The sequence below is a fragment of the Convolutriloba macropyga genome, chromosome 2, assembly GCF_964194025.1.
Source record: "Convolutriloba macropyga chromosome 2, txConMacr16.3, whole genome shotgun sequence".
Lineage (NCBI taxonomy): Eukaryota > Metazoa > Xenacoelomorpha > Acoela > Convolutidae > Convolutriloba > Convolutriloba macropyga.
Window position 1 is genome coordinate 52881806 of NC_134469.1, and position 134470 is coordinate 53016275.

The 134470-nt window shown below is 35.0% G+C and overlaps 5 protein-coding genes across 6 annotated transcripts; 1 reads left to right on the forward strand and 4 right to left on the reverse strand.

Annotated features, from left to right (window-relative positions):
- Positions 1-20319: 20319 nt before the first annotated feature.
- On the reverse strand, positions 20320-22702 carry LOC142335343 (uncharacterized). The gene has a single exon (XM_075383793.1). The coding sequence runs from the start codon at positions 22011-22013 to the stop codon at positions 20451-20453; it is 1563 nt and encodes a 520-aa protein (XP_075239908.1). The 5' UTR covers positions 22014-22702; the 3' UTR covers positions 20320-20450.
- Positions 22703-37089: 14387 nt separating this feature from the next.
- On the reverse strand, positions 37090-38442 carry LOC142335344 (pyridoxine/pyridoxamine 5'-phosphate oxidase-like). Its single transcript, XM_075383794.1, has 2 exons — positions 37915-38442; positions 37090-37446 (listed from the first exon to the last, which is right to left on the reverse strand). Exons 1-2 carry the CDS (start codon positions 38397-38399, stop codon positions 37173-37175), a joined length of 759 nt encoding a protein of 252 aa, XP_075239909.1. The 5' UTR covers positions 38400-38442; the 3' UTR covers positions 37090-37172.
- A 3120-nt stretch (positions 38443-41562) lies between these two features.
- Positions 41563-59714, reverse strand: LOC142335345 (calcineurin subunit B type 1-like). Its single transcript, XM_075383796.1, has 4 exons — positions 59409-59714; positions 46732-46818; positions 46487-46572; positions 41563-41861 (listed from the first exon to the last, which is right to left on the reverse strand). The coding sequence occupies exons 1-4, from the start codon at positions 59593-59595 to the stop codon at positions 41688-41690; spliced, it is 534 nt and encodes a 177-aa protein (XP_075239911.1). The 5' UTR covers positions 59596-59714; the 3' UTR covers positions 41563-41687.
- Positions 59715-60312: 598 nt separating this feature from the next.
- Positions 60313-101157, forward strand: LOC142358763 (ileal sodium/bile acid cotransporter-like). Of its 2 annotated transcripts, none has more exons than XM_075410338.1 (7): positions 60313-60987; positions 64325-64563; positions 83356-83527; positions 83963-84196; positions 87695-87850; positions 88351-88693; positions 101075-101157. In XM_075410338.1, exons 1-6 carry the CDS (start codon positions 60678-60680, stop codon positions 88677-88679), a joined length of 1440 nt encoding a protein of 479 aa, XP_075266453.1. In that variant the 5' UTR covers positions 60313-60677; the 3' UTR covers positions 88680-88693; positions 101075-101157. The 2 variants fall into 2 exon arrangements, with proteins under 2 accessions (XP_075266453.1, XP_075266454.1); XM_075410339.1 differs by having other exon boundaries at positions 83969-84196.
- Positions 100827-113267, reverse strand: LOC142358764 (uncharacterized). Its single transcript, XM_075410340.1, has 4 exons — positions 112874-113267; positions 111891-112727; positions 111672-111757; positions 100827-102367 (listed from the first exon to the last, which is right to left on the reverse strand). The coding sequence occupies exons 1-4, from the start codon at positions 112893-112895 to the stop codon at positions 102197-102199; spliced, it is 1116 nt and encodes a 371-aa protein (XP_075266455.1). The 5' UTR covers positions 112896-113267; the 3' UTR covers positions 100827-102196.
- Positions 113268-134470: the final 21203 nt, after the last annotated feature.

The window sequence follows — 134470 nt, forward strand, 5'->3', positions numbered from 1 at the left end:
TGTTTGTTGAACAAAATTCATTCCCTTCCCAGTTAAAAAACAACTAAAAATGCAGATTATAACACTTGCAACGTGTTCCAATAAACAGAGTTCTTTTCAAATAATTAAAAAATACTTTGTTTACTGTTTGCTCCAGAAATCTATGGTTCGAGGCCAAAAATTCCAGATTAGGTTTCACATTGTTTTTTATTAATAAAAACCTACAAGAGGGAAAATGTTACCAACTAGATGTCGTTTTTCTTCAACATATAATAGATAGTTGATTCTAAATGTTAACTGTTCCTTTAGTTTCTAACGAAACCTTATTTTTATTTCAAGTTTTCTGAATATCCAAAACGCATCTGCCTCGCACCAACAGAACTTATTCGTAAAAACATTTAACTGTCTGAACAAAAAACTTAAGTGAATACAGTATCAAAATGATATCAGCAAGGTGCTACAAAAAATCTCCACAGGTTTATATGACTGCGGATAAAAATCAAAATGTGAAACATATTTGCGGCCGATTAACGACTATTTTCTTGCATTCTACACTTAATTCTTCCACCACGTGGTTAAGCTTCTTATTGTTTAATTTATAATTTTAATTTTCAAGGGCCAAAAAAATAAAAATGAGCAACTTTAATGCAGTTTTCATTTGTTTATTGGAAACCAAATTAATTTTCACATTGTTCTTTTCAAATGATTTAATTGATTTTTTCAAATTAATTTTTCTAGGAGGGAGAATTTGACATGTCTGATGTCAGTTTCCTTCAGCCAAAGCAGTTAAGCGTTTGTAAAGGATAACTGAGAACAAAATTTATTCTCTTCCCAGGTAAAAAGCAACTAAAAACGCAGATTATAACAATTTCAACGTGTTCCAATAGACCAAATAAGCAGTTCTTTTCAAATAATTAAAAACTACTTTGTTTACTGTTTGCTCCAGAAATCTATGGTTCGAGGCCAAAAATTCCAGATTAGTTTTCACATTGTTTTTTATTACTAAAAGCTTACAAGAGGGAAAATGTTACCAACTAGATGTCGTTTTTCTTCAACATATAATAGATAGTTGATTCTAAATGTTAACTGTTCCTTTAGTTTCTAACAAAACCTTAATTTTATTTCAAGTTTTCTGAATATCCAAAACGCATCTGCCTCGCACCAACAGAACTTATTCGTAAAAACATTTAACTGTCTGAACAAAAAACTTAAGTGGACATAGTATCAAAATGATATCAGCAAGGTGCTACAAAAAGTCCCCACAGGTTTATATGACTGTGGATAAAGATCAAAATGTGAAACAAATTTGCGGCCGATTAACGACTATTTTCTTGGCTTCTACACTTGATTCTTTCACCACGCAGTTGTTGTTATTTGATGTTATAGCTTTCTGAGCAAGATTAGTTGGAGAGTTAGCCAAGGACGCACCGTCCATGGCAAAGATTTCGCTTGATTTCTGAGTGAGATCAAAAATTAGTATTCAAAATCTGTTTTGATTCCTAAAGCGCGTTTATTCATCACCAGCCTGCTCATAGTGCTGTTCTGCTTATGCTGTGCGTTACAAACTGATCTCTTTACAGCGTTGTGAAAGCAATCCATTACTACAAAACCGATGTCCATCAGAGGTTTCGAGAGTTGAATGGTACCATGAAGTACAAAAACTCTTTTAGATTTCAGTGTATGTTAAAATAACTATGCAGACAGCAGAGCAAATATTGCTTAAGAGTGTATTTTTGAAAATTGAACTTCCCAAGAAAGATCATTTTCAATTCTTAAATGGATTGAACTGGAGTTTCTTAATCAATAGTTCATTGTATCCGAAATTTATACAGCAATAAACTATTCTTCTCTTCTTGTCTGGTTTTCCAACGACAATAGAATAATATGCGGGTAATACAAGTACGCATCAGAAATCCCTATCTTGCATCAACAATATTAGTTACAACATAAATAAAAATCATTCCCGCTTCTAGTGAGCGTGCCCCTCTTAGGAGTTTTGATAGAAAACGTGTGACATGACATCTTTGTTTTTGTAAAAGAGACTTACAGGACCTTTTCGGCGGTAAGTCTTCAAACAAAAGAAGTTGATTTGATTTCTGTGGCAACATTAAAACAATTTGCCAGTGCATTTTTGTTCATTTCGTAACTTCGTCTTTCAAGCTCCACCAAATGAAATTGAGCGAATTTGTGGCAGTTTTTCATCTGCTTTTTTAGAAACTTTTTTCTGGCCAATTTTTATATCTCAAAACCCAACACTCGTAGACAAATTTATTTCATCGAAGGAAAAATAATGAAATTACGTAATTTGGAGGACAACAATCAGGAGGTTAACATGAAAAAAAACAACTAAAAATATCAAATCAGCGATTAAGAAGATCGATTTCGTTTTATGTTTGCTCCAGTAGTCTATGACTAGATGTCGTTTTTCTTAAGCTCAAACAAGCCAGATTGTTCTAAAAGTTAACTGTTTCTCTATTTTCTCGCTGAAACGTTCAGAATGCAATTTTTTTCAATATCCGAAACCCAGGTGCCTCATACCAACAAAAAGTACTCGTAAAAACATTTAACTGTTTGAATAATAAACGTATGTGGACACTGTGTCAAATTGATATTAACAAGGCGCTACAAAGAAATTCTCCGCAGTTTAGTATCACTGGAGTTAAGGAAAAAAGTGGAAAATCTTTGCGGCCTGCGAACGATTAAGTTTTCGCGCCATACACGTATTGCTCTCCCACTCTAACTCCTATTCCAAATTGTTGTAATCAAAATGTGTAAACGAGCTAATGCGGTGTCCAGATGATGCTACTGGGTAATCAATGCAGTTGCTTTTCTGTTTGGTTTCACCACGCGGTTGTTCTTCTTGGATGTCCCAGCTTTCTGTGCAAGATTAATTGGAGAACCAACCAAGGAAGTCCATGTCAAGGGTAGCGCTAGATTTCTGAGCCAGGTCAAAAAATAGGATTTAAAGTGTGTTTTAAATTTAGAAGTTCGTTTATTTATCACCAGCCTCCCCATAGTGCTGTCGTGCTTATGTAGTGCGTTACAAACTGATCTCTCTGCCCAATGCAATCTTTTACTACACAACAAAAGTCCATCAGAAATTCCGGGAGTTGATTAACATGACTAACATTAACGGTATCATGATTAAAAAAAATGCTTTTAGACTTTAGATTACGATAGATTATTTATGCAGTCAGCAGAACAACAAGTGCTGAAGGGTGTTTTTGTCTTTGTTCAAAATTGAGCTCGCAAAGGGCAGGCCACTTTTCTTTGTTGTTAGCAGATACGAAATTGATAGAATTTTGCTGAACCGAGTTCCTGACTTTGAGTTTATTTTTATTGCTATTTTTTTAACGGAAGAAGTTCCCTAATTGTGATCCACTGCTCAATTAACTCAGTGGCCTTCTGATTGTTTGCAGGTGATATTGTTTGTCTGCATAGTTGTCGTTTGCTTTGATAATATCTCTTTTTTTAACACAAATTATGTAACTTGTTTGCCAATTAAAAAACGAGCATGCTCTAATATTTCAAGTAGCCTGTGCATATGAATTTAAATTAGCAAAATTTTCAATAAGTTTCCAACAACTTTTTTACTGCTGCTTAGGTAGTAGCAATGGTCATTACCTGCGATAAAACAGGTGTCTGATCTTTTGGCGCTTAGTTTTGCGCGAGTAAAATTAATTTGTATCTCTTCATTATAATCTACACACTTTTTATGGGGTTGCAAATACGTGGGAAAAATTGTTTAAAAATCTTAACAATCTGAGAAAAGGTAGCACCAGAAAACGTTTGAGGATGTCTCTATGCTTGAGGGCCCAACATGCATGTGTTGAAGGGGACACAATTCCCCTAACTCCCAGGACGAATAACATGTAGTTGCTTTAGAACCACCTTTCTAATTGTGTTTGAGATTGAGACAACATTGTCAACACAAAACTTTCTGCATTTGCAATGTAAATCTCACCTTTTAGGTTATTCTGTTGCTCAGTGTTATTAGTAACAGCATGGGGAATATACTCTAGGATAGGATGTTTCCTTGTAAGAATCGCATTATAATTTTATGTAAAAAACTATGATTTTGGTTTTTTTCCAAAAATTTCTTATCGTGATAGCTGAATATTCGACAGATTAGAGTTCTCAGGTTCAAGGGATCCTGTATTTCGTCGGTCAGTTGCTGCTGATAATCTTGTTGGCGAGAAACTTACTTGTGGTGGAGATAGTCCTGTTATAATTGTGCTGATAATGGAAGTCTCGCAACGAGAATTTGGCGGAATTATATATGAATTTACTTATATTCTCACTTGTCGCAAAAACATTAAATTCTTCGTTCAACTGAAAAACAAAAATAAAAAGTTCGGTTAAATTTTGCGTCATTCCACGACAACATCGTTTCAGCGAATTTTTCCGAATCGATAAAACTTCACGATGATCAGTAATTCTTGATATGATTTTCAGATAAGTAAAAATTTCCTACTTATAGAAACTTCATCGAAGAACGTTAGGTTTAAAGTTATAACTCAGTTCTATTTTACCTTTCTTCTTTCCAAGTAGGGGACCGCGATGAGAATGCAATTGTTTTCAAGCGCTTCATAGTGCACTAATGAACAGCAGTGCCTAAGTCAGCTGTCGAAGCTTTAAAATTGGTTCGCGTTTCCATGTTGAGTTCATAGCACTTTTCAGTTGTATTCAATATTTGTTGTTTAGTGCATTCAAAATAATGAACATGTTTAATTCTCCGATTGAATTCGATTGATTTTTTCATTCAGAATGAAAAGGGATTTGATTGGCCAAAATCCCTTTTGTATGCCGAAATGTACGTATCTCAGCCATTTGAATTTCGCTCACTGAAGTAGTTTCTGTCAGTATTTTAAATTTTGTTTTGAATCTGTATGTGCCAAACAAAATTAAAATTTCAATGACGAGCTTGTTCAGGAAGTAACGTTCAGAAAGTTTTTTTTCAGCCAAGACGTTTTTTCGATCAGTTTTGACGGTTTTTTCGGTCATTTTTGACGTTTTTTTTTCGGCTATTTTTGAAGTTTTTTCGATCATTTTTGACGTTTTTTTCGGTTATTTTTGACGTATTTTTCGGCAATTAAAACTTGGATTAAGACTTGGCAAGTCTGGGCCAAGACTTGGATTAAGACTTGGCAAGTCTTGGCCAAGACTTGGATTAAGACTTGGCAAGTCTTGGCCAAGTCTGACAAGTCTTAAAAGTGTTATGATCATAGCTCTGAATCAGTACTGATACCTAGACTTAGAATTAGACTTGCCCAGTACTGATATTGACTTGCCGTTCGGTACGGGAATATACTTGACAGTACTCGCACTGAAAACCCAGATGTGTAAAATGCTGTTTTTATTACACAATTCATTAAAGTTTTTGCATAATAGGGTTCATCAATTATTCCAAAATTGGCAGCTGAGATTTGTTTTTATAAGTACATTTAATTAGGACACTGAGTCTACGGCTATTTTTGCTCACTTCGCGCTTTAAATCTGATGAGTAGTTTTGGTCTGACTTTTTTGTTTCAGAACAGACTTTTGTTTTCATTTACAACTCATTTGGTGAGTAGGTGTGGATAATTTGTGGAAACACTTAGAACAAGTTATATGGTTTTTTGTCTCGCCAATACTTGTAACAAATGAAGGAAAATTTTGTATCTAATGAATATTGATGAATAAATGTTGAGATTTGTTTTTATAGGTACATTTAATTAGGACACTGAGTCTACGGCTATTTTTGCTCAATTCGCGCTTTAAATCTGATGAGTAGTTTTGTTCTGACTTTTTTGTTTCAGAACAGACTTTTGTTTTCATCTACAACTCATTTGGTGAGTAGGTGTGGATAATTTGTGGAAACACTTAGAACAAGTTATATGGTTTTTTGTCTCGCCAATACTTGTAACAAATGCAGGAAAATTTTGTATCTAATGAATATTGATGAATAAATGTTTGGATTTTGCTCAACTGGAATCGATCGACAATCGATTTTATCAGTCACTTTACGAATAATTTGAAAATGTATTTAGATTTTCAATTGCGAGTCGCTTATCTAAAATAAAGAACGGATCGTTTGATTGTTTTTTGTTGGTTAAATTTTTAATAGCTTTTGTAGATAATTGAATGCACCTTCCCGCAATGCATTTTTAAGGTCAGTGGTTCTGCCTCATAAACAGGATATAATGAGGAATAGTTAGAATTGTAATTCAGAAAAAATTTTTAGGCATTGGAGTAATCTGATCAATTTTTGATAAAGTTATGGCTTCATCTTCAACAATATTGACCCTTTTGGCTAATGTTTTGTTGATGTTTTTGGCTATTGTCTTGTTAATTTTATTGATCTTTTTGGCTGCCGACAAAATTTGGAATACTGAATGTTAAAACCGATTTTCTGACAAAGCTTTCCTTGTGCAGTACATGATTTTTTGTGTTTGATATTCCCAAGGTTGGCTTACAATTTTTTGTCGTGGGCTATCAGAGATCAATTTTTCAAATTGACTGGTATTGGCATTGCCAATGCGGTCCTCATTAGATACTGAGCACCGCATGAACGGAGTTATAAAAAATAATAAATTTTTTAAAGATTGAGAGATCATATTTTTCCGCAAAATTATGCAATCCGGTCAGATACAGTTAAAAAATTGGTCTTTTTCGTTTGTCTGGTAAGACGAGCCAAAAACTGACATATTGAAAATTGATTCTAAGAGCCATGATGATATCCTTTTTTTTGTTTTCTCAGCATCACATTTCAGATAAACCTTTTTTATAATAACTATGAGAAATTCTAAAATTAGTGCACCAGAAAATAGTGATATTTTTAAAAATTTCCTAGGAATAATAAATTTGTTTAAATTAGCGAATCATTTCTTCTGTCTTTGTGAATATTTCTCAATGAGTTCCAAAAACCCACACAAAACGTTCAAACGTTTATCAAAAAAAAATTTACATTCTTTTTTTTTAATGAAAACGTAAGATCGCTTAACATAACGTAAAATAATTTCAAATATCATAATAAATTAACTAAAAGTCCTCAAAAGTCCACCAAATTGCAAGTTGGGACCTGGCAAGATTTCATTTCAGATATTTCTGGAATAACGCTTCGGATTCATGTAGCTACTTTGATGTTTTGAATGCAGAATTTTTCGCATTAGTCTTCCAGACATTTCCGAAATCTTTTTCCGGATTTGTCTTAAGTTGGTTGTTGATCAATTTTTTGTAGAGTTAATTTTGCTCCAAAAAATTACACAATGATTTCACTTACAATTGTACTTCGGGGAATTTTGAGCGGGAAACTCTTTAACGTCAATTTCAGATGACATTTGAACGATATTTTTCTTCATTTTTGATCAAATAGCCGTTTTGATCTAAAATTTTTGATCGAAAAATTCCTTTCACACCAAGCATTTCTGTCTCATCACTTTTGGTGAACGTCGCATTTAGCGTCGAGCATATCAACTTAACGCCCTCGGGCTCTGACATTTTATTCCAAAAGAAAAGTGGCAGTTGAGATTTGTTTTTATAAGTACATTTAATTAGGACACTGAGTCTACGGCTATTTTTGCTCACTTCGCGCTTTAAATCTGATGAGTAGTTTTGTTCTGACTTTTTTGTTTCAGAACAAACTTTTGTTTTCATCTACAACTCATTTGGTGAGTAGGTGTGGATAATTTGTGGAAACAATTAGAACAAGTTATATGGTTTTTTGTCTCGCCAATACTTGTAACAAATGCAGGTAAATTTTGTATCTAATGAATATTGATGAATAAATGTTTGGATTTTGCTCTACTGAAATTGGTCGACAATCGATTTTATCAGTCACTTTACGAATAATTTGAAAATGTATTTAGATTTTCAATTGCGAGTCGCTTATCTAAAATAAAGAACGGATCGTTTGATTGTTTTTTGTTGGTTAAATTTTTAGTAGCTTTTGTAGATAATTGAATGCACCTTCCCGCAATGCATTTTTAAGGTCAGTGGTTCTGCCTCATAAACAGAATATAATGAGGAGTAGTTAGAATTGTAATTCAGAATAAATTTTTAGGCATTGGAGTGATCTGATCAATTTTTGATAAAGTTATGGCTTCATCTTCAACAATATTGAACCTTTTGGCTAATGTTTTGTTGATGTTTTTGGCTATTGTCTTGTTAAATTTATTGATCTTTTTGGCTGCCGTTAAAATTTGGAATACTGAATGTTAAAACCGATTTTCTGACAAAGCTTTCCTTGTGCAGTACATGATTTTTTGTGTTTGATATTCCCAAGGTTGGCTTACAATTTTTTGTCGTGGGCTATCAGAGATCAATTTTTCAAATTGACTGGTATTGGCATTGCCAATGCGGTCCTCATTAGATACTGAGAACCGCATGAATGGACTTATAAAAAATAATAAATCTATTAAAGATTGAGAGATAATAATTTTCCGCAAAATTATGCAATCCGGTCAGATACAGTTAAAAAATTGGTCTTTTTCGTTTGTCTGGTAAGACGAGCCAAAAACTGACATATTGAAAATTGATTCTAAGAGCCATGATGATATCCTTTTTTTTGTTTTCTCAGCATCACATTTCAGATAAACCTTTTTTATAATAACTATGAGAAATTCTAAAATTAGTGCACCAGAAAATAGTGATATTTTTAAAAATTTCCTAGGAATAATAAATTTGTTTAAATTAGCGAATCATTTCTTCTGTCTTTGTGAATATTTCTCAATGAGTTCCAAAAACCCACACAAAACGTTCAAACGTTTATCAAAAAAAAATTTACATTCTTTTTTTTTAATGAAAACGTAAGATCGCTTAACATAACGTAAAATAATTTCAAGTATCATAATAAATTAACTAAAAGTCCTCAAAAGTCCACCAAATTGCAGGTTGGGACCTGCCAAGATCTCATTTCACATATTTTTAGAATAACGCTTCGGATTCATGTAGCTACTTTGATGTTTTGAATGCAGAATTTTTCGCATTAGTCTTCCAGACATTTCCGAAATCTTTTTCCGGATTTGTCTTAAGTTGGTTGTTGATCAATTTTTTGTAGAGTTAATATTGCACTTACAATTGTACTTCGGGGAATTTTGAGCGGGAAACTCTTTAACGTCAATTTCAGATGACATTTGAACGATATTTTTCTTCATTTTTGATCAAATAGCCGTTTTGATCTAAAATTTTTGATCGAAAAATTCCTTTCACACCAAGCATTTCTGTCTCATCACTTTTAGTGAACCTCGCATTTAGCGTCGAGCATATCAACTTAACGCCCTCGGGCTCTGACATTTTATTCCAGTTATTCAGAAAAAAGGCAAATCGACCAGACAAAGAACTATCAAGCAAAAATAAATGGAAGAACAGACCAACAAGAACTAGATTATTTCCACAATATTTGAAAGCAATTTTTCAGAAAATCAGTTTCTTGTCTCCCCTTTTTTATCTTTTGTCTTTGAACAACGGGCATCATTTTCGTGACTTTGTCCAGCAATTTGTCGACTATATTTATTGTGCTCCGCATACAGCATCCGTTCAATTTAACGCTTCTTTCTATAATTAGACCATCATTTTCTGGTGAAAAATTATGTCACCTAATACGTCATGGTTTTATAGTCTGCGGCGTTTTGGCCCTGAAAATCTAAAGTTGCCTAGCACTGCGAACTGTATGAAAACATCCTGGTGCCGTACAACCAAGGCACAGACAGCAATAAAAACTTGTCTTTCTGACTAATAGTGATTAAAATTAACTAAAAATTGATAAGCAAAACTTACGTTTTCTCAATCCTCAAAATCATCATAGAAGTGAAAAACAAGAAAAGTACGCTAGTCGATTTTCCTTGTTACTAAAATTCCAAATCTCATCTTGAAAGCATGAAAAATTGAAAATATTATTTGATTAAAAACATAACACAGTCATTGAAGACAATAAGACAAAATTTAAATTACTTTACCTGAAACTCAAATGAAAAATAAGAGAAAAAACAACATTTGGTCCCAACTAAATTTTAAAAACCATTTGATCAATATCGAGAGATTGCTTTTTCGCTGCTGCCTACGCACCGAACAGGTTCTGAGTCAGCTTTATTTATAATAAATTTGACAAATTTGACAATAAACGAAGCAGCGGTCACAAAAACTTTGTTTGTTAATGCATAACTTCGTGTTGATCTTTCTGGCCAGATACCATCCAATTTTTTCGAGCAACAGCTTTTAACACTCTTCGGAGCAATTATTCACCTTTGTGATATAAAACTTTGAACGATTTAACCAAAAGAAATTATCTGCGCGAACTCACAATTTGCTCTTCATTGGTCAATTTTATGTTTGAAAAGAGGTTAAACAACATGCTTCAGAAGAAAAGCAGTCAACAAAGTGCAAAGAACTTAAATGTATTCAGTTCATTAAGTTTGCGTTTTATGTTATAAGGCCAAGGTAAGTCCAAACTTTTCTGAAAAACTACAAAAAATGAAAGTTTTCATGACCAAATTTTAATCAGTCATTTTTTTCTTATTGTTTTCGGCTGAGATAGTCATGGCTATAACCAACTGCTAACCTGTGAGCTGGTAAACAACTGGCTATGGGAAATACAATAAATATGAATTAAAATATCCAATGCTTTGTTCAAAAAAATCCAGGCATCTTTGTTACCCACCGGAGGGAATTGTTGATTTCTCCTTTCTAAAATTGAAATTTAAAATTAATTTTAAGAAAATTGGGAAAAGTACGAAAAATTGAAAAAGGTAATATCTAAGGGGAAAAATTCTATAGTTATAAAGACAAGATAAAAAATACTCACAATTTGATAGGTACTTCTGTCAATTTGCGTCTATTCTTCTAATCTACGCCTCTATAGAAACAAATTTTGACTGGGTGCTCGGATTTCTACTTTTGCTAATGTTAAAGATTTTTAGATTTGACGTAAAATAGTGAAAAAATTAAAAACTAAAAATTGGAATCAATTGGTGCTCCTAAATCTTTAATTAATGGCTGGCTTGGTTCGCTATCTCCCACTTTAAAAAATTGAATGTTACTAATTTATGAGGAGGAGGGGTTAAGTATTTACCAAATTTATAATTGCTTTGAATAAAAAAATAATTAAAAATGTTTTTCAAGTTGGAGAGAAAATTTTGGACATCTGAGACCTCGGTTTTGAGATATTTGGAAGTAACCGACTCGTATGCGATTTGCTGGGGAAAAATGTTAACTCGGGTGACTCTCACAAATTATAGTTTGTTTATTATCCGCTGTCGCTTCGCGGCCATTACAAAATTACAAACTCAATTAATGAGAGTTTGAACCAAGATCGAACCAATGTAAAAAAAAATAAGCAGGAGTGCACACTAAAAAAAGTTCAGGTAAATTTACCTGAACCAAGTTCAGGTAACTAGAAGTTCAGGTGAAGTTAAGGTGTAAAAGCACCTGAAATACACCTGAACTGTATTTCAGGTAAAATTTTACCCGAACAAGTTCAGGCGTGGTTACCTGAAAACACCTTTTTTGTATTCAGCAGTGAGACAGCAAAAATTTAGCAGTAAATTAAAAAAAAATACAAATACAAACTTTAGGAGAAACATCAACACATTTATTATAGGCAGTGTCCAGCTTTTTTTAAATTTTGCAAAGTTACGGATAATTTTGTCATCAAATTTTCCCACTCTTCAGCTCTACTGATGTTTCTAGTTTGATTAAGCATTTTTGGAATCATTAGGGGTTTCTGAAATGAACAACAATAGCGAAGTTTTAAAGAAATGGTTTAAAGAAACTTTCAGGTATTTTTCAGGTGTGTTCAGGTATGGTTCAGGTGAGACAAATCTACCTGAACTGTTCAGGTAAGTTCAGGTGTTTTTTCAGGTAAATTTACCTGAACTTTTTTTGGTGTGTGGATAAACTTGTTGACTTTCTGCTCAATTAGTTTTAATTATCCGGTCGATATTTTTGATGGAGAAAGATATGAGTGGTTTCATTAGAAAGCCCAATAAGCGTACAATGTTAGGCAGATTGAAATCTCGAACTTCGTCTTTTTCGAGAAGTTATCAACCTTTAAAATTGCAGTGAACATTAATTGGTATGTATTATTTATTGTTTACAATTTTTTCTAATTATTTATTGTTTACAATGTTTTACGTTATCATCGTCGGTTTTTTCAAAATGTTTATCAAACTGTTCTAATATTAATTACCAGTAAGGAGCACAAGATAATGTTAATACAAAATTGTTGACCTTGAAAATTCGTAGATTAAAAAAATAATATCTAACTTTCTTTTTAGGCAAAAAATGCAATTTAGGCTGCGACATAGGGATTTTTTTCCCAATGTCCCTATGCAACTCAAAGAAATTGAGTGCATTCGTGCTGTTTTTATGACTTCTGCATTTTTCCCATCTTTTAAAATCACTTTCGAGGTAGTTATGTGATTTTGAGGCAGTATTAGCAGTAAATACGCAAGTGAAAGTTTGAGGCTTCCTTTTCAAAAGATATGAAAGTTGAGTCTAATGCATATATTTGACATCTGCTTTTAATGTTTCCTTCGACATTGTGAAGGCCTAATTACATTTTTTGTTAAGATTTGAGTTTTGCATGGTTTTTCTCAATGGGTGGAAAACAGTGCGGGTGACAAAATGATCAAAAGTGTTTTCTATTATTGACGTCAAAATTATGAAAGCCTACCTCCTCATCAGTTCCAGAGAAATATGTACTCAGAGAGTATTGAGTTCAAAAATATTCGCAAGAGCTTAACTCCCTCGACATTATTCAGCTTATCTCGTTATACTAAAGACAGGAACTCAACAAACACTGACTGACAAACGCGTAAACGAAGGGCAACCAGCTACAAATTTTTTTCCGACCCACTTTAGTGGGGGAAGAACTATATACTCAAATGGGTTTCTTTTTTGTTCAGATAATTTCTGCCAATCGATATACTCGTAGAGGGCTGTGAGTGGTATCATTAGAAAGCCTGTCCAGCGTAAAATACGCAACTAAAATGATTTTTTGCCAGTTGTTTGCTAATTGAACCCATATTAACTCTTTTGGCAAATAATCCATATGCATAATATTCGGAACAAAAAAGTGTTCCCAAAAGACGAACGGTAATAGCAAGGCTAGTTTTGGTGTAATCGAAAAGCAGTCTCGCGCTAACCTATTTCCCTTTTTAATCGAAAGCTTATGGTCGTTTTGACTTTTAAAAATTCATTTTTTAAATTAAACAATGTATTATTGAGCTTTGGGAGTTTCTTCTCTTTTTTCTTCTATGGTATTTCAAATTGAATAAAATGAAATAACTCTTGCGGTTTTACGTTTTAAGTAATGGATTTTCTGCTTTGATACTACTAGTTTTCGTACAAAAAATTCTGATTTTTGGACATTTTCCCATCTTTGATTTTTTTGCTCTTGTTAAATTATTGACAGGTCAGATGACGTATTATTGGCATTTAAAAAGATGGAAAATAAGAATAGATCAATTTTTCAGTGAATAGATTATGGTTTTAACATGTTCGGCACTGTCTTCTAGAATTAAATAATTATTGCTATTTAGTCGTTTGACAAATTCTGGATAATTGCAAGTATTAACGTCTGCCTGTGGTAGCACAAAGGAACCTATGTACCGATTTCGGTTCATAGCTAAAGCATTTCATGACTTTGAAATCAAAAATTTTAAAAAGCATGTAAACGTACTTTTTAAATTTCCTTATTGCTGTTTTTTTTGTCTACTTGTTACCTACTTTCTTTGAAAACAGGTTGCATGTCAAATTGTTGGTGTAAAAAAGCACAGTTGAAAATATTGAATATTTTTGGTGCATCGCTTATTGTTTTAACGGCCTCGATACCGGTTTTTCAAAGAAGAATAAATTTTTTTCAGATTTTCTTTTTCGTTTGTCGTTCTTTTTGGAAGTCGAATAAGAAACACTGTATAAAAGCAGCTATTAGTGGCTTGCTAAGGAAATACTTATTTAAATTTGCCTTTTTTGTTTTCTTGTTGCCTAGTCTCATTAACTATAAGTCACATATCAATTTATCGGTTTTGAAGAAAGGCACAATTGAAGATATCTAAGTTTTTAATGCTCTGTTTTTGCTCCTTCATTACCTGTTTTTTTTGCAATTTGTTTATCATTCTGCTTATCGTTTTTTTGCAGAAGTATGACGAATTCTGGTAAATGGCAGATCTTAACGGTTTCGCTTTGAGAAAAAGACATTAAGTGATCTCAAATGCTATCTAAAGTTTTGATGTGCTTGAAACTGATTGTTTTTTTAAATGTAGCTTTTCGCTTTTCCGTTTTAATCTCTTATTAAAAATTTTAATTAGTCTCATTATTCAGCGTTAACAGATCTCATTTTTGGTTTTAAAAGAACGCAAAGTTAGTTATATCTTACTTTTTATGGATTAGCTTATAGTTTAAACGGCTTCGACGCCGTTTCTTGCAAAATTTAGAGGAATGTTTGTTTTTCATCTAAATTTGTCGCAATTTCTTTTTATAAGGGTAAGAATTAAAAAAAACACTTAAAGATTTCAATTGAGATCTAATGTTTTTCATTGAAATTATTTGTTTTCGAGAAAACAAACGTATTTTTTTTAACTTTGTCATTTCTGTTCTCTTTTGTCTGCTTGTTACCGAGCCTCAACCAGGACTGGTCCCATGTTTTTCTAGTGAAACAAAAAACTAGTTTCTAGAAATTAGGTTTTATTTGAAACTATTTTGACTTTGTTACTATTTAGTTTTTCTCGAAAAAAATAGACATTGAGATTTGGATGTAAATATTTGTTGTTATTTAATTTTTAGTTGCCTTGTCTCGTAGCCTTAACAATGGCAAGTCTCATCTGCCCACTAGTGTGGCTTTATTTAGTTCACTAAGCAATTTGAGTTCGACGATATTTTTTTGAGAATTTTTGTAAGTTTTCTATCTCTTCCTCATTTGGTAGACAATTAAGCCAAATTTGTGGATAAGCCGAGTTGGAATCTTATGTGCAAACGCACATTACTGAGCCTCCTTGTTTGAACTTAATTTCAAATTTGAAAAATGGATGGTAGTTTAAAGGTTTTTTCTATTAATTATTTTGACGCATTAATAAAAAATTGTATGTGATTTAAAAATTACGTTGGGTTTTTATCGTGAAATGTTCTAATGGTAAACATTTGCATCGATATTAAAACAATTTCGTACAAGCACAATTTTACAATTTTCGAGTTTTGTCCGCGGATTCGGGTAAATATTGACATGCCTTCTATTGTTTAGTATTCAAAATTCTGATTTCTTCCGTTTGTGCCCCCAGTACGTTATGATCCCCAGTTACACAGCACGTGTCATTACATGTTAAACCACCCTGTAAAAGTATGACATGTGCCTCTTGGGGGGCGCAAATAATATGCAACCACTAAGCTGGGGGCACAAACGGAAAAGATCCCAATTTTCTAAGAAAGTTTGTGTAGCTAACGCTTTCAGTTAATTTCAAAACACTTGTAAAAAAATATCAGAACTTTTGGCATTTGTTCAGTCAAATAATAATTGACAAAATACACAATCGAAAAAAAAATGAAATATAGTTTAATTTTCTTGTCAGAAGTCCTTTTGATCCTTACGGCTGGATGATCATAATTTTAAATCGAGAAATTATACTCTCAACTATTTTGGTGAAAACTATACTTGAAGCGAATTGAATCACAGAGAAGTGCACAGCGTTCTAATATTTCTGGACCTGCAGCTTAACACGTGATCGCCGTTGATGATACACAAAGGTGGAAAAAATGAGCATGAAAAAACGCATAAAAATTAAGATGTAAAAACAATAAATGTAAAAAAAAATTAAGATGTAAAAAAATTGAATTTCTTAAGTTGCCTGCATTTTTTCACCTCAGTGCTTTGTCTCGTTAACCAAATGTAGAAGCTGTCTTGGAGATTTTTCGATCTTCGTGGTTTGAGTACTCTAGAAAATAACGAGTTAATTTTTCAGAAGTTTCCTCCTATTTTTCTAACGGTTCTTTGCCGCATAGTTGAATTCAGAAAAATTACCTATATTTTTGCGTTACTTTGTCCTTCAGTTGTGTAAACACCTTTATTCTGACGATGGAAAACTTAAAGGACAATCCGTTATGCGCGGTCCCACAATGCTCCCACGGTTCAAGGTATATACTCCGAAAAAGTTCATAATTTAATAAAAATTAAAACTTACCTTCGCCCTCAATATTAAACTCAGCTATGTCTCTAAAAACGATCTACATTTTTATGATTCTTTACGAGTTGCTTAATTAATCGCATTAAAAACTTTTGTAGATGAATTTTGGTGTTCTATTCTCTGGATTATTTTAGGGTTTAATCATACAGCAAATAACATGATGGCTCGTCCATTTAAAAAGTCAAATTGAAATTTTTTGTTTGCTGTTGTTTATACTGCGACCAGTATCCGAATTAGCGAAAAACTTTGTATCCAAATTTTGTTTAAATTTTTACGTTTCAAAAGAATCGATGGGTAGGTCATTGAAGGTCTGGAGCCAATTTCTTCCAAAAATAGCTGATTTGTTTTCGAATCTTTATTAACTTTATACTTTGCTCCGGCATTTTTCTTCTTGGTATAGGGTTTAAGTTTGCTAATGGTGTAGTTTTACGTGGTAAAGCATCGGATTACACGTCTTCGTGTTCATGGCATTGACAATTGACAACATTAGCTATTTGAAAGTTGTGTGTAATTATTTTCCATTTTTGCTGCTGTTAAGAGGTTGTAATTATTTCTTCAATTAAATTTTTTTAGGAACATGACAGTGAGAAGTTTCTATAAACTTCTCTGGAATGTAATTCAGGACTGTCCCTGTCGTTTTCTAAACTTTTAAATTTCTATTTATAACTTAAACTTAGCGTTTTGAAGGAAATTAAAAAGGGGAAACTTATTTTCGGCGATCCTCATCGTTATTTTTTTTCAGTTTGATACCCAAAAATTCTTCAGAACGCAATTTCTGAAAACGTTTGTTTGGTTTAAAAAAATGTAATATAAAAACTTGATACCCCATTAATATTTTTTCAATCTGATACCCCAAATTCTTTTAGAGCACCTTTTATCAAAATGTTTCACTGGTTATAGGAGGAGCTATTAAAAAGTTTTGAGAGAACTTACTAAAGACGTTTTCCTGAAGCGAAGTATGTCCATTTGAAAAGCCTATAAATTCGCAATATTCATGCTCTGAAGCATTTTTTGGTTTCAAACTCTTGCACATCAGAAGAGTCGGTATAAAATGTGCAAACGTACATAACCAAGCCTCCTTTTTCAAATTTCAAATCTGATTATTTTTTAGCAACTTTTAGCTTTAAAAATGCAAAACAATTAATAATAATAATAAATTGTTTCCAGTTAAGTTAGCATTGCTGTACAAAACAAGGCCGCACAGAACCGCCACTTACTTGATAGGTCATCAAAAGGTTCGATGGTCCTCGTCAAGTGATGCCAGTAGCAGTACAAAGAAACTTAAAATAGCAGTCAGATGCCAAAGATGCAAGGGATTAGAAAAGGTAACCCTAATATATTTACAAAACCATTTGTTCGTTATTGATAATGTAATTGTCTCAAAAAGTATACTGATAACGTCTTAAATCATTTTTTTACTCCGGATTTGTGCTTCTGAAATGAAATCGGGGTTAAACTTCAAGATAAATTTCAACAATTTCCTTATTTTTACAACTAGTCGGTTAGGGCTAAGTAAAGGAACCGCGTTTGTATTTTCAACTGACGGTAAGATATTCTTTTTGACATGACTGAATCAATTTCATTCCTTTTAATCAGAAAATTTAGACTGTTTATTTCCCATTGCGATCTAAGTATGTCTGTTATTTTTTTAAACAATTCAAAAAAGAGCAAATCTTTGATCGAAGGATTTTATACTTTTCTAGAATTTGCAGCTTGATTATTTTTTAATGATTCCATAGACTAAAACGCCAAAGTCTAGTATTGGCTGTACGTAATTTTTATAGGTTACAAGAAGTTGTGCAGTTGTTAAAATAGATCAACTTATAAAACAAATCAGAAAATTGGGATAGTTTCAAATATTATCCAAGGATATGCCGCTTAAAATTAAATTTTTCGTCAATATGTACTCCTAATTACTTTAGAGACGCTTTCTGACTGATCCGACCATTCTGAAACATTATCTCTGGTTGATAACATTTTCTGTTTGCTTTTACATTCAAAAGATGCGTGTTTTTTTCTAAATTGAGGGTCAGTTTATTCCGCAGAAAAAAAGTCGGCAACAGATTCATTTAACTTTTCTTTACTTGAATACGCATTTTGCTTCAAAACAGCGTCATCAGCGAACAAATTTGCAATTGAGTAACCGCAGAGTTAAAAATATTGAAGTTCACTTCTTATAGAAGCAGCAGTGTGATTTTTGGCTATGAAGCAGACATGGCTAATAATTTGGGTTTCCGTTTACCAAATAATGATTTATGCTCAGTTTATCAGTTTATGAACTAATACGGTGACTATTCAATTCCTTAGACCAAAAAATTCAGCAGACAAGCTGCTAAAAAAATTCTTCCCATTGATCTCTCAACAAATCTTATCTACCAAAGCGAGTTGAGAGAAAAACCAGAGACAAAAACACATCAACAAGTGAACAACTTTTCTGGTGCAAGTTAGCCGCAGACTTAAAAGTGAATATGGCAAAAAATGATGATCAGTTCTGAAAAACATACCAGACAAACTATTTTGCATATATCGCTTTGGCAAATGTTTCTATCAAGTGAGCGCAAATTCTTTTACAGTTAGATAACAGAAACGTTTCTCTTTTTAAAAATGCATTTAATCGAGTCAGCTCAAAAATCAGCAAATATATGTTCAAAATGTTTAGTAAATTGTAACAATGATGACAAAAATTGCCAAAATTTTGAACTTATTAATTTGCGTTTATTTAATATAGGTGTGACTGTAGTCTGCAGCATGAAGCTTTACTTACAAGCACTCCGTCTTATTAATAGATATGCAGTGACATCATAAGCACCATTTTTTTACATGCAGACTAGTACCAGTGTATATTAAGTCCATCAATGCACTTTATATGCATAATAAGATTTTTTTTATTATTACGCAAAACCAGTTTGATAAAAATATATGTCTACCACGCGATATGGCCAACAAAGAGAATATCAAGTTAGTAGGCTCAAAATAACGTACAGCGCTGTCTAGAAGATACAATGTCCTGTTTCACTTCTTAAAACGAGAAAGCTAAGCTTTGAAACCATGAAATCCAACCACTAGATTCTATCCTGTCCAGAAAGCTCTACCAAAAGTGCATTGGGCTTACTTCTTTAAAATGAAGAGCTCGATGACCAATGAATGAAATCTTCCTAAAGCATACTTCAGATCTATCTTAGCATGAAAAATGACTAAATACATCTGTTTTTTTTTAATTAGCCCACATAATTTTCCGACCCCCCTCATCAGGAAAACTTGTTCACCCACAACAATTTTTTAAACAGTACCGATTGATCATTCGAGCAATGATTATTCGTATCAAAAAGTTCACATTCGGTTTATTTTAAGCCGCAGCAAGTAAAAATTTTCGGTTTTATGTTCAAGGTCCTTTTATGACACGAATATCAGTCTCTTTTGAGACCAGACTGAAAAATCTTTAAAATCAGACAATCAATTGAGGCTATGCAGAGTGGGTATGCATATCATGCTTATTCATTGTAAACTCACTCCATTTTCGGGAGTCAGATTTCATTAACACAACATTCAATGACAGTTTCACCGCGTAAACATCAACATGATTAAAAATTGACAATTAGTCGAACGACTGACCCAAGTTTATTTTTTAGATGGTCATTCAAATAAAAGCTGAAAGATTACTTTTTAAATTAAGAACTATCAGAATCCTAACTCACTATCAGTCGAGCCTCGTAACACATGAAATAATTAATTTTAAAAGTGAGACATCTGAGTGAACACTTTTTCCTCTCGTGAATTTAGCAAGCAATTGAATTGGTTCAACTTCATTGACCCTTTGGTCAAAAGTTTTAAATAGTTGCCGTGACTTTAGAAGTGACTTCTTTTTTTTGCAGTTCAACTATCACAGGACAATTCAAAAAGTGAATTGAGTTCACGGAAAAAACTGAGGGAAAAATTAAATGGTATTTGCAGTCACAATTGACTTCATCTGAACATTTAAACCATTTAGAGTTACCGTAGAGAAATGGCAATGGGCAGATAGAAATTGCCCGTGGAGTATCTGATCTTGAAATGTGTCTACTACTTTTGACTCATAATAGGGTTCTTCATACTTGTTCACGATCAGCAGTTACAAGGTCGAAATTGCAGAGTTTAGCTCTAAATTTTGAACCAAAACTTTATGCTCATCAACCTCTAAACTAAATATTGATGAAAGAGAAAAAATTTAATCATCTAAGAAAATTTCTAAATAAAAGAAGAGATTAAATGATAAAAATCCAAGCTAACAATGCAAAATTTGATCCCGAATTTCCTGTACTCCTCCGGAAGTAGAGATAAAAATTATTGATATGCACTCTGGGAATAGAGTTTGAGAACTCGGGTCGTCTCGTTCAATTCAGGGAGCCCCAATTTCTCTAAAACATCTAAGACCTTGTAGAGAAACGCAAAAGCTTCAAAAGTTTCTTTCAAACCGCCAACCCTCCGGGTGTTTGATTCTGAATTGCTTTCTATCAACTCCTCAAGGCGTCTCAGTTGCATCTCATGTTGCTGCTCAAAATTCAAATCGCTGTCGCTTCTAACCACATCCACGGCGCTTGAACAAAGAATGCGCACTAAGTGAGTGCACATATCCTGAAACTGAGTTTTCACTGATTGATTATTCGAGATAAATTTCAAATTGATTCCCGGTATTTGCGCAATGAACGACACAACAGCCTCAGAAGATATCTCAAGAGTTTCCCGCGGACTTGATTCGGGATCCCTGATAATGTCAAGGACGGATCTTAGAGCAGTCTTGTAAAGGTTACTAATATACAGCTTGAACACGTCTAAAATTGCCCTATCTTTAGTGTCGATTTGTGAAGATGCTTCCTCATGTTTCGGTAACTGTGGAGTTGGGCTTCTTGATCGGTCCGCGTGGTAGTGAGCAGAGGGAGAGTTATATCTTGGGTTTGAGAAGCCATCTAGGGATGGTGATGTTGATTTGGAAGAATGGAAAGAAACGTCAAGACTATTTGAGGGTGAGCAATGTCCCGAAAAATCACAACCAGAGTCGTCACTAGAGTTAATAGTTGAGCCTGAATCCTTGGACTGAGGTTCTGAAGCTGGCGTCTCATTCAAGGTAGGGTTGTTCCAGCTTAACTTTGTGACCAATGATGCCAGGTTCTCGTCTGGATTGGGTTGGGGGTGTGCCCTGGCTTGCTTCCTCGCATCTCGTCCAAGCTTAATCATACTAGAAGACATGCCCATTTGTACGCATCGATTGAAGCGACAGAACTTACATTTAGTTCTGTTGGCACCTGACACGTCACAATTGTTGCCTCCAGTTTTACAGAAGAGCTTTTTGATACCACCAACAATGGCCCTTTGAAAAAAGCGCTTGCATCCTTCGCAGCAAAAAATTCCGAAATGGACCCCCGATGCAACGTCTTCACAAATTCGGCAAAACTCTCCGGGAAGAGTCTTGGAATACTTTTTCTTCAAAGGCATCGTCCCCTCTTCGTCACAATTATCGTTCCCAATTGGTTTCCTCTTCTTCTCACATTCAACTACATCTACATAATCGACTGATCTGCTTGAGTCCAACTCTCCGTTCACTGATTCCCCACTAATAGGTAGCAAATGATCCGATAATTCACTCGATACCGAAGACTCGCCCATTGACGAGAAATTGCTCTGCGAATGCCGTCCGCTGAGGTCTTCGCGATAGTTTGGAAGACTGGAAATAGAGTTGGCATAGTCCAAAATGCTATCAGTAACTGTTCCAGGCTCGGTTTCAATACCCTCATAATCCGCAGGTTTATAAAGCGAGGGTAACTGGGGATAACTGAGGGGAGGGATGGCAGGGTTTTGAGGTGAAGAAAGCATGGCGAGGTAAAAATTATACAAATCAAACGACGACATCCTATTCCTCGTAGGCAGTATCGGCCAATTTGTAGCCAGAAAATTTATTAAGTTCAACAAAGTGTAACTCGTCGATCAATGTATAAGATACGTAAATCAAGAAAACTGGCACAGAGCTGATTTTTAGCAGCGCAAAATAAGAGAATGAACCGAATGAACCAAATAATTAGCTGTTGATTCAAACATTCAATTAAGTTTAAAATTTAACCACTACAACGTAGAAACTCAACTTGGCTTTAATAAAAAACAGAACCAAGTAAAAAGAATGAGTTTTCAAGACAACAAATAATGAGGCTTTTTGCGAAAGCAGGTCAACTCAACAAATTCAGTTTGCTGCTTACCGTATTGCTCAAACTAGTTCGAATGATTTTTTCATCGGAAAGAAATTTAGCGGGTAACTGAAATGATGTTTATCCAGTTCACTTGCTTGCATAGAAAATCAGGAAATTTCCCGCTTTAAACTTCATTTATTGACTTCTATGACTGCTCTATTTTAACCGATCAGGATAATGAACTGTCCTGACCTTTCACTTATTTCAACTCAAAATTTAAAGTGCTCACGAAAAACGTGACTTCTCATCGAAAGCGATGCATGTAACACTAGAGTAAGTTTTTGACTTTAATACGAAAAGACGGCAGCATTCGCTTTCAAGATTTATGTTTGATATTTATAAAAAATATATCTAAAAATTGAGGAATATCAGAACCAAAACGTACGCAGGATAATGGGGTCAAGAATAGAAGAATGGCATTTGAATTCGTTAAAATTATTTCCGCACGGATCCGCTCCAAGGCTTTGTTTAAAAGGACATTTGATTGTCGGCCGCCTCTTTGATATTGCAATAAGTTGCTCTTCCCGAACTGCAACATATTGACATGCGGAGTGTTCGCTTTCAGGATGAGTGCAAGTAAGTCTGTGAATGAACTCATGAGTAGACATCATTGTAGCGAGAACACTTTGATAGCCTCTAAACTGATCTCAAGAGTCTTTTGAAAGTGTAAATCATCACAGGACGATCTAGTAGTCTGTTCGAGACATAGTGTCGTCAACGTCGTTTCTTTTCTTCCAAAAAAATTACGCAATACGGCGCATTAAAAACAATGAACTCAATGAAAAAAATTATTTACTTATCTTGTTATAAAAGCACAAAAACTCATTCCCGAGCCCGAGAAACTTTTCCTTTTGACAGCAAAGAAAACGAGGAAAAATAAAATTCTCACAAAAAAGGAAACTTTTCTTGGCATATTTTAACATGCGCTATCTTTTTGCCAGGACAGCTTGAGCCTGAGAATTTGCTGTGCCAGTTCCACAGTAGCATGTTCCCGATTTTTCTAACACCGGAAACCAAATAATAGGAGAGCCAAGTTCCTAAGTTAAAGCTAAAGGTATACAATCAAATTAATTAGCAAGCACCATTGAAATCCACCCAGCTGTTTAAACGTAAGCTTATCAACAAAATTCGATTAAATTCTTTCAAAATATGTCTTTAAATGGTACCAAAAACTTAAATTCCTCGATGCGAGTTAATTTAAAGAAACCGAATGCACAAATCCCTAAAATTTAAAAACGAAGAGATCCTAAAATTCAAAGATATTTATGAAAAGATTGTTCTAGAGTAAAGAAAAAGCGGTCATCATGAGGTTAACATTTGGTGTTTGATAGAATACATTTATAATTGGTAAAAAAAACAGTGCTAATAAAGATTTGTAGGTCTTGATAATTCTATTAAAAATACTTTTAAGAATTATTAAATAATTTAAAAAATACACAAAAATTGGCATAAAATTAACTGAAAACAAGTCAATTTAAAAGAAATTGAACTAATCTTTCGCAGTGAGGAAATAAAAAGAGTCAGTCATTCGCACTCTCGAATTGAAAATGAGCTCAGTAATGACTTCGGCTGAATGTTGGACCCCAAATAAATTATTTTCATTGTCCAGTGTTAGTGGGTCCAATCAGGCTCAACGTACTGAATTCCATCCCGCAATCTCACTTGCCAGCCTATTGCTCTAACCATCACTCGACTTAAGCTCTCAAACTTTGGCATATTTTAACAAAGCCGGCAGACTGCCAGAATAGCTGCGAAATAGACTTGCGTGTCGTATAAAACAGATACAGATATATAAGTTGAAAAAGCTATCGACGCCGCTCAAAAAAACTATTTAAAATTCAGCGATAAATTAATCAGACTTCACTCTAAAGAAGCTTTTTTAATAGGTACCTTGATTACACAAAAACTTATGTTTTAGTGTAAAAATCATTTTATTGAGTGAGTAAGTCACGTATGATCAAAATCTAATCACACGAATGGCCTGAAAGCTTTTGCTAGAGTGAGTGAGAAATGACCTCACGCGCGCAAATGCAGTTAGTGAGAGCAAAAGTCATTGACTTTTCCAGCTTTGCGGTGTGAATAAAACGAAAAAAGAGCATCAGACGACGAAACAAAAAACATAGCAGGAAAGTCCTGAATTACAATTCAACGAATTGAACAAACAGAAGACAATACTATCAACCTCCGTCCAAGAGCAGCCTCCGATAAGGAATTAGTTATAAACCGAGCCATCCTGGAAAGTAAACAGAACATTACAAATATCTCAAAACAAAATTATTTCATTTCACTTTTAGAAAAATGGGGTTATCGAAGTTATTATGTCCAACAAAGTCAACTTCCAAAAACTTTAACTTAATGAGATTTTAGAAAGCAAACAATAATGTTGCAGAAAACCACTAAGAGGCGAAGTAAAAGGACAACAAACGTTTGGAAAAAACCGGTTTTAACAACTTCATTGAAAAAAGGTGGCCTCAGAGTAATTGAAACATGCAGAAAACATGAATTTTTTCCCAATTATTTAAAAATAGAAAACATAAATCAACTTCAATTAAAAGAATCAAAAATTTTTGGTCAATGTAACAATTACAATAGTGGGTGGAAACAAATAAAGACCAATCAAAAGTTCAAAATTTTTAATATGTTGCCAAAGTCAATAAAAGAAATAATAATCAACAGAAAAACTTACTTAAGTGGTTTTAATTACTCCTAATTAGAAAGCAAGCGAGACCTACTTTTACTTTTTTTGCGACAGAAAAACGAAAAACAATTACGAAAAACGAGCAAAATCCAAAATCAAAAATAATTTTTAAAGCAAGTCGTGTCAAAAAGGTGAGAACTGTTAGGTATGAATGAAACGAAAAACAGATTCAACTGGGACTCAAGAGAAAACCTAGCGACATGTTTTTAGTTGGAATAAGTGCCAGAATAAAGAAAAGACTACCTGAACTCGAAAAATCTTTTTAAAAAATGGGAAAAAATTTAAATTAAAAATTTGTAATCTTTTGAAACCCAGTATTATCGAATTCTTACAACCCTTTGATTTCTATCCAAAAAAGAAAATTAATTGGCATAGACCTCAACGGAGATCCATTGACACCCTCATTAATGAAATAATAAACACCCTCATTAATGAAATAATAAACATTAATGAAATAATAAACAATAAGAAAATTTTTTTTCAAATTGACATTTTGAAAGTGTCACGCGTTGTAACTACTCGTTTTCGAGCCATTTACTAATTCGCTCTGATTATAGTAATCACTCCAATTTGGCTTCTCAATGACAAGACAAGGTGAAAAAAAGAACAGAAAGCCAGCGCACCAAAACAATTCAAATTCTTCGAACGAAACAGGAGCACAATAATAGCCCGCTGAGAAGCTTAGGTCGGCTGTTAAAAACAAAAAAAAAACAAACCAAACATAAACCGACTAACGTCGGCCAAATAGTATTCGAACGACAAGCGAGACAATTTAATTCAGGGGCTGTGGCCTAGAATTTTTAGGGGCGCAAAAAACCCCACCGAGGCGGGATTCAAATCCCTGACCACTGGAGTCCTCTGCAGAATCATTAGCCACTCGGCTAACGGGGCCTTGTTATTTATTTCCTATGCTACAATCACTTTTATTTTAGCCAACAAACTTTACATCAGAGTGAGCGATTAATATCACTCAAAAATGAAGAAGACAAGAGTGAAATAGTCCCTTGAGAACTCAAAGAATCTTCTAGAACAAACGAGCTTCAAAATCAAAGTCATCAAAACACATCAAATTATCTGACACCAGAAAGCACAAAGTGTTCACAACTCGCAAAATGAACAAAGTTCATAAAAAATCGCGTCAACGTCAGAAATACCATTAGCAATCAACTAAGACGCCTTAACGAAAATGAAAATCAAAACGAACAAAAACTATTCACTATTTTATGAAAAGAAACACAAAGTACAAAAATCATTAGCCATCAACATAAACACCTAAAACAGAAACACTTATATCGCTTTATTGAAAAGCCCCTAAGATCTGTAATTATTGAGATTAAGTGATAAACATCAAACAAAAAGAATAAAACGTACCAGGTAAATTGTCGAAAATAGCCACCATTCATTCTCATAACCCTGATTGTGGTTCAAAACAGAAAAAGGAAAAACGATTTTCATACAAACATTTTAACAGAACGACTATTTTGATGTCATTTTTTAGTTGCACATACTACTACTTCCTAATGAGAGTATCCAGGGGGAAAAGTTGCTCGAGAGAGGGTAACTAAGGGCTGCCATAAAAAAAATTGGGCAAACGGATTTATGTCGTACGAACCTTTGCACTAAGATAAAGCAAAACAAATTTTTGTTAGACCAAATACAAAAACGTAACAGGACAAGTCCTGACAGAACATTGAGTTAACCAAGAAACTGCAGTCAATATATATCCAACAACATCAAACTATAACAGTAAACATAGCACATGATCCTATATGCGCAATAAAAAATAAACCAAAGTATCTTAAAAACTTTTTCAAAGAACTAAATTAATAAAGAACACTTTACATAAAAACTGACACTTCGCTTCCTAAGTATGGGTACACAATAAAACAGACATTGAGGACATCAATACCCGATCAGGTAAAATTGGCAAAATCAGAAATTAGGCAAAAATCAGAAAACCTTTCAAATTAAATCACGTCAAAATAAGAAAACAAAACAAAAAACTACATGCTTAATGGTTATTCACAGCACAGCATACAAACTGAACAATTCAAAGCAGTTCCGTTACAAAATTTACCAAAACCTTTCAAGAACCTATATCAATGAAAGCAATAGCTAAAAGCTGAATTCCATGGGAAGACGGCAGTTAAGCCGCTCTGGAAGCCCAATGAAAACAGTCATTTTTGAGACTCTGGGACAAGATCATACAGAAAGCAACAAACGGGCAGTACTCAAGAATATTCCTAAAACCCCCTGCTATGAAATCAAATATCTATTTCGATTCTTTACGCTTCATAGCAAGCGATGGCGATATTCAAAAATGGTTTTGAAACCGTTAATAAAAAAATGTTCAACGTCATAGAAAGCGTTCGCTATGAAACGAAACAATTACTTCGAACAGAACTTTCATTAAAAATACTCAGTGTTTACATAACAAAGACAATTTCAAAACCGGGCAAGACGCCAAAAATTACCTCATATTTATGAAAACCAAGTTAAAATTAAAACCTTTGAAAATTATTCGGAACTATTCAATAGCTTCTCTTACACTTCCTCAGAGAGGCAATGAGACCAGCCATTAATGAGACTAAGAAACGATATAACAAAAATGGGCAAAAAATCTCCGATGCTTTTTAAACGAAACCATAGGTTATAGAAATATGATAACCCATTTGATGAAGTCAAAAAATACAACTATGCATTATTTGAATAAATTTAAGTCCTTTCCAAAGAATTTATTTTTCAAACAAAAAACGGCGAAAAACCGAAGGAAATAGCCGCACGTGATCAAAATGGCTTTTCGAAAACATAAATTTTTTAATATACCACTTTCTCATAGCACTTAAGATAATTGAAAAATTTAACCTCAAAGCTACTCACTTTTTCGCTCTCAATAATAAATTTTTAAATTTTAAAAACATAGCCAAAGGATTTCTGAGAACGACTCGAAGAGTCTTTGCTGCGAAAGAATCTAACCTTCGAAAGAACTAGTACCTCATGAAACCCAAAATGAAAATAAAAAACATGAACTAGAAAATAGCCCATAAAATTAACAGAAAACATCCCTAGCAGATTGCCCGACAAGAGCCGCTCTTGATTTCCATAACACAGATTGTGAATGAAGGAACAGAAAAACAAGGATAAAAACTGATTTTTGTGCAAAAACATTTTTAAAATGAGAACTAATTTGATTGCAATTCATAGTTATGCATACTCCTGTTTGTTGATGAGACGATAAAGGGGCTACTATCAAGACCAATAAGCATTGGAGATGGTAACTACGACTTATGTGAACAAAGTTCAAGTAGAGGGCTTCTAAAATTGGGCTTTGTTTTTATAACGTTTCTATTTTGATTTCGTTTTTCGATGCCAATTCCGGTCATTTTAGATTGCTTTGTTGAGCAGCTGCTGTTTAATATAGCATGAGCGAAGAATGAAACTAGCCTAGAGAACTCAAAAAGATTTCATGCAAAATTTTGAGCAAACTGAGAACTAAGGGAAAGCGAAACAAATTCTTGTTCGCCGAATTAAAAAACATAGCAGGACAAGTCCTGAATTAAAATCCAAAAAATGAGATTTAAAAAGGACTCGACAACCAAAACGTTACCAGCAAGATCGAACAAAGACAGACAACAACGTCCCTTGATCATATATGCGCGAAAATGCACAAAAATTCTTAAAACAATTAGAAATTTTTCTTTAAGATTTAGTATTTTAGGAATCTCTAATAACAGCAAAACTGTAATTCTACGCATCGTTAGATTGGGTGCACAAAACAACATTTTGGGAATCATTGACAGAAATAAAAAAGTGGCAGAACTAAAGAGAATGACAGCACTCAGAATCTCTGACGGTGGCGTCAAGTAAGAGAACCTCAAAGCTACATGCCAATATCCTTAACCACAGCATATCATAAAACTCTAGAAATAATAAAATACATTCTATCATCTCTAAATAAGAATTGTTACTTTTGTGAATAACCGATAAAAACACAAGATAAACAACAAAACAAAAAATAAAAATAATTTTTCATTTCTTTTAAGTGCCAATATGAAAACGAATGTTAAGAACTCAGGCTACTACTTTGGTCAAATTAGTCCTCATTAACAAACAAAACCTTTCAGTGAGTCTAAATAATATGAAAAAATAAATTTCCCACTGAAAGTTTGCTAATACTTTTTAAAACAAATAAAGTCACAGAAAGAATTAGCTTCCGACTGAAACAATTTAGTCAATTAACCAAATAACTTATTGCAATTGAATTCGCATTAACAACCGATGAGATCTGTCATCAATGACATTAGGTGATAAGACAGCAATTAGTAACAAATACCAGTAAAACTCAAAAATTTACAAAAATTTTCTGAAAACTAACAGCGTATAAGACATAAAGTCGATTACTTTGAGCCTTCTTAGCAACATAAGTGAACTGTCGTTAATGAGACTGAGACATAAGACAAAAAAGTGATCAAAAAGCCATAAGAATTATAGATAGTGTTTCCTGTAAACAATTAGTGTCAAATTCATTGAAAGCATTAGCTTTGAACTAAAACAACGAAATCAATTGAATCTAACCGTATTGGCGACCAATGAAACCCATCCTTGATGATATTAAATGATAACACAAAAAAAACGTACATCAAGCGGTCCGAAAACTCGAAAAACCAATAAAAATGTTTGAGATCAAAGAGTGGCAAAGTCATGAAAATCAATAGCCATGAACTCAAATAATTAATTAGGTTCATTTAAGCCTCATCAGAAACCAATGAGACCTGTCAAAAAATATATCAAATGATAAGAAAACAAAAATATTAATAAAAAAAGGCAAAAATCAAATATTCACTAATATTTTATGACAACAAATAGTGTCAAAGCCAATAAAACATTAACTTGCGCATTATAAATTCAAGCAACTATAAAGAGACGCAATTCGAACTCATATGTATTACTACAGAGAAGAAACGCTGAAATCACAATGAAATCACGAACGCTGAAGTAAAATTGCTGCACGTGAAAAAAATTCGCTTTCAAAAACCGAAAATTTGTTCAAATACCAATTTCTCACTCAACTTTAAATGCACTTTGATTGAAAAACCACGCCTCAAACCTTCTCCCTTCTTCACTCTGTGTACTCCTCCACCGTGATTAAAATCAACACTCTGATTTGTCTTCTTACTGAGGTGAAGTTCGAAAAAATTGAGAACAGATCTAAAAAACAGCATACCAATACAATCCAAATACTGGATTAAATTAAATTTATCGCAATAATTGCAGCTGAGGGCAAAGAAGCTGAGGACGGCTATCAAAAAAGAAATAGAGAAGGAGCACCTACAAGTTTAAACCTTTCATTAATTTCTTTTCGGGTTAAATTCTTTCGGGTGTAATAGACAGGCGAAAAAGGAATAATTGCAAGGAATTCAAGCGTTTCTTTATTTTATCGTCATATTTCTCAAAGGAAAATAGTTTTTTATACCATGAAAATCGTAACAAATTGATACCTAAAAATGCCAATAAGCCGATGACCAGTAAACTTATTCGCTCCTCAATGAATGCCACGAAACAACAAAAACAGCTAGCAAAAAATGCCTCGAAGTGAAATCGAAAGAATGTTCTAAAACAAAACAATCAAGCGTAAATTTTGAATTTAAAAAGATACACGTAATAAATGCTTCAAACATGACTTGCGAACACAGCCGGCCAGTTGCTGGAATTGATGCGACATAAAAGACTTGTGTGCCGTATAAAAGAGATCGAAACAAATGCAGATAAGTTGAAAAAGTTATCGACTTAGCTCAAACAGATATGTAAGTCACTTAAACATGCCAAGTTAATTTCTGAACTATTCAATTTCTTGCCAGTCAACTATAGATAGAAAGCACATAAAGAATCGAACACATTACGAGCTTCCTTAAATGAGAAGCTTCGATAATGAATAGCCTCGATAATGAATAAGTCATAAACCAAGAAGTCCAAAAGTTAAACAGAACACTACAAAAAATCTAAACCCAAAATTATTTCATTTCGCTTTTAGAATTAGGCATAAAGGTTGTCAAAGTTATCATGTTCAAGAACGTTAGTTTCGAAAGATCTTGACATCTCTGGAGTTTAGACAGCAAACTCAAACTTTTTAGAAAACCAAAGCGACATAAAAGGACAAAAATTTGGCAAAACCTGTTCTCATGATTGCATTGAAAAAATTGGCTTCAAAAACATTGAAACGTGCAACAAAAACCTGACCTTTCAACACCTTACCCACTACCTATAGATCAAAAGCATATATCAACTTAAATTAAAACGATAAATGAAGATTGGGGGCCACGTAACAAAAGTAGCAACAAAATGCAGACAATTAAAAGTTAAAAAAATTAAAAAATCGAAGGCCTCGAACTGCATATTACTATTGGCAATAAACTGAATCCCATAAATGGACTCAGGGCTAATTGGAGATCAAATCAGAGCTATTTTTAAAGACTAAGGAACCGAAGAGGAAGAAACAGTTCAAAAACCATAATTATTTTTCAAAAGAAGTAGTTTCAAAGTCGTGAAAACTGTTAGCATTGAATGAAACAAACAAATAAAATCAAATATGAGTAATTAGAGAGCAAAGGAGCGCTATTCTAATGACTAAGAGACCGAAGAGGAAAAGTTACGAAAAAGGGCAACATTCGAAGAACCATAATTATTTTTCAAAAGAAGTCGAGTCAAAGTCAAGAAATTTGTAAGCTATAAATGAAACAAATAAACATAGACAAACATGACTAATTAAACAACCTGTTAACATATCATTAGTGAGACTAAGTGACAAAAATAAAACTACCAGAAATTGCAAAATCTAAAAAAAATTCACGAACTATTCGAAAAACTCTGTTAAATTCGTTAAAACTTTCGGATTTTTCCCATTATAGCCCCTCCATGAAATTAGAGCCCCCCATTATGGTAAAATTACAATGTTTGGGGGCTATAGGTTATCTGACCACTAAGCTACGGGGGCTATAATGGGAGAGAACCCAAACTTTCAGTTTGGAAATGAAAAATTAGATTAAGCCAAAAATACCTAATAAAAAAGCAGTGGGATCTATCAATGAGATGAACAGCAAAAACGTATTCGTAGAAGAGAAAATGAAGAGAAAACAGCAAACTCAGAAGTCAAATTGACGCACATAAAAAAATTCTCCTGCTCTCAAAAATCACAAATCTGTTTAAACCACTTTTTCAAAACTGACTGTAAAGCAGTTTGAAACATTTTCACGCCTTAAAACTAAGTGCATTTTGCTCCTCTTACTACTACGGCGTGATTAAAATCAATACTCATATTTGACGTCTCATTGACAACAAAAAGCAGAACAAGAAGTGTGAACAGATCATAAAAAAGTGCACCATTACAATTCAAATTCTTTGAATTGTAGACATTTCAACTCAAAGCGCCAGAACTTCACAACGAAAACCCTAATTACAGCTGGAACTACTACCTTGTGTCCCAAAACATTAACTCTCCATCTCATCAGATTTGATTCAGAAAATGGTCAAGCTTACACACCACTGTCACCAAGAAAAAGATATGAGCATTGACATAATGGGAGAAAGTTAAAGTAAAAGCAAGTACAACACCATTCAGTGATAACACAAAAACACCAACAATTAATACATAAAATTTTGACAGAAAAACACACTCAAACCTTGATACCGTGAAACATTCTGTGAAGTTGAAAAAGGACCAAAAAACTTAGATGGTCAAACACCAATAATATCAAAAAACTAAGTGGCTGCAATTTATTATGAACAAACTCATGATACTAACCGGGAAAAGATTCAATTGCGAGACCCAAAAGACACATTTTGGAAGCAAAAGGCAGGTAATAATTACAGGAACTCAACCGAATTTTTCAAAAGAAAAGAATACTAAAACATAGGACTTTGAAACACCAGATTTTTATTATTTTTGGAGTCTCTACAAACAAGGGAAAAATAAGATATAATTCGCCGTTATTGGAGATATCACAGACAAAATGAGTTCAAACTTTTGCAAGAACTAAATTAAACTAAAAGACAAAATAAGCAGAATATAATTCAAAAGCATAAAATCGTTCATCATCAGGACACCAAAATTATTCGCAAAAAATAATTATCACTGAAACGGCATTTATAAACGGCATTTCAGCGATTTCTCGGTGCAGCGCTATGTTAAATGAAATCAATTACAAAACAAAAATCTAAGAAAGCTTAAATCATTAGTCTTTCAACAACTAATAAAATCAGATCTAATAAAACTATAGTTCATAGCATAATGATAATATGATACGAGCTAGAAGGCGGATAAAAGAACTGAAGCAAAACGCGTAAAAATCAACTATACTAGTTCTCGAGTTAAAAATCAAATTACAAAAAATGAAGTAGAAAAACAACTATTTTTCATTTAGCATTCGAGGCTAAGAAAAAAATATAGCTATTCTCCTGTATATAGACTTAAAAGAAGAAACATAGTTCAACTATTGAAAACAAAAAAATATTTGGTTATAAAATTGTCATTTTTTTTAAAAAAAAAATCCAATTGTGAAAAATTTGTTGATGAAATTCAAATACAGAACGCCTCAAAACAAATCAATTAATAGTAAAAAAAATTAAGATCCCTGACGGTGCAGACAAAGACTCACTTACAATTAAAATTTAAAAAAAAAATAAAAACAGAAAAATTGGACAAAAACTGCCAAAATTGAGCAAGCATGAACAATTCTACAGACAAAAAAATCTCACGTTATGAAAACCTCGCCTTATGCATGAAATATAACAGGCAAGTTGTCATATGCAATGATTTTTAAAAAGTCCGCTTTGGGATAAAAAAAAATGAAGAATTTAATTCAGAAAAACCACAATTGAACTAAACAATCGACAAATATGCTCAGTCAGAATTTGAAACGCATTATTATACTCTCAAAAACGCTGTGGTATCAATTTCTCAGGTTCACATAATAAAACTGCTTCCATTAAAAATTATTTCCACGAAAAACTAAATAAGCAAAAAAATTGGCCAATTGGACGAAAAACGGCTAAAATGATTATCTATATGGGGCATTCTGTCAAAAAACATTTTGCAGAGTCAAAAAGTCGTTCACTGATCGAAGCAGATGATCAAAACACTTCTCTTGCACAGAAAAATTAGTTCACACGGCAATTTTACCCTTTCGCTTTTAAGTCAAAATGTTGTCGGCACGAATAGTACTTCCGGATAAAAAACCTTACGAAAACCAATACTCGTCTTAGAGTCGTAAAAAACCAAGAGCACTGCAATATAGCGCCGCTCAGCTTACAACACTGCAACTATAATGACAAACTGTATTGTTCTTTCGAGTTCCTCAAGGTCTCAGCTCTCTAACCAAGCATACGTTAGAAAAATAGAGCTTATTGCCAAGCTTACGGTTTGCACAATTCACATTAGGTCGTTCTTTTGACATTTTTCTCTAACATTAAAAACGCTTTAGTGATAAGGCTGACATTGATTTCACAAAATAAAAATGTTATCCAAGTCTAATTCGTAGGGCTGAAAACCTAAAATTCGCAATACGTTTTCCCCCTCAGACCTGTGGTATTTCGGGATACCAAAAAAGAATATGAGCAACAAAAGAATTTTCAATCTGATTTTAAAATTATACATTTGACCTTTCGACGCCTTAAAAACCTGATCAATCTTTCGTAAATTTTCAGATTTTCTTATTGTTCAAACTGAATTGCTCATCGCGAAACATCTTTCTTAGCGATAATAGGTCCCAACCGCAATACTTGGTGCTGTGAGGTTTGGCACAACAAGAAAAAGGTTTCTGCTAGTTAGCATTGCATAATTGTCCCAACAAATTGGGAATATATATGCGGGGCCGGCTTTTCTTCTTCAGCCAAATTTCATTTTTTGTTTATGCACCCTAGAGAAAAAAACATCATATTGTACCGTTTAGAGGCTAGATTTGACTTTTTAAAAAATACTTAGTTTATTTCAGGTTGGAAAAAAGGAGCTGTTTAAATAATTGAAACAAAACCAGGAAAGGAAAAGTTTTGGAGGGTTGAGGAGCATTTTAAATCAATAAATTATATTCATATAACAGCTAGAAAATGGTCATGAAACCATATAATTATGCAATATATTTGATTATACAGAGTTGTTTGGAACAGAGAACATTTCAAAACAGAGAATATTAAAAGAAAAAATTGAACGAAGGTTAATTTTTCATTTCGCGATCTCCTCTTATTCTCGTGACCCATCTTAGGCATCAAATTTTTTATTTCAATAGATTTTGGATCAAAGCAAAAACGGGAACATTAATTGCACAGAAATCAAAATGTTCAACAGACGATTAACGATTAAAATTTTATGAAGAAAAAGAAAAAACATTTTTTTCTTTGGAGCTATTAGAATTTGGAAATTTTATCATTTTTATGGCCGTACAAAAAAGTTATCGGATATCATTTTCCAGAGGCCGTAACCAAAGGAACAATTGATATACTCTATAAAACAGAATATTACAGAAAACACCTAGAGAAAAGAAAACCCAAAAAAGTTTTAAATTTCGTTCATCTCTTTGGTGGTTTCTCTGTTCTCTCAAACAAAAAATATTTTGCGTGAACATTAGAGCCTCCACCTCAGAGACTACTTGATTCACAGATACGCAGAATTATGGGGTATTTCAGGCAACACAAAATAAGAAAAAAACAATCAGATCAGCGGTACACTTTCGCTTTAAATAAAGAAGACGGAATTCAAATGGAAAATTCGGAAAAGTAGGTCTTATTTTTCTTTTATTATTTTGCACAAATTAATGCTATGCATCGTAAACCATCCGTACTGTAACCCAATATCATGAGTCAATATTACCTACTAACAACACGTTCATTAAGGGACATTCAAAAAGACAACAGCAAGAGCAACCACTTGTGGAGAGCAGATTTTTTTTCAACCTCCTTACTCAAGGCTGAAGTTGACCCTGATATTTGCGCTGCTCATCAAGTGGTTTTATTTCAATTACTGGTTTAATTTAACGGTATTCTTATATGCGGCCATCATAACTTTTCACTTCAATTAATAAAACCAGGTAAATTTTTCATTTATATAGAAAATGTTTTTTTTCTTCTAACTTGCTGAAATACACAGGCCAAATTTAACTCGAACAGTTAATCAGGGGTTCTATAGGACTATATTGAGCCAAATGGATCACATTTGGGGAACTTGTAACAAGACGAATGAGAAAAATATAGTCATTTGGCAAAAACAAAGCAAATTATATTTGCCGGCATTGCAACTGTCATCTCAACTTATGCTTGGTTGACTAAATGCACTTTCTCCAGTCGACTCAAAATTGAATAAATCGACAAAATACTGAATCCACTTACTTGAAAAAGCATTAGTATTTCAGTACGATGATGTAGAAAACGTTTATTTCATACTCATAATTCGTTCATACTAATTGCCACGTTAAATTTGAATAGAAACTTTTTCGTTGTCCAAAATTTATCCAAAATTATAAATTCTCCGATACAGGACAAATGAAATGAAAGCAGAGTTCTTACCAAAAAATTAAACTTCTCATAATCAACAACTATTTTTTCATGCTTGCTGGATATTCAGTGACGTTCTCAGAGCAAAATTTTCAACTTGATCTTGAGGCCAACTATTTGGTAAATAATTAATCAAGGGGGCAGATTTTCATCGAGATAAAGATTATATGAGTAAACTATTACTAATTTATTTATTTGCTGCCTCCAAGGTTTAAACTGATCGCTTCACTTTTATTTTGCAAATGAGTGTCTGTGTTTCTTTAAGATGAATTTTATCTGCGACTAATTGCTCTCACTGAACTTTATGTTGCAAAAAAACCATATGCAACTATGCGTTTTTGTATCAAAGTTTTCGCTTCTCCAAAAAAACTGCTTAAATTTATGTTTTTAAAAAAGTGAAAAGAGCTTTTCCTTTCAGAGCAACAACAAAAATTTCACAAATTTGAGACGCATAATGCAACATTATGTGCTACGCACAGTCTCCTACAATAAGTGTGTTTAAAAAGAGTTTGGAGGTTATAAAACTGAATTTTTTGAAACTATTGAAGTAAAATCTTGCATTAGAATTTTTTTCAGTTGAATCAGGAAAACTCAAGGAGCTATTCTGTAAATGATCCATCCGTCAGAGCCTTTATGCATAACTTTTTCATCACAGTCCGCATGCTGAATTCTTCTGTCAAAAACGTATCTGTCGTGTAGCCTGTCTGTGTTGCCAGCCCAAAACTCAAAGTAGTCAGGCACTACTCGGAATCCACTCCAGTCATCAGGAAGAGGTAGTGAGTCTTTCTCAGAGTACTCTGACTCCAACTTTGCGTACGCATCTTCTAGAAATTTCCGATCGAGAATTGGGTCACTTTGAGGACTGTTAGCAAAACGGTTTTCAGTTCTCCATGTAGATCCGAACCATAATTAACCCTATATTTAGCACATTGAAATACTTCCTAGTTTTGAAGACCAATAATTCAATTGTTCCAACCCGCTAGGATCATTACGCTAGTTCGACCTTGTTCAACCAATTCTTTGTTAAGCCAATGTTGACCGACCAACAATTTTTGCGGAAAGATACAACAGTGGTATCATTAAAAAAATCTTGAAAAACAATCGACTTCGAAAAATTTATTTTCGTTAAATAGTGCCGGTATTGCTTAAATGAGCATAGATATCAACAAACGTGAGGTGCAATAATCATATAGCGTTAAAATTAACCCCTGGATACTGATAATTACATTTTAAGATCTTATTAGGTTATACGGGCTTGCCGATGTAGTTTTCAATAGGCTATTTATACAATCCCATGAAAAACGTTCTACTTGGGGAAGAGAAAACATCCCTGATTGCCGCACTGATCTGACTACCCTTTGGTCTGGAAACAAAATACGTGTTTGTCTGCTCGCGGGTTACTTCTACGGCTTTGCCTTCGATTCGAACTTGTCTATGAAAAAATTCCCAGTAAAAGTTGAGGGCTACAAATGGATTAGACTGTATTTCTTTGGATTTCTTGCTGTTTAGACAAGAGTAGAAAACGTATCCTTCTTGATCATACTCCTTAAGAAGTACATAACGGCTGGAGGGTCGGCCCAATGAACTGCACGTGGCAAGTACCATCTTGTTGGGCTGTTTAATCGACTTCTCAGCTACGGCCTCTTTCATCCATTGCTTGAAGAGACTGAAGGGATTGAGCGTCTTCACATTTTGATCATTCAGAGCTGCGTTGCCTTCGTAGTCGTAGGGGACTCGAATGTCTTTGAGAGAGCTCATGCTCCGTGTGAGGATATAACTTTTCGGCAGAGGAAATATTGACGCTCTTATAAAGAACATTCACATAAAACAATCTAAAATATCTAAAATAGAAAGAACTTGGTTAAGTATCAATGACTGTCCATTAGATCCTAGACTACAGTAACTGTTGAAATTTTACAACAATGAGCCGAACAGCACAAGTTAAGACAGATCTAAATGACTATTTTGCTTATCTTTAATAGCCGATCAAAAACACGGATGCTCGCTTATGTGCGATGGCAAATAATGTTCCGAACCCACTGATAAAAATATTTTCTCAATTGCCTAACAATTGTCAGCGATAGAATGATTTTAATGTGGTATTTAATGTTTTGTTCTTAAACTTTGATATATTCTTAAGAAAGGTCCGACGTCTATACAATAAAGATTTCATACCAGTGAGATCAAATATCTTTAATTCATTGAATGAGCACTCAAACAAACGAAACGAACGACATGAAATCGAATTTAATGCAATTGCTCAAGAAGAGAAAAAATAACTTCATCAAGTGAACACCTAATGTTATCCAAAAAGAAACGAAAATAGCGACCCAAAACTCAAGATCTAGGCCGTTTTGAATTTAAATCTAAAACTTTATTTGTTTTTATAAAAGTTACAGGTGGTCTCTATTTATTTTCGAATATATAATATATTCTCAATTTAGACTTAAATGAGGGTTCACAAAAAATCTAAAGTGAAAACAAAAATATGTTCAAATGCAAATAGAGGTAACTCAAGCTAATCATGAGGTGAGTCACGATTCGAAATTGTCTATGAAAAAAAACCAGTGCAAATTGAGGGCTACAAATAGATTAGAAAAGTAGAGAAGCATATCTGAAAACAAAATACAACCACGTATAACCCAAAATTTGAAACAACTAATCAAAAGCAGAGGCGTTTGAGTATGCAGTACTTTTGACAACTGGCTTCTGAGATTTTACAAAACATTTTTGAACGGCATCATATCAAAATATGTTAACTTTGAAACAAAACTTTAAAACTAAACAATGTCAAAAGGACACATTCAGAAGTTTCAGTTCTGCCTCCTAAGAAAAACAACTGGACTTGTCAGCAATAAAAATAACTGATGAGTTCAAAACTAACCAAGAAACTAAATGAGTGAAAAATCAATACAAAAGACCCAAAATATCTACAAATTTATAAGTAAATAAAGAGTCTCAAACATAAATCTATGACTAAATATCAAAATGTCGACTCAAACATGCCTCATTATTGACTTGTAACTACATAATTGAAAGATTGAAGTGCAACAAAACAAGAAATTAACAAAAGCCGTTAGAACACAAATTTCAATTAAACTTTTTTGGAAACATTTAGCGTCCAAACATAAATTTTTGCTGTAAACTGAAGCCATTCCTATATGTAATCTCGGCCACTGCCGTTAAGGAGGAGGTACTGACAGAATATACATTACTCGGACTGTAACAAGTCAACAGAAAAAAAACCATCTAAAGTCAGAATTCAGAAATTAAAAAAAATTACCAGAACAAACTATTTCCAAGTGATCAATACCAAAGACTATATCAAAGAAACCTTATGAAGGTTAACTATACCTCACTGGAACTTCAACGAGAACTCAAAAGTATTGGGATTTATCAACATTACAATATCAGATAAAAAAAGACAAAAAGACAAAACTAAGAAAATATTAAGTAAAACACGTAGTGTTAACGTGAAGAAAATAATCAATTATCAACAGACAAATTGAGACAAAAACAACTATACAAGAGTGAGACAAACATCGCACCTGCTAGATTCCCTAGTTCATATTTTCTAATACTTAACTTTGATAGACTCGTCAAGACGTGTTTAAAAGTGGTACTACTAGTGAAATCAATTTCCCTTATTTGACGCAAAAAAACAGACAGAAATGAGACGAGAGACATGAGATTTCAACCAATGCAGTTTTACAATTTAAAAAAGAACAACTTTCTCGAACAACTGATTTTTATCAAACAACAAAAAATAAAATCCAGAAATCAATATCTATCCCTTTTCAAGACAAATTTCAAACCGTAAATTCTCAAGTAATAGCAACCTTTTCAATGAGCTTGCTTCTAACCAGTTTTGATTAGAATCAAAAAGTTCAACTTAAATTTTTTAGTTAGTGCAGAAGTAAAAATGACCTGTGCATTCAACAATGCAAATTGAGAATGCAAATTCAAAGCTAGATAATCACAAGTTGTCATGAGTGAGGTATGTCAAGATTTAAAATAAAACTAACCAAACGCTTGTTGCAACAAACTAGTTAACAAATCATGTAAACACGTAAATGAGAACAGCAGAAAAATCCTCAGCAAAGTTTGTTCAAAACTTTCCTAAAAACAAGCACATAGTTTTGAGTATTAAGCAGCTAGAACCCCTTAATAAAAAAATTAATTTACAAGCCGAAAAACCAATATTGAGGGGCAAATTTTTATCCTGTAGTCTTGTTATTTCAAAAACAAAGTTTAGAACAATTTATTAACACTGGACATAATCAGAAGCTTCAGTTATAATTCTTTATAACGCGATTTGATCTTGAAAGCAGTCAGAATAAACAACAAGTCCTATTGTAAATAAGTAACTTTCACCAGAAAACCAAATGAGTTGAGAACCAAAAAGTCAAACTCAAAAATTCCGCCAATTTTTACGAAGTTGAATGGCGACAATTTAATATCTACGATAAGTTATCAATTAAGAAAAAAAAACTTAGATTTAAAAATGCCGCATCAATGACCTGTGGAGACTTTCATAAATAAGATTCAAGGGCAAAACAACACAAAATGCTCACAAGTTCAAATTCTTTGCATCTTTTAAAACCGTTTAGTGTCCAGTCATAAAACCCTTAGCTACAATATCATGCCATTAATGATCTTCGTTTACTGCTGAAATTGAAATATTCACACAAAAATTTAAGGATTCGAAAAAGAAATTTTGGAAAAAAAACTTAATTTCACACTTCACTTGATCGGCTTTTTAGTGATACCACTCAAATCTCGACAATATATCGATCGGCCAAAATTGACTAAACAAAAAAACAGTTGAGAATATAGTTCCTCCCCCACAACTGGGCTTGGAACAATTATCGTCATGACAGTGAGGTATCATTCAAGTTGGATTTCGCACGTCGCGTCGTGTCATAATTGGAGAAAGGAATACCGAAAATTTTATTCTAGCTGCAGTCATCCCGGAAAAAACTTGAGACTAACAGAAAATTTATTAAACATAATACGCACAACAAAGCACAGAGTTTAAATGAATTGGCGTAATTATTTGTCCTGCCATGAGTTGCCGCAATTAATTGTTATGCGATTCTTCATCATTCAAATTTTGTCGATAGTCATTCTCTGGAAGACGTCCATTGACTCTACGACCTTGCAGAACTCATCGAACGATATCCGGTCGTCACCATCCAGGTCAGTCAAGTACATAGTTTTATCCACTATCTGCTGGATCTCTTTTGGTTCCAGATTCTTCCCCACCATAGTTCTAAGTACCTGTGGGAGCAAAACCAAGATTCCAACAACAAGTCTATTCATTTAATCCTTTACAATCATAGCAATGCATTCTGTGCAGTCAAATTTCCTGATCTTCGATTCAGAATTTCATTAGTTGACAAAAAGCCGTTTTCAGCGAAAAGACCACAGGACGAATATAATTGCTACAAACTTCGTTTCAGAGCAATTAATTATGCTAGCACTGAAAGGATTTCGTCAATTGAAATTAGGGCTACATGAAAATTTACACAATTCCATTTTACCCAACCTGCCATTTTATCCCATGCCAACTTACCCAATGCTCTTTGATCCCATCGTTCAATTATCCGATGTTCGGTTGTGATTGTTTCATATCAAGTCCCATGGGCCGAGTAATTATATATAGCCTTTAAAAATCCCATGTTCGGTTGTGATAGTTTCATATCAAGTCCCATGGGCCATTTAATTATTTAGTCGGTTAAATAGTACTTCTGGTAATTTTAACAATAGGGTAAATGAAGTTGGCATTGGGTAAGATGGCAGGTTGGGTATAATGACATTGCATAGAATGGAATTGGGCAAATTGTCCTGACACCGAATTAGGACAAAGGATGAAAGAACTGAATTCAACAATTACAGATTCAAAATTACAGATTCAGGAGAAAATTGAGCAAACTAAGGACACGTCTCACGTTCCAAAAATTTCATGTCTTTGCACTAATAGGGACGGATTAAAAATACAAAATATTACAAACGTATATTATACTTCTAAGACCCTTTCGTTATTTGAATAAGGTTGTAAGTAATTAGGTTTATTCATTGAACTGATATTTAAGCTAATTGAAGATTTTCCTGACAAAAACAATCCTAGGCTTTTAGCTAGTTACTTTGATGCTGGAACAAACAAGGAGGCTCATTAATTAGCGTTCGCATAATGTTCCGACCCCACTCATCTACATTTTTCGCTTAATTGTCTACCACAGGACAATTAAATTTTTAAAATTAATATACCGTTAAACAAACCATTAAACGAATAAAACAATCTACTTTATAGGGCCAAGGAGACCTGTCATTGACTGCCGTTGCTAAAAAACGTTTAAAAAAGTTCATCAAAGAAACGTTGCTTTTTTGAAAAAAAAATCAGAAAAATTAAACTCATTATGTGTCGACAGAAATCATTGAATAATTCATTTATACCTCGATAGAAAGTAATTGCGACCTCTCATTATCCAGTATATATCATACGACCACAAAAACAACGACAAAAACAGGTGAAAAAAAACTAAAGTTTGCACGAAAACTATGACCCAGCCACTAACACTTTAAGCTGCTCACTAAGAACACTAATATTTTTTCTCAAATGGCAACGGGACTACAATTTATTGTGATACTGCAAAGAAAACAAAAACCTAAAAAATGGGCTAATGTCCAAAAATCACGAACATCTTATGAAAACTCTAATTCCAAGAACAGAAACCTTCCTTGCAAAACAAAATCGTTAAAAAGGATAAGCTGTAGTTCACTAGATGAGGGAAGTGACTTGTTTATACAGATACTAAGCCACAATTCAACAGGATAAGATTTATAAAATGGGCAAAGCTCAAACATCCATCAACTTTTTTGAAAACAATTACTTTCGAAAGTCATAAAAAAATAAGCTTTCAACTAAAAGAACAGACAATTTATCTTGCAACTTCTCAGAAATTAAATTGCGCCTATTATTAATGAGCCTAAGGAATGAGACTACAAAAACAAATACAAGCAGAACTTAAATATTTTACGAACCAACAGCGTTGAAGCCATTAAAACTATAAGACATAAGCCGCGACAAATTTATATCTTCACTTGTGTCTTTCTTGAACATCAAAAAGTCGTCATTGTAAATGGACTAGATCAAAAAGACAAAAAAACCCACAAATATTGAAAAAAATCTTAAACTCACATAAATTCGAATACAAATTGTCGAAGCACTTAAGTCAAAACGTTTAACCATCAGAAAAAATGTTGTTTGATGCAACAGAAACTGAAAGCTGTCAAAAATTAGCCTAACTTATAAAAATGCGACGAAAACGATACCAAAAAAATTAAATAATTTAAAGTAATTTGAAAGTCAATAGAATCATTAGCTATCAACTTATGTCATTCATCAGGTTCAATTATACATCTATAGTTGGCTATTGAGACAGTTGTTTACCGTATACATTGCTAAAGACAACAAAATTAACAAATACGGGCGAAAAAACTCTGAAAATCCGCAAGACAACGGTGTTGCAGCCCTTAAACCATAAATTATACACTAAAAATATGAAATGAGTTCAATTCTGTATTCATAAACCTGAATTCTTTTTGCTTTTATTTGCTTAGTACTTTAAGAATTAAAAAAAGCAAAAATGGTCAGTTATAAACAAAAATCAAAATATTTTGTATGAAAACTCGTAGTACCAAAGCCATGAAGTCGTTATATAAAAAAGGCTGACCGGTTATTACCAAAATTAAGCTACAAGTTGACGGAAATAAGATAAATTAACAAAACAAAAAATCACTGTAATTTTCTTAAAACAAATATTGTATCGGTTTACTTACACCACGTAAGGAAACCAATTGGATTTTTGGTTAGTGAGACAGAGGAACCAGACTGCGAAAAGAATAAATGAAGGCAAAACCCAAGAATTCAGTTTAAGTTTACTAAAGCTCTTCGTCAGCGCCAGTAGCCTTTCTCTGGGATCAAACTATATTCAATCGGTCTCCTTTTTACGTAAAAAGGAGCGGTCTTTAATTGGGTCGTTATTTGGAAAATTTCTCGGTAATCAACATTAAAAGAAGCAACAGCAAACTTTAAGTCAGCGAGCGCCCTAATGAAATTTGAAATTCTTATTGCAAGAATTCATGATGCCATCAAACCTATCCCTGAGTTTGCCGCGCGTGTAGGAGACCACCTTATTGCTCCAAATGTCTGCGAATTAGATCAATAAATAGTAAAGTGAGTTAATTCAAGAACAAAAAAAGGTGCATTTTGTATATTTATCGAGACAAATTTGCAAAAAACCGGCAAAATTTTAACCCAAGATGACTCTTATAGGAAGCCGACGTTCAAATAGCTCTCTTGTGGAATTGACGGAGCTGGTGTCAGAGGTTTTTGGATCTCAATTTCCACCAAATCTAATTAAATTGTACCAAAAAGCCTATTTTGTGCTATTTTTGATGAAAAAATTTAGACAAAGAAACGGATATCAAACAATTCAGCAACCCTCCCATATCCTTAACAGTTAAAATAACATATTTTTAAGTAAATTAGCAAAATTGACGAATATTCACAAAACTTCAAACCTCGATAACTCTGTAAAAACGAAATTAAAAAAACTTTTTAATTCCATATTCTACAATGTACGGGCTGTCTAATGATACGACTCACAACTCTCTGCGATGAATATATTGACTGAACGAAAAACTCATTTGAGTATATAGTTCCTCCCTGCCCACTAAACAGGCGGTCGGAACAATAAGTGTCCAAAACCGTAGATAATAACAAATCTCAGGTAGTAGTGATAATATCCCCTCATTGGTTTTCACGTTGCTGCGAAATTGTCTTGCGCGGATACTTGTGACGGATTAATCCAATTTCCAGGCAGCTATAACAAACGAAAATATTTACTCCTACAAGCCTATTTTAAAAATGAGGACAAAAATCTGTTTCAAGTGCGGATATATATATATATATATATATATATATATATATATATATATATATATATATTCGTTGAAATAGGATAGTTGACACGAAATGTGTTGATAGAGAACTGCGTCAACACACCAAGATCTGAGCTACTAATTAACTAGGCACTTGTTGCAAGATCTTTTAAGCAACAATTCTTCGCTCATTACTTCAGTAGAGGCAATTGACTATTAAAGACGAAGCAAATATTTGAGCAACTTTTTACAGAACAAGATGCCCTGACCACCTCTTAGCTCCTGTTAAGTCGGAAACAGCTGGGAAGCACAGACGCGTGGGTCTCGTTCTTGTTGACAGTTTTTATTACTCCTCAGAATTGGCTATAGATTGTAAAATTTAGCAGACTAGTTGGTGGTTCCGTTACACAGATGTACAGTTTTTTCATGTCCAGAAACCTTTGTTTCCTGAAGAAACATATTTCGTTTTGACTCATTCATGTCATTTTATCTGAGCGCACAAAAATTATATAAGATGAACAGATGTATATATTACCCCAATTTACTTTTTTCTTTTTCATTTTTCATTTGTTTCCTTGGCAAACCTACGAAAACGATTCTTGTATTTTTTATGAAATAATTGCTTGTTAGTCTGCAGATTATGGGAAAAGCTTTATTAAAAAACTCCTTGTTGTAAGTACACTCTGAAATCTAACAATGTTTAATGTCCTGTTTTCTTTGCTCATATTTTGAAATTAACCGTGCAATTTAAAAATACAATTTTAATACCAATTTCATTTGAACTAAAGCAATTATAGGTACCTAAAGCAATTTCAAATTAATTAACAACCACGGAAGATTAACGGCTTTGTAGGGTTTTTTTGCTAATTCATTGTTACTCCGAGCTACTGAGCTGGGCACCAATCGAGACAAACAATTGATTTTGTAGATGGCATAAAATTTGGAATCAGATGCATTACCTGGTAAAGATCGTTGTTTGATATATAGCCGTCCTTGTCCAGGTCGTAGATTTGAAACGAGAAACGAAGTTTGGCCATCTTGTCGCCTGAGTAACATTAAGACAACTCGGTTCAAAACAATCTCAGCTCAATCCCGATCTTTCTCATTCAGAAAAGCGAATTAAAACAGTTATTGAACGTGGGGATGATTCGGGGAAAAATAACGGAAAAGCATAATAGCCATTGTATGCTTGTGTAAATTTTACCTTTAACGCTAAACTGAGAGAGGCCTTGTATGAACTCCTCGAAATCTACCTCTCCATCACCATCAGTGTCCAGAATGTCTATGATTCTGTACAACCACACATTTTATCAACACTAAATATACTTCGCGAAAAAAAACTCAAACGTGTCAAATGGAATTCAATGTGATGTTGCCATTTTGTAAACTTTTAAAACACTGTTAAATTTTTTCTGGGCTGAGTTTTATCTTTGCAAGTATATTCAGCCATACGGCTATAATATTAAATTACTTGTTTCAAAAGAAATCCGAAATTTTTGCTCTCAACAGATGCAATTGTAGATGCTCGTGGGTTGCGAGAGAACAACCTAATGTAAATTGTGCATAAGATAAGCTTGACAAGAAGCTCTACTTGTTCAATGTATACTTCGCTAGAGAAAAGAAGCTTTGAGGAGCAAGAAAGAACATGAGAACGGGTTATAAGAGATGACCCAAATCCAGAGCTTAAGACCAGATGGTTAGCACACTATGCTTGCAAGTAGATGCTAGTTCACATCCAGTAATGGTCCATTTTCACAGTAGTTGCACCTGCTTAGACGCCTAACAGTAGACAAAAGCGAACACACTGCTTCCAGTGAAACAAAAATTTTCATTGGGTGTAGTAGTAGTAGTAGTAGTAGTAGTAGTTCAGGCTTAAGGGTCTTCCCAGGGGTGCTCCAAGGCACCCTTGTTTTCGTGTCCTATTTCTAATCGATTTTCGATCGTGGGTTGCACTTCCCACATTTACATAAGATTCTCCACGTACATTTGTTGTTAAAGTCGTAATTTGTTTTAAAGAAATTCCAGTAGATGTCACTCAGTTTTTTGCTCGATAGTTGCGTTGAATCAGAAAGAACTTTGGAAAAGATGTTGTAAAGTAGTTTGGCTTTTTGAAGGAAGTTTTCATCAGTCTTCCTTAGACAATTTTTTGCCATTTTTAATTCCCCTCTTGCGCTTTGTTTAGGGGAATTAAAGTCTTCATATTCGAAGTTTACTTTGATGTCGAATTTATTGTCAAGTAACGATAGTAAAAGTAGTAAATCGTGCAATTCGACATACATGCTTAGGGGCAACAGTTTAAGCGCTATTAGCGTTTCTTTGTAGGTGCAGTTCCTTCTACTTAGTATCCATGAAGTGGCTCTTTTTTGTAGCTTTTCAATTTTCTTCATCTGCTGTCTGTTTGGGAGCCAAGCTTGAGAACAGTATGATAGTATTGGCACGACATAGCCAGTGTAGGCATTCAATTTATTTTTTAATGAGGCGATGTCGGTCATGTTTTATTTGGTAGAATGCTTTTGTTGCTTTCGAAAGCCAGTGATTACAGTTGCTATTCCAATTAAGATTTTTAGAGACAATAAAGCAAAGGTCCCGTTGACTATCAACCTCTCCTAGCGCCTGTTTTTTAGTGACGCTGTTGGTCGCTTTTAAGAGAGAGAAGTTTACATTTTGATGCAATTAAGTCATGTGATTTCGATCGCACCAGTTTTCGATTCCTTCCACGCTCTTTTTTTAATTATTCCTGATTTACGCTAATCAGTTTGAAGTCTGCGAAACCGAAATTTTCAGTGAGAGGAGTTTCTGATGGAAGGTCATTTATGAAGATGAGGAAGAGCAGAGGACCTAAGATTGACCCTTGTGGAACACCGCTAGTGATTTCTAATTTTTCGGAAAAAGAATTATTAATCTTTACGTATTGTTACCTTCTATTAAGGTAGCTTTCCATCAGCTTTAAAAGATTTCCTCCAATTTCGAATAAAAGCAGTTTTTCAATTAGCTTGTTGTGGGAGACTTTGTCGAAGGCATTTGCAAAGTCTAAGTAGAGGACTGACAACTCTTTCGTTTTCACATCGTTAAATTTGGCGTACAAAGAGTTTAGAAAAAGTAGTAGTTGAGTTGTAGCAGACCTCCTCTGTCTAAATCCAAATTGGTTTTCAAAGAGATTGTCTTTGCAATGTGAGTATATTCGGTTGCAAATTATTCTGTCCAACAGCTTTGAGACGCAGCATAAAAGACTTATGGGCCTATAGCAGTTGACATTGGCTTCACTTCCCTCTTTATATACTGGCGTGATTTGACTTAGTTTCCAGAGTTCCGGGAAAATTCCTTTATTCAGGATTGTTTGGAGCAGTAATAGGAGAGATTTACTCAGAGTCTTAGCGCAATTTCTGAGGATAATATTTCCTAGGTTATCGGGGCCTGCTGATTTGTTCAGATCTAAATTTTGTGAGAGCTCTTCAATTTCCAGGCGCAAAATTTTTATAAAGAAAAGTTTGCTTTTTGTGTAACTCAGTAGACGAGGTTCTTTACTTTTATATACATTTTTGAACAAATTGAAAAGGGTGGCTTTTTCGCTGTCGCTACTGGCTTTTTCATTACCGAATTTGATTGTTGCTGGCAAAACTGAGGGATTTCGGATACATTTCAGGTAATTTTGTATACTGCTAAAACGCCTGCTTGTGAAAATTTTGTCTTCGAATATGTTTATATCGATGTCCAGTTGTTTCAAAATCTGCTTCTCCAGCTTCTTTAGTTTGAGGAGTCTACTGAGATTCAAATTCAAAGATTTTTTTGGTGTTCAACTGCTTCATCATGTGAGAAGTTTCTTTACTGGCCCAAGGAGGCAATGCTGCTCGATATTTCGTTACTTTAGGAATGTGATTGTTGATATGGTGTCTAATTCATGTGTACCATTGGTTTAATAATGAGTCAACATTACTAAAACAGAAGAGTTTGAAGGCGTTTTCCTCAATGGCTTGATTCAGTTTTTCCAGTCTGCTTTTTTGAAAGCAAATTTACGGCACGTGTTTGGAGTTTTTGACAACTGTGCCGAGAAACACAAAAGTCAGAATTGGTAGGTGATCTGAACACTGCTTCTTGTTCACCTCCTGTGAGGGTTTTGGTGTTGATAGCATTCTATCACTGGATGTGGATTATTTGTGAGGACACCATCTAGCGTTTGATTTGATATGTTCGAGAAGTTTGATTCTATCAGTTTATCCAGGACCTCTGATTCATAGTTATCATTAGAGTCCATTGCTTCCCAATTTTTCCCTGAGAGGTTTATTTCGCCTACAATCAGAGTGCATTGAATCATTTCCTGACTTGTTAAGTTGCATAATTCAGTCAGTAGCTTTAAAGTTTTCAGTAGTCCATTGATAGCGACTTCCGTGCGGGGGATCATACATGCAGGCCAATAGAATTGAGGTTTCGCTGATTGTTATTTTTAGTGCTAAAGTCATGAGTTAGTTTTAGGTTAACTGTTTCAAACGGAATGCCTTTTTGAGAGCTACTAAAACACTGCCATGGTTTGATTTGCGTTCAGTTGACTCTCTGTCCTTTCTGTTGATTACATAGTTCGGTATAAAAGCGCACTATTTGAAGTTTCAGCCGCCAGCCAGGTTTCCGTGAGACAGATGATATCAAAGTCAAAAGTTGTCAGGCAGTTCGTTAATTTCATTCGACGCTCGGGTTTCAGAATACTACGGACGTTTTAAGATAAGATTGTTATTTTTCGTAGTCAGCTTTCGTCGGCTGACGATGCGCCAGCAAAATCGTTTTCAATCAGATTGTCTTTATATTCTACCCATCTGTCACCTGGTTTGGTCTCAACGATCAAGTTTCGGACTGTAGCATCTGTGTTTGAGAACATGTGGTTGGCAATATACAGTAGTCTTTTTCTCAGACACTCATTTTCAATTTTTAATTGCTCTGGGGTAAGCTCAGGGCTTATGAAGACTCGCCGACTGAAGTTTTTAAGCCTGAAGGCTGATTTCAGCACTAGCTCTTTGCTAATAGGGCTTTCTAGATTTATGAGGATGGTTCTCGGACCATTTTCTGGGTTATATTTTCCTATACGCGTGACCTTACAGAGTCGCTTGTCTTCTACTTTCTTTAGGTAACACAAGATCTCTTCAATAGCATTCATATATTCATATCGGCATGAAGTCTTTCGTCTAGTGACTTTGATTCATTTTCTGGGATTCCTCTTACTCGAATACCCATTCCATTGTCGTTTGCGCTTGGGAGCAGAAGCGCTCGTTCGCGCGTAGAACACTTTTCCCTTCGCAATTGTCCCCAAAGAAGCGGCATAAGATTGCGGCCTTATTTTTAACTGTGATAGTTCTGCTTTGATTGAGTTAATGAATTCGTTTGATTTTTCGATTTGCTTATTCAGTGATTCCACTTTCAAATTGAGATCATCTAGTTTTCCATCCATTTTTGTTGAGAGAGCCTGACTTTGGTCTCCTGACCCCTTTTTTCTGTACAACTGTTGCAGACGTGAAGTATATTTGCATTAAATTTGATCAAGACTTTAATTTCTTCTACTGTAAAGCCTGTTTGAGTAATTCTCAAAAGATGCGCTTCCATGTAAAAAGGAATCCATAAACAGAGGCTGAACAAACAGGGCAACGCAAAAACTCGCATGATTCCGTGCGTGCAACAGATTGTTACCACATTTAAAAAGAAACAAAAACAAAATAGGGGGTGCTAGTTGTTCAACCTGCCCTGCATACAGTGCAGCACCGTTGCTATAGCCACAATTCTTTTTTGCGGAGACAGTTATACTGCACGTTGAAAATGCAGCTTAGACCACCTCACTCCACTCCACACATCGCACACACTCCGTGCACCCCAAGCCCCACACGCTTGACACTCACCCCGCTGCAAACCCAACCTCTAAACCACCCCTGAACTTTACCTTTTAAGGTAGTCTCTAAGCCCCAGCATGATATTGACTTAAACCAACTGCTCACCAGTCGCTTCTAACATTTCTGGAAACTATTGGCATAACAACAGTTATCACAAATACGTACTGAAAGGGTTCAACAGACCACGGGGAAATCATAAGAAATCATTCATGGTGTTAAAATTGGACAAGAGGCGCGGTATAAGGTTCCGATCGCACATAATGTTCCGATCCCGCTCATCTAAATTTTTGTTCATTGTCCAACAAATGAAGAGATTAGAGATATAAATAGATGTTAGTGTAAAAAAATTACAACCCAAACTACTAAATGAATTATGAATTATATAATGTCATACTGCATTCGAGAACTCATGCGAAAATAAAAATGCAAGAACTCAAACATTATAAACTCTAACTACTAAATGATTTATATAATGCCATACAACACATTGAGCTCTCATGATACCTGTCATTATTAAAACTATGAGACAATGCAAACACAAAACAAACAAAAACCAACAAATACGGCAAAAACACAAAATCTATTTTTAAAAGCACTAACAAGACTCCTGTTCATAAAGGTACTAGATAGCCAGTCGACAAAAAGAAAAAAATAGGCAAAGTTCAAAGTACATCGAAATTTTTTAACCCAAATAATTTCAGAAGTCATAAAAACCGTTAGCTTTTAACTTAAATTTTCCATATCGACTTACTTATAGAACCTCGAGGGATCTGTCTTGGGTGAGACTAAGGCCGAGGACAGGAATACATAATAGCTGCAGATTCCGAATACCACAAAATTTACAAACAATTTACAAAAATACAATTGAAGCCATTAACGTCATATATCTTAAAAGTATATAATATTCTTCAATTTCTACTATTTCAGTTAATATATAAACAGAAAATTGTATATGTTCACTCGAATCTCATTTGAAAATCAATGGGACTTGTTAACACGAACATTTTAAAGGAAAACTAAAAACCTTACCAATCACAAAAATTTTAAGACAAAGCATAGTGTCCAAGATGAAACTAAAGGTTTAAGTTTAAATCACAAGACAATGTACGGGACCTCTCATTGATAAGAATACGTTTCAATAGACAAAAAGAGGAACAAATCAGGAAATAAGGAAAAAATTCTGAAAACTTTAGAAACAAACACGATCAAAATCATCAAAACCATTAGCTGTCGACTGACCGATAGATTAGGTTCCTAATCCCCTTCCACTAAAAGGTAGCTATTGAGAACTGTAAAAAATAAGAAAAACCCTGCGACAAAACAAAAAAGCTTAAGACTACGAAAACAACAATTACAAACCTTAAGACTACAAAAACAACAATTACAGGCAAAAAACCAGATATCAAAAATGCGAGAAGTGTCGGAAGCAAAAAATAAAGGATTCCGTAAAAAAAAATTCATTTTCCTATCAACACCAATGGGATCTCTCGGCATTCTGAAAAGATGACTTCAAAAACAACGGCAATTATGACATGATATCAAAAAATCTCTTAAATTTTGGATATAGGTCGTAGTATCAGAGCCATTAAAAATAAGTATGAACGCAAAACATCTAACAAGTTAATTCACACCTAAATTGGGACCCAGTGAGACCCTTTATTCATAACAACAAGTCTTCTGATTACAAAATACAACAAATACAGGCAAAAACCAAAAATGCAATAGAAAAAAAAGCCAGAAAAAGTTGAAGCCATTAAAACATGAGTCGTTTGCTGCTAACTTTCTATGTGTTCATTAAAGACTATGCTGAACGCCAATGGGAATGTTCAATATTGTTGTGATAAGACTTCTAATTAAAAACACAATTATACACAGAAATCCAAAAATCTTTATAAAAACATAGCATCAAAGTCATAAAACAAAAATTTAAAAGACAAAACAACTAACCAAATAAATTTTTATTCAATATTAAACCTAGTGGACCTATAAATTTTGGGAAAGACCTACAGGTTCACAGAAATGTCTTTAAGAACATTACGTGTTCAATTTTTGCTTCAAAAAATTATTTCAAAGTCTCAACAACCATTAGGTATACATGGAAAGCATTAGGTAGGTTAACTTGACCTTAGTTAGGAATCCAATTGCGATTTATGTTTATTGAATTTTTCCTGTAGACATTTAACAAGAAAAATGCAACAAACGGTGGGAAAACACAAAAATTCACTAAAAATTACGAAAAAATTGTCGAAGCCATAAAAACCCATTAGCGATGGTTCCATGAAAAGAAAATAAATGTTCTTTAGGGACCAGTTGCTCGTAAATGAGATTTTTCATCACTGAAACTTCAATTTGAAAACGTACTTGCCTATAATGACATCAGAAAAATAAAAACTCGAAAGAAATTCAAAAAAGGCACTCTCCGATATGAAATTAACAAAAAGTTTGTAAACTTCCCGGTGAGACCAAAACTAGTCTTTTTATTACTGCTCGTCTTCTGGAACACAAAATTGTTTCTTATTTTACTGTAAAAAACAATTTTTTACTAAAATTTTGATACAAAAAACTTAGATTTATCAAAAATGAGGTTACATGTGAACAGAATCACACCCAAACATCAAATGTTCACAATTTTAAACCTCGATAACACCTCGAAAAAAAAATTCAAAACTTTTTAATTCAAACCGACGTTGGAGGAGCTTTCTAACGATACCACTCATGATTAATTACGATGAATATATCGATCGCCCAAAATTGGCTGAACAAAAAAAAACCTAACCTGTTAGAGAATATAGTTCCTCCCAATAGTACATAGTGACTAATAGTACAAGAATTGAGAGCAAAACAGAACAAATCCTTAAAACCTTCAGATTATTAGTTACATATAAAAACACTCAATATGAAATTACTCTTTGAGTATTTAAATAAGATATATCAAAAACAAAGAAAAATCTTCCATGGTGTTTTTTAAAATTTTCTTTTTAAAATTTTCATTAAAAACATTGGTGTCAAAATGACCAAATATCCTAGACTGATGCTCAGCAAAATTAAAGACTTTTCAACATTGTTGTTAGGATTCCTTTTTATTTTAAATATCAATGTTACGAAGTAAAATTAAGGACATCAGGTCAGGCAACATAGAAAAATTTTTAAACACCGTGAAGAAAAAAAAATTGCATCGAAGTAATTAATTGCATTCACTATAGAAATGAAAGATTAAATTGTTTAAATTGAGACTGATTGCAAAACACATAAGCCCTCTTTCTGATCTCAGTCAGTCAGTGTACTTGAAAGAACTCTAAATATAATAACAAAATATAGGGCAAAAAATATATAGGCAAAAGTAACAAATTCAAATTTTTCCGAATCATGCGCCCCCAAAATCGTTTAACAAATTAGCTACCCCTTGAATCATTCACAAGATTACGATAAAGCATCCTTAGAAACCTTGCAATCCTTTTTGTAGAATTCGTCAGAAAATCAGATAGCAAAAAGAGAAAATTGTGAACAAATGTGACAATAAGCGCGTGAACAAAAAAAAAGAATCAGTTGCTGTCACTCAGATGAAAAATAGTTTGAGAGAATTTTAAGCAGCTCCTTTTTGTCAAGACTATCGTTTTCCGTTCACTTTTCTGCTTCAAGGAAAATAAAATCGCCCAAAATTTGCGGCCAAATTAAAGAAAAATTCTCTTTGGAAAAATTTAATCAATTTAATCTGAACTTCTTTTAGACGGTCAAAAGGAGCACAGGAAGAACCATCTCAACAGACGAAACGGCTATTAACGACGACTAATGCTGATAGTATTTCAAAATATAACAGTAACTTAATGATTGAAAAATTTACACAAATCAAAAACTTGATTATTTTTAATCCAAAATTTGCAAATTTTTATTCCCCAACGAAAAATCATAGAAGACAATCGCAAGGCAAAAATTGATGTTTCGACATATTCAAATTGTTATATTTAATTTTCTTATCCACTTCAAGTTCGATAATTAACCACAAAAACCTACGACAGCGGTACGCAGGAAACCAATTACCATAAAATTGCTCCAAGATACGACCAAAAATGTAAAAATGATTCAAATTTAGCTGCCAAAGTTAAAGTGAATTCTGACACCCTTTTTGTTATTTTCATGACTGCTGCATTTTGTCTGTTTCCTCATTGATAGTGCTCTTTAAGGTGTCTGCTAGTTAGCAGGTTTGTCATTTTGGCTAGTAATTACATTTCAAGTGTTTATACATTTCAACAATATAGATATATTTGCAATTTCTAACCTTCAGATAATTTTGTTAAGCTTTATCTTGTCCAATTTGTCTGTTTGGCTCTAGGAATTTAGATACGGTTTCTGCTATTCCATCTGCTTTACCGTACAGGAACTTCTGCTTTATATATTTTTGATGTAATAGATGTTGGGAACCATGTTTCTTTAAGTTACATTCCTCCTGTTATCTTGTAGTAGCTTCCAAGTTTGTCCACATTTGACAAAACTTTGAAAACTTACTAAGATTTATTGAATTTCTGTTTTTTCGAGGAGTTATCGAGGATTGATGTTTTGTGTGAACACGCGATATTTAGCATGATTTTGTTCACTTTTAATGTAATTTTTCTTCAAATTAAGATATTTTTTATTAAATTATTAATTCGAAATTACGTTTCACGCCATAAAATGAAACTATTTTGAGTTCCTAATACACGAAAGGCGAAAAAAAGCTAGTTCTGGTCTCATAGGGAAGTTTACTATAAAAAAAATTCGAATTCTTTTTGCGAGCTTTTTCAAAAAAAAAGTTTTCATATTTTTCTTGGGTCAACTAGAGACTAGTCTTTTTTTCATATCTGGGTTCCATTAAAAAAAACCTGATTTACAGTCAAATAAAGCCCAATGAACAAAACAAATCATTTTCAAGGAATCGCTCGTGTTTTTTGGCTTCGACTCGTAATTTTAAATGTAATTTTAATTTTATTAATGAAGTTTTACTTTTTGGAGTCCTATGACATGGTCTTGTTGACTAACAGTGCAATAGGTTTCGTAATACCCATTAAGTGATCCTATCTAGAGCGTTCAGTGGACAGCTAATGGCTATTAAAACTTTCAAAAAGATTTTTCGAGAACTTTCGAGATCATTAACCGATAATAAACCTATTTTCGTAAATTCTAAATTGGTTTCATTAATGATAGAACCCCTATCCTACTGCAATCAAAATAATTCTGGTTAGCGCTTTCATCTTCCAAATATTTGATATATGACTTCGATGCCACACATTTTCAAAAAAAAATTGAAAATTTTTTTTGGATATATTCCTATTGGTGGTTCCTCATGAAATCTTATCACTTTATCCTGATATTGACATCTCCCATTGGCTTGGAGAAGATTTTCAGAGGATCATGGATAAGGTTTTCAAGGACATGGTTTAAACTTATGGTTTAAATGGCTTCGACACTTTCCTCTCTCACATTTACTGATTTTTGGTTTTCGCCTGTATTTGTTGTTTTTTCTATAGTCAAAAGACTTATTGTGATGTCTTATTTATAACCTATAAATGTCAAATATCCTTGTCCTATAATTGAGGCATACTCTCCAATTGAAAGTATTCAATGACATCCGTTGAAAGCTATTGAAATTAATGGCTGTTAAGACTTAAAAAACAATTTTTTGATTTTTTTTTAAATTAATCAATCTTAAACTTATTTTTGTGACCTGTTAGTCAGTCTCAGTATTGATCGGACCCCCTTCTTTTCTATTTCAACCAAATTAATTTGGTTAGCGGTTTTATCTGCTAAATATTGGTGTTATAACTTCGATGAACGAGTTTTCATAATTTTTTTTAATTTGTGGATATCGTTTTCGTAATTTTTTTGGTTCCTTTTGGATTTTTAACACATTATTCTTTCATTGGTAGTCGCATTGGCTTGAGTTGACGTACAATAGATCACACATAAGTTTTCAAAAAAACTTATGGTTTAAATGGCTTCGACACTTTCTCGCACTTTTCTACTTAATTTTTGGATTTTGCCTGTATTTATTGTTATTTTCATGGTCAAGGACCTTTTTTCATGGTCAAGGACCTTCGACACTTTCTCGCACTTTTCTACTTAATTTTTGGATTTTGCCTGTATTTATTGTTATTTTCATGGTCAAGGACCTATTGTAATGTCCTATTGATGACTTATGAATGAAAAACATCCTTGTTGTCTCATCGAGGCGTGATTTTGCTTATTCATTAGCTTCCGTTGAAAGCTATTGAACTAAAAGGCGTTGATGCTACGTGTTTTCTCAAAAATTTCGTGGTTTTAATGTATTTGTTCATGTTTGTGGATTATTGGAGTCAAATTGTTATAAAGAAAAATCTCATTTCTGTTAAAAAATTAATTGGAATTAGAAAAGCCGCAAAAGGTAGCCGTAAAATGTTGACCGGCCCACAAGCCTGTAATTGAGGATTGAATGAATGATGTAATCCGAAGCAGTCAGTTTATTGCGAATAGTCAAAGTTTACGGTATTATACATGTACACTTTTAAAGATTTTTCAATTTTTTCAAATTTTGTTGCCCTTTTTGTCAATTTGTAACTTATTCTTATCATTGAGAGATCCCATTCAATTCCATGTATTTTAAAAATTAACATGCTTAATAATATTATGACGTAACTGATGTTTTGTTTGTCCGACAAAATGCATTTTTATAAAAAGTTAAGTGCATTTTTATAAAAAGTTAAGTGATTGGTATATTTTTGTTTCTTTTTGTCTTCCTTTAGCACAATCTCGTAGTAAGAGATCCCAATGATTATCAAATGTTGCAATGTTGCTCAATTGAACTTATTTTTTAATTCAAGATAACTTTAACTGAAGTAGTATAAATAGAAGTTGAAATAAAAACAAAGCATTCAGATAATAGCTAATAGATAATAATTTTAATGGCTTCACTAATTTGTGTTATCGCAATGTTTGTAATTTGTTGTTCGTATTTTTTGAGTTTTTTGCATCTTTAGTCCGTTCCTGTGGCTTAGTATAACCAGAGACAGTTCTTATTGGTTTCATGACTTTTTAGTAAACTTATCAAGAGTTATTTCGTTAGAAGCCAAGACTTTTGAAATTATGGTTTGAAAATGATGAGTGATTTTTGAATTTCGCTGATTATTTCTCTTTTTTGTCAACTTTTTACCTCGCCTCATTAAAGAAAAATCCCATCTGATGTGTAGTTAGAAAAAAGTAAATAAGTGTTGTTAGGGTTTTGTCTGATTGTAATTTGACGTTGTTACTAGGTGCTTTTAAATTAAGCTATTGAGTTTGACGTACCAAGAAATTTTGTTTTTGCATTTTTGGTTTTGTTTTTTTCTCGTAATCTGTTCAATGGCAGATCCCGTTACAATGAGGCATGGCTTTATTTAGTTCAGTTATTATTTGGTTATGTAACGAGTTTTTTAACCTCAAACATCTATTCTTTGCAAAAATGTAAGTCAAAAGACAGATAAGTCAAAAATGTAGATGAAGGCGGGTCGGAACATCATGTGCAAACGCACATTAACGAGTCTCCTTGTTGAAACTATTCTTTTACTACATTTTATCAGTGGATGAAAAAATCATAAAACCTGGTACTGGATAAAGTTTAAGTGCTATAAGGGACTTAATTCGATAGCAAACCCTCCTCGTCTGTATATGTCTGTCTCACTGCAGGGAAATCGGATGGTGATATGAGTCGATGAGGTCAGATGACGTACTTGATAAAGAGACGAGATAGTTGCAAGTCGGAAGGTCAAGTTCATCTATAGAACTCAGTTACCACTAGACCTTGTTAACATTTATGATTTTAGATAGTTAGATTATAAGGGATTAGAAGACCGGATATCATAAGTTCACTCGGAGCAAAATCTGCCACTATGTATTTCAACTATATTTTCATCTGCATACCGCATACACTCGTTATAAGGCATTTTTCGATGCAAAAATTTACCTTTATATAACTTTTTCCTTCAATAAACAGTTATTTTATAGATAATTTAATAAAAAGTACAACTTATCTCTGTTAGAGGGTTACTTGTCATGTCCGGCAGAACTTTCAGCTCTTTGATGGACAAGCTTCCCGAGTTGTCAGAGTCCAGCTTTCTGAATCTCAACTTGAGCCGTCGGATTTCTTCATTAGTAAAGGTTTGACTAACATTTTTGGGCATGCTAACACGACTTTTCGCTCTTTCATTTTTTGACATATTGAGGCTAAATTTAGCAGGCTAAATTGAGAGAAGTAAACGTAAATTGCTTTGCTTTACTGAACCTGAAAAGAAATCATATCACAGCTATAGAAATCTTTAATCACTTCCTGTTTCAAATTATAAGCATGAAATATGATTTTGAAGAGCCGCGCTCGTAATTGCACTGAAAAAGAGACAAAAGCATTGGCGCGTTCTAATCTCAAAAACACAGTAAATTAAGCAAAAAACAGGCATATCTCTAACTACAACACAAAAAGCAACATAAGGATGCTTCCTTTAGTTCGCTTTCCTCTCCAGAAGAACGGTAAATACAGACTCGCCACTTTAACGTCAGTCATTAAATTAAATTGACATCTCACCACTTGTAAATTTGCACATCAATTAACAAAACAAATTTGCACGTTTTTCTTAAGCTAAATTAAAGAGCCGTATTTAGTGAGGCTTTTACAAAGTGATAATCCCAAACTGTCCCAAATTTGGAACATAAGGTACATTAACAGAATTAATCGATTAATTTAGTTTGGCATCATTATATATAACAACAGCGTCAGCTTACCTAAAAAACAAGCTCCGAGAAATTAATATGCAAAAATTTTTACAAAGAAAGCACAACATAAATAAACACCGATCAAGCAATTACCTTTGAATTAATGATACAGGCTGGTTGAAATAGCGCGAAAACCTAAACCTACATAACAACATATATTGTACATAACTCTGTTGTTGCGCCATAGAGCCTACCGGAAAAACCAAACACGTCTAAGAGTTTTGGCGTGTTCTGCATACCAGTGGCCATCGACATGTTCACGGCGACAATGTGCAAAATTGACGAATTAGTGAATTGGAAAAAGTTAGTATTACAAGTGTTGTAATATCAATATTGCAAAGGACCAACCATTTGTGTATTTTATCCACTGATTGACATGCTAGCAATTCTAATGTAGTTGAAAACTGCAAACATGTGTTGTTGGAATTTTAAGTCCATTTTTAATCATTCAACCGAAAAGTAGTTTGCGTTTTCCAATTTAGTTAATAAGCACAAGTTAATAATTTTCCATTAAGTCTATCCTTCTAAAACGATGCAAACAGTGTTGAGAAACTCTTCGTCAGCATGGTGCATTCTTTTGATACCACTCTTCAAGTTATTGGTGAGAGTTTCAGCTACTAACGACCCGTCAGGTCTTCAATTTACTTATTTAGTGCCAGAAAACACCTCCAGACCCTCTGCCATTAAGGAAGATGAAACAGTGCAATTTAGTGTTAGCCGGTCTCCCGGTGGATTATCAAGCGAAGTAAGATGCTCCCAACAGAATGGCAAGGTGGTGAGGATGGAGAAGCTTTCACAGTCGAGAGAGGGCGCTCGTTTTCAAGTGACAGGGCGAAAACTAGGTATGAGAAGTTTTAAACTAACCCCCTTTTTTGCATCTAGATTATCAAAATTACAGGAGTTTTACTCATCAATAGCCAATGAGTATTGATACTGAAAGATGCTCTTTTATATGATGCAATCCCATTGAAAAGGGTCAGCACTATAAAGCTAACTATCGCACTTCATTCAGAAATGCTTTCAAAGGTAAGTAACACCGACACATGAACAATTAGAGACATACGCTGTCTAATGATACTGTCTCGTTGACATTAACGCCTTGTAGACATTAATGAAAAAAAAACAAACTTCTCCCAAAAATGCACTTGCGTTAGATCAACAAGAAAAAGCAATGAAGCAGAGTCATTTACAAAATCACAACTATAATTATCTAATCCAATGAGCGCAAGCGCGTGTTTTAACTGAGTATGCTGAAAAAATTATTTCGAAATAATTGTTGCAGAGGCGAGGAAATTAAAAACAATGCAGAACAAAAATACTAGCCGATCAATTTCTAGTGCGTAATACAGAAGGTTGTGTTCATGTCAGCCTTGCCGTTTATGCTAAACCTTCGCGTATCTGGACAACGGAATAGCAAAAACACGAAAACGACTCACAGGAATTCTGTGGTCTAAAGAGGTTTCACAAACACAAACAGCAGTTGTTAATGATGAAATGTAAACAAACTATTTAGTTGCACGAGAATGAATATCGTAAGAACCTACACATAAACCGTTAACTTATAGCAACAGATCCAACAAAATTGAGATATCCCTAGTGATCGAAGAATTCAAAATCTTGCTAGAATCTTGCAAGCAATCTTGGAAGGGAATGCATACTACTTGCAAGCTTCTTGCAAGTTTTGAATCATCTTGCAAGATTGGAATCCGCTCATCACTAGGGATACTAAATCTGCAAAGCCATCATCGGCTTTTCAGAAAATTTTCGTTATCTTTGACTTAAACTGTTTAAATTAGCAGCCAGCCGAAATTCGTTTTTCACAAAGTTAGGCTGACAGAAATAGAATTTCAGCAAAGTTTTTTCACTGCTGATCCAAACGAAATCTGTAATCGGATAACAGTGAGCTCTGATGATATCAAATAACGTATCAGCCTCCAGTACGTATTCTTTCCAAGAAACCACTTACGGCAGAACGACCGGAAACACAGATTTTAGCTTCATATATGATGTCAGAACAAAAATTAAAGCTTGTGTTCTTAAGCGAATAAATTTACAGTGAAAATCGGGAAACATAAACCTGTCACCTAATTTCTGGAAAAAAAACTATTCAACATCATCAGAACAGATTTGTGAACAGAACAAAATTGTTAAGAGCGACTAAGCCAAAAATCAAGCAAGAACTTATTAAGATGAAGACCTCAATAGACCTCAAGAAAACACCATAGGCAACTACAAAGCTCAGCAATTTATTTAAAATAAAAGGTTTTTTTAAAAGCTCCAAAAGTTATGTTGATATGAAATTTAAACTGGAGAAGTTTAGAGCAGAACTCATCCAAAAAATGCAACATAAAAATAGGCCTTGATAAACAATGTATTTTTGCAATTAAATGACCGTGAAAGCTTTCGCGGAGATTATCAAGATAAATAAATTAATGGTGTCAAGGGCTTATTTCAATCCCCTCATTCACACGTGATATTCTTTGAATAGTTGCTTTAACTTAGTTCTTAATTAATTAGCGTCAAGGTCATATTTGATTCTTATTTCCTAGTACCACAACAGTCCCTATTTTGATTATGTTTGCCAATAACAGTCGGATGACAACATAACTATTGTATACGTAGGAACTTAGTATATCAAGTATACATAGTAAGTACTTAAACTGTTCGAAGATTTACCTTATAAAACTCTTCTTGAAGCTAAACTTGTATAATTGGTTAATGTTGTCAAGAATTAAAGCACTAGTTGAATTTATTATACTGATAGAGAAGTTGTCAATATTCGTATGTATTTAAAGAACACCAAGAAACGTGTAAGCCGGATATGGACTCGCTAGAGATGAAAATTTACGATGGAGTATTACACCCCGAGTTACAGATCTACGGAACTAGTGAAGAGCAGAACACCAGAGAACCGAACCATCGTAGAATTCAATTGATAAAACTCTCTCTAGCACTTGAAACTTTCTTTTCCTTTGGAACTCTTGAAAATTTTGGAACTCTCCTTGGAAACCTCTAAACTAAACAGTGCGTAACAACCAAATAAAAGACAACTTCTTATAACAAAACGGTGATTTCAAGCAAACCGAATGAATCATTACAACTAGAATAAAAAAAGCAAGATAAAGGTGCAGGGCAAGGATATATTTTTTGCTAATTCATTAACATTGGTCATCAACACGAGAAGTCAAAAGTACTGGTGCAATGGTCGCTGAAAAACTTCAAATGTTAAAGAAGATGGGACATTAAGAAAAGACCGTAATCAATTACACAAAAAAATGCCCAAATTAGCATGTATCTTCATTTCAGGTCCACTCATAAGTTTAAGTTAGTCTTGCAAAAAACGCAAAAAAAAGATATGAAGCTGGGCCGACCAACAGGACGACGAATTAAACCGACGTCAGTGTACTTCCTTTCAACTGGACGACAAAAGCATACACTCTCTTTGTACATTCCCCTCCTAACATTGTTAATTCCCTGGTAATGTAGCCTCAGGTTTCCACACTGACTAGAACTAATTAAAAAAAATCAAGGACACGTAACTTGAAAAATTCAGGATCCTTATCCACGGCGAAGCCTGTCACGCGCTGTGGGATGAAATCCGCACGCCAACCGGCCTGTCAACTAGGAATACATCAGCTTACATTGACATTTTGCATGCATTAATTTTGAAGATAGTCCAGTTGAAAAGCCCCCATAAAACGAATACTAATTTTCAGTTGACAGAAACAAGTAAGAGACCAAAAATTAGCCTCATAAAACACATCACCGCTCTCAATAAAGATTTTAAAAAAGCTGAAGAAAAAAATTGTGAAACAATTAAATGAAATTCTTAATTTTGATAAGTTTGCCTCACTAAGATAACGACAATTATTAAAGTTTCACACTTTCAAAAAATTACAAATTGAATTAGAAAAAAGCTAATGACAGCTGAATATCAGACAATTTTTTTTCAAGATAATTTTCCTCAAAACTGATTAAGACAAAAAAATTTTCGGCATCTAGTTTGTACATCGTTTCCAGAAAACGGATTCTAGAGATACATTACTTAAAATTTTATGAAAGGTCGGGGCCCAACGAAATCAAAACAGAAACGTCGAAATTGTTTTAACCGGATTATTTCAAAATACCTCATGATATTGGGATGAAATATATCCAGGTTGCAATTCTATTTTTTAACAGGTGTTGAAACTCTGACATGCAGCGAACAGGACGAAATCGATGCCGTCGAGGTGTTAATTGAAGTGCTGCGGAAGACTAACAAAATAGACACATTCTTCGTGCCTTATGTCTTTACCATGGTCTGTCTGTTCAACTTGGCGTTTGGCACAGAGATAGAAGTAGGCGACTTGAGATTTATTATCAGCAAGCCTTTCATATTGGCCACTGCAGCCTTTTGCCAGTTCATCCTGTTACCTCCGGTAAGAACTTCGAAGTCATGAAAAACACTAACTATTAATTAAACCATTAACTATACAAATTTATGCCTCATTAGAAACCGATGACGATTGTCAATGTTGGGACCAAAACGATAAGAAAGTCATGAAAAACAATAACTCTGAACTCAAACCATTAACTACTGCCTCATTAGCAAAGATGCGAACTGTAATTCAAGAAATTAAGAAATAACACAAAAACTTGCAGACTAAAAACATTTATGCCTCATTAGAAACCGATGACGATTGTCAATGTTGGGACCAAAACGATAAGAAAGTCATGAAAAACAATAACTCTGAACTCAAACCATTAACTACTGCCTCATTAGCAAAGATGCGAACTGTAATTCAAGAAATTAAGAAATAACACAAAAACTTGCAGACTAAAAACATCACTGATAATTGGTGCAAACAAGGTGTGAAAAAGTAGTTAAAACCTTTATTAATTGAAAAATTACATAGCTTATATTACGTTTCATTTGAGAGCCAATGTAAGCAGTAATTAATGAGACTAAGAAACAAAAATAAAAACTCACTGAAATTGTTTTTAAAAGAAACAGTGTCCAATTCATACAAACCATTAACTGTGCTTTGATGAATTCAAAACACAAAATTGGGTACTATTAGAGCACACGAATGACCTATTATGACAATGCTGAATTTTGATTTGTTGAAAATGACTTTTGTGAATCTATACAGCACGAATTTATTATCTTGAAATTCAATCAGACTATTCTGCTCACTACAGTTCAGTTGGTTACTTGAATAATTGAAAAACTTTTAGAAGAAAAAGAGCGTTTTACCGGAACCGCGCTCCGAATAGCACTAAGCAAAAACCCGCAAACAGAAGCCGTTATTAGAAAGGAAATTGCAACGATAACTCAGTCTTCATACAATATAGAACTTGGCACTAGTACCTACATTGCAGCTTCTAAAAGATAAAAACTAAGCAAAAAAGCTATCATATGGCGACAGAGTTATTGAACGCTTACTTCTGCTACAAAGAGGACATAATTCGCAACTCAATGAATAAGCCATTAACGGAAAAACTTAAAATCTTCGAATCATCAGAAAAACAATTACTGGAATTAGCCTTTATTTTATCTCACAAGAAGACAATCAAACAGACATCAAACGGATCCGTATTACAAAGAACTCAGAACTTTACAATTTCTTTCAAAATTACAGAACTCAAGAAATTAACAACACTACAAGCACATAACAACCTTACCCATTCAAAATTATATGAGCAATCAACCTATTTATTTGCTAGAAAAGAGATAAAACCACGCAAGTTACAACAATACTTCTATGACACTCTTGGGAGGCTATCAACCTAGAAAACCGTTCGTATTCTTCAACGACAAAACAGTCAGTAGAAAAGTAAGTCAAAAACTTAAAGAGAAGAACAAAAAAGACCAACCAAACAGTCTAAACTGCATACTCTGACATAGCTAAATTGGAGAAGCTCAAAAATTGATCGTTCCACGAAAACACTTCACTAACAAACTGATTAAAACAAAATGGCAGACGAAAGTCCAACTCACGTACATCTGAAAAGATTCTCCGGACTGTCAAATGACAACTGGCCCGAACTTAAGGACTACTGAGTGCAAGCATGACGTATCTATAATTCTTGCAGCCAATCACCAACGTGCACAATATCTCCACCTACAATTAGCCCGTAATGCACTCGTATTTTCCAGTATTACCTTCGACTCGCCAAAAACACAAGAAACGACCTAGAAGACTCTTAAACAACTACGCAACCGATATGCTGGGGCAGACCAAAGAAGAAACTTCGAGCTCAACCTGCAATCAAGAAAGTTGGATCCGGTGAAGGAGCAACCAGATGACTTCCTCACAGATCTGCAGCGCCTCGCCAACAATCGTTGGCGACCCTGCAGCTCATAGACCGCACAGAAGAAAGAACAAGAAGAATAAGAGAACAATTCATACAAGGCATGTACAAGAAAATGTTGCTGGAAGAGAATGACAACATCACAGTAAACGAAATGTGCAAAATCATCAAAAACCGAGTCCGAAATTGATCAGATAAAATCCGAATCACAATATACCACCTAATTCAATACATTAAACGCATCAGGAAACCTCGCAGTAGCCCAAGGCATAGATAGCATATTGGCGGCAGGAATAGCATCAATGCAACTAGCACAGCAACGGCATCAGCGCGTGGAGAGTACTCAGTACCCTCGCTACAGAGGTGGAAGTAACTACAGGGGCTATAATTACAACAGACAAACATACCAATATAAAGGAAACCAAAATGGCCGAGGAAAAAGTATCAACTACAACTGCGGAAGACGTTAACCTGGAATCTTTCATAGCGATCGCTCAAATTATTCGAGAGAGAGGTCAAACTTCCAAACGACTGAAGTAATGTAGGTATCCCACGCCATCGAGAACAATTTGCAGAACATGTGCTAGCAATGAGCACACTGCACGTGATTGTCCAGAACGTCAACGAGCATACCGCGATGGAAATATGCCATTTAATCAGCAGTCAAAAAACTGAATAACCTGCATGTTCTTCTACAACATATTCCCGATTGCAAAACAAACTATAGCGAAAATGTATTTATAATACCTCTGCAATTCGAAACATTGATAAGAAAAGAAGTAGCAGACACTGGAGCATTGAGCACCGCCAGGTCAAAAAAAACATTTTCATAAAATAAGCAGAACTCTCTTACAAAAACCAGAAAAAAACAAATCCTGAAATGAACGTTTCTACAAATGTCCTACATCAATCACCTATTTTATTCACAGTCCAAATGACATTCGAAATTGGTCATTTACAATTTGAGGAACAGTTCATGGTGTTTGAAACACTTTCCGCTGTCCTTCTTGGCTTTCCCTTCTTTGACGAGAATGAAATTATCATTGATGCCCACAACAGACTACTTCAAACACCAGAACTCACTTTTCAGCTCAACCTTATGCACATAAAAGGCAACAACAAACAAAAACGTCTCAACAGCCGGAAAAAGATCATGCTAAAAACCAAAACAACTTAAAGCTCTCACCTGGAGAACAAAATTCTCTGGAACTAATCCCATCAGAGGAATCTGATACAGGAACCAATTGGACCAGTAGAGCCTATGTAAAGTTTGAAAAACTTGGCATTGGTCTAACAATCACGCTTGACAAACTTACAGAGAACCAAACTACCAACCTACTTAATATCAATACAACAGAAAATCCGCTTCACATTAGACAAGATTCTCCAGTGACAATATTTGCATTTATCACAAAAGCAAGCTCGCACCTGACACCAATTGAGCCGAAACTTTTCCTTTCCAATCAAGCGACCCAAAGAAAACAATAAAACAAATAGGAAAATCTATAGAAAGAACAGCAAAAGGCGAAATAAATCACAGAATAAAACACGAAAACTGATTCTAGTTTCCGATCCCAGAAACCAATCCCAAAACATCTAAAAAGATTGCACTTGAAAAACGCATATATGACCAAATCGTCAAATTCATTAGAAGAAATTCAACCACTCTTGAAACACGAAGGCAGGAATAGTTTTCTAAACTCGTTTAAGTTGAGCGACAGCGTGCTCTCTGACAATGACAAAGAAAGAACAGAACAGCTTCTAGTAGAATTCAATGACATATTCACAAGGCAACGCCTTGACATTGGCTACACTCACAAATTCTCAGTCAAATTGACACCAGACACAAACAGACCTGTATACTCCAAAACTCAAAGAACTTCATTCCATCTCAAAGACGATTTGTTAATTGAACTAGCACTTCTCCAACGATACGGAGTTATAACAACATAACAACGCTCCCATTAAGCCGCTACTCTTCTCCAATATTTGCTAAACGCAAGCCAAACGGGAAGCTCAGAATATAAGTAGATCTCAGAAAAATAAACCATCATTAGAAACGACTACAACAAAAACAACTTTCTGATAGCTATACTAGCAGATGCGGGCACCCACTTAGCCGGTAAGAAACTCTTCTGCAAAATGGATAGCAGCCATGGCTATTACTCTACACCAATGGCAGATGAGCAATCAGTACAGTTACTGGCCTTCAACTTCGCATCAAGAACATATGCTTTCCAAAGACTGGCCAAAGATATAAGCAGAAGCGTCTGCATCTTTAGCTCTCTCATGCGTCAAAATCTTTAACAAGTCTTCTACCGTTCTATTGTCTACTAAAGAAAAACACAATTTTCGTGATAAAAGAAGAACACCGCAATGCTAGAGAAGCTGAAAAATGAACTAAGGACAGCCTGGAACCTTCCACTCAGAATACCCAAAGTTGACCAGCAGTAAGTAATAATAGCCGACGCATCTTTTACGCAGCCGCATACGTACGCATGATAGAAGACCACACAACAAATAGAGATCATCCAGAGTTGAGAGTTTACGCACCCTTCATTTTTGGATCTAGAATTTTTGCACCCAAAACTTTCGATATATGCGAAAAATTCCCTGCAGTTCACTTTGACCTAGACACCATTGCCAATATTATATGGGGAAGCAAAAAACCTGTCCTTATATTAACAGACAACAGATCACTGACCAGATTCTTTCAAACACAAATCATACCGCCAACACTTTGGAATGCTCTCAATCACATACTCAGCTTCGACATCGTACTGGGACATATACCGGAAAAGATAATTTAGCAGCGGATTATCTTTCCATAATACACAAACTCGAAAGAGAAGCTCAAGCTAAGCATCCACTCACGTTTACCGATGCACGAAATCAAAATGAAGACACCAGCAGATACACCGGACAACTCAATCAGTTATATGAGCAGCTCAGAAGATGACGATACCCCAAAAACTATGAAAAAATACTTACCTCAGAGTAAATAAACCAACGGAGAAGATACTAAAATGTTCGAACCGACATTTCACCGCAAATTCTTGCAACTGCAATGCAACAAATAAACGGCATGCATGAACAAAACCCATTGAATGAATTCATCACTCGTGCGCATGGACCTTTAGACCACGTGCGTGCCGATTAACAAGACGAATATATCAAACGGGTTCTGTTCTGGTTTGAAAGAGGTTCACCGACTACAGGACAATATCTATTCAATGGCCTGAAAAAGTATCTCAAGCAGTTCCCAAGGGTAGCAATAACAGAAGGCGTCATTCATCGAAGGTCTATAAACACACTGGAAACCAATTTATTAAACAATATTGCGTCCCGTCGCACTCACAGAAGGAAGTACTCTACAGAATTCACAACAGTGATAGGAGTGGGCACAAAGGAATCTCACTGACAATAGCAGAGTTCAAAAAACGATTTCACTTCCCGATCTCACTGAACGCCTAACAGAACATATCAGAAAGTGTCTCACATGCTTGCAAACAAAACCAGCACCAATATTTGCACTGAAACCTCCATTACAACCAGAATCGTCACTATAAAACATCCCGGCAGACCTCTTACTTAGAGATCTGGTAGCAGAGATGCAGCCTTCTCCTTACACGTACATTCTCTCGCACTGGCACAGATACGTTGACATTGCAGTTTTCGTACCCAACATAACATTCTCACCATCTCTTGTTTGCACGCCATCTGACGTCTTTCAAGGCAGAACACCGATAAACCCTTTGGAAGGAACTGAGATTTCAAAACACAAAACTATGGGATTCTCATCCAAAATGCGATTGCATTTAAGAACTACAAGACAAAACTACGAACCTTTTCTAGCGTTAAAGACAACCTCATATCGTCTTCTTTGAAATACAAAAAGTACTATGACAGAAAAGCAAACGCTACACCACTAAAACCTAAATCATACTGCTTAATCCTTGACCCAAAAAGCTCAACACAAGTAGCAGTGATTAATAAAAAGCAAAGCAGGTGGATCCCATTTTACAGAGTAGAAAAGTTGCTCACGAATGCAAACTACATTGTACGCAAAACCAACACAAATTACACGCAACGTATTCATCGAATGAGACTTCGACCTGTGACACCACAATACCAAGTAGAAGATCTTGAACACGTAGAACCCAGAATTTCTGAAGCAGATCCCACCATACCAGAAGAGAACCACAGTTGTTCGACATTCAAGTCAGGCACCAAATTAACAAACACAATTTGCAGCTACCCATAACAACACCAGATATCTCGTCAGTTTCCTTCAACTCATTTAAACAGCACTCATTCAAAACATTTAAACAGCTAATTTTTCTTCCGAAGACCCACAAAACAATTTCATATGACACATGAACCAGCTTTTGACAAAGCTGCATTATTCGTGGAAGGTTCAGTTCCCAGCTTAAATACGCAGGAAACACCAGAATCAATTGATACAGGAGATTACGTCTTCCCAAAACGCTCAAACTTCTTACCATCTGATACCCATTTTGGCTCCAATTGACGATACAATCTTCACAGAAACGATCATCTGGCATTGGCCCAATAAAACTCGCTATATAACCTCTTGCAACCCCCAGAAAAAGAAAACGAAGAAGAGGTAGAAGTAATCACTTCTCACTTGACTACTTCCCAGACCTAAATCTGATATTTGATACAACAGAAACTGATCACGAGGAGAGCATTGCAGACTCACAAGCAACTAGCTCACAGTCGGGAAACCACAGTCTCACTGACTTCGTTTGAATCATCTGATGACGCTAATAGCCCCATCTAAACGCCCCCAATATTGGACTTCAAAGCCGAAACCTTATACCAGATCAACTCGATCAACGATATTTACCAAAACAATACCACCTTAAGCAATGATGTCCAACTACTGAGCTCCGACGAGAACAATGAGCGCTTCTTCATACGAGGCAAAATATAACAAATCGAAAAAACGATAGCAATAGTGTTATTGTCCAACACGAAAACACGAACATCTTCAACCCTTCCTCAAAGAGTATCAAACACAGAACTAGCGGACCTTGATCCAGTGCTTCAAAACAAACGAAGAAATGTTTCGCTAACACTTCACCGCCGGAGATCAACGGCAACCTTCACCTAACCTTTGGCTTCGAATATGACAACAAATAGCAATTAAGCATCAATTCTTTATTATACACACACATTACATATGTCACCAACCAATGAAAACACTAAAAAAATCTACATTAAAAGGAAAAAGACAGCCCAAATCTGTAGAAAGTTTTCCGCAACTTTCTACATCAAAATTGACGTAGAAAGTTTTCCGCAACTTTCTACATCAAAATCAATTGCCCAAAGACTTGAATTCAGTTTTACGAAAGAAGCCAGTTACCAAAATGCTCCCTATCGTAATTGGATTACAACTTTCACCCTTGATGAAAACAAACCAGCCATCAATGGCGACAAAAGATGGAGTATTATTCAACCTTCATCGAAAAATTCTACTGACTGAACAATTTGTGAAAATTGAAATCCTGGTCCTCTACCCAATATACAACAAAAGTGTGGAAGACAAACTGGTCAAACTGACAAAGGCGATACACAAAATGTAGACTTCAGAAAACTTTTTTAATGCCCACTAAAATTTACATGTATAACTGACTCGACAGCAGGCCTCCACTGGATAGCGCAACAAACAATGATAGAAAATTAAGATGGCAACCAACAGCAATTAAGCATCAATTCTTTATTATAGACACACATTACATATGTCACCAACCAATGAAAAAACTTAAAAAAATCTACATTAAAAGGAAAAAGACAGCCCAAATCATTTTCTGCAACTTTCTACATCAAAATCAGTCGCCCAAAAACTCAAATTCAGTTTCACGAAAGAAGCCAGTTACCAAAATGCTCCCTATCGTAATTGGATTACAACTTTTACCCTTGATGAAAACAAACCAGCCATCAGTGGCAACAAAAGATGGAGTATTATTCAACCTTCATTAAAAAATTCTACTGACTGAAGAAATTGTGAAAATTGAAATCCTGGTCCTCTACCCAATATACAACAAAAGTGTGGAAGACAAACTGGTCAAACTGACAAAGGCGATACACAAAATGTAGACTTCAGAAAAATATTAATGCCCACTAAACTTCACATGTATGACTGACTCGACAGCAGGCTTCCACTGGATAGCGCAACAAACAATGATAGAAAATTAAGATGGCAACCAACAGCAATTAAGCATCAATTCTTTATTATAGACACATTACATATGTCACCAACCAATGAAAACACTTAAAAAATCTACATTAAAAGGAAAAAGACAGCCCAAATCATTTTCTGCAACTTTCTACATCAAAATCAGTCGACCTTTAGACCACCCGCGTGCCGATTAACAAGACGAATATATCAAACGGGTTCTATTCTGGTTTGAAAGAGGTTCACCGACTACAGGACAATATCTATTCAATGGCCTGAAAAAGAATCTCAAGCAGTTCCCAAGGGTAGCAATAACAGAAGGCGTCATTCATCGAAGTTCTATAAACACACTGGAAACCAATTTATTAAACAATATTGCGTCCCGTCGCACTCACAGAAGGAAGTACTCTACAGAATTCACAACAGTGTTAGGAGTGGGCACAAAGGAATCTCACTGACAATAGCAGAGTTCAAAAAACGATTTCACTTCCCGATCTCACTGAACGCCTAACAGAACATATCAGAAAGTGTCTCACATGCTTGCAAACAAAACCAGCACCAATATTTGCACTGAAACCTCCATTACAACCAGAATCGTCACTATAAAACATCCCGGCAGACCTCTTACTTAGAGATCTGGTAGCAGAGATGCAGCCTTCTCCTTACACGTACATTCTCTCGCACTGGCACAGATATGTTGACATTGCAGTTTTCGTACCCAACATAACATTCTCACCATCTCTTGTTTGCACGCCATCTGACGTCTTTCAAGGCAGAACACCGATAAACCCTTTGGAAGGAACTGAGATTTCAAAACACAAAACTATGGGATTCTCATCCAAAATGCGATTGCATTTAAGAACTACAAGACAAAACTACGAACCTTTTCTAGCGTTAAAGACAACCTCATATCGTCTTCTTTGAAATACAAAAAGTACTAGGACAGAAAAGCAAACGCTACACCACTAAAACCTAAATCATACTGCTTAATCCTTGACCCAAAAAGCTCAACACAAGTAGCAGTGATTAATAAAAAGCAAAGCAGGTGGATCCCATTTTACAGAGTAGAAAAGTTGCTCACGAATGCAAACTACATTGTACGCAAAACCAACACAAATTACACGCAACGTATTCATCGAATGAGACTTCGACCTGTGACACCACAATACCAAGTAGAAGATCTTGAACACGTAGAACCCAGAATTTCTGAAGCAGATCCCACCATACCAGAAGAGAACCACAGTTGATCGACATTCAAGTCAGGCACCAAATTAACAAACACAATTTGCAGCTACCCATAACAACACCAGATATCTAGTCAGTTTCCTTCAACTCATTTAAACAGCACTCATTCAAAACATTTAAACAGCTAATTTTTCTTTCGAAGACCCACAAAACAATTTCATATGACAGATGAACCAGCTTTTGACAAAGCTGCATTATTCGTGACGAAGAGGTAGAAGTAATCACTTCTCACTTGACTACTTCCCAGACCTAAATCTGATATTTGATACAACAGAAACTGATCACGAGGAGAGCATTGCAGACTCACAAGCAACAAGCTCACAGTCGGGAAACCAGAGTCTCACTGACTTCGTTTGAATCATCTGATGACGCTAATAGCCCCATCTAAACGCCCCCAATATTGGACTTCAAAGCCGAAACCTTATACCAGATCAATTCGATCAACGATATTTACCAAAACAATACAACCTTAAGCAATGATGTCCAACTACCGAGCTCCGACGAGAACAATGAGCGCTTCTTCATAAGAGGCAAAATATAACAAATCGAAAAAACGATAGCAATAGTGTTATTGTCCAACACGAAAACACGAACATCTTCAACCCTTCCTCAAAGAGTATCAAACACAGAACTAGCGGACCTTGATCCAGTGCTTCAAAACAAACGAAGAAATGTTTCGCTAACACTTCACCGCCGGAGATCAACGGCAACCTTCACCTAACCTTTGGCTTCGAATATGACAACCAATAGCAATTAAGCATCAATTTTTTATTATACACACAAATTACATGTCACCAACCAATGAAAACACTAAAAAAATCTACATTAAAAGGAAAAAGACAGCCCAAATCTGTAGAAAGTTTTCCGCAACTTTTTACATCAAAATTGATGTAGAAAGTTTTCCGCAACTTTCTACATCAAAATCAATTGCCCAAAGACTTGAATTCAGTTTCACGAAAGAAGCCAGTTACCAAAATGCTCCCTATCGTAATTGGATTACAACTTTCACCCTTGATGAAAACAAACCAGCCATCAATGGCGACAAAAGATGGAGTATTATTCAACCTTCATCGAAAAATTCTACTGACTGAACAATTTGTGAAAATTGAAATCCTGGTCCTCTACCCAATATACAACAAAAGTGTGGAAGACAAACTGGTCAAACTGACGAAGGCGATACACAAAATGTAGACTTCAGAAAATTATTAATGCCCACTAAAATTCACATGTATGACTGACTCGACAGCAGGCCTCCACTGGATAGCGCAGCAAACAATGATAGAAAATTAAGATAGCAACCAACAGCAATTAAGCATCAATTCTTTATTATAGACACACATTACATATGTCACCAACCAATGAAAACACTAAAAAAAAATCTACATTAAAAGGAAAAAGACAGCCCAAATCATTTTCTGCAACTTTCTACATCAAAATCAGTCGCCCAAAAACTCGAATTCAGTTTCACGAAAGAAGCCAGTTACCAAAATGCTCCCTATCGTAATTGGATTACAACTTTTACCCTTGATGAAAACAAACCAGCCATCAGTGGCAACAAAAGATGGAGTATTATTCAACCTTCATTAAAAAATTCTACTGACTGAAGAAATTGTGAAAATTGAAATCCTGGTCCTCTACCCAATATACAACAAAAGTGTGGAAGACAAACTTGTCAAACTGACGAAGGCGATACACAAAATGTAGACTTCAGAAAAATATTAATGCCCACTAAACTTCACATGTATGACTGACTCGACAGCGGGCCTCCACTGGATAGCGCAACAAATAATGATAGAAAACTAAGATGACAACCAACAGCAATTAAGCATCAATTCTTTATTATACACACATATTACATATGTCACCAACCAATGAAAACACTAAAAAAATCTACATTAAAAGGAAAAAGACAGCCCAAATCATTTTCTGCAACTTTCAACATCAAAATCAGTCGCCCAAAAACTCGAATTCAATTTCAAGAAAGAAGCCAGTTACCAAAATGCTCCCTATCGTAATTGGATTACAACTTTTACCCTTGATGAAAACAAACCAGCCATCAGTGGCAACAGAAGATGGAGTATTATTCGACCTTCATTAAAAAATTCTACTGACTGAAGAAGTTGTGAAAATTGAAATCCTGGTCCTCTACCCAATATACAACAAAAATGTGGAAGACAAACTGGTCAAACTGACGAAGGCGATACACAAAATGTAGACTTCAGAAAAGTATTAATGCCCACTAAACTTCACATGTATGACTGACTCGACAGCAGGCCTCCACTGTATAGCGCAACAAACATTGATAGAAAACTAACAGGCCCAACACAGCGTAAACCTCAAATTGGAAATGAACACATTACTCAGAGCAAACCGTCAAACTTCTACAACACTGCAAATATGAAGAAGTGGTGCGGCTGCCGCAGAAGCAGCCACTGCACTGCTCGGAATTCGAATAGGAACAAGCCTCAAAATACCATGATTCATCAAACCAGTGTTTGGAGGATGAGACAGAAGAGTGGATAGAAACCAGACAAGTATCAGACAAGCAATGGCTAATCTTCAATGCCTAACCGATCACAATGAACAAATAACAATCCAAAACAATGAAAAACTCTGTATCAGATGAACTGAAAGCCATCAAAGAAACCCAGAACGAAATAAAAAAAAAACAGGAACTGGGAACTTGCTGAAGGTCAATTTAAGGCGTTGCGACAAAACGTACACCATAGGAGAAACTGCATCCAATACTTATACGTTAGAGAACAAATGAATCAACATAGTCTTGTTCTTAGCAATATTTTTCAAGCAATACTTGCTAACATCAGAACATACCGATTGGCACTTCACACTTTTCGAATCAATATAATGAATACCTTGACGCCTCTCATGAATTAGCTATTACCAACGTCACTAGTTCCAAGGGAGCTAAATTCTTACGATTGTTCAATTGCAGCAAAATGGACAACAGGATCGATTATATCTAGCCGTTCCAATTCAAGAGATTCTCTCGTATTATGGGACGAAACTAGTCTCACAAGTAGAAGCAATCCTACACTTGCAATCCCAATGAACTCAGAAACTACAGTTATGAACGTATTGCATGCCACTCCCATCCCAATGCCGGACGGGGATACGGGTAAAGCTTTAGTTTGGCAACTTGAGGCCAAATAAATGGCCGTTTCAGACGACGGAGAAGAACTATGGTTTATCGATGAAGATGAGCTAGCAAATTAAGTCGGATCCCGAAAATGCGCAATAAGCCATTCCTACAGATCAGACTTATCAGTCATGTATGGCTTCTTTACATTACTCCTTCACTTCCTCCGAAACACTACCCGCAACTCTCCTTATTGGCAATTGTGTACTCTTCAAACCTATTAAAATTTTCTTTGCGGTAGAAACTTGGAAATTATTCCAAAAATTTAAACATTCTCCTCACATCTATATTTTTACGTTTTCATTATTTTAAACACTTTATATTGAATCCAGTATACCATTTCAGAATTAAAGCTGAGCCGCGCATTAACACTACATTTAACGGCCAACCAGCTTATATTACAGAATATAGCATTGCCTTTTTTACAGATCGTGAAGCGAAAATTAGTATTAATATGCAAAAGGACAATATTGTCAACAATACTTATTCAATTTCTTTTATCCCCCTTACAGTTAATGAGACATCAGCCGTATGGCAAAAAATTATGCAATGCATACAATCGGGAAATGATTATATTAAAGTCAATTTTCATCTTAACTCTGGAGGAGAACCAGTTGCAGAAGAACCATCGCAACCGAACATTTCGGAAAATACCGAAAGCCCCGACCCTATATCACACCACGATTCTGTTGATTTAAATTATATTCAAGTTTCTCCTCCTCCACAAATTCCATTCTTCAATGATTTCCTGCAGCTCAAATAGTTGCATCTTTTTTTTATTGAAAATTTTATCTTATGTCTCATCCAGCAACCCCAACTTTCACCACAATTGAGCAATCAGAAGACACCATCCCTTACATTTCTCCAATTCCAACCCAATTTTCACTTTATACTCATTTTCATACTGACATTGATATCAAACTTGCAGTATTTTGTGAATAATTCATATTCACCTGCAACACCTTATGCTTCTGGATTAAATTCCTGGATAGAAATCAAAATAAAAGAATTACTTTGGAACCACATCATCTAACCTTTCTTACCTTTTTGAACCTCTTACAAAACACCAAAGAAGAATTCTTAGCAGGCGAATTTGACCTCCTTTAATTTTTTTGAAAGCTTATTTTTTCCTTGATATTTCACATCTCAAAATCTAGTGCCTCACCAATTCGTCTTTCTTAACAATCATGACTACAAGCATTTATGACCAAATCTAAAACTACGTCAGCCCAAAAGACATCGCCCCACAACCAGATACAAACCACAACATCAACGTTTGCGTGAAAGTCGGCATCCAGGACAATATTGTCAACAATACTTATTCAATTTCTTTTATCCCCCTTACAGTTAATGAGACATCAGCCGTATGGCAAAAAATTATGCAATGCATACAATCGGGAAATGATTATATTAAAGTCAATTTTCATCTTAACTCTGGAGGAGAACCAGTTGCAGAAGAACCATCGCAACCGAACATTTCGGAAAATACCGAAAGCCCCGACCCTATATCACACCACGATTCTGTTGATTTAAATTATATTCAAGTTTCTCCTCCTCCACAAATTCCATTCTTCAATGATTTCCTGCAACTCAAATAGTTGCATCTTTTTTTTATTGAAAATTTTATCTTATGTCTCATCCAGCAACCCCAACTTTCACCACAATTGAGCAATCAGAAGACACCATCCCTTACATTTCTCCAATTCCAACCCAATTTTCACTTTATACTCATTTTCATACTGACATTGATATCAAACTTGCAGTATTTTGTGAATAATTCATATTCACCTGCAACACCTTATGCTTCTGGATTAAATTCCTGGATAGAAATCAAAATAAAAGAATTACTTTGGAACCACATCATCTAACCTTTCTTACCTTTTTGAACCTCTTACAAAACACCAAAGAAGAATTCTTAGCAGGCGAATTTGACCTCCTTTAATTTTTTTGAAAGCTTATTTTTTCCTTAATATTTCACATCTCAAAATCTAGTGCCTCACCAATTCGTCTTTCTTAACAATCATGACTACAAGCATTTAGGACCAAATCTAAAACTACGTCAGCCCAAAAGACATCGCCCCACAACCAGATACAAACCACAACATCAACGTTTGCGTGAAAGTCGGCATCCAGTACAGGGAATGTTTTTTCAATGAATGTAATATTACACAATGGAACCAACGTGATCTGGGCACAATCTCATAAGGCATCCTCACGAAAAAACGTTAACACAACCTGGGAATATTACACTTATGTATACCACTTCATTACATTATCCCAAGGTCCCCAATTAACCCACCAATACTGGTAATTCGTTCAAATGACAAAGAACGACCTCATTGAGTTTGATCCGGTTGGCATCCGTGAATTCAATTAAAATTGCATACAATTTGTTTTCTATCCAAAATAAATTTTTTCTTATCTCAGCATTTGACTCATGAGTTGCAATTGATCTGATGTAATTTTTATTTTACCACCGCAAATTATTAAAGGGTAACACGTCCTCTTCTTATTTTCGACTTCTCACCAACTTTAATTCTTACTTCTATGACGCCGAAAAAACTACTCGTGGGTCATAACTCGTGAGCAAAGCGACCACGCACCCCCAACAGAGCAAACTATTTCCAACATTTACCAACAAAATCCTAGATCCCAACATCATATCACTTCGAAGCGCACGCGATTGAAGGTCAAAATATTAATCAACTGCTTAAACTACAAACGACTCCAAAACTAACTACTCATCAATTTTTTTCCGGAACACAATCAAACTAATACAGACAGGACGCTAACCGATTGCTCAGTACCAACAAAAAACAATTCTTTCAGCATAACTTGAAATGGCACCGACTCGAAACAACCAAACCTCAAAAAAATAGCAAAAAAGCTGACAGTAAAGTTCAACCCTGATAAATAAATGAAAAACTCACTCATTCAGTTAAAGGATCCTTTGGAGGAAGAAACGTATACACATCGCTGTCGATCGACTCAGTTTTTTTCCCGCTTCCCCACCCCAATTTTCTTCGATTACCTCGTTTATTATTTGCTTTTAAAATTATACAACTATTAGCAGAACTCTGATATGCTCAGTCACATCACTAGCACCATCAGTTGATATTTCCCTTTCTTTAGCCAGTCCAATGCTGCCTTTTTAATTTTATTCGACATTACAATTTCTCACCAATTCCTTACGCATACCGTAATCAAACAATCCCAAAGTCCGATCGACAACAACTTGATTCGACTGATCACGCACCCCCCAGCAAGTCGACAACGACAAACCTTGTGTAAAAGTCAAAACAGCATGCGCACACAACGAAGGCTGGCACAACACATTATCTTTTGTCGGAATGAAAAACCAAACATCCTTTCCCAAACCACTTGCACACGGGTCCTTTCGCTATGAAATCCAAAAAATGCTGCGGAGTACCCATAACATAATTAAAATCCCTTGAAGTCTGATAACTTCTACAAATCAAACAATTTTACCCACAGGGCGTTTTCGAAACAAGTTTCTTCGCATCGTAGTAGTGATGTTTGAACTTTTTCACTTCGCTTAGCAAATCTTGTCTACATCGTGTCGTTCTAAACACGATAAATTTGTTTTGGAAAAAAAACATAACAAAACACATTATTGCTATCTTATCAAATCCTAATTTATTATTAGTAATTAACGAATTTTTTAGTGTCTTTACATGATAGCATAGAATATCCGAAGTCTTTATGAAATATCCGATAGTCGAAGAATAACTCGGCTATGAAAGCTTAATCTCATCGCAGTAAACGTATTTTGAATTACTTCATCAATAGAGCAGTCAATCACATTGTTCTCAATTTACTTTCCTCCGAAAACTCCATTAGTGGCTGTCATTTACTGCCATGCCGAGGAAATTACTTCCAAAAACTCCATTAGTAACTGTCATTTACTGCCATGCCGATTCAATTACTTTATTATTTGACCTCCACTCATTCCGTGGAGCAAATGGCGCTCTAACACTTGACAGATCACTACTACATTAATCTCCCTTGGAAAACTGCATATGAACCCAAAAGATGAAACAATCAACTACATCTAATAACTCGCATAAATCTCTGTTGATCAAAATCAGTCAAAGTTACCAATACGCACTGTCCAACCATTTAAATTCAGAATTCAGTCATTATCATACACATCATGCCTGTTCTCTACACAGCAGATCCCACGCTCCCTTTCAGCTTAAATCACACAATGGCGCTCCTAAAAAAATCGTAGTATCCGACAACCGCAAATACTCAAGCTATTACATTGTGGAATACATCTGGCCAGGGCAACCATACAACCTGGACCTGATTGCACGGCTCGTCTTTGTCCTCAGGAGGAGTGAAGAGGGACAAAACCTCGAAGATGTATGCAGGGGACGACCACGCGCCTTCAGAATAAACCTCATACGGGAGAGGAATCAATAAATCAAACTATTTTTTAAACTGCAGGAATCTATTCTTCACACTATTTATTTTTCTACTGCATGCGTACTATGCCTGTCAACCCCAACACGAACATCACTACCAAATTTGGAATTACCCGGCTACAAAAATCTTCTATCCCTCTATCATATCATCAACAGGACATATATATGTGGCTGCGATATGGCACGAAACTCTTATCAACTTGGCCAACACGGAATGTAGCATTCTTTTCACAACATATAGCAGCCGCGTTACCCAGCTCAATTTCTTCAAATACATCCCATGAGAAAATAAGAGGACAAATCACAGCGAACAGAAAGTAAACTTTCATTATTTTGATCTGGAATACTCAATAAAAACTTAGAACAAACCACTATTGAAGTTGCTTTATATTTATACTTAATAAGTTTAGTAAATCTCTTAACTTTGACAATACCACCAATCAAGACCCACTTGGCAGAGCACACTAGGCAACCCTGTTTATAATCATAAGATTAAAGGTTCAAAACCCATCGCCAAAGCTTTTTCTAAAGAGCCGTAATATGACAATGATGAATTTCGATTGGTTGAAAGAATTTTGTAAATTTATACAGCACGAATTTATTATCTTGAAATTCAATCAGACGATTCTGCTCACTACAGTTACTGGTTACTCATTACTGGTTACTTGAATAATTGAATAAAAACTTTTAGCAGAAAAAGAGCGTTTTTACCGAACCCGCGCTCCAAATAGCACTTAGCAAAAACCCGCAATTAAAAGCCTTTATTAGAAAGGAAATTGCAACTCAGTCTTTATACAATATATCACTTGGCACTACTACATACATAGCAGCTTTTAAAAGATAGAAAAAGAATAAGCAAAAAAAGAGTTATCATAGCTTTTGAAACCATTAATTACAAAAATTGGGGGAAAAAAGCGCAAACAGCAGAAAATTGCCGCTCATGAAAAAAGTCCCCTTTCTACCGAAAACCTATTGAAACACCAAGTCTCATTCCAATTTAAAAGTAACTTTTAAAAATCAAACTTCACGACTACTCGCATTTTAGTTTCCTTTATTTATTTGACTTTTCATTGACCAGAAAGAGTCGAAAAGCTGTGAAGTCGAAAAAGGTGTGCAAAAGTCGAAACAAGAGTGAAAGACAGAGCATCAAAACAATTCAAAGTCTTTCAATTGTAAAAAACTAAAATATTTACACTATTCGGCTTTGATAACTGTTTATTCGGCAGCTTCGAAAACTGTTAACCAATCACTGCCAACTTTTATCCAAGCACTAGAAATTCCGAGACTTTCATTTCTCCAACTTTTCTCATTGCTTTCTGTCTCAAAAATAACTATTAAATAATAACTGTATAATAACTTTTGTATTCAAAAAGAACACTACAGTTGAATAAAATGTTACGGCAAATTCAACGTTAGTACAGACAAAATTGAGAAGCATGCGGATATGGCAACGCTTGATTAGTAAAAAAAAGTCTTCCGACTACTCGTACATCCGTCGAAATAGAAGTTCATCGTCCGTACAGACTGTTCCCTACAGGCTTCAAAATGTTGGCAATGTGTTTGGAGAACCTTGGTTCGTTAAAATTAAAACGGATGTAAAATAGAGTGACAAATGCGAATCACAAAAATCAGGGTCTCTTTCAATAATAGAGGTTCAGCTGCTGTTCGAAATAATTTCTGGTCTGATAGCTGAACAAACTCTCGGGCAGAAATTTACATGATGGATGAGACGCGTCGGAAAAGGACGAGCACATGCACATCATCAACTAATTAAAATTACTTTTCTGCATTTATTTGAATGAAACAATATCTTTACTATGCCACTTAATTTGCTACAAAATTAGGCTCAGGTTATTTCTTTCAGCTGGGGTTGGCATTGATCAAGATAATGGACTATAAACCAGACGTGGCTCTGGGTCTGTTGATGGTGGCGTGTGCTCCTGGTGGGGGAGACAGCAATGCAGTGGCCTATCTGGTTGATGGCGAACTGCCTCTCTCAATATCAATGACTTTTTTCAGCACAATCCTTGCCATAGGTAAGCTCACATTAAAACCTCCAGCCTGCAAATTTGTAATTAAATTCAAGCCTCATTTCGATATTCCCTCGACTCTCAATTGAATTATTAGCAAGCATGGAAATATCGGATCTTTTCCGTCTGTGCCCCTACCCCATTACAGAGCACGTCCCATCATATTTTAAATCATAAAGTGAAAATATGGCATGTGCACTTGACGGTAGCAAATAATATGCACTCACTAAAATTCAAAATATCAAATCTGCCTGTAGGTGGTAGAACTTTCCCCAAGTAGCACCTATCAACCCCTATATCCTAGCGCAGTTATAACGACAATATAAAAGAAGATACACGCCTTCCAACAGAAACTTCTTTGCAGCCCTATTAAAGTAGTAAAAAAGCATTTTTCTATCACTATTTTCAGACTCAATAGCTATTGGACGTGGTAATGACGAGTTTTAGGAATGATGCCTCTTAACTTGTTCATCTATGGTCGCTTCATAACAACTGATCCCAGCTGGAAGCCTCAGGATATCCCCTACCTTCAACTTGCCCTCACTCTTCTACTACTAGCTGTACCTGTCTGCTTGGGAATGCTGCTGAGAAACAGGTTCCCAAAATACACAGAACGACTTATGAAATGGGGGAAAATTGTCATAATTCTACTGCTCATCATTTTCTTTTGCTTGGGTTAGTCAAAATATCTCATCTGACGCAATTATTACAAATTCATACTATAATGAGGCATATAAAATGTAAAAAAAGAGCCACGATCATGTAGAAAATCCAACGATGAAAAACCAAACGTACCTTGCTTTTGATCTCATCCTTAAAATATTTATCTGACCATTTTTTGATCAGATACAACTAAATGCGAAGCTACCAAATCAATAAAACACAACCGACTAGCGTCGGGCGAATTGCTCTCGAACAACTGGCGAGCAGTTGGCTTCGTCAGTAGCTAGCTACATCTTAGTGAGGCTAACTCAAAACTCCCTTCACATCATAACTCCCACCCTTCAGAGTTGGACGAGAGGGGAACCTTATCGTTTTGGAGGAGGGTGGATGAAGGAGTGGAGGTGACAGGGGGTCAGATTTTCAAGACCAAGAACCGCCCTTCACACCTTGAAATTGTCTCAAAACAATTTCTATAAATCGCATACTTGGAGACCAGTAGACTAGTGAGCTGAAGGGCTCCAAGATTACTAAATGCCCTCTTGGCGCTACCTGTTATCCCGTTTTTGAGGACGAAACGTCAAATGGGTCAGACGACTAATCGGTCAAGCAAAAAGCTGCATAAAAAAGACCACCACAAGACATATAATTGCTGCAAACTTTATTTGAGAGCAATTAAAATAATTACAGTATTAAAGCACTCGTTACTTTCTGGTAGTATTCGACTAATTAAATTCAGGTGACCATTTGTTCTTAATTTCTAAACCCATATTGTATTGTCTCCCAAGTTTAAGTCGGTTTACATATCAATTGTTAAGAAATCACATTTTTTAAACATCATTATGTCTAAATTCTTCACAAAAATACCGTTTCAATCACAGCTGAACAAAATTTGGAACCATGTAATTAGTGGTAAAATCATTCATGTACAAAAAATCAACATTGTCGAAAGTTTTTAGACTAATCAAACATACTGGAACCTTAGCAACCATTGCCCGCTGAAAAAACTGACTATCATTTTTTGGCCAAACATTGTTGATGGTGTGATCTGTTAATTTAGAAACAAGACGGCTTGTCCGAGCCTGTTCATAGCACAAAATGTCCCAACATACCTCTCAAACCAGTCTAAATTTAGATTTGCTATTTAGGAACAGTTTTATGCGAAACTCCCTGTGCAAGTACTAGCAGTTCTTTCTATCTTTGTCAACTTTGTTCTTAGTAATTGTACGAAAAACTTTATCAATCAAGTTAAAAAAACATATAACGTATTTAAAAAAACAGCAACTACTTAATCACTCGACAAACACACGACTAACCATTCCAATAACTGAAAACTAAATATATTACCTCCGTCAAATGGTTTCAGAAAACAAAAACAGCTGTTTGGAATTTCAGCTTACGAAAACCATTGACTTCAGAAAGGTAAAATTTCAGTGTATTTTTCATCTTTAAGCATTAGAAAATCAACAAGACTCTGGCTACACTTGCTTAAACAATAATTCAAATTATTCGGTTAAAGTACGCAAAAACCAGCAAAAACTATTAGAGACCTCAAACGTATACTCAAATTGCGTCTAATACCGCAAAAAAGGTTTCCCACATATGAATTTCAAGAACTATTTAAAACATTATAGACCCTTCCAACTCAGAAAAATTATACTAATTAAAATCATCGTACTTAACTTACCTAATTCATCGTACTTAACTTACCTAATGACAATTTAGCATTAATTTCTCACATACAGCGGAACCTATTTTTGAAACATTCTCATGGAATTGAACGAGATCGATAAAATCAGGACACTGGGAGATGTCTCGAAAATAATTTGATATTTCGTTTCCTGCCTTTTATCTGGTATGTTTCGTCAAACAGTGGAATCTCTTTTCCTAATTTTTTGCATGAAAAACTCAGAAGAGATGAATTCAAAAAACAACGTAAACATTTGCCTCTAATATTTCAGATCCAAAAAAGAATATACTACATAAGATACATTTTAATTTCTTTTCAAAAAACTTTGCTTTTCAATTATATTTTGGAACCTAAAACGAGATGTTGCACCTTCAATACCAAAGCAGTTTTAGACAAACTGAAACGTTAATTCAAACATATCGAAAAAAATGATAACATTCTTTGCTAATTTTTTTCCATCCTTGAATTCATTCAATTTAAAAACTTTCTAATTTAAAATAATTAAAGGCAAGCTTCATAATAGAGGAAAAATTTAAAAGTTTTTGGAAACAGATTTTACTATAATGTTTTTCCGAGTAACAACTTTAAGTTTTAGAAGTTTCAATTTTTTTTAATAAACAGGAAGAAGTCTATTTTAAAAATAAGTTTAAATTCCTTAAAGAAAAAATTTTCCATCCTTGATTTTTTCTACTCCTTCAAACTAAACCTTCTATTTTAAGATGTTTGAAGACCAGCTTGATAATTATGAAAAAATTTTGGAAACAGACTACATTGTTTTTATCCAGTCCCTAAGCGCCGGTTTCAATTATAACTTCAAAGTTCAGAAGTTTCATGTTTTTATTAGTTCTTGTAAGATTTTTATTAGTCCTCGTTTTAAGTTTGAAAAAACGAAAGGGAGAACATTGTGAAGATAACTTTGGATAATTTTAAATTTCAAAGATATTAAATAAAGTTTGAGTTAAAATAAATTTCTATTATACTTTCCGCGAAATTTTTTCCCTCTCCTTTTTATAGATGCATGCTTGAGTTTTCTCTCTTCTAATAGCTAATACAAACTCTGTTGTGCCCAACAAGAGGCCTCAAAGTTAATACTTAAATGTACAAGATTAATCAAAAAGTTTGTTTTGTTAAAATTTGTTAGTTTCTCAAAACAAAACAAACAGAAATAATTTAAGTTGAAGTACAAATCTGATCCAGTTGGAAACTCCAAATCTAGGCTATTCAAAGCTCGAGCTCATGTCATTGGAAAGTCAAAACTGCTCCCAAATTACTTTCGGTGTCTTTTCCTGTTCAATTTTTACTTCCAAAAATTAAAGTGTCCACCGGTTTTAAATAATTAAGATTGAGTTTTTTATACGAATCAAAACTACTCTATTAGCTAAAAAGCGTTTATTTCTGACTCTACAATGCACAAACTAAAAAACTTGACTCAAACAAAAAAAGCCAGCCTCGCATATAGATTCACCCATTTTTGAAAAAGAAAATGTTGGAACAATACGTTACCAAAATATTGATCGTCTTTTTAATGGTATTTCAAGAATTACTCTACATTTAAATATCGACGAGAACATAACACCACCTGAGGTAAATAAAAGTTTTGAGTACTTTGTTGGGTGGAAACTATAACTGCCTTTCTTAATTCAAAAACAGATTACAGCTTGTTGAGGATAGTTCAGAAAACTTTGACTCTATGTGGTTGACAAAAACTAAATGAACTGCTCAAGTTATTTTTCTATGCTATATGACAGCGCATTTTCTCAATTTCAATTATTGGATTACGGGATAAACTTTTAGCGTCATTTGGAATGGAATTGTGTTTGCAGCTCTGGTGCGCAACTTATTCGCATTTGAGTTGGTGGGTTCAAACGAGGTGTTGGGTGCCTGTCTCTTCCCACTTTGTGGGTTCCTCATAGGTGGCCTAGTAGCAATCAGTGCCAAGCTCCGATTCTCTCAAGTGAAAACGATCGCATTTGAAGTGGGTACGTAATTCATCAAATTCATCTAACTATTTTTCATTATTCAAGTGAATGGTCATTCAAAGATTCAATACTGTTAAACACTGTCTTTGGGTAAAATGTTGATGTCCTTTTTGTAATGGACCAGATGGTAGTATACATGTACTAATTACATCACAAGCAGGTGAAACGGTAACATGGTGCCCATATCCATGCGCATTAGTAGCAATGATACCCAATTAAAATTTATGATTTCTATATCGCTCTGCATTGTGTAAAATGACACGTCATGGGACGGAGGATTGGAGGCGGAAACGTTTTGTGCCCCCCTTAGAAACCTAGAAACCAATTGAATAACACAGGCCGCGAAACTGAATTTCTGTCAGCTGCTAGGTTTAATTTATATAAATCATCAAATCTTGCAGAGGTTGTTTTAAATGTCCACTAAGGAATCCTGATTGACGCTCTCTATCTTGCAACAAATAATACTTGAATAGGTATGTCTAAAAGCAACACAATTTCAGGCATGCAGAACGCAGGCATTGTAATCGGGATGGCTTTATTAGCATTTGAGCAGCCGTATGCCGACCTCAATGGCATTCTGCCGATCTTTATGGCACTCACTGAGACCTTTATTGTAATTCCTTTCCTATTGCTACACGGAATATTTTACAATATATACCCGAAGTACCGCGAGTTATGCAAGAAGGACAAGGAAGCTCAAATGACGGAAAGGGAGGAATTTGAAAGACAGAAGCATGCTGTGGAAAACGAGCTGGGTATATTTCCGTCAACTCAAACAAACCGTCCAGATACCCGAGGTACAGACAATCCGAGCTACAAACCAGACTGAGGCTGACACAAACGGTAATTGTTACAGGCGAGAATGACCAAAAGTGTATTACCCAAAACCATTTATCTCGACAAAAGTGCTCAGTAGCGTAATTTCAAGTACATAACTGATTTATAAAACATCTTGAATCTTAATTGTTCCTGAATTTTATTTTCTTAAATATTGCGAGTCTCACGCATAGAACAACAACTAGGGGTAACTCTCAAGGTTACATAAACAACCAATAATTTCTGTCAGAAATACCTTTGGGAGTATCCGAAAGCAACTTATATGCATTGGGAAAAAACTTGTACTGTTTAAACCAAAAAATGCCGTATCTTTAGGCAGAAAAAACGAAAACACCTTGGCACATTCTAGAAAAAGTGTTGTTCGTAAAATTTTTTACATTTGATAGCTCAAGGTTCGTCACGTTCAATTCAGTTTTCTCATTTCTTTCTAAATAACTGGGTGTGATCTTTTTGAGGCAATCGTAAGGGTAATGGTAATTTTGGTATTCAATTTTGAAAGACTTTTTGACGTTTTTCGAAAAATGTCATTTTTGATGTCTCATGAGCATGAAGAAAATATTAATTATTTCAAAAAAAAAATCTCGCGGACGTGTTGATGAACGCAATTTTGGTTTTGAACAAATATAAAGCCAAAAAAATGTTATCTTTCGAATTTAAGAATTCTTGCAGTTTTTGCACTGCCTCAATTTTTTTCTAACATCTAAAAGAAACAAATTCTATTTCCTTCTCTCTCTCTCTCTCTCTCTCTCTCTATCTATCTCTCTTTCAGCCTCGCATAAAAAGCCAGCTTCGCATATATGTGCCACCAGATTTACAACAATTAATTAAATTGGTTTTCAGAAGCTAAGGACATGTTATCCAGTTAGCACAAACACATCACTCAAATCCAACAGGTCATCAATAGGCTTCAAAGAAATCTAGTCTGGTGATGTCTTGAAGCAGTTTAGCCAGAAATTCTTCTCCAGACATAACAAAAATTCACTATTTGACAAAAAACGGAATTAAAAACCAACAAAAACTTAAAGATCAGTAAAATTTTGAAAATACTTCAGCATTGCCTTGAATGTAACATTGGACACACACACAGATAAAATTTTCCCGTTTGTTTCTCTTCATTGCTTTATACTTTTTGCAAAGTTAGGATCGTACTTAAACATGTTGAGTAGTTTCCTCTCACTTACACCAATAGATTTAGAACTACAGCCCGTTGCGTTATCAGATGGTTTGATGGATGTACTTGTACTTCTTCTCGATTTTGAAACCTTCTCAAGTTCAACACAAGTTAATATTGATTTAATCTTCTTCAATGGGCACTCATTTCTCAAAGCAATTAATAATAACTTTAAGATTTCATTCAAATGCAGTTCCTTTACAGTTAGAAACTGATTGCGTTCTCTCACAGCATGAGTTGAAAGGCGTTTTCTCAAACCGCATATAACTCTAACCAAATGATTCAGCTTAGATTCCCGGGGCTCTAAATCCAAAAATTTGATTTTTGCTGGATTCTTCATTTCATATGACTTTTGTATTTTAGACGTTAGCATGACTAGAGCGCTGATCGTGAAAAATTTTTCTTCCGAAGCCGAAGCCGTATTGTTTTTGAGAAAGAACATTTTTGTCAAGAAAACTGCTTATTTGAGCGAACAAAATTATTTCAAATAATTTGCGGATTGTAGGGAGGATAGAAATAGGCCTAAAATTGTTTGGATCAACAAATTTTCCTAATTTATGGAGGCGAATAACTCTTGCTTTTTTCAAACATTCTGGGACCACGCCCTTCCTGATGCGGTCACTGAATAGTACTGTGAGTACAGGAACAAGCGAAAATTTTACTAATTTTTTCGAGGATAAATTTATTATCACAGTAATGATCTAGTGAAAACGTGTTCGGCAAATTCTGAATTATTTTTGCAAATTGTTTCGTTTACAAAGCTTATACCGTTGAGTTTTTTCTTCTATTTGATCTCATTATTTGGTTTTGTCTTGCGGAAGTAGGCGTTAACATAGATCCAACTGAAGAAAAAAATTATTGAACAACTCAACAGACCTCTTGTCGATGACTAAGGTCAATGAGTTTCCTTTAATTTCACGATTGCTTTCCAGTCAGCACAACACATCACTCAGTTCTAACAGGTCATCAATAGGCTTCAAAGAAGTCTACTCTGGTGATGCCTTGGAGCAGTTTAACCAGAAATTCTCCAAATTTAACAAAAACTCACTATTTGACTAACGAAATTAAAAACCAACAAAGAAAATTAAAGATCAGTAAAATTTTTAGAGTAGTTCAGCATTGCCTTGAATGTAATATTGGGCACAAATAGAGATAAAAATTTCCCAGTTTGTTTCGGTTCAATGCTTTTATACTTTTTGCAAAGTTAGGATCGTACTTAAGCATGATATTGAGTAGTTTCCTCTACCTTACACCAATAGACTTAGAACTACAGCCAGTTGCGTTATTAGATGATTTCATGGATGTACTTGTACTTCTCCTAGATTTTGAAACCTTCTCAAGTTCAACACAAGTTAATATTGATTTAATCTTGATCAATGGGCACTCATTTCTCAAAGCAATTAATAATAACTTTAAGATTTCATTCAAATGCAGTTCCTTTACAGTTGAAAACTGATTGTGTTCTCTCACAGCATGAGCTGAAAGGCGTCTTCTCGAACCGCATATAATTCTAGCCAAATGATTCAGCTTAGGCTCCCGGGGCTCTAAATCCAAAAATTTGCTTTTTGCTGGATTCTTCATTTCCCATGACTTTTGTATTTCAGACGTTAGCATGACTAGAGCGCTGATCGTGGAAATTTTTCATCCGAAGCCGTATTGTTTTTGAGAAAGAACATTTTTGTCAAGAAAACTTCTTATTTGAGCGAACAAAATTATTTCAAATAATTTGCTGATTGTAGGGAGGATAGAAATAGGCCTAAAATTGTTTGGATCAACAGAACTTCCCAATTTATGGAGGCGAAGAACTATTGCTTTTTCAAACATTCTGGGACCACGCCCTTCCTGACGCAGTCATTGAATAGTACTGTGAGTACAGGAACAAGAGAAAATTTTAATTTTTTCGAGGATAAATTTATTATCACAGTAATGATTTTGTGAAAACTTGTTCGGCAAATTCTGAATTAATTTTGACAAATTGTTTCGTTTGCAAAGCTTATACCATTGATTTTTTTGTTCTATTTGATCTCATTATTTGGTTTTGGCTTGCGGAAGTAGGCGTTAACAGAGATCCAACTGAAGAAAAAAATTATTGAACAACTCAACAGAGCTCTTGTCGATGACTAAGGTCAATGAGTTTCCTTTAATTTCACGATTGCTTTCCAGTCAGCACAACACATCACTCAGTTCTAACAGGTCATCAATAGGCTTCAAAGAAGTCTACTCTGGTGATGCCTTGGAGCAGTTTAACCAGAAATTCTCCAAATTTAACAAAAACTCACTATTTGACTAACGAAATTAAAAACCAACAAAGAAAATTAAAGATCAGTAAAATTTTTAGAGTAGTTCAGCATTGCCTTGAATGTAATATTGGGCACAAATAGAGATAAAAATTTCCCAGTTTGTTTCGGTTCAATGCTTTTATACTTTTTGCAAAGTTAGGATCGTACTTAAGCATGATATTGAGTAGTTTCCTCTACCTTACACCAATAGACCTAGAACTACAGCCAGTTGCGTTATTAGATGATTTCATGGATGTACTTGTACTTCTCCTAGATTTTGAAACCTTCTCAAGTTCAACACAAGTTAATATTGATTTAATCTTGTTCAATGGGCACTCATTTCTCAAAGCAATTAATAATAACTTTAAGATTTCATTCAAATGCAGTTCCTTTACAGTTGAAAACTGATTGTGTTCTCTCACAGCATGAGCTGAAAGGCGTCTTCTCGAACCGCATATAATTCTAGCCAAATGATTCAGCTTAGGCTCCCGGGGCTCTAAATCCAAAAATTTGCTTTTTGCTGGATTCTTCATTTCCCATGACTTTTGTATTTCAGACGTTAGCATGACTAGAGCGCTGATCGTGGAAATTTTTCATCCGAAGCCGTATTGTTTTTGAGAAAGAACATTTTTGTCAAGAAAACTTCTTATTTGAGCGAACAAAATTATTTCAAATAATTTGCTGATTGTAGGGAGGATAGAAATAGGCCTAAAATTGTTTGGATCAACAGAACTTCCCAATTTATGGAGGCGAAGAACTATTGCTTTTTCAAACATTCTGGGACCACGCCCTTCCTGACGCAGTCATTGAATAGTACTGTGAGTACAGGAACAAGAGAAAATTTTAATTTTTTCGAGGATAAATTTATTATCACAGTAATGATTTTGTGAAAACTTGTTCGGCAAATTCTGAATTAATTTTGACAAATTGTTTCGTTTGCAAAGCTTATACCATTGATTTTTTTGTTCTATTTGATCTCATTATTTGGTTTTGGCTTGCGGAAGTAGGCGTTAACAGAGATCCAACTGAAGAAAAAAATTATTGAACAACTCAACAGAGCTCTTGTCGATGACTAAGGTCAATGAGTTTCCTTTAATTTCACGATTGCTTTCCAGTCAGCACAACACATCACTCAGTTCTAACAGGTCATCAATAGGCTTCAAAGAAGTCTACTCTGGTGATGCCTTGGAGCAGTTTAACCAGAAATTCTCCAAATTTAACAAAAACTCACTATTTGACTAACGAAATTAAAAACCAACAAAGAAAATTAAAGATCAGTAAAATTTTTAGAGTAGTTCAGCATTGCCTTGAATGTAATATTGGGCACAAATAGAGATAAAAATTTCCCAGTTTGTTTCGGTTCAATGCTTTTATACTTTTTGCAAAGTTAGGATCGTACTTAAGCATGATATTGAGTAGTTTCCTCTACCTTACACCAATAGACTTAGAACTACAGCCAGTTGCGTTATTAGATGATTTCATGGATGTACTTGTACTTCTCCTAGATTTTGAAACCTTCTCAAGTTCAACACAAGTTAATATTGATTTAATCTTGTTCAATGGGCACTCATTTCTCAAAGCAATTAATAATAACTTTAAGATTTCATTCAAATGCAGTTCCTTTACAGTTGAAAACTGATTGTGTTCTCTCACAGCATGAGCTGAAAGGCGTCTTCTCGAACCGCATATAATTCTAGCCAAATGATTCAGCTTAGGCTCCCGGGGCTCTAAATCCAAAAATTTGCTTTTTGCTGGATTCGTCATTTCCCATGACTTTTGTATTTCAGACGTTAGCATGACTAGAGCGCTGATCGTGGAAATTTTTCATCCGAAGCCGTATTGTTTTTGAGAAAGAACATTTTTGTCAAGAAAACTTCTTATTTGAGCGAACAAAATTATTTCAAATAATTTGCTGATTGTAGGGAGGATAGAAATAGGCCTAAAATTGTTTGGATCAACAGAATTCCCAATTTATGGAGGCGAAGAACTATTGCTTTTTCAAACATTCTGGGACCACGCCCTTCCTGACGCAGTCATTGAATAGTACTGTGAGTACAGGAACAAGAGAAAATTTTAATTTTTTCGAGGATAAATTTATTATCACAGTAATGATTTTGTGAAAACTTGTTCGGCAAATTCTGAATTAATTTTGACAAATTGTTTCGTTTGCAAAGCTTATACCATTGATTTTTTTGTTCTATTTGATCTCATTATTTGGTTTTGGCTTGCGGAAGTAGGCGTTAACAGAGATCCAACTGAAGAAAAAAATTATTGAACAACTCAACAGAGCTCTTGTCGATGACTAAGGTCAATGAGTTTCCTTTAATTTCACGATTGTTATCCAGTCAGCACAAACACATCACTCAGTTCTAACAGGTCATCAATAGGCTTCAAAGAAGTCTACAAAGAACGAAATTATTTCAAATAATTTGCTGATTGTAGGGATGACAGAATTAGGCCAAAAATTGTTTGGATCAATAAAATTTCCCGATTTATGGACGCAAATAATTATTGCGTTTTTCAAACCATTCTGGGAACACGCGCTTCCTGATGCAGTCATTAAATAGTACAGCAAGTACAGGAAAAAGCGAAAATTCTATTTTTGGGAATAAAATTATTAAAATTTATGATCTTCTGAAAAAGTGTTCGGCAATTTCTGGATTATTTTTGACAAAATTGTTTCGTTTACGAAGGTTAATACCATTGAGTTTTTTGTTCTGTTTGATCTCATTATTTCGTTTTGACTTGCGGAAGTAGGTGTTAACTCAGATCTACCTGCAGAAAAAAACTATTGAACAACTCAACAGAGCTCTTGTAAATGACTAAGGTCGTTTTCGAATTTCTTTCAATTTCACGAATGTTATCCAGTCAGCACAAACACATCACTCAGTTTTAACAGGTCATCGATAGGCTTCAAAGAAGTCCAGTCTGGTGTTGCCTTGAAGCAGTTTAGCCAAAAACTCTTCAAATTTAACAAAATTCACCATTTGACAAAAAACGAATTAAAAGCCAAAAAAAATTTAAGGATCAGTAAAATTTTGAATGTAGTTCAGCATTGCCTTGAATGTAACATTGGACACAATTAGAGATGAAATTTTCCAGTTTGCTTCTGTTCACTAATTTTATAATTTTTTCAAAGTCAGGATCGTGATTAAACATGATGTTGAGTAGTTTCCTCTCCCTTAATTGTGAAAACTTGTTCAGCAACTTCTGAACTGATTTTGACAAAAATTGTTTCACCTACAAAGCTTAATGCAGTTGAGTTTTTTGTTCTATTTGATCTCATTATTTAGTTTTTGACTTCTGGAAGTAGGTGCTAATTCAAATCCAACTGCAGAAAAAAAACTAATGCAACTCAGCAGTGCTCTCGTCGATGACTAAGGTCAATTTCGAGTTTCCTTCAATTTGACAATGTTATCCAGTCAGCACAAATGCATCACTTAGTTCTAACAGGTCAGCAATAGGCTTCAAAGAGGCCTAGTCTGATGATGCGTTGAAGCAGTTTAGCCAGAAATTCTTCTCCAATTTAACAAAAATTCACTATTTGACAAAAACAGAATTAAAAACCAACAAGACAAAATAAAGATCAGTAAAATTCCGAAAGTAGTGCAGCATTGTTTTGAATGTAACATTGGATACACATACAGATGAAATTTGCCAGTTTGTTTCTCTTCATTGCTTTTAAACTTTTTGCAAAGTTAGGATTGTACTTAAGCATGATCTTGATAGTTTCCTTTGCCTTCCACCAATAGATTTAGAACTACAGCCAGTTTCGTTATCAGATGGTTTGATGGATGTACACGTACCTCTCGATTTGGATACCTTCTCAAGTTCAACACAAGTTTTTCTTGATTTAATCTCCTTCATATCAGATGGTTTGATGGATGTACACGTACCTCTCGATTTGGATACCTTCTCAAGTTCAACACAAGTTTTTCTTGATTTAATCTCCTTCAATGGGCACTAATTTCTCAAAGCAATTAATATTAACTAAGATTTCTTTCAAATGCAGTTCCTTTACAGTTAGAATCTGATTGCGTTCTCTCACAGCACGAATTGAATCGCGTTTTCTCAAACCGCATATAATTCTAACCAAGGGATTCAGCTTAGATTCCAGCCGCTCTAGAGCTGTTAAGCACGTCGTGCCATAAAAAAAGCACAGCATATTGCACAATCGGATGTACATACACCTTATAGTAAAATAATGAATGTGAAAAAGTCAGCAATTTTTTCAAGTGAAAAAAACGAACTGATAAATTTGTTGAACTTTTCAATTAGGTAAAACATGCTCGGTAAATTTCAAATGGTTTTCAAAACATCTCCTAGGTAGTTTACATACGGTTTTATTTCATTAGTTTCATCATATATTTTGATAGGTGGAATAGTAGCTTGATTCCTCCTCTTACCTCTATCTAAAAAAACTTCAACTGCTTTTTTTACAATTTACTGTTATGGATTTATTATTCAAACAACCGACAACGTCGTTTACGCGTTCCTGATTATGTATACTTTTGTTCATTTCGCTCTGCAGAAGAACTGTGTCATCGACAAATGGTATAATGTCAAGACAAATGGAACATTGAATGACCTCATTAAAACATAAAATGAAAAGAAGAGGCCCCAAAACTGACACCTATGGCACCCAACTTCAACAGTTTTCCATGATGATAGCTGATTACTCAATCTAACTCTCTCACTTCTGTTTGATAGATAGGAAGACATCAGTTCTTGTACCGGCCCTCTGAAGCCCAGGTCAATAAGTACATTAAGCAGGTGTTTATGGTTCACAGTATCAAAAAATTTTCGTAAATCCAAAAATGTTGCTTTTTGCCGGATTCTTCATTTCCCATGACTTTTGTATTTCAGACGTTAGCATGACTAGAGCACTGATCGTGATATTTTTTCTAAAGCCTTATTGTTTTTGAAAAAGAACATTATTTTTGTCAAGAAAACTGCTTATTTGAGCGAACAAAATTTTTTCAATTAATTTACTGATTGTAGGGAGGATAGAAATAGGCCTAAAATTGTTTGGATCAATAAAATTTCCCAATTTATGGACGCAAATATTTATTGTGTTTTTCAAACCATTCTGGGAACACGCGCTTCCTGATGCAGTCATTAAATAGTACAGTAAGTACAGGAAAAAGCGAAAATTCTATTTTTGGGAATAAAATTATTAAAATTTATGATCTTCTGAAAAAGTGTTCGGCAATTTCTGGATTATTTTTGACAAAATTGTTTCGTTTACGAAGGTTAATACCATTGAGTTTTTTGTTCTGTTTGATCTCATTATTTCGTTTTGACTTGCGGAAGTAGGTGTTAATTCAGATCTACCTGCAGAAAAAAACTATTGAACAATTCAACAGAGCTCTTGTCGATGACTAAGGTCAATGAGTTTCCTTTAATTTCACAAAAATTGCTTTGAAGAAGCTTTGTAATTTTCTTTCCGATGGAATTAACCTTTTTGATAAAAATTCCAATTTTTTTTCAACTGGTTTTTGCAACCTGTTTCGAAGCTAGTATACTTTAATTACTTGATTCAGTTTCGTCAAGTAGAAAAGTTTGGTAGAAGTTATTTTTCAGTGAAGTTTTTCACTTCGTTATCCACCCAATTTTGTTTGCAGTTGGTTTGTTTGGATAGTTTAGGTAGAATAAACTGATTTATGGTATCCTCCACGCGCCCATGAAACTTTATAAAATCAGCGTTCAAATCCTCTTCACAGAAGCGTTCAAAAAAATTCCTAAAACGTGAAATAATTTAAGTGATTTCCAAAGCCTCACAGTGAGGGGGTTTTCTGTATCCGATTGTAGTTTGCAATTGATTTTAACGTGGAATAAAACCGTGTTAAGGTCAGTGATAATATTCTTGATGATAGAGGTCTCAGTGTCATTACTACAATAAGCTACATCAAGGCTGCTTTTACTGGTGAACATTTTTTACAGCTATTGTTTTGCTGCATGGTTTGTTATGGTCAGTATTACGATCACCACATAGGAAATGGATATCAGGTTTAAATTCCACTTTTTCGAAGTAGTTTTGAAGTATTTCTAAAGTTTTAAATGGTTGTGTTTGGTTTCATGTAAGTGTTTGTGGTTAAGACACTCTTGTTTTTTACTTTAAATTGTACAGAAAAAAATCTGACAGAAACTGCTTCAGTTGCTAGATACTTTATGCCATTTGATAATCTTTTGTATACAGATTGCAACTCCTCCTCCTTTCGTTTCTCTGTTGCATGCAATTAGTTTTTGATAGCCATGTATTTCAAAACGATGTGTCGCAGTTGACATTGAGCCATGTTTCAGTTAAACATATTACTATAGGTTTAACGTCTAATGCTGACACCATTACAACAAAATCGTCAAAAATTTTACGTATTGATCAAGAGGAAACTTCATTTTATACGTAACGAAAAAGGCTGAACTCCTGCGTATATCATATGAAGAGAACCCCGCTACTCAATTAATTAAAAGTTAAAAATCGACCTAATAGACTAAAAAAATCTGAAAGAGAAAAGCTGCTTTCAGAGCAGCGGATATCGCACGATTTGAAAACAGACGCAAAATGATCATCCTCGATTAATTGTTTTAAAGTAATCAGAGAGGGAACAGAGTCAAGGCTCCACTTTAATGTAATCATTAAGTATTAAATTTATTATTGGAAGTTAGGGACAGACTGTAGCAAAATACAAATCATTATGTCTGTATTCATGTTACATTTTCTCGCTGTCTACTATTTATTCACTTTTTGACAAATTTCTTAGCCTCCGGTGACTTATTGCAACTTCTATCAGAGCCATCATCAAGACCAACTTCAGTCGTACATTTTCTTTTGCTTCCAATATGTGATTTCTCAATAGCTCCGGGGTCGACATTTTGTAATTTTCTTTCCGTTGGAATTAACTATTTTTTGACAAAAAATACCGTTTTTTTAACTAGTTTTTGCAACTTGTTTCGAATCCAATATACTTTAATTACTTGCTTCAGTTTCCTCACGTAGAAAAGTTTGGTAGAGGTTATTTTTCAGTGAAGTTTTTCACTTCGTTATTCACCCAATTTTGTTTGCAGTTGGTTTGTTTGGATTTTTTAGGTAGAATAAACTGATTTATGGTATCCTCCACGCGCCCATAAAACTTTATAAAATCACGTTAAAATAACGTGATTATTTTTTGTTTGTTTTCGCCGACAGCTAAGAACCCAATCTTTTTCATTGAAATGTATAAATTTGACAATAACCAAAGCCAACAATCTTTTGCCCCCAATTCCAGGGAGAATATGACCAGCTTGATTAATTCTATCTTCAGATAAATTAACTCCGAGATAACCATTAAAAAATTTCAGAGTGTTACCAAGAACATATCTTCTATCATTTGGGTCGAAGGGGGCGGGGTTGCAAATTCCCACTCAATCTTTGCTTGTATGACGTTCTTGCTCCCGTAGCCTCATTCATTTCATGTTGGTTTTCAAGTTTTTCGATTTTTTGTCTTGGCAAAAAATTTTTCGCAGCCAAACCTGTGATTTTTTCTACTAGGTCATCGATTTGCAGTTGAAAGCTTGAACTAACCACACCTGAGGAAACGCTACTGGATGATTGCACAGGGATGTTGCCCATTTGTTTTTTCTGAAAAAACTAACTTGCTGTCAGGTCAGGTTAAAGCTATAAACAAAAAGATTAAGCGAAGTTTGTCATAAGGAGATAAGAATGATAACATAGATGGATTTGGGGGATGGTTGTCTGAACACGGTTTTTTCCTTTATTCTGTCCTTACAGTACCTCATTTTCGTACAAGGCTTAAACGTTTTCTAGAAGGTTACGGCAAAAACTTTTGTCTTTAGTGAACTTTGAAACTGTATAAATTACGTATGTCAACGTTTAGATACGTAACAACGTTTTTTGTTCGTTGGTGACGTAAAAACGAAAGAATGTACGCAACCATTTTGAAACGTTCGACATTGCCGTGTGTGAAAAATGAACGAGTGAGCCGCAGATGTCGTATTGTCACCAGTATAGAACAGTGGTGTGACAAATTTCTAATTCGAAATCTCGACCGCGTATGTTATGAGCTAATAGAATATCAGTTTACAGAGTAACATTGACAAAAACATCGATTTACACAGTAAAGAAGGCAAAGATGGAAGAAAGCTGTTTTTCCGCAATTTCGATTGTCTCATTTCATCCCACGTTGCTATGCATAAAAGCTAATCAAGCTTTTCAAACAGAGCAAAATCAACTGAAGAGCTTGACGAGCTAAAGTTAGAATTGCCTGCAAGAAATTTTTAAATCTTTATCAAAAAAAGAATTTTCGACACGATGTATTGCACAACGTGTTGCAAAATTCCACAAGCTGAGAATTTTTTGGCACACATTTTTATTTGAAACTTAGTTTGATAAGTTCGATAAAAAGGAACTGCGTGACATTGAAAATCGGAAATTAGGCTACGAGATTTGTACCCTGCGATTCAGAAAATTTATTTTGCGGAATTCGGTTACTAATTTCCTTTCAAAATAGCCCTAGGTTTTGGATGTAACAAAATTCCGCAAAGTTTATGTCATTCTAATGTATTAACAAAGCAAAAATGAATTAAGTTACATTCTCGTCAAATTTGACCGAGTTAATACAGGTCTACCTTGACACTGCGGACCGGTGAGTAAAAACAGCTGCGCGCACTAGAAGCTGATGCATTTAAAAACTTTAATTTGAACTGTCAATTCTATTAATCTGAGGAAAAGCAAAAATTTAATAATTTTCATTAAATTACCATTTGTATATACAAAAGAAGCGGCGCAATAGCAAAGTCGTGCTGCTCAAAAGTTTGTGTGATAATAAGGTATAAGTAATAGTACGAATACTACTATTGTGGTAATACTTAAAAACAATCAATCAATAAATATCTGATTTGATTCATCTATAAACATATTTATTTAATTGCTGTTCCCAGTTGAGACATACATTCTTTTCGGGGAAGTGCACGATCCTTAGATTAAACTCAAAAAGCAACGCAGAAGGAAGCAGGAACACTTTTCACCATTACTAAACAGTGCAGAACCATTTATTTCTTGTCCAAACTGATATCTCAGAACAGCAAACTAATCTACTATTTTGGGAAATTCTGCTTTCGATATTTACCCTCACAGAAGTGATTTCTATCAACCACCAGGGTGTGCTCATCTATCCGATAAAAACGCCAGCAATATCGAAACAGACATTATCGGAACATTTATCAACCAAAATATTCTGATTCAATATTTCAAATGATGCGATGCAATTGAGAATTCAATGATTTGGGTTTTATAAAAGCATGAAACGGCTTTTCAAACACGCCAGGCAAAACAATTGTGTGAGTTGGTGTGTGTGCGCGCGTGGATGTATAAATAATTAAGCAACTACATACATACATACAGTAACTAAGGAAGAAAAAGAAAAACACGACACGGCTGACAAGTAATAACTACCGCTACTAGGAGGAAAAGTCAAATCAGTACAAAGGTTGTTCTAAATAACGTCATCAGAAGTATCTCATTAGGGCTTTTGCGTCACCCAATATGCCGACATTAAGATTCTGACTGTTGGTATTTTTTGTTCAATTACCAAACTTAGACTTGACTTTCTCATTAAAGTGATATCAATTTAATAACTAGAATCATCCGTGGAATACTTTGAGAATGAAAAATTATCAATAAATTGTTTGATTCAAAAGTATGAATAGCAGCAAAATGTGGACAATAAAAATAGTAGAATCAGGGTTTTTTAATCAAACAAACAATCAAAAGTGAGTGGAATGGGATGCGGGTCAGTTTCACAACTAGCAGATTGACAATCACTACTAGAGCGTGCTGTCATCTTTTTCAACCGGCACATATAAAATTTTGAATATTGAGCGGCGTGCGCTTTGGTAGAGGTGTGGGGGTTCGAGTAAGTTGAGAATGTTCTCTTGCGTATCTCTATGTTAACAACGGTTCCTGTTGTATAGTAATATTGTCCTGTTGTCGTCAGTGGTGTCTAGATGAATTATAGCAATAAGTTGAGGTCAGAGTGGCTATGCCCACAGTAGTGCCCATCATCAGACATCCACCACCATCTTCTTGTGCACGTCCATAGTTCCTACGACGGCACAGAACTCTTCATAAGAGATGCGACCATCACCGTCCGTGTCCGCGTGGAAGATGGTCTTGTCCACTATCTGCTGAAGCTGCGTATCCTTTAGGTTGTTTCCAACCATCATCTTCAGCACCTTCAACACACGCATTTTAACAATTCCGAATAATAACAGAAAAATAATTTTGAGCGAGCAATTTAACAGAGCGTGCGGGCATGAAACTGAACAATTAGCCAGTTTTTTTTTCTTTGAGCCTCAGTAAAATTTTGTTTTTGCATCTACAAAGTAAAATGCATATGCAGCTGATCAATAGGTCACCCTCAAGAAATAAATAAAAGGAAAGGAAACGACATAGCTACAAATTTCAAAGCTTATCACTTGTCATTAGATCCGTTCAGATATCCTCCAGAAGTTAAACGCTATCAGTCGTTCATAAGCAGCTAAGGATTGTTTAGCTGTTGTGTTTCTATTTTTTTTTCAAATTGATAAAAGCGCATCAAATGTGGGATGTAGATCAAGCTTGGCGGAGCGATTAAAAAACAATCGAAACGTTGAAAATGTGAAAAAACGTAGATTTCCTTTTGTGATCTATAATTTATACGAAAAAAGGTCACGAGTATACTTTATCTCAATTAGTGCGTATCTATCTTTCATCGATTGTCTTAATAATAATTAATTTTTATTATTCCCCACATTTCAGACTATTCTTTCTATGAGCAGCATTGCTCTTTTTTGGTGACTATAGTCACTTTTTTGCGTCTGAAATTTTCACGTGGTACTATCATTGCAGCCAACATTGGTCAGGCTATGGTCAACATGAAGCTATGGTTAAGTAAGAGCTCATCCTCACACAGACAGCTTCCCGGAGGCAGGGGATTGAACTCTTAATCATTGGCATGTGAATCACACACCTTACCTCTCGGCTATCACGCCATTTTCAAACATGAAGCTTACACAAAAACAGATAAGAAAATGAAAAAAATTTTCGAAACGTTTGTTCAACTTCATAAGATATTGTCATTTTTTTCCTGGACATAAATTTTCACATCGCCATGCAATTGCGGCCAAAAAATGGCTGTCAACATTAATAGAAGCAAAACAAAAAATGGCTGTCAACATTAATAGAAGCAAAGTCTCGGCAGAAAACGTACACTATCTGAAAAAACCGAAGCCGAAGGCTGATGAAAACTTATATAAAACTGATGCATTGATTTAAATGTCATCAATCTCAGTTAGGCAACATAACAATAGACTCTTCTTGCGACATGTAATTGACGCTAAAATTTGTAACTTAACGCTTATATTGAAAAAAGTTGAATGTTAAATCTCTAAAAACATTAAAATCAAAATCCGTTCGTGGTCTATCACCTCTGTCGACTAATTTTAAATGAACCTATCGATACGGCTCACCTCAAAAAATGGCAAAATATGCTTAAAAATGGGCAAAAAGAGCCGCAAAACTAAGCTTTAATTTTGAAAAGCTTTTATCCAAGAACGGATAGAAAACAGATAATCGCCAACTATTGAGTTGTTCTTCAATATTGGAAGGTCAGTCATTTAAACAGAAAAACCAAATAACAAAATAACCAACAAAATAAACAGACCGAATAACGTCCGACGCTAATTACAATATAGTACAAACTAAGCCACTATTAAAGTCCAATATTCCAAAATAGAGGTAAACGTTCGACAAGAAAGTCATAATTCATGAACACACTTGCTTCAGCTTGAAAAAACCTGTGCATTACACCAATACTCTTCAAGTCGTAAAAAGACAAACGTTAACAATATTTTCTTGAAACTTCGTTCAGTAAAAAATGAATCGTAGCGGAAAGTCGAGACTTAAAAACACTACAAATCTCTTTCAATACTAAAATTTGAGATAGCTGAGATTGGTGCCAATAGGGAAAAACCAAAAAGTAACAGAAAGAAACTGAAAAAACAGTGAAAAATTGCGAAAAAATCACGAGAAACAACACTTTAGAAACACGCTTCTGAAGAGAGAAACTAACAAGACCAATTTTGAATGAAGGCAAACAGGATGTTAATGATTATTTAAGAAAAAGCAATTGTAAAACTATATACTGAAGACGCTGGAATCGAGTTTCGAAGTAACGCAAGGACTATTTGAAAACTATATTTCCCACTATCTTCTAACTTTCAAGCTAGGCTCACTTTTTTCTTCACACAACGTTCAACACTCTTTCGATTTACATCATATCGTAGACTAACATGTAGGACAATTTTAAAGCTATCTGCAATTAGACTTATGATCCACAAAAGAATGCAAAGAGTTCCTCTTTTTAAAAAGTTGATGAGGCAACTTCCGTCCAAATTCTGGTCCAAATTTTTGCTTGCTTTAACTCTTTTCCTGCTCTTTTACCTTGTGAGAATTTAGTATTCAATCTAATTGAGCGATGTCCTAGCTGGTTGTTTTTGTCAACTTTTATGGGAAGAACTGCAAAATATTCTAAGCGTTTATTTCAAATTCCAAAAAAAATTCATTTGACAAAACAGACAAATTTTTCTGAGGTTTGAAGTCCATTTTGTTTGTTTTGAATGAAAACTTCATCGCAATCATAACTCTCCAAAAAAGTTTTTAGAACAAAGTTTTGCTTGAGTTTACGTCAAGCCGACATTTTCGCTTAACTACTGATAATTCAAACCTTATTAAATCAGCTTAGTCCTCTTTGCAGCTAATTCTTTTTAGGTTGTCATTATGTCATTATGAGTGAAAAAATTGGCTTAGGTGAGGGAGGAACTATATACTCAAATGGGGGTTTTAGAATCCAAGAATTGGATTGTATTGGTGCTGTCTTTTTTACGACTCGAGGAGAAGAATTGTTGGAACGTTTTTATCAATAACTTTTTGGACTGTATTTAATACAGGACGTAAAAGTCAATGACGCACGTGGAAACTAAATGTTTAGGTCAAATTCCTGAACGAATTGAAGATCAAAGAGAAGAGAGAGTGATTTGCAGATCATGCTGCGTTTTTGAGAGATAGAGAAAAAGTAGGTGCAAAAACTTTTGCCAAGCGAGCGAAATATTTCGGTCACGTGAGGCTTTTTCGCAACAGCATTTTATTTCTAACTGTACTTGTTCGGGTGAAATGGTTGCTCTACATCATATTAAGAAGTATTTGTTTGTTTAGGAGCATCTTTGAAAATCTCAATCATGTATGCTATTTTTTGTGATTTCGCTGTTCTGGACGTTTTAAGCGTTTTTTGTGCTTTTTTCTATTTTAGCGTCCGCAGCATTTTTTTGTTGCAATTAGTATTCTTGTGGGATTACAAGCATCTTTATTTTTGTTTTTTAAATCATTTTTAATCAAAAGCGTAAATTTTTGCAAAATTTGTCTGTTTCTAAAATATTTTTTAGCCTAATTACGGTTTTTTCTGCCGTTTTTATATTCAATTGTTTAATACAAGGTTGGTTTCAGGGTTATTGTTTCCAAGCGAAAACATAACCGATAAACGTTGGAAGAATTGCTGTCGAACGACTAGTGGGAGCTCTAATGAATTGCAGCCTGCTTCAGTCGGGGGGATTTGGGAGCCTAAATGGGACTAAGAAGTTCAATAATGGGCTTCAAATAACCACATTAGAGATTAACATACACCACTGTTAAGATTTAAAGTAAAAAATTACACCAGTTTCGGCGCACTTTTCATTTGACTTTTAGTATTAAATTGCCGCCAATTGAGTTCAGCTGCTTGAAATTGTGATCGAGAGAGAATTTTAGATCACGCGAAACGCAAAAAGTCAAGGGCGTAAAAGTCATTCAAAAAGTCAAGATTGTGAAGCGAAAATTTTGCATAAAAAAGAAACACGTTTACAATAATTGATATGAACTTCGTTCAAGAGCAATTAAACAATTAGAAGTTTGACAGCACAGTTTTTTTAAACAAAAAATCAATTCTGCAGGTTAAGTAGTTTTTGCTTCCCTCTCAATGTTTTAAGTGATTTCCAGTGCTTTTGGGCGTCGGGTAAGTGCTCAGCGAATAAACATAAACTAATTCCTTAAGTTTGGAAACATCTGCTGATACTCTACAAATTTTAGAGAACATTTTCAAAATATTTCACAGGTCTCTTTGATTTTGTCCTTCAGTTTTTTTTTCTTTTTCACAAGGTTCTTCTTGTTATGTTCTTATTTCCCTCTCTCATCTTCTCGGCCCAGTATTTTAGCGGTATTTTTTATTCTCCTCTGGGGCTAGAATACCTCCTCTAAGGTCTGATAAAAGGGTACTGCATAGCTTTATTGGCCAGATAATTGTTATCAACATTATAACATCACAAAATTTACAGAGTCTACAATTGTTACAGAGCATTTTCAAAATATTTCAAAGATTGCTTTGATTTTGTCCTTTAGTTTTATGCCTTTTTTGCCCCGTTTTTCTCCATTTTCGAGATGCATCGCTTGTTGTGTTTTTAATTGCCTACCTCATCTTCTCGGGCCGCTAATTTAGCGGCCCCTTTATTACTTCAAATATAAATAACCCTTTACCTTATTTCACAGCTTGTTCAACAATTTCAATGAAATCTTTTTGAGTTCTCTAGGCTAGTTTTATTCTTCGCCCATTCTTCTCACGGTGCTCTTAAACAGCAGTTACTCAAAAAAGCAACGTAAAATGAACGGAAGCAATATCGAAAAACGAAATCCAAAATAAAAAAGGGATAAACCCTTATATCCCAATTTCAGATGCCTGATGCTTGAACTTAGTTCCCACAAGTCTTAGTTACAATCTCTAATGCTTATTGGTTTTTATACTAGTCTCTGTATCCCAAAATTAGAAAACAGGAGTAAGAATAAGTACGGGCAATCTGTTATCAAAGTTTGTTATTAGAGTCGACACTTGTAGTGAGTCGCCAAGAATATAATTTCACAATTTATCTAAATTGTTTCCTCTATTCGTTTTTATTTTAAATTATGTCCCATAATGGAGTGAAGAGTTTTGCTAGTATACTTAGTGGTTGGCTTGGCTTGTGCGTAAAGCTAAGTTATCATTCGAGTCGACTCCGAAGTCTTCTGGCTATGTTTTTTTTGTAAGATGTTTTCACACACTTTTCATGATTTTGATCTTTCTAAATAGGATAGAAAAGTAAAAACCAGAGGGTATTAAATTTCATTAGAGGTAGAAAGCCGGACTTCAGGTGCTCAGAATGCCTTAAATCCAGGTTAAAAAGTCCTTTTTAAGAGTTTTTGAGCCCAAAATGGTACAGTATTCACAATTTTCTACTGTCATTTGTTATAAGTCTTGATTTGACGTTTGTTAAACTTGAGAGGTCCTTTGCAAGATATATTTACTTGTTATGGCCATTTTATGAGCTATATAACTTGGTAATGCAACCGAACACGAAAAATGAAACAAATTTTTGCAATCTGCTAGTTTTTGGGCCAAGAAAACTCCTCTAAGGTCTGATAATATGTTACTGCTAAGTTTTTAGTGGCAAGAGAATTGTTATCAACATTTAAATACCACAAAATTTGCCAATTTTTTCATAAAATTTGCAATTTTCTTCAAGAAATTAAAAAATTGTCTTCTGTTCAGTTTTTCTATCGGCGGCTATGTAACCTCCTCTAGATATTAATAGTATGTTACAGCATAGTTGCTAGGGTCAATGGAAAGACAATCGAACTTTTTATCACGAATTCTTGCATTTTTCAAACTTTCTTAAAATGATTATCAAGTTCCGTGTCTCGATCTTTATGCGCCAGTGAAAAACTTTTAGGCTCTTAATTCGTTGGTTGGATATTTTCTAATCACAATGAAATGGTTCTGAAGACATATATATAACGAATTTTAGCAACATTTCAAAAAAATTCGCAGTTTTTAAATTTTTGAAAATTTTTTAAATCATTTTTGATCTTATAGAGTTTATCGCTCTTCAAGGGCCAATGCAACTTTTTTAGGTGTTGCATATGGTTTGCTGGACAAATACGAGAGACAAAAAATGGTCGTAAAAAATTTAAAATTGAGAATTTTACGAAACATTAAATTGTGCAGCTTTTTTAAAAAAAAAGTATTTGTCAATTTCTCGAGTTTTTCTATCTTTATCGTCCAATAAACCGATTTCAATACTTATGCATGGGTTAACAGTTGCATTTTAAAGGATCGATTTTGGCATTCAGGTCTAAATCTTCAATAGTTGTTTCAGTGATTCTTTTTTGTTTAGTTTGTTTATTTTAGTCTTTCCGAACTTCTAAGACGTAGGGTATTTCTGTCAGGCATTGTCCAAATGATCTGCTGGCCAGCTACAGTATTTCTATGCTTTGAATTCAATTATTCGGATTGTACTTCAGTAATTGCTCCTCTGTTTTTCTTGTTCAGTCAATTTTCGCCGATCGATATCTTAGAGGATTGAGTGGTATCGTTAGAAAGCCCGTCCGGCGTAGAACATATAAAACAATTTTTTTAAATTAAAATTTATCTCCACAGAGTTATCGAGGTTTAAAATTTTCCGTGTTCACATTTTCCGTATAGAAAAGCAATTTTCTTTGCCAATTTTGCTTAAAAAAAGTTGAAGTTTGTAAAAATATATTAACGAAAGTTAGGTAACGGTATTGTTGGTTTTACCTCTAAAAATAAAAAAAATGTTGTTTCAATTTTTTGGCTAAAACTTTTTCAAAACTCAGCCTTTTCATCAAAAATGGCATGAAACAGGCTTCTTTAGCCAACTTTCTTTAAATTTGCCGGACTAACACACCGGCCACGAGTTTTCACAAAAAATTATTTACTGGACATTTTTCAATCATTGATTTTCTTTTTCTGTCTTGTCACAATATTGACAGGTCCGATATCACACTATTGGCGCCTTTTGGGTACTTTTGAACATGGGGTACTTTTGAACACATCAGTTTTTCGATGAATAGATTTATGATACCCTCTTCTAGCGAGATTAATTGAAATTTATATTTGTCTTTAATTGTCGTTCTTTTTGTGGTCGTATGATAGATTTTGGATAAATGCAGGTCTTAACGGTTGAATTAATGATCTCGGTTGATAGCTAAAGTTTTTCATAATCAAATGTTTTTAAAAAATACAGACGAATTTTTAAATGCTCCTTTTTGTCTACTATTTACCTAGTCTCAAAGATGAAAGTTCGGATATCAAAACACTGGCGTTAAAATAGGCAAAAATTGGAAATATTTAAGGTTTTTAGCACACTACTTATTGTTCTAACGGCTTCTATACCTGTTTTTCGCAAAAAAAATAACTTCATTTTTGATTGTTTGCTCCTTTTACTTTGACTTGTATATTTATCGCTTTTTTCGCAGACGTATGAAATATTCGGAACAATGACAGATCTATTGTTTTTTTGAAAAACAAAAGAACCTAATTATTGATTTCAATTGACAGCGATTGTTTTAATGACTGAAATTAATTGTTTTCGACAAATGTTTTTCTCACCTTTTCCCTCTTCATTTTTTACTACTTGTTAACTCGTCGCATTATTCAAACATCACATATCTGATTATTGGCGTGTTCAATAAAGTTTTCTGGCAAAATTTGAATTTTTGTTTTACGACACATTCTTTATAATGACAGGTCTCAATTTCGTCATTTTGGGGTTTGAATAAACATTACTAACATATTTAAAGATTTCAATTGATATCTAATAGTTTTTATTAAGTATTTTTTTCAAAAAACACGTTTTTTTGACGTTCGCCCTCTTTATTCTTTTTTGTCTACTTGTAACCGAGACCCATTAAGGATTTTTCTACTGACGTATAAATTATTTTTGTTTAGTGCAGGTTTTTTTTTTACTCTTGTTCGTTTTCGTTGTCATGTAATGTATACTTTTTCAAAAGACGTTGAGTTTCGGATGTAAATGTTTGTTGTTAATTGATTTTTTGTTTGTCTTGTCTCGTAGTCTTAATAATGACAGCTCTAGTCGACCCTCTATTTTATTTTCTAATAATTGGCATTGTTCATTTTACAAAGTGACCTGAGTTGGAAGCAATTTACTTTCATACACCAAATACTTTCGAAACAAAAATTGAATTTTGGACAGTTTTCTATCTCTTCATCATTTGGTAGCCAAAATTGTGGACGAGCGGGGTCGGAACATCATGTGCTAACACATATTACCAAGCCTCCTTGTTTAGTTCTTTGCATATGAGCCCTTTGCTTCAATGCTGCGTAGCTTCAAATTGAAGATATCAAAAAACGGCAGTTTTCTAAAAATTTTAAATGATTCTAATTTTTTTTGTCCAGATTTGATAGTAGACATTGTACGATCTGTCACGATTTGATTTTTTTTGAGCAACTTACGTAATTCTGTTTTTAATAACAGCATTTTTGAGGGGGGGACACCGTCGTCAATAATTTTCCAAGTTAGCCAAATATAATTTAGTAATTTTAGTTACTGTTGTTCTTAAATTGGTGTTCGTAAACTGTCGTTAAAAACTCTTTTAAGCATCTCATTTTTGCAATATCAAATGACTTCCTCATATTGTCTCAGTGTTATATGTTATCTCATGCTATATCTCATTGTTTTGAAATGTTTCAGTTAGAAAAATGACCTTCAGTTGGAGAAAAGCTTCTGAGGAACTTTAATTTTTAAAGTTAGCTGCCTAATTCAAAACCAATAATCATTGATCAGTTTTCCGACATTATTGAATAGAATCTCTCGATTACGAGAGATTGAATATAATCTTTCATTATTTGATCTGAGATATTTTTATTCTTTTTTGGTGCCCCCACCCAAAGAAACGGTTAACAAATGAACAAACAAACGAGATATTATTGCTATTGAAGACCCTACATGTTAGACTGAAATTCCAGAAACTCGAAGATTGCGCGTCTGCACAAAATGCGTTGCTGGCATAAATCAAACACATTTTTTAATGTGGAAACAATCTTAGATACTCCACTTTCAGCCAGAAATTTTACAACAGTTGAATTTTCAAAACAAATACTCAACGAAAAGCGGATAAAAATTAACCAAACGAGAATAATCGAGTTATTCCCAGTAATTCAACTTTGAACAAGAGGCTTTGAGATTTCGGGAGCATATATGGTCACCGAATAAATCTCGAATTATTTATCTATATATCTGGAAAATGGGGCAGTAGATGACAAGACGTCACAATTTTTGAGGAACGCTTTCTAACGTTCTAAGGCACATTATTACAATTATTGCTTCAGACTTCTGAGAGCAATTAACAACTGGCAACAAGAGAAAAGAAACTACAACTTGCTCCCGACAAAACTTGAATTTTTTTGACATCGAATTTTAAGCCCAGCCACCCCCCCCCCCCCCCCCACCCCACCCCCGGCAGAAAAATAGATCCATTCCTATTCTAACAATTCGTAATTTTAGTATAATGTTAGTATTTATAAGTTGCCCATTACTTCGCTAAGTATTTAGTTCGCTTCAAGAAATAGAATTAAATTTTAATAGTTGCTTACTTAATTCGTTTAAAAAAACAACTAACCTGAAAGAGTTCACCGTTGGAAATGTAACCATCCTTGTCCATGTCGTAAATTTTGAAAGCAAATCTTAATTTTGAGTCTTTGTCACCTGAAACACAATAATTTCTGAACAGAGGTCCTTAATCAAACGTCTGTACGTAGCACCAGCATTGATCCTTATATCAATACTGGGGAGAAACCCTGGATAGAGAAAATGCAATCAACTTTATAGAAATACAAACCTTTGACGCTAAATTGTGAGATTCCTTCAATGAACTCTTTAAAATCAATCTCCCCATTTCCGTCTACATCAAGAATATCTATGACCCTCTGCACTAGCGGATTCTGCTGCAACTCCGGCAAGGACATGAACTCATCTACGGATAGTGAACCAGAATTATCCAGATCCAGCTTTTTAAACCTCTTTCCGAGACGTTTGATTTCCTCGGCGTCAAACGTAGAGCACAATTCCATCGGCAAAGAGCTTTCGTTTCCCATTTTGAGGTAATGTTGTGATCTAGTAACAAGTTGAGATGGCAGTACTACGCTACAGGTACCAACTGATCCACTGCCGTAAACTTCAGATGACGAATGGTACTTATTCCGCTCCTGCTGTTGATTATGAACAGCCTTCTGTTCTTCTTTGTACCGTACAGAATATGGTTCAACTTGAGCGTAAGACTCCGATTTTCCGGCCGAACTTGCAGTAACTGTTTTAGTGGCGTCTTTAGATTCAACAGATTGCACAGACGAAACTTTCACTTTAACTTGCTGGGAATCAGCCGATTTAGGAACTGTTGTTACTGCTCCTGCTGTTAATGTATAGCTCTTCCTATATAATTCTCTGCCGCCAACACTACTTTGCACTCCTTCACTTTGCTTACTCCCACACGTTACGTCTGCAAACGAACAATGCGGCTCGTCTGATTGCGCAATACGATGATCAGACTCTTTGTTATGACTACTGTGTGACTTTGAGTCGTTGGTCACGTTGGTTGCTGAAGTAGTACTGCTAGAGCTCTTGCTATATTTAGGCACCGAAACCGGATATCTAGAGGTCACACTATCAAGATCTCTATCTAAAAAGACCAACAAACAAATAAGCATTCTGGTGAAATAATTACAAAAATATTATGTTTCAGTCCATGGCTATATCACTCGTAGTTACATTAACTTCTATTTTCAACATTTATCGTTTATTTTGTTGAGTAAGTAACTCACTAACCGTTTTTAACGGGTTTGTCCATCCTGAAATCAGCCACACAGGCAAATGAGAAAAACTTGAAAAATATTCAGAATCACGCGGCTTGCAATTGAGCGCAATTTCAATCAAATATCAGCCTTCAAGCATGGGGTGCGTGCGACAAGGATAATAAAAGAGTGGATTAATTCAAGCAGCCCAGTAAAACTGCAGCGGGGTCAAGAATTAACTGGCATTACACTTTGCGGAGAGCGATGGATGGCCGGAGGTAAAATAGGGCATATCATGTCGGATGCGAAGGGAAGCTGTAACAGGCTCATTAGCTAATTCAACTGAATTAATGCCCAATGATAGACACAAAACCTGGGGGGTAGTCTTAACACGCAATTATTTTAATCCCCCTCCTCCTCGGCAAAACTACTGCTGCTGTCTTTCTTATCCTCACACCACACTCAACAGCAGTAGCACCACCACCACCGCCACCAGTAGTAGTAGTAGAAGTAATGGCAGTGGCACTAGTTTCTTCTCTATCAAATAAGGCAGGAAGAAGGCAGGCAGGAACAGTGGCTGTTAAAGAAGCGAGAGCAGAAACAGTAGCGCTAATCACCTTCATAGCCATCTAAATATATCTAACAATCTATATATCTACCTCTTATTATCTATCCATCCATCCACTAATCCGTCTAGTGCTGCTGTCCCCCTTAGTAACAGGGAACCAATCCTAGCCAATGTATTGACTATTGCTACACTCTTACCACCGCCACCACCATCATAATCATTATTGCTTCTACTACTGCGTTCCTGTTTCTCTCAACTTGAATCGATAGCTTTTTGACACAGATAAAGGAAACAATTACCGTCCGATGCCAATAAAGCTGCATTGTCTAAGACAGGCATAGCAGCAGCTAGTGCCCAAACAGAAGGAATAGAGAGGTTCCGCTGCAAAAAGTTGAAAATCAAATCTACCCTCAATTGATCTATCTACGTTTCAAATTTCCCTCAAAGCAAAGAAAAATCCACAAATTTAAGCGCCTCAGATGGAAATTGAAACGCCAAGCTAATTAGCAAATTCTCAACGTATTCTAAATATTTTCTGCAGATTAAACCAGCAAAGAAGGACTGATATTCAAAATTGGTCATTATCCTGATTGCTTAACCATTCAAGCAATCAGTGCATAAAACAATCCGCGAAGCATTCACTCGCTAATATCTCAACAGAGAACATTTTGAAGCAACAATGTTAAATAACCCAAATCATAACATGAGTTGTAGAGTACACGGAAGATCGGTACTGTGTTTACGCAATAAATTCCAACCAGTCAGATCTCAAATACCACATTAAAAGTTGAGACATTAGAGATTGCTAACGATTAGAGGTTAACTTAGAGTCTGGATTCGAAATTTAATGGTACACTGCCGCCGAAGATTGAACGCAAATGCATTAAGGTTTGCTGGGGGGGGGGAGGTGTCTTTAGGTTGGATAGAGGGAGAGACTGTTATGCGAAAACTTCTCACAATAACCTTTTAACCTTTAATTTTACCGGCACTTCATAATTAATATATTTAAGTATGTAAGCTCCTGTTAAGGTCCAATGTCCGCAAACTTGTTTCACTGAAAAAACTCATATTGAACAGAAATAAAGAAGAATACCTGCCTAAGGAAACTATAGGAAGTATTTTAAAAAAATGATAAATAGAGGTTTAGTTCGGGGATTCGGTGTCGGGCCGGGTGTAGTTAGTAGGTAGAGCGAAAGGGAAATGGGGAAAGGGAGGTAGCTAGGTTTGGGGGTAGGTAGATTAGCGTGAGGTGGTTTTAGGCGGGGTTAGGGAGCAGTTGGGGGAGGTCGAGGTGGGTGAGTTAGAGGTGGGAGGGGATGAGTTGGTGGTGAGTGGAGGCGGGGTGCTGCTGAGATAGAACGTGGTGTCTGTAATTTGGATACCGAGGGGGATTGTTATGGGGACAAAACTCATCAAAATCAAGGTTCGACCCTATGTATTAGTAACTAAGCTACAGTTAAAGTCCAATGTTCGAAAAATAAAGTCAAAAGATCATTAAGAAAAAATTCGCTTCAGCTAAAAAAAAACTGGAAGACCAATACTCCTCTCTTCGAGTCGTACCGACCTGAAGAAAGGCAATAGTCTTCTTCCAGTCGTAAAACATGTAGAATGCCAATACTCCTCCAAGAGTCAAAAAGGACACACGCGTACAACAATTGTATTAGACTTTGTTTGATAGAAGCTAAAAATAACGAGAGATTATTTGTTTTGACAATTTTCACCCTGAACCATCGAGTTCATATTAAACATAAAATTTCCTCTAGTCTATCCAATATTTAAAAACGTTACTAGGGTAAAGGCACTCAAGAAAGAAAGAAAGAAAGAAAGAAAGAAAGAAAGAAAAAATTTCTCCAAATATTAGACAGCAAATTAAATCAATTTAATTAAAACATTTACTTAATCATATAACATAACAACAAAACGTATCTCGGAGAGGACAGATAGACGGGGTTATTAAACCCACCTAGTATCTGCCCTGGCTAAAGTTAAATAGTTACAGTTAAATATTTAACATTCCATGACCAGGTCTATCTACGTTTCAAATTTCCCTCAAAGCAAAGAAAAATCCACAAATTTAAGCGCCTCAGATGGAAATTGAAACGCCAAGCTAATTAGCAAATTCTCAACGTATTCTAAATATTTTCTGCAGATTAAACCAGCAAAGAAGGACTGATATTCAAAATTGGTCATTATCCTGATTGCTTAACCATTCAAGCAATCAGTGCATAAAACAATCCGCGAAGCATTCACTCGCTAATATCTCAACAGAGAACATTTTGAAGCAACAATGTTAAATAACCCAAATCATAACATGAGTTGTAGAGTACACGGAAGATCGGTACTGTATTTACGCAATAAATTCCAACCAGTCAGATCTCAAATACCACATTAAAAGTTGAGACATTAGAGATTGCTAACGACTAGAGGTTAACTTAGAGTCTGGATTCGAATTTTAATGGTACACTGCCGCCGAAGATTGAACGCAAATGCATTAAGGTTTGCTGGGGGGAGGTGTCTTTAGGTTGGATAGAGGGAGAGACTGTTATGCGAAAACTTCTCACAATAACCTTTTAACCTTTAATTTTACCGGCACTTCATAATTAATATATTTAAGTATGTAAGCTCCTGTTAAGGTCCAATGTCCGCAAACTTGTTTCACTAAAAAAACTCATATTGAACAGAAATAAAGAAGAATACCTGCCTAAGGAAACTATAGGAAGTATTTTAAAAAAATGATAAATAGAGGTTTAGTTCGGGGATTCGGTGTCGGGCCGGGTGTAGTTAGTAGGTAGAGCGAAAGGGAAATGGGGAAAGGGAGGTAGCTAGGTTTGGGGGTAGGTAGATTAGCGTGAGGTGGTTTTAGGCGGGGTTAGGGAGCAGTTGGGGGAGGTCGAGGTGGGTGAGTTAGAGGTGGGAGGGGATGAGTTGGTGGTGAGTGGAGGCGGGGTGCTGGTGAGATAGAACGTGGTGTCTGTAATTTGGATACCGAGGGGGATTGTTATGGGGACAAAACTCATCAAAATCAAGGTTCGACCCTATGTATTAGTAACTAAGCTACAGTTAAAGTCCAATGTTCGAAAAATAAAGTCAAAAGATCATTAAGAAAAAATTCGCTTCAGCTAAAAAAAAAACTGGAAGACCAATACTCCTCTCTTCGAGTCGTACCGACCTGAAGAAAGGCAATAGTCTTCTTCCAGTCGTAAAACATGTAGAATGCCAATACTCCTCCAAGAGTCAAAAAGGACACACGCGTACAACAATTGTATTAGACTTTGTTTGATAGAAGCTAAAAATAACGAGAGATTATTTGTTTTGACAATTTTCACCCTGAACCATCGAGTTCATATTAAACATAAAATTTCCTCTAGTCTATCCAATATTTAAAAACGTTACTAGGGTAAAGGCACTCAAGAAAGAAAGAAAGAAAGAAAGAAAGAAAGAAAGAAAGAAAAAATTTCTCCAAATATTAGACAGCAAATTAAATCAATTTAATTAAAACATTTACTTAATCATATAACATAACAACAAAACGTATCTCGGAGAGGACAGATAGACGGGGTTATTAAACCCAACTAGTATCTGCCCTGGCTAAAGTTAAATAGTTACAGTTAAATATTTAACATTCCATGACCAGGTCTATCTACGTTTCAAATTTCCCTCAAAGCAAAGAAAAATCCACAAATTTAAGCGCCTCAGATGGAAATTGAAACGCCAAGCTAATTAGCAAATTCTCAACGTATTCTAAATATTTTCTGCAGATTAAACCAGCAAAGAAGGACTGATATTCAAAATTGGTCATTATCCTGATTGCTTAACCATTCAAGCAATCAGTGCATAAAACAATCCGCGAAGCATTCACTCGCTAATATCTCAACAGAGAACATTTTGAAGCAACAATGTTAAATAACCCAAATCATAACATGAGTTGTAGAGTACACGGAAGATCGGTACTGTATTTACGCAATAAATTCCAACCAGTCAGATCTCAAATACCACATTAAAAGTTGAGACATTAGAGATTGCTAACGACTAGAGGTTAACTTAGAGTCTGGATTCGAATTTTGATGGTACACTGCCGCCGAAGATTGAACGCAAATGCATTAAGGTTTGCTGGGGGGAGGTGTCTTTAGGTTGGATAGAGGGAGAGACTGTTATGCGAAAACTTCTCACAATAACCTTTTAACCTTTAATTTTACGGGCACTTCATAATTAATATATTTAAGTATGTAAGCTCCTGTTAAGGTCCAATGTCCGCAAACTTGTTTCACTAAAAAAACTCATATTGAACAGAAATAAAGAAGAATACCTGCCTAAGGAAACTATAGGAAGTATTTTAAAAAAATGATAAATAGAGGTTTAGTTCGGGGATTCGGTGTCGGGCCGGGTGTAGTTAGTAGGTAGAGCGAAAGGGAAATGGGGAAAGGGAGGTAGCTAGGTTTGGGGGTAGGTAGATTAGCGTGAGGTGGTTTTAGGCGGGGCTAGGGAGCAGTTGGGGGAGGTCGAGGTGGGTGAGTTAGAGGTGGGAGGGGATGAGTTGGTGGTGAGTGGAGGCGGGGTGCTGGTGAGATAGAACGTGGTGTCTGTAATTTGGATACCGAGGGGGATTGTTATGGGGACAAAACTCATCAAAATCAAGGTTCGACCCTATGTATTAGTAACTAAGCTACAGTTAAAGTCCAATGTTCGAAAAATAAAGTCAAAAGATCATTAAGAAAAAATTCGCTTCAGCTAAAAAAAAAACTGGAAGACCAATACTCCTCTCTTCGAGTCGTACCGATCTGAAGAAAGGCAATAGTCTTCTTCCAGTCGTAAAATATGTAGAATGCCAATACTCCTCCAAGAGTCAAAAAGGACACACGCGTACAACAATTGTATTAGACTTTGTTTGATAGCAACTAAAAATAACGAGATTATTTGTTTTGACAATTTTCACCCTGAACCATCGAGTTCATATTAAACATAAAATTTCCTCTAGTCTATCCAATATTTAAAAACGTTACTAGGGTAAAGGCACACAAGAAAGAAAGAAAGAAAGAAAGAAAGAAAAAATTTCTCCAAATATTAGACAGCAAATTAAATCAATTTAATTAAAACATTTACTTAATCATATAACATAACAACAAAACGTATCTCAGAGAGGACAGATAGACGGGGTTATTAAACCCACCTAGTATCTGCCCTGGCTAAAGTTAAATAGTTACAGTTAAATATTTAACATTCCATGACCAGGTCACCGGTGCCAACGCCTAGGCAAACAAACCTCAGAACGCTGTCATAGAGACATGAACAAGGAACAATGCTTAATCGGAAGAACGACTAACACTGTGTCTTTGCCAACGAGAGAGACGTTGATTCCTAGCTACTATGTATTAAATAAAAAAAACATTTCTGCAGTTCGATTTTCTTCGTCGATTTTCTATGTGTAGACTTCGTTATTTTGCAAAAATAATACCATTTTTGAAGTAAGTGCCGGAACAATTTTTGACAGGAGTTCATGGAAAAAAAGAGAAAAAAAACATTTAAAAATATAGGATACTAGTTCCTCATTATTCAGCAAGTAACTTTCTTTGAATTTATGATAAAATTGCGATATTTTTTGCCAATTTTCGTCTTCAATATTTTGTGCTGGAACTTCATTCTTTCTCAGTATGTTAAATAACCTTGCACAACGATATGAAATAGAGGATCGCTCAAACTGCTTTTTAAAGGAGGGAATTTTTAGGTAATTTTTGGTAGACCTTCTAGTGTTTCTGGTACTATGCTCATATTCAAAGAGTTCATTTAGATAAGTTTCGCTATGCATCTTTTTCAATGATTTCAGGACAATTTTCAGCAGCTCATATAAATGAAACTCGAATACTGTTAGCAATTTATTAGAGATAAAAATGTCGGAACTACCTGACAATTTCCTGAAGTAAATGAATTTTAAATTTTTTTTCTGCAGATTGTAGATAGGTAAAAGCGACGAATAACTGCAACAGCCATATACCAAAATACCGTATTGAATTATTGGGTTAACATTGCTTCGGTAGTAATCAATTAACTGTTTTCGGGGTACATAGTGACGCAGCTTACATATAATACCACACTGTTTTGAGAGTCTTTTCTTAATATACTCTATATGTGATTGAAAACTTAACTTACTATCTACCAAGATTCCGAGATACTTACAAATATTTCCAACTTCAATAAAAACATCATCAAACTTAAACACTGATTCAGAAGCACTATTTTTGTTCCCTATATTCATTTGTACGGTTTTTTCCATATTTAGTATTAACTTATTAGCAATCAACCAATTATTGATGTTCTGCAGATCTTCTTGAACTGAATTATTGTCTTTATTGATTGCGGTGAGGTTTGTATCATCCGCAAATAAAATAACATCAAGAGATTTGCAAACTGTTGGCAGATCATTGATATAAATGAGGAACAATAACGGACCCAAAATTGAGCCTTGTGGAACCCCACAAACTATGGAATTCCACGATGAACAGGCCCCATTAACAATAAACCGCTGCTGTCTCCCATTTAAGTATGATGTTATCCAAGTTAAAGCTGGGCCCCTTATACCAGTGTTTTCGATCTTTTTTAATAAGATATCGTGCTCAATGGTATCAAAAGCTTTTTTAAGATCAAGAAAGAAACTGATAGCTTTTACATTTTGGCAATTCAATCTTATTTTTTCGACTAATTCAACAAGAGCGTCAATTGTACTGTGTTTGGCACGAAACCCAAATTGCTTATTGAAAAGCAAATTATGATATTCCATGTAGGCATATATGCGAATGAACAAAGCACGTTCTATAATTTTACTCCAAACAATTAGAAGAGAAATTGGTCTGTAGTTATTTTCATCTAGTTTTGATCCATCCTTGTGAAGGGGAATTACTTTAGCCTTTTTCAGATCGTCGGGAAACATTCCTATTTCAAATGATTTATTGATTACCTGAGTTAGGTATGGAATCGTGATATTTGATGATAACTTTACTATGACATTAGAGATATCATCATCACCGGATGAAAATTTATTGTCTAGATTTTCAATGATTTCTCTTACCTCGTCAATGGTTATTGGTTTTAGATACATGGAGTGGTAAACTTCGTTCATCTCAGGTAAAGGAACATGTTTGATTTTTTCTTTCGACTTCGGACCAACATTGGTGAAGAATGTGTTAAACTGCTCAGCAATGTCAGCGCTGCTGGAATCAGAGCAACGTTCACTTCATGAGTTTAGCGCCGGTACTTGCGAACTTTTGCGATTAGTTCCTTTTATATCATTGATTAACTTATATGTTTGCCCTGAGTCTCCCATACATGATTCAAATTTTTGTCTATAAAAATCTTTTTTAAGCTTTTTTGACACATGTTTCAAACTTGTTGCGTAATAATTTGAATTTTGTCGCTGCCTCATTATTTTGCGGATTTTGTTTCATGTTTCGATGTGCTATATTTTTTTTGAAGCGCAAGTTTTTAAGTGAGTTGGTAAACCACTTCGGTACCTTGGACCTTTTATCGTTCAAGCATTTCAGAGGAGCATACTTGTTAGTGGTTTCCAGGAAAACGTTGTTGAATTTAATATAATTCATTGGTACTATCAGAATCTAAAAAGTGACATCGATTCCTTAGGCTCCAGTCTAAGTCAATTAAGTAGTTCGACAGTTGCTCTTGGAAGAACAGATTTGATGAACGAAGCATGAAGCGGAGTTTTCATTATCAGACAAACGCAAAATTTTCTCAACGACAATTTCACTTTAACAAAATTTTAGTTTCAATTCTGTCACGCAGCTTACTCATAATAAAATTTGCATTTTCATATCAAATATTTGACACACTAAAGGCCTCCCATAGCAAAGCTTTAGTTAAATTTTGGTTACAAAGACAAAAATACAGCACTTGATGCATTCCATTTTTTTTCCAATAAGTCACAGAGAACTTTTTGGAGTATCTATAGTCTGTCCCATAAAGTTGAAATAAGCGAACTTCGAAAAACACCAAAAACATGCAAATGAGCATCAATGTGCTCATTTGAATGTCAACGTTTTCACCATTAAGTTTACATTCATCAATTTTTTCTACATGTTTTAAATTTGAACTTCGAACTCTTACCTGTGGCTTTTAAAACGTTCGCTTATTTCAACTTTATGGGACGCGCTATAGTATCTAGACAAAATGAGAGAACTGCAAATTGGAAAATCGAGCCGAACAAAAAACAGAAAAACAAAGTCAATGACAAGTAAAACAATATCAAGTTGTTTGAAAGGCATCTAAACGTTCTCTCCGAGCTGAATAGCGGCCATGCTTTCTCATTTGATACCCGACAAAAAACGAATCTTTTGTGATTTAAAAGCCTGAAATCAAGATATGATCATTTCTTAGTATGGCTTCAGTTGCTACTAAATACGCTTGAAAATGTTTGTTAAAAATACGCTTGAAAAACAAACTGCATTCGGACAAAAAAAAATAATAGGGAGTTTCAATTTGCTGAGGTTGAGTATTTTGGAGACCAGGATGAAACAGATAAAAAAATGGCAACAATAACGATTTGCTATTAATAATTTCATTCCGATTTACTTCAAAAAGGAATGCCTAGACGATATAAAGAGACAAACAAACAGATTGTCAGGACCTTTGTCTATTCATGCATGGGCAGTACTTGACAGAAAAACTGGGCTACTTGAAGCCTCAACGTATTTAATTAACCTCTGATCTCAAATAAAAATTTCCATCTGAAGAAGCAAAAATCTAAATGCAAAGTTTAGCTTCAGAAAATGGTTTTCAACAAAGGATACTCTACTATATGCAGAAACTCCATGTTTCAATGTTGCGTTTCTTTAATACCAAAACTACCAAAATTGTATTTTTCAGAAAGCGCCTTAGTAGTAACAGATTCTTTTCTCAACAATCGACAAGAACGCGTTAGAGTCAACAATGTGTTCTCTAATTTGAATTATTACTAAACAGGGCGTACCTCAAGGGTACAGTGCTTGGAGCTCTACTCTTTCCTTTCTATATAAATGATGTCTGGTTAAAAAGATGGCCGTTGTTCAGTATGCTGATGACACGATTCTTTACACGAACAATCAAAATTTTAGCCTAATTGTTGTCCATGATGATCAAACCGCTATTAATGTCACTTTCGGATCAGTACCTCAAAGTGTGATAGGAAAGCCACAAGCAAGTACTCCGCTTTGCGTAGGAACGTCCGTTGGGAGTGAGTCTTTTATAAAAAGAGATTTTTCACTAAAAGTTGCTTTTTGAAATCCTGACTTTTAATCGGCTTTTTTCATTTAGTCTACGCTTTAAAAGTTGTTTCAAATTCTTATCTTCGTCGTTCTGCTAAGCAATAGCCCTCAATCTTAAAGCGCCTAAATCCACATTCTTAAAGTTTTACTCGCCTAGCAGTACCAAACCTAGCATTTTACTTTTAATCAACCCTTTAAACGGAAAAAAAAACTTGGCCAAATTAAGTCTTATTAGAGAACTTTTCGAGAAGTCAGAGCCTCTTTAGAGAACTTTTCGAGAAGTCAGAGTTTTAAAATGAGACAAATTGAAAGGCTTTTATCTGAAGCCAGAATGACAGCCGACGAAACAACACAAGATGAAAACGATTTTAAAGAAGTGCGAAGTAAAAGAAAAAGGTTCAGAAAACAAGCACAAATTCCAATCACCAACGTTAGACCTATTGTTGTTTCTATTGATCCAAGGCCATCACAAATACAGTTTGCAAGAGCAATCAGATCGAACTTTCCAGTGGTCAATATAAAGCACATAAGAGAGTTAAAGAACGATACTGATTTTTTTTATTCAACCCGAAGACCTCGCTTCCAGAGAATGCCTAATGCTGTCTCTAAACCTAACTAAAGCCTTTCCAAATGCCACTGTGAATGCCGGAAACACGCTTTCAAAGCCAAAAACCAAACCCAGTTTCGTAATAGTAAATGTTCATCACAGCATCAGTGTTGATGAGAAAAAAGTTGAACTCCTAAACAACAATGCAATGAATGTCAACAAAGTTACACGAATAACAAGTCGAGCAACTGGCCAACCAACAAAATTGATTCGAGTCATAACTGATTCCAATAACCATGTTAGTGCAGCTCAAAAACATGGTGTCAAAAAAGGTTGGCAGCTATACCGATGTGAAGCAAGCCGTGAACCACCCCATTTAATGCAATGTTTCAAATGAGAAGAAACGATAAATGAGAATAAATACTCTACTGCAGCGAAAAACTTAAAACCGCAAACCAACATTGAACTGCCGCCGCAAACTGAAAAATAGCTGTTCTTGTAGCCGAAGTCTTGAGCAAAATACGAACAGTTCTAAATACTATGTCCTATAGTGATATAATAAACATTGTCTCTAACAGCGACTCAAGCCTCTTCAATGAAAAAACTGATGGTCAAAAAATACATGAGAGCATTACGAGTGCAAATGTAGTCCTTGTTAATTCAATGCCGCCTAACAACATAGCAAACAGCCAAAACTTTAACCAAAATGGATAAGCTCAAAATTTTGCAATGGAACTGTCGAGGTCTAAACAACAAAATAAACGATCTCATTTTATCCTTAGCCGAAAATGACATAGACATAACTTGCGTGAATGAAGTGAAAAAATGGCAGAAAACAAGCCCTCTTCGTAATTATATTGTTGCAACAGAAACTTATACCAACAGTTATCATGGCTCTCTTATTTTAATAAAGAACAACATCGTCAAACCAAACAGAACCAGCTGAAAAAGAGAACGATTGCAGCGGGAAAACACTGGAAATACTAAAATTATGCATCACGCTACCGTATTTTGGAGACTTTTGGATAATATCTGTTTACAATTCACCTGGAAAACCACTCACTGGAAAAAGTATTCTCAGAAAGTATGTCAAATGTTTTTGTTTGTGGTGACTTCAATTCTCCCCACCAAGAATTAAACTGCTCCTATGATTCTGAAAACGATGAGAAACTCCTGAATCTAATAGACAACGGTCATTTTAAACTGCTAAACAACGGTCACCACACATATCAGTCGTTCGACGGTAAAAGTAAAAACATGCTCGATCTACACTTTTGCGATAGAGCTGTTTTTACGAACTTTAGCAATTTCGAAGTCTCAGAGGATCTGGGTAGTGAACATAGAACCACAATCACAACGTTTAACCTCAAAATAAACAAAATATTTGAATTGAAATCGGAAATTGACTTCAGACAATTCAGAGAGAACGCTAGAAAATCGAATAGATCATGGGACCTTTGGCCTGCGCAGTATCCGGGAAAGGATGAACTAAATGAGTTTAGCAGCAATCTGGTTGAAATAAAACACAAATCGTTGGCAGACTCCTATTTCAACCAAAACAAGCTTCCTTACAGTATTGAGACACAAAAATTGATAGAACTGAAGAGAAAAAAGCGAAGAGAACTCAAAGGTGCAGTTGACGATGAATTTAGGTCTGTAAAAACCGAGATAAATTATCTGCAAAACGAAATCAAACGATCAATCAGGCAATCAGAAGAAAAAAGAGCTAAAATTTTGGAACGTGCAAGAGACAAGGGCAGCAAAGGGCAGAGAGCAATAAAAGAACTGACAAATGACCACGAGTCAAAACAAAAACTGGCGACTATCCCGATTTAACATATAAAGAGTCGAAGGCAGTCAAAGATCATGAAAAAAGCGAGCTTTTCAAACATCTCCTAAAAGACACAATGAAAGACCACACAACAGTTCCAACAGAAATTGCCGAACACTGCGAGGAAATCGAAAAGGAAACCAAAGAATTTCTAAGTACAAACGTCGACACCGAGGAACTTTGTATTGTGATTACAACAAAAGAATTCGATGAAATATTGAGAGTATCGAGAAACATACCCAGGACCAGATAAAATCAGCTACAAAGTGCTCAGTGAGTTACCACGGAGTATAAAAGGCCTAGCCTGCCTCCTCATTTCTAGTTCAATTAAGAACTCGTATGTTCCAGTAAATTGGAGAGAATCACAGATAACAATGATCCCAAAGCAAGATAAAGACCGATCAAAGGCTGAAAACTATCGACCTATTAGTCCAACAAATTGCCTGGCCAAAGTTTGCGAAACTGTTGTGAAAAACATTCTCTTAGAACATTGCGAAAGTCTAAATGTATTTGGCGAAACTCAGAGCGCTTACAGGAAACATCGCTGTACCACAGACAATCTTATCAAACTCACTGAGCACGTTAGTGAAGCTTTCCAATGGTCTGAAATGGTTTATTTAGTTTGCTTGAATGTTGAAAAAGCATTTGATGCCGTACGGCGTCTAGGGTTGGTCCACAAATAAAATTCAATTGAGCTAAAGATCCAAATCATTAAGTGAATAAATTCATTCTTGTCACAAAGGAACGTTTACGTAAAGATAAAACCTACTGTTAGCGCCAGTTTCTTCCCGACAACCGGTGTGCCCCAAGGCAGCGTAATTGCTCCCATTCTCTTCGATATATACGTTAGCCGATTGCCAAAAATGAAAGCACAGATTTCACAGTTCGCTGACGATTTTGCCCTGTACTACAGATCTCGCTCAACACAACTAATTCAAAACAATCTGCAATCATCACTAAATAGCCTTATAGACTGGTGTGATCACTTGAAAATTAAAAATAAATCCTAACAAAACTCAGTACATGATTTTTAAAAATCCATCTAAGAAAAAGTCTGAGCTCAATTTAAAAAAAGGCGTACCCGTCGGAAAAACACAGTCGCTAAAGTTTCTGGGTATCACTCTCACTCCTCATCTCAAATGGAACGATCACTGCAATAGCCTAATAGAGAGCAAACAGCAGATTATTTCAATTGTGGAGACTTTGCAATCTAAACAGCAACGAAGAGAGTCTTTTATTGGTATACAAATCTTGGATACGGCCTCTTTTTTTGTACTCAAATGCCTGTTGGATTGACCAATCCCAAGCACTCATTAATAAAAAACAATGTGTCCAGAATAGAGCCTTGAGGATCTGCTTACGAAAACCTAGATTTTACAAGGTCCAAAAACTTCATGAAGAAGCAAACATGCAAACAATTAGAGAAATTCAGATTAAACTAGCAAACGGGTATATTAGTCGGGCAATCAAACACAACACACAGTCTGTAGTGGAAATAATTCACAAAAAAGTACTATCGATCACCTTCAACAATAAAAAATGACGAACTGTTGCACTATAGCCATCCGTCGTAGATAGCAGCCCAAAACATTGATGAATGACAGAATGAGGATCGAGCCCCAGTGCATCCCCAGTTTCAAGGCCATAAATTATTTTTCCAAGAAAGATCGGCAGCCCGACTGACATCAGTGGAAAACTTGGGAATTGAATAAATGGGAATACGAAGACAAAAACGGGAAAACAAGGAAATGCAACTTTATATTGAAATCTCAGCGAAAAGCATCACACGAATTTGATGACTAGCAAACGAAATAAGACAAATTATAAGCCAGCAGCGCAATTGTGAGGAGCAACGAACACAAAGATCTCTATACCTAAAACTACGGTTCGATTCCAACTTTGTTTATTTATCACTATGTGATTTTGTTTCTTTTTTTCATATATCAGTCAAAGCGTTTAGTACCTACAGCCAACTCAAAACGATTTAGTATAATTGTTGAAGCCAAGCCAATTGGCTCAGCGGAGACTTACGTGTACACGTAACTAACCAATCAAACCAATAGCAATTCGAAGCCGAGAAGTGTCACCTTCCTATTTTTCCCTCTCTTAATTGTTCTTTTACACATAGCCGTCTTTTTATCCGATCAGAAATATTACGAGTGTATGGCCAGCCGCTCGCTTAGTCAATTCGGGGCCAGATACAACTTATTTTTAATCCACTTCATTCTTTTCATTATATTCAGCCAGCCGCTCGCTTAGTAAATTCGGGGCTGAACAGATCTCCAAAAACATCAAAACATAAGCTAATTACAGCAACTATCAATTTAATTAAGCTTCCTTTCCTTTTGAAATCTTTATTTCAGTCTTTTTAACCATCGATTGCATACTCCACTGAATTAAATTAAACAAGAGAAACACTTAATCATCTAGCTTTGTGCTGCGCGCGGTTTGGTTTCAGTGGTTTTATGGTTAGGTCAGCGTAGCACTTTTAATCAAGCACTTCTTATTTTTCGTCAGTTTTGATTTTTTTTTATTCACTTTTCTTTATGAAATTAAAACAAAGTTAAATTTAACTTTTTAAGTCCTTCCTTTTCGAACAGAAAATTTAAGCATTTGTTCTCCTTAGACTGACGACTATTATATTATACGAAATAAGATCATTTGTTTTATACTACCTATCTGCTTTAATTGGTTGAAAGTTAATTCGTATTGCGATCGAAAAAGTATAAGTTGAAAATATGCGCCATCCAACATGGAACTTAGCGCGGTCAGCTAACTCGATGTTAACAATGCTCGCGTGCGTTCGAGACTCAGGATGAGCCAATTTCATCCGTCTCAATTTTTCAGACAACTCCAAAATGAGAACAATGAAACTATGATGCGAAACACCTCCAAATACATAAGAAAACTTAGTGCAGTGCACTAATATCGATTAAAATTCTGACATCCACACAATGAGGTTCGAGTCTCACCAACGTCATCATACTTTTAATATCCTGAAAATTTATTTTTTTTTCGTTTTAATTAATTAACAGTACTTGTTACTTACCTTGTGATAATGAAAATTGCCGATCACATCATCTCCTACGAGGCTAGCCATGTATCCGATCCATTATCTTTTTGAAATGCCAAGTTCAGCCAGTAGAAGCCCTCCATGGTGCTTGAGATGGCTGAGTGCGCCGGAGGCAGAAGAAGTCTTTAATACAACAGGAACAGAAACTCAGTTTTAACGAGAATTTTCTTCTTCAATACTTCTTTTTAAACTGAAACTCTTTCTTAATATGTATTAAACTTCTTTTAACGAATGGTTGTACATAAATTTTATATTGGCACACGAACATTCAAAATTTTGACTTTGCAAAACAATGAGAATGGGGACTATGAAACTTAAGAATTTCTTCGATGGGAAAATTATCCTTGAGCCATGCAAAAACTGAATACATGATTTTTTGCTGGGTTCACAAGAGAAACCATTTATTTCTAATGAAGATAAAATCGAAAAAGTTGGAATAGGGGTTTAAGAGTCGTCTTCGGTAAAATAGGCGTTAAACTAGACCATTCTCACTTTTTATGGAGACTTTTACCTATCGAATTGAAGTCAGAAAGCCTACTATATACCAAAATCGGTTAATACTTGAAAAATCATTTTACCGCTTTTTGCATTTTATCTCCTTTTTCAAGATGGACTTGAGCTGGGAGGACTTCAATATTGGAAGTTAATTCTAACTTTTTTTTTGCTTATATACTTGGTTTCTTTTTGCATTGCCTGATCGTACACTATGTATATTTGTATTCAATCCCGACATGCGGTTGCCAAGTTTGAGAGTGATATGAAAAGCATATAACTTCAAAATTATGTCGCAGGTTATGAAGGTATACTTTCTGAACATACTTAACTCACAATAGTATGCTAAAGAGAAATAGTATCATCTATCGCCCAAAAAACATGACGCACTTGCAAAGAGAAGACTTTTGCAAAGAGAAAACAAATGATCAGTATTGGAAAATTCTCCGGAAAAAAATTAAAATAGGCTCAGTTTTGTAATCAAATCCTGTTTCACAAAATTCTCAAATGAATTCTCAAATGAACGACAGATCAATAAAAGAATTTTTGTCTTGATGGTCTTAGTCATAGGAAAATAATTTCGTAGATTTCATTTCCTAGTACTTCTTATTCTGTCACTGTTTCTCCTTGGATTGACATACTTTACACACATGGAAAATATAAAAGATTACACAAAAGCTTACTGAACAAAATCAATATTGAAGATAGAAAACCAAAGTTTTGTAAATTGCAGTAAGTATAAAGCTAAGTGTTTGTGACCAATGGAGTAGTTGAGATACTTGATAAAACTTATGTTTCGCAGTGGAAACAAGTGGTATCAATAACCCAGGTGATATTGCCACAGAACAATAATCGTCGACGAACTTCGGAGAAATGAGTGGCTCACTGGGCAGGCCAGGTTGAAACTAGCAGAGTGAATAACCAAATCAAGTGAATCTAGTCTTCGCCTCAGATAAGAAAAAAATATCTAAGTCAGTGTTCACGAGACTAGCTGCAGAAAACTAATCCAGTGGGACTGATTTAACAGCTTTAACAGGCTAGTGAATATAATGCCACAAGAAGTGCTCATTGAGCAAACAAACCAGCAATTCTAAGGGATTGTTGGAACAGAAAAATCTAAAACAATCAGTTTTATGTTGCTACAACAACAACAACAGTTTGCCGTAAAGCTAAAAAGTCAGAAAGTCACAAAAAACATTTGTGCACCTACCTTGATAAGGGACTTACTCGCGACAAAGGCAGAAAAGGAAAGAGTCAACTGAAGATCAAAGCAAAGCATCAAGGCTGATACACAGCAAGCCTCATGGCTTTGAAATATTCTTGTAAGAGGAACACAAAAACAACCAAAATAGGGTTCTGAGCATGTAGGAAACACAGTAAAGCAAAAGATAAGGATCTTTGACAAACGAAAGGCGTTGTGCTCAAAAAATAATTGTGCAACCTGCAGATAAGGCATAGCACAAGAAAACAACCGTTATACCAAACTCCCACAAAATGATTAGATGCTTCTACGGTATTACAAACGAAGAAGCATCTAAGCTAGATACAGATGGTTGTCTCAAAGCAATTATGCAGTTCATTGTTCAACGAGGCAAACCATAAGCGACAAAGGTTCCAAATTTGCTGAAGCTGAACGAGAATCTGTAGAGTATGCTGCGGCATGGATCAACGAAGCAGTCGAAGAATATCCGACTCAACCAGCGATAAGGTGGAAGTACAAACCACCCACTAAAACTCACTTTCGAGGCGTATGGGATAGTTTGATTAGAATTTGCAAGTAAACAATGTACGCAGTGCGCGAGAATAAATAGGTCACCGAATACGTTCTATCAACTTCTATGTGCATTGTTGAGTAAACATACGAAGGTTCGTTGAAACCAGTCAAATCACGATTTTATGACTTAGATGCATTGAGACCTAATCACTTTTTGCTTGGCAACAAGCTAATTTGCTTTCCCTATCTACCAGGCGCAGAATTTTTTAATTATTGAAAGATATGACAAACTCAGGCCAAAAAAGCTGTGAAATTGGATAGGCTTTGTAAAGCATCCGTCAACTTTGAAAAATCGACAGAAAAGATCACTGGCAACGGAAAGCCAACAAGAAGGCAATCTCGTATGGTTGATCGAAGAGAGCAATACGCGGGTATATTATAACTTGAGTCGAGTTACGGAGACCATCGAAGGGTCTGAAAGTGTGAATCGATCAGAGAAATATCGAGCAAGCGACAGAGTTTACAAAAGTCAAGTAGTTAAGTTCCCTCCTGTTTTACCAAACGGAAATGATATTTTCACAATTGAAAACGGTTGGCAAGTTGATGCCGGCCTAACGATTTATCCACATTTGGCAGAATACTCAATTAGCATCCATTATTAGTACCTATATATTATACAAGAACTGAAACTCGTACTCAAACAATATCACTGTCAAAATGACAGTGCGACGTATGTTTAGTATAAAATAATCAGCCAAAGTTCCACACAGTTAAAAACCCTGTAATGACATCGAGCTTACACCAAAAAGTCACTTTAGGGAAAAATGATTAGATTTTGTCAAAATCATTGTTCAGCGAATCAAAGATGAAATGTTGACATACAAAACCACGTGATTAGTAGTAACAATCAGAGCTTGAAAACAAAACGAAATCAACTTTTCCATTCTGTTCAACATAACTGACACAGAGTGCGAACTCAGCCAAATTTCCTAGCCAATAAATTACTGGTTACAACGCCTGGTTTCAGTAAATTGCGTCTGGTTTCGGTAAATAATGTAAATATTCATTGTAACCAGCGACTGAAGTTTGTTAAGCTGAAATTCAGATTAACTTTGACGTTCTCAATCTTTCTTTCAGAGGAACCAAGGTCCTGAAATTAGAATATTTTGATATTGGTTTTACTGAAGCCAAATGAAAAACCAGAATTTCGGAATTGCATTCTGAGGGCTCCCATATGAAGGAGAACTGATGGAAGCTATTAATTTGGTCTATATTTATTGAGAGACATAAGGAATAATTTATTATGAGCCAATCAACTAGTTTGGATTTGTAGCTTGAGTTAAAAACCAAAACTGAAGGCAGGTCTGATTCTTTCAACTTGAAAATAATCTGGTTTTCTGAGCGAAACAAATGTGTTGATCAGCAAAGCTGAACGATTAGTTATGGGTATACATCAGTACCAAGTATTACAAGGGTAACCTAAAGGATGGCAAATAATGCAGTTCACAAAAGCTAACTGCAAAAACGTAAAATCCGTAAAGATTTAAAACCTCAAACGAATTGGGCGGTGGACACCTTTTTTTGTCATTGGTAGAGAGCAGCCAATACAAAACCGATTAGAGATTTAATGTCGTCGGGCTCAAGCCAGCGAAACAAGATACTCAAGCGAACGAAAGAACAATCCGGCAGAAAACAGTGAGGAAAAAAGTTTGCATGAAAAGACAATCACAATTATAATAAAAATTTAAAACAGTCCAGTGGCAATTATAAAGATAAACAGACTACGCTCGGCTGAATTGCTCTCAGACAAAATTCGTGGTCAATCTAATTCAAGGGTATAGCTAAGTTTTTAATGGTCGCAGAAGCCCTGCCTCCGTACGAGTTAAAAACCATAGCTTGCAGGATATCAGTGTGACATCATAATTATTTAAAGCGTGAGAAAGTCACTACGGAAGTCAACTGAGGTTTTATAGCAAAAGTGCAAAACGGTATTGCAAAACGGTATTACATAACACGCACGTTTACAAAAACTGCCTCAAACTTCGTTCGAAAGCTATGTATACAGCGTTGTGGAATAGATAATTCACCCAAGACGTTCTATCGACTACTATGTGCAATGTTGAGCACAAATTAAACCCAGCTCCATTAGCACCAGTCAGTTCAAAATTTGATGGCTCAGAAGCATTCACTACCAATCACTTCTTGCTGGGCAACAAGAGTTTGCATTCTCTATCTATCATACGCAGAACAAATTGCCCATCATTGAAAAATCGGACAAACTCAGGCCAATAAAAATCTGAAATGGGTTAGTTAGGCTTTGTAGAGTAATCTAAAACTTTGAAAAGTCGACAAAAAAGATCTACGGCAACCAAAAAATCACCAAGAAGGTGATCTCGTATGGCTGATCGAAGAGAGCAATAAGCGAATATATTATGATGTGAGTCGAGTTACGGAGACTATCGAATGGACTGAATGTGTGATTCGATCAGAGGAAAATCGAACGAGCGACAGTTTACAAAGGACAAGAAGTGAAGCTCGCTCATGAACTACTAAACGGAAATGATACTTTCAAAATAAAATACTGTCGGCAAGATTGAAGGCGTCCTATCGTTTCATCCACGATTTGGCAACACGGTAAATTAGCATCTACTAATAGAACGTTTAAATTATACAAAAACTGAAACTCATACACGAACAACCTCACAGTCAAATGATATTGCGACGTACGTAGAACTTACAAATCTATAACAACTTAAATCAGGTTCCTCACGATTGGCAACGACTCAAGTTGTAAGACTTTTCGTTGCTGAAGTTAGAATTAACCTTGACTTTCATTCTTTTTGAGGAAAAGATCCCAAAAACGTACATAGTATACCGTCAGTTTTTTACTGGCTTTGACAAAGACTAGCATAGTATCCGTAACGGTGTTATTGAAGTCTATTGAAAAACTAATACTTCACAATTACATTCTGAGGGTTCCCTTATGAAACTCCAAAGAGCTCCAAAACTTTCTCTAGTTATTCAGAGACTTAAATACGAAGCTATGGTGAGCTAATCTACTGGTTTCGATTTCTAGCTTGAGTTATCATTCAAAACTCGAGAAAGGTCTGATTCTTTCAACTTGAAAATGTTCTGATTTTTTGAGCGAAACGAATGTTTTGATCAGCGAAGCTGAACGATTAGTTATGGGAATAAATCAGTACCAAGTATCACAAGGGTAACCTAAAGTATCGCAGATAATGCAGTTCACAAAATCTAACTGCAAAAATGTAAAATCCGTACAGATTTAAAACCTCAAACGAATTGCCGGTGTACACCTTTCTTTGTCATTGATAGATAGCAGCCATTACAAAACCAATCACAGATTTAATGTCCTCGGGCTCAAGCCAGCGAAATAAGACACTCGAGCGAGCGAAAGAACCTTCCGGTAGAAAACAGTGAGACAAAAACTGCAGCAAAACAAGCACGTCTACAAAAAAAAATTAAAACTAAGTCCAGTGGCAATATTAAACATAAACGTACTAAGCTCGGCTGAATTTCTCTCAAACAGTCGGGGTCAATTTATCTATAAAGTCTGGGAGTATAGCCAAGTGTTTTACGGGCTCAAAAACACCTGTCTTCATGCGGGTAGAAATCTACGAACTCCACGGATAGCAGGTTGGCATCGTAACCATTTGAAGCGTGAGAAAGTCACTTCAGAAGTCAACTGATGTTTTAGATCAAAAGCGCAAAGCGCTAATGCAAAAATTTTAAATAAAAAAGACATACTTATCCAATAATTGCCTCAAACTTCGTTCGCGACAAAAATACAGCAAAACAGACATGACGTAAAAATTTACTGCAAATAGAAATAAAATAGGAGCGCAGTAATAACCGACTGGCATGACTGGCTATCCAAAAACATTTTGAAAAGGCGCATTATTTGAAAAGTTTTTTCGTTAGGCAGACGTGTTTTACATGTACTTTTCTCGCGCTCCGTAAAATGAACATTACCAATTTTTGCTAGGATTTTGAGCGGCCGGAACGATATGCAGTGGTGGAGATTAGGGGGGAGGAGTGAGAGGGGTGGTTTGAAGTGGAAAAGGTGTGAATTGGGGGATTAGGGTGGGGGATGGGAGGGGGTCAAACTCTCCGAACCACCCTCCATACCATGAGTATACG

What these genes read in the sequence shown, in the direction of transcription:
- LOC142335343 (XM_075383793.1), bottom strand. Translation starts at nt 22,013, where the DNA reads ATGTCGTCGTTTGATTTGTATAATTTTTACCTCGCCATGCTTTCTTCA.
- LOC142335344 (XM_075383794.1), bottom strand. Translation starts at nt 38,399, where the DNA reads ATGTTCTTTATAAGAGCGTCAATATTTCCTCTGCCGAAAAGTTATATC. An exon ending in AGTCAGATCAGTGCGGCAAT is followed by an intron (nt 37,447 to 37,914) that starts CAGGGATGTTTT and finishes CCGTTTTGCTAA; the next exon opens with CAGTCCTCAAAGTGACCCAA.
- LOC142335345 (XM_075383796.1), bottom strand. Translation starts at nt 59,595, where the DNA reads ATGTCAAAAAATGAAAGAGCGAAAAGTCGTGTTAGCATGCCCAAAAAT. An exon ending in AAGTAACCCTCTAACAGAGA is followed by an intron (nt 46,819 to 59,408) that starts TAAGTTGTACTT and finishes TGTGGTTGTACA; the next exon opens with GAATCATAGACATTCTGGAC. An exon ending in CTCTCAGTTTAGCGTTAAAG is followed by an intron (nt 46,573 to 46,731) that starts GTAAAATTTACA and finishes AATGTTACTCAG; the next exon opens with GCGACAAGATGGCCAAACTT.
- LOC142358763 (XM_075410338.1), top strand. Translation starts at nt 60,678, where the DNA reads ATGCAAACAGTGTTGAGAAACTCTTCGTCAGCATGGTGCATTCTTTTG. An exon ending in CAGCACAATCCTTGCCATAG is followed by an intron (nt 83,528 to 83,962) that starts GTAAGCTCACAT and finishes GGTAATGACGAG; the next exon opens with TTTTAGGAATGATGCCTCTT. An exon ending in AACGATCGCATTTGAAGTGG is followed by an intron (nt 87,851 to 88,350) that starts GTACGTAATTCA and finishes ACACAATTTCAG; the next exon opens with GCATGCAGAACGCAGGCATT.
- LOC142358764 (XM_075410340.1), bottom strand. Translation starts at nt 112,895, where the DNA reads ATGGACAAACCCGTTAAAAACG. An exon ending in GGACAAACCCGTTAAAAACG is followed by an intron (nt 112,728 to 112,873) that starts GTTAGTGAGTTA and finishes TGGTCTTTTTAG; the next exon opens with ATAGAGATCTTGATAGTGTG. An exon ending in CTCACAATTTAGCGTCAAAG is followed by an intron (nt 111,758 to 111,890) that starts GTTTGTATTTCT and finishes ATTGTGTTTCAG; the next exon opens with GTGACAAAGACTCAAAATTA.